Here is a 119,821-nt window from a genome sequence, read left to right as displayed (position 1 = left end):
AATAGGAGAGAATGACGGTACAAGACGGGGAGAAGTTCCCAAGAGTAGGCAGCTTTAGCCCAGAAGTGTTACAAAATCTAAGGAGGAGGATATGTCTCATTAAATCAACAGAGACGAATCAAACATTATGATTATTTGCAGTTATGGCAACAGGAGGGTGAAATACAGAGAGGATTGGCTCAGGCGGCGGGATCTAATCCTATCAGGAAACTGATAGCCACGGCCCCCGCCGCCACCATACATATCAGGAGAGAAATTGGTTGCGGAGAATGACGCATTAGGGTGTAACAAACAAACACTTAGCAACTGTGTAAATGTTAATAAGTCAACCAATGCAAGTATTAACCCGTGCAAGTTGTACCCTGTTTTGAACGTTCCCCAGGAGTGTGATCAAGAGGACGAATCGGCAACAATATCGGCGCTCTCTCTAGCAGCCACCATATCAGAAACAACAGTAGGCACGGCCCAACCCTTAAGATTAGTAACAAAGGCCCCTAGCGGAGGGACAGGTGAGGTCGTATCTACGGGTAAGTACGGCACCATACACTATGCTGAAACCATTTCACCACAGGCTGTAGAATCTACACAGAACGATGTTATTAAACTTGCTCCCGTTAGGGTAATCGCAGTTCCCAATGGGAAAACGGACACCACAGGAGTCACTCCTATCAGAAACATTGCCATGTACAGCCCATTTTCCCGAATGGAATTAAGAACCATAGTGTCTGAATTCCCTGACCCTAGGAAAGACTTAGTTGCTAGCCAGAAATACATCAGAGACCTAGGGAACACTTTAGAGCCCAATAACAAAGACTGGCAGGTATTGCTGAGGGCTTGTTTACCCTCCAATGTCAACTCGGCTCAATTTTTAGCTGACTGTGGATTGGATCAGGATGTACCTCTTACAGATGTGTACAACAAAGACAATGTAAAAAGGATAAGTTTACAGTTAAAGGAGTATTTTCCAGCTGTAGTTAAATGGAACAAGATTTTCTCCATTAAACAAAAAGAGTCAGAAACAGCTGCAGAGTATTTTCACAGGGCATTACTAGATATGGCAAAATACACAGGCATAGAGGACATTAAAACAAACATAAACCATCGAGAAGTAGCAGTATCTGTACTAATGGATGGTTTAAAAGAGGCATTAAAGACAAGGGTACAGACCACGCAACCATGTTGGCGAGGTCTGTCGGTGGCTACTTTGAGAGAGGCAGCTGTGGATCACGATCGGAATATCACCAGACACAGGGAGTCACAAAGTGATAAGTTAATGGCCGTAAGTATACAGGCCCTGACCACAAGGCAGCCTTTGTATAGATCACCAAACCCTGTGGGTAAGTCAAATATGGTAACCTGTTATTCCTGTCATAGAGAGGGACACTTTGCACGAGACTGTAAATCGAGAAACATACAAAAGTCTTATCAACCCCCTAGACAACGACACGACACACGACACTGGGAGCAGGGTCCGCAGAAACTGAGTTATGAGCCACATGCAGGGGAAACAAAAAGATACCCCCTGAACAGAGACTGGCAAGCCTCTGGTAGTTCCCATTTAACCCCTTCACAAGTAGTTGCTGCCAGCGGGATTCAGGGAGGTCACCATACCCAATAGGGGTGTGGCCATACCTGTAATCTGCAGCCAGTAAAATTGATTGCAAGTCTTGGAAGTGAACCCGAAATTGCAATTAATGTAGCTGGTAAATCATTAAACTTTCTTGTAGATACGGGGGCGGCCAAATCAGTGATAAATTCGACAGTGGGCATGAGAACCACTGGTAAGACAATTCCAGCCATGGGAGTAACGGGAGTAGTCCAGCATTACCCTGTTAGCAAACCAGCCGAGATTACAATAGGGCCTTTACATACCAAGCATTCCTTTTTGCTGGCTGCATCGGCACCGACAAATCTCCTGGGAAGAGATTTATTGTGTAAAATGGGGTGCGTCATTTATTGTACTCCTGAAGGTGTATTCTTGGACATACCTGAGAATCACGCTCAGGAAGTGCGAGACATGTTAGACTCCCCATCAAAATTAATGTCACATACCATTATGACAAATAGGACTCCATCCCAAGTAGAAGAAATGACATCCCAGATACCAGAGTCACTGTGGACTAAAGACGGACAAGACACTGGATTGATGGCAAACGTAGCTCCAGTAGTTGTGCAAGTAAAAGATGGTAGGATAGCTCCAAAAATCCCACAATACCCTCTGAAGCCAGAGGTGGAGTTAGGAGTATATCCCGTAATAGAGCGCTTGCTACAACAGGGCATTCTGGTAAGAACGTCCAGCACTGCCAATAGTCCCATCTTCCATGTGAAAAAGAGTGGGGGGAGGGGTTACCGGCTAGTGCAGGATCTAAGGGGGATTAACAAAATAGTTGAGAGTCAGTTCCCCGTAGTGCCAAATCCAGCTGTCATCCTTATGCAAATCCCTCCCACTGCGAAATTTTTCACTGTTATTGACCTCTGCTCCGCTTTCTTTTCGGTACCCCTGCATCCTGACAGCCAATATTTGTTTGCATTTACATATAGAGGAGTCCAATACACATGGACTCGATTACCACAAGGTTTCATAGACAGTCCAAGTATATTTTCCCAGGCTTTGCATGATTGTTTACAGTCTTTCCAACCAGAGAGTGGATCAGTATTGATACAGTATGTGGATGATTTACTACTGTGTTCTGATTCAGTGGAAGCATCCCTGAAGGATACGAAACAGCTCCTGTTTCATCTTTCAGACACAGGACACAAGGTTTCCAAAGACAAGTTACAATTATGCCAAACTAAAGTAAAATATTTGGGACACTGTCTAACACAAGGACTGAGACACCTGACCGCTGATAGAATTCAAGCAATTAGAGACATGACTCTGCCACAAACCCAGCAACAGATCAGAACGTTTTTAGGAATGTGTGGGTATTGCCGTAACTGGATCCCAGGGTTTTCCATTCTAGCGTTACCTTTGCAGGAGATGGTCTCCTCAAACAAACCGGATCGGATTTCGCATACAGACGAGTCCGAGATGGCATTTGAGAAACTTAAACAGTGCCTAACACAGGCGCCAGCATTAGGTATGCCAGACTATGGGAAACCCTTTGAGCTGTACGGAACAGAAAGTGCTGGTTGCGCGGCAGGCGTCCTAACCCAAAAGCACGGTGATGCCAGCAGGCCAGTAGCATACTACAGCGCTCAGCTAGATACGGTAGCGCGATCCCTCCCCACATGCTTGCGAAGCGTTGCTGCGATAGCATTGCTAGTAACGAAAAGCGAAGATGTAGTGCTAGGTCACAACCTCACAATTCATACACCACATGCAGTGTCAGCCTTGCTAAATTCTGCCCAAACCAGGCACGTCTCATCAGCGCAGTTTACAAGATGGGAATTGGCACTAATGGCCCCCGTAAACATCACCATAAGGAGATGCAGTGCATTAAATCCTGCAACATATCTCCCAGGTGTGCCTGGACAGGCACAAAGGGTGGAGGATGAGAGTGGTGGGGAAGGAGAATTTAATACAAAGGAGGACACACATGATTGTATGGAATATTTGACCCAAAATTTTACCGCAAGGCCTGACATCAGTGACAACCCACTGGAAGATGTAGATATTACCTTCTACACGGATGGTAGTTGTCACAGACAGTCGGACTCGGGAAACTTGTGTACTGGATACGCAGTCGTAGATGACCAAGGCACCATAGAAGCAGAACCGCTAGGCCCACCTCACTCAGCCCAGGTTGCTGAACTGGTCGCCCTAACCAGAGCATGTGAATTGGCTAAGGGCAAATCAGCCAATATCTACACCGACTCTAGATACGCTTTCGGGGTAGTCCATGATTTCGGAGCCCTATGGCGCCTCAGAAATTTCATGACGGCAGCTGGTACACCGGTAGCGCATGCAGCTCACATAAAAAGGCTTCTAACAGCGATACAGGAACCCGACAGAGTGGCTGTTATCAAGTGTAAAGCACACACATATAGCTAGGACCCAGTATCACTTGGTAACAGCCGAGCAGACGAAGCTGCTAAGTTAGCAGCTGGTACCCCCAGACAGACAGACACCACACAACTGATGGTATTTAATACCATCAACACACAGAAGTTGTGTGAGATGCAAAATTTGTGTTCCACACAGGAAAAGGCAGTCTGGAAGGCAAAAGGATATGGCCAGGAGTCCTCAGGACTCTGGACGGATGGACAAGGTAAACCAGTGGCCCCCAGAGCATATCTTCCATGTTTAGCTGAGGCAGCACATGGGCTGACTCATCTGGGCAAGGAGGGAATGTGTAAGTTGGTAAGAGCATATTGGTGCGCCCCAGGATTTTCATCCCATGCAGGTAAAAGAGCAATGTCATGCCTTACCTGTTTGAGAAAGAATATCGGAAAGGCAATACCAACAGAACCATCTCATATCCCACCTACAGGCGGACCTTTTCAGGTAATACAGATTGACTTTATTCAATTACCCCCTTGTCGAAATTTGAAATATGTACTTGTTTGTGTTCTCAAATTGGGTCGAAGCATTTCCTGCGGCCACAAATACCGCTATGTTTACTGCTAAGAAAATTGTGCAGGAATTTGTATGTAGATATGGTATCCCTAGAATAATTGAAAGTGATAGGGGTACCCATTTTACAGGTGATGTCTTTCAAGGAATGTGTAAGTTGATGGGAATTGATAGCAAGCTGCACACTCCATACCGTCCACAGGCAAGTGCAAAGGTGGAAAGAGTGAACAGCACTATTAAAAATAAACTGAGCAAAGTTATGGCAGAAACGGGATTGACATGGCCAGAAGCTTTACCCATTGTACTATACAGCATCAGAACCACTCCCAGGTCCCCTCTTAATCTGTCTCCCTTTGAAATCTTGTTTGGTCGACAACCGCATGTTATGATTAACCCTCAGGATGATTTGAAGTGTAACAATGAAGTGACTGTAAAATACTTGATTAACATGAGTAAACAGCTAAGGAATCAAAATGATAGTTTGAAGTTGGTGATTCCTGATTTACCAGATAGTAATTGTCATGACATTGAACCTGGGGATTATGTAATGATACGGAATTTTCTACGCTCAGGTTGCCTTATTGACAGATGGGAAGGACCATACCAAGTCTTATTGACTAGCACTACAGCATTGAAGGTTGCCGAGAGAGAGACTTGGGTTCATTCGTCCCATTGTAAGAAGGTTGCTGATCCAGAGAGGTCCCGTGATAAGGAACAGACGGTAGAGGAAGTTGTATCACTGGAGTGTCTGTTCCAGGAGGACTGAGGCGGCACCCGAGCATTGAAAATCATAAGATCGGAAGCAGTTGTCGATCCCCTGTTCCCTTTTATTGTTTTTTTCCACTTCCCATCCCATCTCCCTCAATTATTTCTTTCCCCCTTCTCATTTTTCTCCATTTCCTCCACTAAGATGGACTTGCCCCAAGAGACTGTGATCCGGATTTTCCTGTTGACCATGATGTTGACCAGAGCAGTCTGTTCCGGCGAGAGTACCATGGAGGTCGAGAGAGGTTCTGGAATGGGTTCTGATGACAGAGATGGAGGCGTAGTTTTCCCAAGAACAACATAATCAACAAGCAAAGGCGAGTATCAGAAAACGATCCGATAACATAGACCATAGAAGGAATTGTGAAGGATTGTTAGCTGAAGAAAACTGTATCTGTAGGCTCTGTGACAATGTAGTTGAGGACGGGTGTATCAAGAAATGTCAGTCCAGTTTTAATATCCACATGGACCGGCATCCATTGAGTGACTATCACTCCTTAGTGGGTAATGTGTTAAATCAGACAGATTGTTGGGTATGCTCTCAAGTACCTCAAGGCCATAGTAAATCAGGACTAGTACAGTTTCCTTTAACGATAGGGGAGGTACTTGAGCTAAGTGGTGGGAGGCCGGTGGACAGGAGGTTTAATATCTCCAGTCCTCCTAGTTTGAAGCTCCACCAATATCATGTGGATAGATCCCTAATATGTTTTAACATTTCCAACCCCCGAAAGCCGGGAAATTGGGAAGTGTCATGGAGTAACCAAACCATGACCTTTTCATATAGAGCAGATAGAATGCCAACAGATACAGAACTTATACGCCACATAGCTGGTAGTGGAAAATATTTCCGATATAGGTATACCCTAGGAAGTAGGATTATGAGAGTTGGAGAGGTATCACCAGGATACTGTGCACATATCGTACAAACTGATACGTGTACTAGACAGATGGGAGAATTAGGGTTAGGAGATTTCACATGGAAGATGTGTAATATGGTTATGTCCTATTCCGTCCCATATGTTCTCCCCGATGATGCATATTTCATATGCGGGAGGAAGGCGTATAAGTGGCTTGCCCCAAACTCTGAAGGATTGTGTTATATTGGAAAAGTACTGCCTGAAGTAATGACTGTATCACATGCCAAAATGAAAGATATACACCGTGTTGCCCAAGCTCCTTATACTCACACTCATTACGAGCACGTAGTTAAACGGCACCTGATAGAAAGAACAGAGCATCCGGCCTCTGACATGATCCATGAATCCACCGGGATTCAGGTTCTACTCGCGTTAGACATCACTCGCACTGCCAGAGGAGTGTTGAATTATAAATACATATCTGCGCTCGCAAATTTGTTAGACAATATCACTGAAATGTATGACGACACTTTTAGGTATACTGGAAGAGAGCTTCAAGCTTATAAAACAGAACTGGTTCAGCATAGGATGGTTCTTAATTATCTCACAGCAGTAACAGGCGGATATTGTGTCACACTGGCAACGCAGTACGGCGTGAAATGCTGCACTTATATTACGAATAGTACCGAGGATCCGGTCGAGGTCATAGACCAAAAGATGGATGACATTCTCCAATTAAAGAGGGAATTTCGCAGGAGACACAATCTCACCCTTGCTGCTGTGGGTAATGAGCTGACTGGTTGGGTGTCATGGTTGAACCCGCGAAATTGGTTCTCTGGTTTAGGAGAATGGGCTCAAGGAGTCATAATGGATGTAGGGAAGTTTCTCCTATGTATCTTAGGTGTTGTCATAACGATTGGCTTGATATTTAGATGCGGTCAGGCTTTAATGAAGTGCAAACGTAGTACCAGGGTAATGAGTCTAAGGAGTGAGGAAATTGTAATTCCAATGAATTTGATTTATGACCCAACGGTAGAGACAATGATGTGATGAAAATGCGATTATACGGTCCGTTTCTTTCACCTGTTTTTCCGTTTTCTCCAAGGTAAAAAGACCCACTTGGACGAGGAATTTGACGAGCCTGTATACAGACAACTGATGGATTAAAGAAGAAGTTTTGACAACCTTATACACAGATATTTGATGAACTATGCCATAGACCCCCAGTTTCCCTAGAAATTTTAAAATTACGCTAGCCCAACACTTTTTGTAAGTCTATGGACATTGACAAAGCTTTTGCTCACACCTATTGGCAAAAGCCCAAAGAAGACTGCATTCAACAGACACCGAACAAGACTTCAACCGACAAATGTTCATTAACCTGACATAGAATACCACTGCATTTACCATAATTGTGTCTTATCTTCATCTCTACAACCTTCAGGTAATAACACACATAGTCGATAGGGAATACCAGCACAGATATCAGCAATCACATATTCCCCCATTCATGTATCATCAACTAAAATGTGCTTCCCCATTTTGTTACAACCACAGCCGAAAAGAGCTCGGTAAAGTTTGACAGCCCATCCACAGACCCGTACCACGGGATAAGAAGGAATTCAAATGTATACTTCGCAATACCTCGAAGCTTGATTTAAAAACATGTACGGCACGGTGATACATGACCCCCCCCAAACATGGATTCATACACACATGCTTCTGCTATCTCACTAGGTCATACCCTTTTCCTACCTTCTCCTCTCCTCCCCTACCCAACCATAGAAATATTTACACTTGACATATATTTTTCTCGTTTTGAAATGTTTTAGGAAGTTGCAGTTATTGTTGACTGCCAAAGGGTGGACTGTCAAAGTCAGAAAAATATCACTATGCACACTGCCATATTTGCACCTCATGCGAGCTCCCGCTGCGCGTGCAAGAGCTCTCCCGTGCGTGCGCATACTCGCCTTCGCGTGCACCCGCAGGCGCACGATATGCGGATTTACGGTAGAGTTTGTATGCGTCTAGCGGGCGACTCAATCGATATATATTTTAACCATATAATGTATTTTGTAGATCATGGTCCCTTTGATAGATTCTGAAAGTTTAGTTAATGTAGCATGTTCATGGACAGAGAGATCCCTCTTTGTCTGATACAAAGGGTCAGACAAGGATTATACAGTGGTGTTTAGTATCCATCGGAAGAGTATTTAATTAGCAATATTCCGGTGTTGGTTTGAAGCGGATTAATCGCTCGTGCGAATAGTTATGGACATAAGAAGTTTATGTCCATTTACTATTATTTGCACTTACTTATCCATGCGGCGGGAAACCTAGTTTCCCACCCACCTGAGCAGTTGGAAGTAGACACAGCCCACCTGTATGAATCAACCTATGACCTTCTGTTATAATGTGAAGACGAATTCCTGTGTCCAATGAACAATGAGATTGTAGGGACCATTGAATTGTATTGTGTGTGGGGCATAAATAGACAAGCCGATCATATCCAGCTCTCACTCTTCAACGGTTCTCATTGCTGATAATCGGGAGCTGGATATCCAGAGGCGCATGCGATCGTTCCCCTTGTGCGTAAGTTTTCTCCGCAATCATATTGTCTTTCTTGTTATTCTGAGCCGTATCTCTCTCTCTCTCTTCTCTTTCTCTCTCGTTTCTCTTATATAGTTATTTTACTGATATTGTATTTCATGTGTAGTTATCTGGTTAGGTAGTCTATGTTATATTGGTAGTGTATGACTTGTATTGTATTATTCTTTTGCAAGTATAACATTCATATAAGGCGTTAGACCCTAAGCCCGGTATTTGTGTATTTCTTATAGTGTTAAGTATTCCCAGAGCGTCGGAGACGCTCGAACAGCTTTAAGTTAATAGGTTACATTGTGTTGCATCTACACCCCACCATTACACTAAGGTTTTTCTGTATAATACATTGTTCATGGTTTACATGTAAAGGTTTAACATTGTGAGCGTCTGCGCCGCTGGTGATCTCCTCATGGTCCCGAGCGTCCGCTACGCTATAGCGAACCATAACGTTAGTCGGCAGCCAATAGCGGGCCTGCCTGTGTTCCCTTGGCCGTGAGCGAACGTAACGCGCGAGCGTCTCGACTACGGCTAAGCGATTGTTAACGTATTTCATACGTTAATAGCGTACAGTGTTCTTAGACCTCTTAAAGGGTTTTAAGTAAGATAAATATTTAGCTTTATCAGCGGAAAATATGGCTTTGGTGCATGAGTTGATGCGCCATCATCGCCAGCTGTTTGGGCGTGATGCGGGCAAGGTGCCTTCGCGCAGGAAAACTGTTCTGTGGGGGAAGGTAGTAGCGGCAGTAAACAGTGAGGGTGTGGTGAAGAGGACCGAGGACACATGTCGGAAGAGATTCTACGACATCAAGCGCCGTGTCAAGGCCAAGATGGCAAAGGAGGCTAAGTCAGCCAGGCAAACAGGGGCTGACCATCCCTTTATAGCGTCTTATCGGGAGTGGGAGGAACCTGTGCGGACCCTTATTCCACATGAAGTTGTTGGTGCGACTAATGTGCGGGATTCGGATCGTCCTAGGCCTGATGGTGAGTGTATTTTTACTAATCTGTTATATCTGCATATGTGTTTATGTCTAATTAGTATTTTTAAAATTATATTGTATTGTTATTATATTTTTATGTTCTAAATTGATTATCTTTTTCTGTGTGTTTTTAATATATTTTGTGTTTGTATAGTGAGGTGTTCGGTAGTATTGTTTTTTTTTGTGAATTTTGTTTAATGTCTGCTGTTTTTTACTTGTCTTTGTGGCCAATATGTTAGTGTAGATGGCTAAGTATTGTATGTTTTTTTTAAATGTTAAAATCTTTTTTTTTTTTTTTTTTTTTTTAGTTTAAAAATACTCATAAATGTAATAATGTAAAATATATGTTAATACATGTGTGTATATTCAACTGTTGGCCCTGGAAAATTAGACTACTTGGCTATGTTTATGTCTTTGGAAATGGAACCACATTAGTCTGTTTACAAAAAATGAACCAAACCATTGGTGGTCATTCCGAGTTGTTCGCTCGCAAGCTGCTTTTAGCAGCTTTGCACACGCTAAGCCGCCGCCTATTGGGAGTGAATCTTAGCTTATCAAAATTGCGAACGAAAGATTAGCAAAATTGCGAAAAGACACTTCTTAGCAGTTTCTGAGTAGCTTCAAACTTACTCGGCATCTGCGATCAGTTCAGTGCTTGTCGTTCCTGGTTTGACGTCATAAACACACCCAGCGTTCGCCCAGACACTCCTCCGTTTCTCCAGCCACTCCCGCGTTTTTCCCAGAAACGGTAGCGTTTTTTCACACACTCCCATAAAACGGCCTGTTTCCGCGCAGAAACACCCACTTCCTGTCAATCACATTACGATCACCAGAACGAAGAAAAAACCTTGTAATGCCGTGAGTAAAATACCTAACTGCATAGCAAATTTACTTGGCGCAGTCGCAGTGCGAACATTGCGCATGCGCAGTTAGCGGAAAAATCGCTACGATGCGAAGAAAAATACAGAGCGAACAACTCGGAATGACCCCCATTGTTTCAACATTTATTGTTAGAAACTGTACCCATAATGTTAAACATATGTCCACATCACTAAATGTTGCTGCTTACAAAAGTACACACTGTAATGAAAGGTCATAAACACCAATGTATCATTTTTACAGTACGAAAGCAAGCCTCCACTTCCAGAACACAAGCAACACTGTCAAGAGCTGTGGATGCTGGCGATACAGGTAACGCAAAAACGACACCTGTTAATGTGTCCACCACAAAAAAAAAATAAGTCTAATGTTTAATGTTTGCAATAATCCATAGGAACTTCAACATCGCATCACAGTCCACAAAGACGTCCTTCACAGGGGTCTGGCAGCCACACGAGCAGGCCTAGCAAGAGACGTCATCCTGACGACGCACCAACACCAGCATTAAGCACACCCCCACGTCGTATTTCTACTGTGTTGCCTCAGCCACCAGAACACATTTTGGAGAGTACTCAATCACAGGGTCCACATTCCCCTCAGCTGTCTGGTGAGTAAACACAAAACACAAATTACACATCATCCAAAAAATGTAATAATCATAGTACTTATCCACAGCAGCAAGCACATGGCTTGCAAATTGTTTAAATTCAAAAACCAATTTTTTTTTAAATAAAAAATAAAGTGTTCTCTTGCGCCTTACAGTAGTATTTTTATTTTTATTTTTTAAATAGTAAAATATTGAGCTTCAGGTAGTTTCACACCCTTTCACAATGGTGATAGAATTCATATTGTCATTTACTGTTTTTTATTTTAATGGTTGTACGATATGGCGGGTGACAAATCACTTTTTTTCATGGTGTAAACTTTATACCTCTGTCTGTTTGTTTCGTAAGTGTGTTATTTGTCAAACATGTGTCCACTTTTGTTTTGAAGTCATTTTTGACAACATAAAAACCATCACAATTTGACTTTTTGATTGTGTATACGAGTCTAGGTGAACATCCTAATTTGCTAAAGAAAAATGTTTGACAAACAAGTCTAGAAAGTTAAACTAAATATCAAAACCAACATAATTAAAAAAACACTCAAATGTTGTCCCCTTAAACCCCATACAGAACCAAACATCATGCCCCCGGAAGCCCAGCAGGAATCTGAACAGGAAACATACACCCTCCAACTGCAAGCAATAGATGTTCACCAACCAAGCACGCCTCAGGAAAGTACCCCGCCACCTCAAATGTCACCACACCCACAATTGAGCCAAACAACCCCACCCCACCAACCTGAGCCATCCTTTTGGTCAACATGGAACCAACAACAGGCACAGAATATTGATTGCCTACGCACACACACCCAATACCTAGCCTGTCTGCCCCATCATCTACCGAGAGTGTCTAGAAACACAAGCAGGCTCAATGTCCAGCTATGCAGAGTCGCAAACAGTATGGAGCAGATGAGAGCAGATAACAGCCAACTTATTGTTACCTTTCAGCGCATAATGGATGAGCAACATCGACATCAACAGGCCCTCATTCAGTTAATTCAAAGTAATCAAATTATATCAGAAACCATGTCTCGCATCATAGACAACAACACAACAGCCATAACACAACTTACCGCAACCCTGGCAAACCTCAGCCAAAATATTAATTTGTTGGCACAACACCAACAAGGTTCCAGCTCAGGAACCAGCACACCTACACAGACCCCAATTTCATCACCAGTTCGAAGATCCAGCCGAACCCGCTCCACTGCCCAAACCAAACCCACGTCAGCCACCAAAGAACAGCCTAAGAAATAGTACACCCTGCAGCTGGATACACATTGTTGACAAAACCAGGTCTACACAATAGCAGTTATTTGTAATGTTGTACAGTAATAAATGTGAAAAGTGATTGATGTGCAATGTGTCATGTGTAAAAAACTGTCAGTGTAAGAGCAAATTTCTTAGAGTTAACACTCACATGTGTTGGGAATATTCTAGCATCATTACTAACATGAACGTTTACCACATCACAGCCATAATTATGTGTCAAAAATTTTTGTAAGGTTGGTGTTAGTCAATGTATGTATGGCTAATTGGCACACAATACTAAATGTCCATTATGTTGTGCTAATGAGGTAACATTTGAAACACAGCTTTAGAAGAAAGTCGACACACAACAAATACAAACAATAGGCTAAACAATAATGGTTGTTAGTGCATACTAAATTATTATGTAGTATTGTGGCAAACATTACCTTTGAATGTGTTTAAAAAACTTTGAACATTATAAAGACATAATTACTTCCCAAAATCGCTATACAATTAGCTAAGTAACTGATACCCAACAGTTAGACATAAACACATATCAAGCAAATAAACAACACTCAGCTGACTAGCTCAAGAGGGAGGAAGAGCCACATTACTACTGAAAAAACATTGGTGTGCCTTAATTGTTCATACAAAGCACACAGGCAAATTTACTTACCACTAAAATGTGCCAAAATCAGGTCTTGCCTTACCTGCCTCCCTATATCTGTACTCACAGTGTCGCCAGATGTTTCTAACTCCTCTGCTTGCTGACTGTTTTCTTCATCAACATCATCATGTGGCAGATGTTGCTGCAAACACATGTTATGAAGAAAACAGCAGAACACAATCCTAGTCACCTTTAAGGGACTATACAACAAAAGCCCGGCAGACTTATCCAGACACCGAAACCTTGATTTCAGTACATCAAAACATCGTTCTATCACATTCCGCGTAGACTTATGTGCATGATTGTAATTGTGTTCAGCAGGGGAATCAGGGGCGGACAATGGAGTCAGAAGCCAAGAGTAGCAGCCATAACCCCCATCACCTGAAAAACAGAGATAAGCAGCATTGTAAAACATTGATGCACAAACACAGTGCTAACATAATATGCAGGTTGAGGTAAGCACAAAATAAAACACAAATACTTGGTACATACCCAGCAGCCAGCCATCAGGCATTTCTCCAGCCTCAAATTTATCAAAGAGGGATGACTGACTGAGGATGAAGGAGTCATGGCAGCCGCCAGGGTAACCCGCAACAACACTCATAATTTTGAGTTTTGCATCACAAACCACCTGGACATTAGTTGATTGGCGAAAATGTCTATTTATATAAATATATTGCCTGCCCCTAGGTGGTCTCAGCTCAACGTGTGTGCAATCTATGGCACCCAGCACATTTGGCATGCCAGCAAGGTCATAGAAAGCTACCCTGACTGCATGCCACTGAGACTCCTGGGTAGGGAAGCAGATAGAGGCATCTATGTGTGGTTCAAATGCATCCAAAACCTGAGTGTACAGTCAAACATATAAGGTGACTGTCTTAAGCACTTTGTTCAAATATACTGTTATAAATTCACATTACACAATACAGAAATGGGGCATACAGGAGTATGTATGGTTTGCCTCACCTGATTTAAATATTTTGAAAAGGTGGGCTGTGAGATTCCTATTACATCGCCTGTCACAGCCTGAAAGCTGCCAGTAGCCATAAAGTGCAACACAGCCAGGAGTTTGTGCAGGCCTGAGACAGAGCGAGAGCGTGCTGTTTCAGGGTCTAGGTCCAGTTTGACTAGGTCATACAGACGGAAAATGTTGGTCCTATTTAGCCTGAACATCTGTATGACCTGGCCATCGGCCAATGCGTTCAAGTTCAAACGCCCCCTAAAAAAGCGAGGCCCGCGCAGCCTCCGCGGCACCTGTACATCCTGCTGACCATGTTCACTTTCCTGGCCCTGGTTTCTTGTAGCCTCATGGAGCAGTCTCAGGAATCCCACAGCAAAACCAAATTCACTGCTACACACGGCAGCAGCCATTTCAGAGTTATTGATTTGGCAAATGTGCTGGACCACCTTTTAAAGGGCCAAAAATGCTGGTGTGATTAATGATGAAGTCGGAACACATGTAAACACGCTTCTCAAAAGCAGGTCTACTTTTTTCCCGTGTTTTTTTACGAATTATATTTTTTTACGAGCGCAAATGCTCTTTCTCGGTAGAGATTTCAAATACGAATGCATAGTAAATGACCGAGTTCTATACCTAAACAGCCGCGTTTGACCGATGGTGTATTCATTCGTATTTTTACAACACAGCCGTAATAAAAATACGAATGCCCTCATCACTGCCGTGATTTGAGTTTAGTAAATTCCCGAGATGACACTTTGATGAAAAAACACCATCTCGGTCAAAATCGGGAGCTTAGTAAATATACCCCACAGAGTAATGATAGTATACTCCTAGGTATAAAAAGCACCTTGTCAAACCATATTAAACCTTAATAGAAACACATATATTGGTTCAAATCTCAATAGTATATATCCATTAAACTAAGCTCAAATCAGCACATTGGTGGAATCCATGGGCATGGCTGCATTATTCATGATACTGCAACCCAGTGAATTTCATAAGAATTCTATATGCTGTAAGGCCCCTGTGTGCAGTGTATCCCATTACCATGGTTACTTGCAGCTCTGAATGATCAACTGAATGTGTGCATCATGTGACTGCTCTGGGCTGTTAATATGTCTGTTGGGCTGGAAGTTTTGCTAATAGACTTCTATCCTGCTCAAGTATGGAACTAAGGGGCAGATGTATTAAGCATGGAGAAGTGATAAAGCAGTGATAAGTGGAAGGCAATAATGCACCAGCCAGTCATTACAGGTTTGAAAAATTACAGGAGCTGATCGGCTGGTGCATTATCACCTTGCACTTATCACTTCTTTATCACTGCTTTATTACTTCTCCACAGAGCCGGCCTTAGCTATAGGCAGGCTAGGCATTTGCCTAGGGCATTCAAGCATGTCTAGGGGCATCCAAGCATGTCCCTGCAGCATCTCATGCTGAGAGGGACAGTCCGCAAACTAACTGTTACTTTCCAAATGTATTCAATCAGTACTTGTATACACTGCTGTTTACATTTGTCAAAAAAATGCACACTGTGCCTTAAACTTCCTCTGACATGCTTGAATGCCCCTGACTTGTGAGACCTCAGACAGACAGCAGAAGCCCAGTAAATGCAATTCCTGGACCTGTGACATTTTTACTGACTATATAAGGTTATTACTGGATGGCTTCTTATGATAACACATGTGTATTTTGGAAGACTGCTTCACAGAAACCTGACATCACCTATACTGCTTGTGCACATGGGGGAGGGGGACCCTGCCATCCTGTGTGTGTCCCTTATCCCTGTGCAAACCCCAGGTGTCTGCAGGGACATAACATGGGCAGTGTTCTCCCCACACTTTATTTCCTAGTCAGTCCATACCGTAAAATTCCCCTGCCATCTAGCACTGTAACGTGGTCAGTAAGTTGCGTTGTGCTATTTCTATATGAAACATCAGTGCAGCGTGACTTTTGGACACATCAGACTGGAGGGCAGAGCATTTAGCTCCCACAGTATAAAGTAAAGTGCATGCAGTTAACGGGAGTAACAGACACCAGCAAACACACTGAATAGTGAAGAGAATGGACAGTTTCTACATGTTTGATACTGATCTTTTTGTATAACCAGCAAGTGTGGCAGTATCTGTGGCAGTATATGTGTATTATGGGCATTACTAATGTGGGGCATATGTGTAAGGTGCATTACTGTGTGGCATTATGTGTATTATGGGCATTACTAATGTGGGGCATATGTGTAAGGTTCCTTTACTGTGTGGAATTATATGTATTATGGTCATTACTGTGTGGCATTGTGCAGAGTTGAACTGGCCCACAGGGTAACCCCCCCGGTGGGCCCCACTACCTGAGCGTTGCAGGTACAGATGCAGAACTAGCGGCGGAGCTAGGGGGCACCAGACAAAATTTTGCCTAGGGCATCAAATTGGCTAGGGACGGCTCTGCTTCTCCAGGCTTAATACATCTTCCCCAATGTATCTTGTTTGCCACAGATCTCTGAAACTGATTATCATTTGATCATTGCCTCACCTGCCCAAAATAAACAACACTTTCTGCATCATCACAAACCTGTACAAGTTTTCTGGAAATCTTCTCAACTACATCACATCACATCACATCACATCACATCACAGCTAATACTGCAATCTACCTCATGTTCTAGTAATTGCCTGATATCAACTGTGTCATTCTTGCTGAAGTTCTCCCTGCTCTGCATTTGATCATGTACTGTCCAGTCATGCTGGTTGTGTCCTGTCAATATAACAATAAACAGAACCGTTTCTGACAGGATTGTGTGCTGGTTTGCTCACTAAGACTGTCTGAATATAGTGGGTTTATGTTTCATGTATTTTGTGATCTGAATCAGACCTAGTTCATAACACACAAACAATTCTGAACATAAACACCTAGGGCGGTATTCAATTGTTTGAAAAGTCAGTTGGGTGTCTGTTTTTTCCTATCTAATAGACAGGAAAAAACAGACACCCAACCAACTTTTCAAACATTTGAATCTCCCCCATAGAGTACATGTATATTGTGATGATCTGGGGCAGCTTGGTAGAGGAATATATTGTTGCAGTGTCTAAGTGCTAAGTCAGGGTCCACATATAGCTTTTCTGGTGAATAAATGAAAATAGGAATTTGGTACTTACCAGATAAATCCTTTTCTTTGGATCCATAGCATACGCACACACAGGGGGGGTTTCCGAGTACTTAGAAACCCCCCCTGGGCGCTGATCAATCAGCGACGCTGAGCAATTTTTTTTTTTTTTTTTTTTTTTGTGGTGGTAATCGGAGGAGCTCACACTGCTGTGTCCCAGGTGCATCCATACATTTACAGTGGGAGCCAGTCCGCTGGCTGCATGCAGGGGGAGCTGCAGCGGTAGCGCACAGCTCCTCTCAGCAGTTCTCCTGTCCTGGGGCTTTGGACAGACAGACTCTGACTGAGCAGGATGAGGCGCAGGCGCCGCAGGGTAGTGGAGCCGGGGTAAAAGACATAGATGGTGAGCATTGTCGGGGGGGGGGGGGTTCTGCGCGACGGGGTCTGTGCTTTTTATTATTTGAATGGGTGGGGATCTTTGCCATATGTGTCTGTATGTGTGTATATATATGTATAAGTACAGATGTACAGTGCTATATATATATATATGTATATATATATACACAGAAGTATTTGTAACTTTGGAACATTTTCTTATGATACCTATCCATTACCTCCATTATACTTTTGTGGCATATAGACGCCACATTTAGAGAACCCCGCAATATATATATTTGCTATGTATTGGGTATGGGTGACTGTCACTTGGGATCCCACCGGTCACCATACGACGCCGGGGGAGAGCAACTAAGCCCCTTGCGTGCTCACCACAGGTTATATGCCCACTCTATGGGTGTCATGGACACCTACGAGTGGGCATAGTCCCTGCTAGCCGGCATGCAGACTGTCAGGATTTTGAGGTGGAGGTATTGTGACCGGGGGTTCCTTTTTAAAAAAAATATGCATTATTCTTTCCACATTTAATTTATCCCTTATGTTTTACCAAGCACTGTGTCACATATTTTGACTGTTAATGCATATGCACTTTTTCTCTCCTCCCCTCTTCCTTCCAGGGTGCTGCCAGCATTAGCGTCATATCCCAGTTGGATTTTCCACTGTTCCACAAATACCAACCTTGTACTGAAGCTATCCTTACTCTACATTGCTGTTGCCTAGCATCCGCCTCTTCGCCCTACCCAGCTCCCAGGACACCCTGCACCAATAGACGAGTGCCGATGACTTCACAATGCCGGCGCCACCCCGGCGCGCAGCGGAAGGAGAAACCACATGCTGAGACTTCGGTCTCCTTATTTAAGGTAAGCCTTGCACCTATCACTTTTATATACACACACATACATCATACATACAGTACATGTACAGAAACCCCCCCCCCCCCCCCCCCATTAAATTTCTGCGTTTGCCACTGTATAGGGGGCACTGGAGTACTCTTGGGATATGGATGGGGCGTTAGCAGGGATAGGCACATTTCAATATTTAAATTAGTAACCCTCCTCCCTTCCATACTCCCAAGATGCCTCAGTGTTTTTTGCTGAGCCGAACAGGAGCCAAAGAGAGGATGAACAGTGGAGAATTAAATATAACATTATAACATAAGGAACAACTAGAAAGTTGAAACGACAACAAATACTAATCACCGTATCCTTCAAACAAGTAGATGATAATGTGTTACCATAAGATATTCTGAACTTACCACAAGACACAACTGCTCTGGGCGAGCATCCAGTGCCCCCTATGGATTCAAAGAAAATAATTTATCTGGTAAGTACCAAAACGTATTTTCTTTTTCATCCACTAGCAGTCACTGGAGTACTCTTGGGATGTACCAAAGTTTCCCCCTTGGGTGGGAGAGCTGGCTGGCACCTGTAACACTAGACGGCCAAAAAGCTAGATGCTAATGCTGCAAAAGTATCAAACTTGTAAAAGCGCACAAATGTGTGCACTAACGACCATGTAGCTGCATGGCAAAGTTGTGTCGTGGAAGCCCCACGACCCGCTGCCCATTATATTTCCCACAGTACGCATGAAATGTGCTGAAATAGATGCAGGCGGTTGTAGACTAGCATGAAAATAAGCCTGACAAATGGTCTATTTAATCCATTTAGCCAAGGTCTGCTTGGAGGCTGGCCAACCTATCTTGACTGCATCATAGAGAACAAACAATATATCTGTTTTAGGTACTGTTGATGATCGAGCTACATAAATGCGGAGCGCAAAAACCACATCCAAAGAAGCTGGAGTTCCTGAACCTTCTGAAAAAACAGAAACTACGATTGGGTGATTTATGTGACAAAAGGATACTACCGTTGGCAAAAAGGCGGGATTCGTCCAAAGTTCTGTTCTGTCATCATGAAACACCAGATACGGTTGTTTGCATGACAACGCACCTAATTCAGAAAAATGCCTTGCCGAACCTAAGGCTAAGAGAGAAACTGTTTTCCAAGTTAGAAACTTAACATCCACTTGTTGTAAGGGTTCAAAAATTGAGGACTGCAAAAAGTCTAAAACTAGATTCAAGTCCCATGGAGCTGTAGGTGGTATAAACGGAGGTTGAACTCTAAGGACACCTTGCAGAAAGTTTGTACTGTTGGCAAAAGAGCCAAACGCCGCTGACAGAAAATTGACAAAGCAGATATCTGCACCTTTAGTGTCGCTAAACGTAGTCCTCCATCTAACCCCAACTGTAAAAATAGCAAAAGACGGGATAACTTGAAAGAAGATGTTGGAAACTTTCGAGATTCACACCAACCAATATAAGCTCACCAAATCCTGTGATAATGAGCTGCTGTAACTGGCTTCCTAGCACGTAACATGGTTGGTATAACTGACTCTGGAATGCCGTCTCATCTTAAGAGAGCGGTTTCAACAACCACCCCATCAAACGCAGACACACTAAATTGGGGTAAAGGAACGGACCCTGTTGCAGAAGGTCTGGATGTAGCAGAAGCAGCCACGGATCATCTGCGAGCAGATGGCAGAGATCCAATAACCAAGCTCTCCAAGGCCAATGAGGCGCCACTAGTATGATGGTCGTGGACTCTCTTTTGATCCGCTTTAGCAAGCGAGGAAGCAGTAGAAATGGTGGCAATAGATACACTAAGCTGTACGGCCACGCTATTGTGAGAGCATCCACTGCCACTGCCACTGGATCTCTTGTTCTGGACACATCCTGGATGCCTGATGATTTTGGCAAGATGCCATTAGATCTACTTGTGGGTAACCCCACCGCTGGACTAATATCTGGAACACTTCTGGATGTAAAGCTCATTCTCCTGGATGAAAATCCTGAGTACTGAGATAATCTGCTTCCCAGTTGTGCACTCCTGGAACGAACACTGCTGATAATATAACTTGATGAATGTCGGCCCAATTCAGAATTCAAGCAACTTCTCGAATGGCCATGCAACTTCTCATCCCTCCTTGTTTGTTGATGTATGCGACTGCCGTCGCGTTGTCTGACTGAACCTGAACAGTCTGAGACTGGAATATGTGAACTGCCTGTTGAAGAGGGTTGTAAATTGCCCTGAGTTCTAGGACATTTATTGATAGTAATCTTTCTCGGTCTGACCATAGACCCTGAAGCTGACAATGCTCCCCAACCTCAGAGACTTGCATCCGTCATCAGAATTTTCCAATTCCAGTCTCCGAACCTTTTTCCCATGGTGACATTTTTTATTTGGAGCCACCAGAGCAGCAATACTCTGGCCCTTGGAGACAACCGCACCATTTGATGAATTTGTAGATGAGAGCCTGACCACTGTGCGAGAAGATCTAGCTGAAAAGGACGTGAGTGAAATCTTCTGAACTGGAGTGTTTGAAAGACGCCACCATCTTTCCTAACAGTCAGATGCCACCATCTTTCCTAACAGTCGAATGCACAAGTGCACCGAGACTGTCCGTATTTTGAGCACTAACTGTACCAGATGACGAATACTTTGCACTTTCTCCTCTGGCAGGTAAATTTGTTGATCTACCGCATTCAGAATCATTCCCAGAAATTTAATTTGCTGAGACGGGACAAGGCTTGATTTTTTGAAGTTGACAATCCAACCATGCTAAACTAGGACAATGGGCCTAATTCAGACCTGACTGTAGATGTGCTACATTTAGCACATCTACGATCAGCTTCTCTGACATGCAGGGGGATGCCCAGCACAGGGCTAGTCCGCCCCGTATGTCAGGCCCTGTCCCACCATACAAGTACAAAAGCATCGCACAGCGGAGATGCTTTTGTACTTGAGGAATTTCTCCTCACCAGCGCAGCTCCTACGCACTGGCAGGGAGCTACTCATCGCTGTGAGGGTCGCAGCGCCTGCGTGTGACATCACGCAGCCATCGCAGCCCGCCCCCCTAACGGCCCTGGCATGCCTGCGTTGCCCTGACCACGCCCCCTAGATGGAGGCAAAATGCAGCCGGCCTGCCCCCTCCCACCCAGCAACCACCTCTGCCTGTCAATCAGGCAGAGGCAATCGCAGGGCTGAGACAGCCGTCGGCTGTCTGGCATGCGCCGGCACACTTTGGCACCGGCACATGCGCAGTTCAGACCTGACTGGCTGCTATGCAAAAACGAACAACCCCGGTCAGGTCTGAATTAGGCCCATTGTACATTAGAAAGGCATTTTGAAGGAATATTTGTTGAGACGAAGCCTTGATGAGTAGGTCGTCTAAGTACAGAACTATTATCACTTCCAGAGACCTGAGATGAGCAATCATCACAGACATCACTTTTGTGAATACCTGAGGCGCTGAGAGTACAAAACGGTAGTGCCAAGAATTGATAATAGGTTTGTTGTACTGCAAACCTTAAGTACGCCTGTTGTTGTGGCCAAATTGGAATGTGTAAGTACACATCCTTGAGATCCAGTGAAATCATGAATTCCTTTGGTTCTAAACCTGCAATCACTATCCGCAGGGATTCCATCTTGAATCTGTAATAAGTGACATACTGATTGAGACCTTTTAGGTTCAAAATCGGTCTGACCAAGCCATCCGGCTTTGGTACTACAAAGAGATTGGAATAAAACCCTTGACTTTGTTGATGTACTGATACCTGAATCAAAACTGCTGAATCTACGAGAGACTGAATAGTGGTCTGCAGAACTGCTTTCTTGTCTGCTGACACAGGTAGACCTGTCTTGAAAAACTGCATCTGTTGTAGACAATCGAACTCTATTTTGTAACCTTTGCACACTAGATTGTGGATCCACCCATCTGTGGATGTCTGAATCAACGCCAAGCGAATCATTTGAAGGCGTGCTCCCACAACTGAAGATCTGAGATGGGCTGGAAACCCGTTATGCCACTGGTTTGCCAGCTGGCTTTGTTTCTTGTTGACGTTAGTGGTGTGTTGAAAACCATGTCTACTCTGTATGGTTGTTTCATGAGGTCTAAAAGATTTGAATGCTGGCCCAGCGTATTTCCTTTAGGAACTGGTGTGGGCAACAGTAGGAATGCAGATTTCCCCCCGTAGCCTGAGAAATCCATTTGTTCAATTGAGGACCAAATAACATATTGCCAGTATAAGGCAATGCCTCTATACCTTGTTTTGACTCAGCCTCAGCCTGCCAAGACCACAGTCAAAGCACCCGACAGGCTGCAATAATGGAGGCTGAAAGCTGAGATCTGACTTGTCCAACATCCATAGATGCCATAGCTAAATACTCAGCTGATTCGCAAATGTGATCAGTCAGAAGTATAAGCTGGTCTGAGGAAAGACCTTGTTGTAGGCCTAATCTGAGCTGTTTTGTCGATGCTACTACAGCAGGGGTGGGCAATTATTTCAGCTGAGGGGCCACTTGACACTTTCTTGTCAGTATCCGAGGGCCACACATAAAATAGCAGCCCCCCCCACATGCCAAAAATATAGGGACGTGGCTTCATGTGGAAGGGGCATAGCCAAAATATAATACAGATTCATATTAGGCTGCTCAATAGTCTCCATTATTCAAATTGCGCCACACAGTAGCACCACTTATACACATTACACCAGGTAGAGCCCCTTTTACACACATTATGGCAGGTAGAGCTCCCTTATACACAGTATGGACGGTAGAGCCCCCTTTTTACACAGTACGGAAGGTAGAGCCCCCTTTTACACATTAACATTTTATTTGGGACAATCATTGCGCAGCAAGCAAATTATCCAGTGTCTTATGGCCCCTGGGGAAAGGTGTGACACAGTGATAGAACACGGGGGGTGACACAGTGACAGAACACGGGGGGGGTGACACGGTGACAGAACACTGGGGTGACAGTGACAGAACATATTGGGGGTGACTGTGACAGAACACAGGGGGGTGACACAGTAACAGAACATGGGGGTGACACGGTGACAGAACATGGGGTGACACAGTGACAGAACATGGGGGGTGACAGTGACAGAACATGGGGGTGTGACACAGTGACAGAACACGGGGGTGTGACACAGTGACAGAACACGGGGGGGGTGACACGGTGACAGAACACTGGTGTGTGACACGGTGACAGAACATGGGGGGGTGACACGGTGGCAGAACACTGGGAGGTGACACGGTGACAGAACACGGTGTGACACAGTGACAGAACATGGGGGGGTGACAGAACATGGTGGAGTGACACGGTGACAGAATGTGGGGGTGTGACATGGTGACAGAACACAGTGGGGGTGACACAGTGACAGAACATGGTGGGGGTGACACAGTGACAGAACACGGGAGGGGTTGGTACAGCGAGAGCTAAAGATCTCTACCCCCCAACCTAAAAACAGTCTGACGCCACTGCCCGCACAAATATACACACACTAACACACACACACTCTCACACACACACACACACACACACACACACACACACACACACACAAATACACTTTCACTCGCTTTTTCCATTAACTCACTGATCTGGCTGGCTGGCAGTACAGGAAGGATTGATCTGTAGCAGTCAGGCTCTTGTCCCATGTAGCTCCGCCCCCACGAGGTCCCGTGTAGCCCCGCCCCCTCATCGGCACGTAGCTCCGACGCTTTTTCGGCTGGACACAGCCATTGTCAACTTGTCACTGGAGGCTGGAGGAGGAGACTACTACAACACAGGCGCCATGCAGCAGCAGGGGAGACTGGCACCGGCAGCTTGGAGGTGCTGCAGAGCAATGACAAGCAGCTTAGCCGGTCGGGCCGCTTGTCATTGCTCGCTGGTGGGAGGCAGTGGGCTGGGCAGGATCGGTTTGCGGGCCGTATTTTGCACACCCCTATACTACAGCCTTGTTAACCCAAACTCCAACTAAAGCAGATCTAAGCAACACCCCTGCTGCTGTATAAATGGACTTTAGAATAGCCTCTAGCTTACGCTCCAACAGGTCTTTAAGTGTTGTTGCAGCTGGGACTGGAATGGTTAACTTCCTTGAAAGTTTTGAAACTGAAGAATCCACTGGTGGTGAATTTTCCCATTTAGTTGTCATAGACTGTGGGAAAGGATAGTTAGACAGAAATTGCTTTGGAATAGAAAATCATTCATCTGGATTTTGCCATATTTCTATCAACTGCTTATTAAGAGATTCTGGAAAAAAAAACCACAGAGTTGCCCTTTGTCTCTTAGAAAATAAAACCTCATCTTCTGACAAAGGCTCCGCTGAATCAGTGAAAACTAACACCTGGGGTACCATCCTGATGAGATCATCAATGGCCGTGCTATCAGTGACCTCACTATCTTACTCCTGGCCCAATTCACCTTCCTCTTCTTCTTCCTGAGATAGAAGGTCTGGCATTGAATCACCAGAGTGTAAAATCATAGAAACTGGTAAATTAGGAGACAAACGATGACTACTCTTAGGATTTGAACTGTTCATGGACTTTTGTAAACCTTGAAAAGTTTTTGAAATATCCTGAGCCCACTCTGGCTGCTCAGACGGCATTGACCTTGAATTAATGTAGCCCCTACTTAATTAATTACTAATAGTATGTGTATTTACTGTATATTAATTAATAATATAGCTGCATGTATTAGAATATGCATAATGTGTGTGTATTTATGGTGTTTAACGAAATAGCAGTTTGTATATTATATTTATTGAGGACTAAAGTGGTTGTCACTGGGAGATAATAAGGAGAAACTTCTGGATCACCGTGCGGGGAGAGAAGAACCGCGGGCCAAGCCGAGGTGACCAGTAAGCAGGGGAGCGAGCCGGAGCGCGAGCGGCAGAGGGGATAAAAGGGAACCGGCGGCGGGTAAGGAGAACGGTTGACCCCCTGCTGGTGAAGAGGACGGAGAGGCCCCGGCTGACGGAAAAAAGGACGAGCAGCATCGGGACACGGAGCTCGTCAGCGGCGGATAGAAATATAGCCGCTAGGTCTGGAGGAGAGAGGGACGGACTGGCCACAGGTCTGTGTGTGGCTAGTGTGCAGCCAATGTCGGAGGAGAGGGACAAGCAGCGCGGTGACGGGGAGATCAGAAACCTAACCCTGAGGTCGTCACCTTTGAAGTAAAGCTGAGAGCCCTCACCTTGTAGACAGCGTGGAAAAATAAGATTTTACTTACCGATAAATCTATTTCTCATAGTCCGTAGTGGATGCTGGGGACTCCGTCAGGACCATGGGGGATAGCGGCTCCGCAGGAGACAGGGCACAAAAATAAAGCTTTAGGATCAGGTGGTGTGCACTGGCTCCTCCCCCTATGACCCTCCTCCAAGCCTCAGTTAGGATACTGTGCCCGGACGAGCGTACACAATAAGGAAGGATAATGAATCCCGGGTAAGACTCATACCAGCCACACCAATCACACCGTACAACTTGTGATCTGAACCCAGTTAACAGTATGACAAACGTAGGAGCCTCTGAACAGACGGCTCACAACAATAACAACCCGATTTTTTTGTAACAATAACTATGTACAAGTATTGCAGACAATCCGCACTTGGGATGGGCGCCCAGCATCCACTACGGACTACGAGAAATAGATTTATCGGTAAGTAAAATCTTATTTTCTCTGACGTCCTAAGTGGATGCTGGGGACTCCGTCAGGACCATGGGGATTATACCAAAGCTCCCAAACGGGCGGGAGAGTGCGGATGACTCTGCAGCACCGAATGAGAGAACTCCAGGTCCTCTTTAGCCAGGGTATCAAATTTGTAGAATTTTACAAACGTGTTCTCCCCCGACCACGTAGCTGCTCGGCAGAGTTGTAATGCCGAGACCCCCCGGGCAGCCGCCCAGGATGAGCCCACTTTCCTTGTGGAATGGGCCTTGACAGATTTTGGTTGTGGCAAGCCTGCCACAGAATGTGCAAGTTGAATTGTGCTACAAATCCAACGAGCAATCGTCTGCTTAGAAGCAGGAGCACCCAGCTTGTTGGGTGCATACAATATAAACAGCGAGTCAGACTTTCTGACTCCAGCCGTTCTTGAAATATATATTTTCAATGCCCGGACCACGTCCAACAACTTGGAATCCTCCAAATCGTTAGTAGCCGCAGGCACCACAATAGGCTGGTTCAGGTGAAACGCTGACACCACCTTAGGCAGAAAATGAGGACGCGTCCGCAGTTCTGCCCTGCCTGAATGGAAAATCAGATATGGGCTCTTATATGATAAAGCCGCTAATTCTGATACTCTCCTGGCTGAAGCCAGGGCCAGTAGCATGGTTACTTTCCATGTAAGATATTTCAACTCCACCGATTTGGTGGCTCAAACCAATGGGATTTGAGAAAATCCAAAACTACATTAAGATCCCACGGTGCCACTGGGGGCACCAACGGGGGCTGTATATGTAGTACTCCTTTTACAAAAGTCTGGACTTCAGGAACTGAAGCCAATTCTTTCTGGAAGAAAATCGACAGGGCCGAAATTTGAACCTTAATGGACCCCAATTTGAGGCCCATAGACAATCCTGTTTGCAGGAAATGTAGGAATCGACCCAGTTGAAATTCCTCTGTGGGGGCCTTCCTGGCCTCACACCACGCAACATATTTTCTCCAAATGCGGTGATAATGTTGTGCAGTCACCTCCTTCCTGGCTTTTACCAGTGTAGGAATGACCTCTTCCGGAATGCCTTTTTCCCTTAGAATTCGGCGTTCAACCGCCATGCCGTCAAACGCAGCCGCGGTAAGTCTTGGAATAGACACGGTCCCTGCTGAAGCAGGTCCCGTCTTAGAGGTAGAGGCCACGGATCCTCCGTGAGCATCTCTTGAAGTTCCGAGTACCAAGTTCTTCTTGGCCAATCCGGAGCCACGAGTATCGTTCTTACTCCCCTTTGCCGTATAATTCTCAGTACTTTTGGTATGAGAGGCAGAGGAGGGAACACATACACTGACTGGAACACCCACGGTGTTACCAGAGCGTCCACAGCTATTGCCTGAGGGTCTCTTGACCTGGCGCAATACCTGTCCAGTTTTTTGTTGAGGCGGGACGCCATCATATCCACCTTTGGTTTTTCCCAACGGTTCACAATCATGTGGAAGACTTCTGGATGAAGTCCCCACTCTCCCGGGTGTAGATCGTGTCTGCTGAGGAAGTCTGCTTCCCAGTTGTCCACTCCCGGAATGAACACTGCTGACAGTGCTATCACATGATCTTCCGCCCAGCGAAGAATCCTTGCAGCTTCTGCCATTGCTGTCCTGCTTCTTGTGCCGCCCTGTCTGTTTACGTGGGCGACTGCCGTGATGTTGTCCGACTGGATCAACACCGGCTGACCCTGAAGCAGGGGTTTTGCCAGACTTAGAGCATTGTAAATCGCTCTTAGCTCCAGTATATTTATGTGAAAAGACATCTCCAGGCTTGACCATACTCCCTGGAAGTTTCTTCCCTGTGTGACCGCTCCCCAGCCTCTCAGACTGGCATCCGTGGTCACCAGGACCCAGTCCTGTATGCCGAATCTGCGGCCCTCTAACAGATGAGCACTCTGCAACCACCACAGAAGAGACACCCTTGTCCGTGGTGATAAGGTTATCCGCTGGTGCATCTGCAGATGCGATCCGGACCATTTGTCCAACAGATCCCACTGAAAAGTTCGTGCGTGGAATCTGCCGAATGGAATCGCTTCATAAGAAGCCACCATCTTTCCCAGGACTCTTGTGCATTGATGCACAGACACTTTTCCTGGTTTTAGGAGGTTCCTGACAAGTTTGGATAACTCCTTGGCTTTCTCCTCCGGAAGAAACACCTTTTTCTGAAACCGTGTCCAGAATCATTCCCAGGAACAGCAGACGTGTTGTCGGTGTCAACTGAGATTTTGGAAAATTCAGAATCCACCCGTGTTGTTGCAGCACTAATTGGGTTAGTGCTACTCCGTCCTCCAGCTGTTCTCTGGACCTTGCCCTTATCAGGAGATCGTCCAAGTAAGGGATAATTAATACGCCTCTTCTTCGAAGAAGAATCATCATTTCGGCCATTACCTTGGTAAAGACCCGAGGTGCCGTGGACAATCCAAACGGCAGCGTCTGAAACTGATAATGACAGTTTTGCACCACGAACCTGAGGTACCCTTGATGTGAAGGGCAAATTGGGACATGCAGGTAAGCATCCTTTATGTCCAGGGACACCATAAAGTCCCCTTCTTCCAGATTCGCTATCACTGCTCTGAGTGACTCCATCTTGAATTTGAATTTCTGTATGTACAGGTTCAAAGATTTCAGATTTAGAATAGGTCTTACCGAGCCGTCCGGCTTCGGTACCACAAATAGCGTGGAGTAATACCCTTTTCCTTGTTGTAGGAGGGGTACCTTGACTATCACCTGCTGAGAAAACAGCTTGTGAATGGCTTCCAATACCGTCGCCCTGTCTGAGGGAGACGTTGGCAAAGCAGACTTTAGGAACCGGCGAGGGGGAGACTTCTCGAATTCCAACCTGTAACCCTGAGATACTACCTGCAGGATCCAGGGGTCCACCTGTGAGCAAGCCCACTGTGCGCTGAAATTCTTGAGACGACCCCCCACCGCTCCTGAGTCCGCTTGTAAAGCCCCAGCGTCATGCTGAGGGCTTTGCAGAACCCTGGGAGGGCTTCTGTTCCTGGGCAGGGGCTGCTTGCTGTCCTCTCTTACCCCTTCCTCTGCCCCGGGGCAGATATGACTGTCCTTTTGCCCGCTTGTTCTTATAGGACCGAAAGGACTGCGGCTGAAAAGACGGTGTCTTTTTCTGTTGGGAGGGGGTCTGAGGTAAAAAGGTGGATTTTCCGGCAGTTGCCGTGGCCACCAGATCCGATAGACCGACGCCAAATAATTCCTCCCCTTTATACGGCAATACTTCCATATGTCGTTTAGAATCCGCATCACCTGACCACTGTCGCGTCCATAAACTTCTTCTGGCAGATATGGACATCGCATTTACTCTCGATGCCAGAGTGCAAATATCCCTCTGAGCATCTCGCATATAAAGAAAAGCATCCTTTAATTGCTCTATAGTCAATAAAATACTGTCCCTATCCAGGGTATCAATATTTTCAGTCAGGGAATCCGACCAGACCACCCCAGCACTGCACATCCAGGCTGAGGCGATGGCTGGTCGCAGTATAACACCAGTATGTGTGTATATACTTTTTAGGGTAGTTTCCAGCCTCCTATCAGCTGGATCCTTGAGGGCGGCCGTATCAGGAGACGGTAACGCCACTTGTTTTGATAAGCGTGTGAGCGCCTTATCCACCTAGGGGGTGTTTCCCAGCGCGCCCTAACCTCTGGCGGGAAAGGGTATAATGCCAATAACTTTTTTGAAATTAGCACTTTTCTATCTGGGTTAACCCACGCTTCATCACATACATCATTCAATTCCTCTGATTCAGGAAAAACTACAGGTAGTTTTTTCACCCCCCACATAATACCCCTTTTTGTGGTACTTGCAGTATCAGAGATATGCAAAGCCTCCTTCATTGCCGTGATCATATAACGTGTGGCCCTACTTGAAAATACGTTTGTTTCTTCACCGTCGACACTAGATTCAGTGTCCATGTCTGGGTCTGTGTCGACCGACTGAGGTAAAGGGCGTTTTACAGCCCCTGACGGTGTCTGAGACGCCTGGGCAGGTACCAACTGGTTTTCCGGCCGTCTCATGTCGTCAACTGATTTTTGTAATGTGCTGACATTATCACGTAATTCCATAAACAAAGCCATCCATTCCGGTGTCGACTCCCTGGGGGTGACATCACCATTATCGGCAATTGCTCTGCCTCCACACCAACATCGTCCTCATACATGTCGACACACACGTACCGACACACAGCAGACACACAGGGAATGCTCTTATCGAAGACAGGACCCCACTAGCCCTTTGGGGAGACAGAGGGAGAGTTTGCCAGCACACACCCAAACGCTATAATATATATGGGAACAACCTTATATAAGTGTTGTATCCTTATAGCAGCTTAAATATATAAAATATCGCCAAGAAAAGTGCCCCCCCTCTCTGTTTTACCCTGTTTCTGTAGTGCAGTGCAGGGGAGAGTCCTGGGAGCCTTCCTCACAGCGGAGCTGAGCAGGAAAATGGCGCTGTGTGCTGAGGAGAATAAGCCCCGCCCCCTATTTCGGCGGGCTTTTCTTCCGGAGTTTGAGATATCTGGCATGGGTTTAATACATCCATATAGCCTCAAGGGCTATATGTGATGTATTTTTTAGCCATAAAAGGTATTATACATTGCTGCCCAGGGCGCCCCCAGCAGCGCCCTGCACCCTCCGTGACCTATGGTGTGAAGTGTGTGACAACAATGGCGCACAGCTGCAGTGCTGTGCGCTACCTTCATGAAGACTGAAAAGCCTTCTGCCGCCGGTTTCTGGACCTTCAATCTTCAGCATCTGCAAGGGGGGTCGGCGGCGCGGCTCCGGGACGAACCCCAGGGTGAGACCTGTGTTCCGACTCCCTCTGGAGCTAATGGTGTCCAGTAGCCTAAGAAGCCAATCCATCCTGCACGCAGGTGAGTTGAACTTCTCTCCCCTAAGTCCCTCGATGCAGTGAGCCTGTTGCCAGCAGGACTCACTGAACATAAAAAACCTAAAAAACTTTTTCTAAGCAGCTCCTTAAGAGAGCCACCTAGATTGCACCCTGCTCGGACGGGCACAAAAACCTAACTGAGGCTTGGAGGAGGGTCATAGGGGGAGGAGCCAGTGCACACCACCTGATCCTAAAGCTTTATTTTTGTGCCCTGTCTCCTGCGGAGCCGCTATCCCCCATGGTCCTGACGGAGTCCCCAGCATCCACTTAGGACGTCAGAGAAAACAGGTCAGCCGAAGTATCCCCCTCCCGTAGTGTGGAGCCCTGCTGAGTGACAAGTGCAGACACATTGAGGGGTCGGAGAGGCAGCATATAAAAGACTAATGATCCACACTTGAACTGCTGCAAGTAATAGACTAGAGAGCTGGGGGAGTATATTGGGGGCAGCGCTTCCCGATAATATTAATAAGCAGAAGAAGTGAAGAGAGAGTGCGAGGTTTACCTGTGTTACATATTACCCAGCACTTCGAGACCCTGCAGAGCAGATTGCAATTGACTGAGTAATGTCGCCGGTTAGTGACCCCCAATAGTAACATATTGATAACAGAGTCGAATAAGACTGTATGGAGCGTGGAGCCTTTTATTGTAGCGCTGACCATTAAGCTCCAAAGATCAGACTTTCGGGCATATAAATATGTAGCCCTGCCAGGAGTAGTTACCCAAGGTCAATAATATATATTGAGGAGTTGAGCTATAAAGCACTGGCAATTAAGGAAAGGAAGATTTATCGTGGGGAGTTTAAGTCTACTGTGGTTCGTCAACTCTGTTGCATTATAACCATACATGTATATCGTATATTGTGCTGCTGCAAGGAGAAACATTTGCACTTATCTTATACATCTAAGTCTAGAAGAGTGAGCGGAGAGACCCGGATTGTTTACAGTGAGAGAAGAAATAACCTCAGAGGAGCGGAAAAGGCGTAACTGTTACTGTATGTAAAGTATATTCGTCTGTCTGCTGCAGTTTCACATTACCTTCAACTTATTCAACTTACTGTGTGAAATAGTCAAGTAACTATCATTTCATTGCTAGTATTGCATTGCTACTTGTGTATGTTCAAGAGGTACTCGAACACCACCACCACCCTTTTCTCAACTAACTGTCCAAATGGAATAGAGGGAACAATACAAATTGCCGGCAATATTTCAGATCAAAGAGAAGAAAAAAGAAAGACTCTGTGTTGGGGCACGCTTAGAAATTTGAAATAAGTTTATTAAAACTTAACATTTAATTAATAACGAATAAAAGTAATGAGGAGTTTGATACAAAAAAATTGTTCAAGAACACAAAGTAAACATATATATTGACAGAAATCAGGATAAGCCTGATACAAAATTATGGGCACCTGTGGTGAAAAATATACTGAAAAACATAAAAAATTACAAAAAATTAATATTATTAAGGTGCCTGAGTTAATCAAAATTCAAAATTGGAGTAGAGGTAAATGATATGTACATATAATCACCGCAGTGATAATTGTAGGTAAGCACCTAGTCTAAAACCTCATGAGAATAGATGAGAGGCACAAAGGTTCATAATTGAAATGTTAAATGACTGAGGGTAATCACCTGGTAGAGATTCTGTTTGCTAAAAGGCTAGATCCTTATAGATAACAAAGCATTTAAGATAAAAGTATGATTATTAAAGATACAAAAGAGCATTGATAAATAAGCCTAAAGGCAAAGCCAATTGTAGATAAATAGAAGGTTTGCGGGAAAGTTGGATAAGGAATAGGTAAGTTTCAGAAGTTGCTCTAACACTTCTGCTGTTTGTGATCAGAGGTCACAATCTTACTGCACCTGATATTCCCAAGAGGTCACCCTACTAGGTACTGATCAGGCTTATCAGCGCTTAGCTTCCAAGGTCGGATGAGATTGGGCGTTGCTGCTGAAATATGGCAGTAATAAACACTAGGACACAAATGAGAGAGTGTAATGAGTAGTGAGCAACAAGGTACTTCTGCTGTCCAGTTTCTAGCGCAGATTCTCTGTTGCTGTGAGCATTGCAGAGAGTGGTCTCGCATCTGGATGAGAGGGTACTAAAAATAGAAGTGAGATAGGCTCAGAATAGGAAGGAAACCCTGCCTTCTGCTGTCCACTGTCTTATATAGATATATAGCGGACAGTGGATGAGAGAGGTGGGTTAGGCTTACCTATTGAAAAAAAGGGTGGTGGGAAAATTAGAAGAAGGAGAAGAAATGGTAATGTGGTGAGATCACAAATTAACAAAAAATTAAGTCAATTATGACTTGTTATGACAATGTTTTGAGAGATCAGTTGAGGCATTCCTCACAGATCCAACATGTTCTAAAATACGTTGTTTTAGGGCCCTTGTAGTGATGCCCACGTATTTCATGTTGCAACTGCAGTAAATGCAGTACACGACTCCAATGGCATTACAGAACATCTCAATGAACTATTCATACGGCAGCCACCTCCTCATGACTTTATATTTACACTTTCAGGTGTAAGAACATTCGCCAGCCTTCTGCTGTTTTTGATGTCTTTGATGTTTCCCTTTTTTTCATCAGCACAATTCCCTATTTAAAATGAGGGTGATGTCACTATGGACTTCCACCAATCGGAATCCCTAGTGATGTTAAGCCCTCCCAGTTCCCTCCCTCCTCTGCCTTAAATACAGCAGCTTTTTCCTTATGCCCTGACACAGTGAATAAGCCACCCTGGTGAAACGGTCCGTCTGTGCTCAGTGATGCTGAACTCTTTCTAGCTCAGATCACTTTTGGGACTCCCTGGTATTGTATGTGCCCATTTGGACTCCAGTTATTTAACTGATACTGATATATAATCAATATTGTTTTTTTCCATGTTTGCTATTTTTGATCCTTAATTATTGTTCTAAACCATTTTCTGGTATTTCCTTTTAAATGTAATACTTTTTTGCAGAATCCTTTCTGCATAAACAGGGTCTTATACCCATTTTGGTAAGCCTTTACCATGCAGCCTGTGTTTACTTTCCTTTTTCCAATTAATCGTTGATTTCATGATTGTTTTATTTCATAATTGACTTAATTTTTTGTTAATTTGTGATCTCACCACATTACCATTTCTTCTCCTTCTTCTAATTTTCCCACCACCCTTTTTTTCAATAGGTAAGCCTAACCCACCTCTCTCATCCACTGTCCGCTATATATCTATATAAGACAGTGGACAGCAGAAGGCAGGGTTTCCTCCCTATTCTGAGCCTATCTCACTTCTATTTTTAGTACCCTCTCATCCAGATGCGAGACCACTCTCTGCAATGCTCACAGCAACAGAGAATCTGCGCTAGAAACTGGACAGCAGAAGTACCTTGTTGCTCACTACTCATTACACTCTCTCATTTGTGTCCTAGTGTTTATTACTGCCATATTTCAGCAGCAACGCCCAATCTCATCCGACCTTGGAAGCTAAGCGCTGATAAGCCTGATCAGTACCTAGTAGGGTGACCTCTTGGGAATATCAGGTGCAGTAAGATTGTGACCTCGGATCACAAACAGCAGAAGTGTTAGAGCAACTTCTGAAACTTACCTATTCCTTATCCAACTTTCCCGCAAATATGAGGGGCCGTTCAAGTCAAAATTACAGCTTTCTGGATATAACGTATAGCTAATTTTTGCTTTATGGATATGATGTATGACGAGATAGATATGATGTATGCTGAGATGGATATGACGTGTACTGAGATGGATATGACATATGCCTAGATGGATATGATGTGTGTTGAGATGGATATGATGTATGCTGAGATGGATATGACGTGTACTGAGATGGATATGACATATGCCGAGATGGATATGACATGTGCTGAAATGGATATGATGTATGCTGAGATGGATATGACATATGCCGAGATGGATATGACGTATGCCAAGATGGATATGACGTATGCTGAGATGGATATGACGTATGCTGAGATGGATATGGGATATGACATATGCTGAGATGGGTATGACATATGACAAGATGGATATGGACTATGCTGAGATGGATATGACATATGCCGAGATGGATATGACGTTAGCCGAGATGGATATGACGTTAGCCGAGATGGATATGACATATGCTGAGACGGATATGGACTATGCTGAGATGTATATGGACTATGCTGAAATGGTTATGAATTATGGTGAGATGGATATGGACTATGCTGAGATGGCTATGAATTATAGTGAGATGGATATGGACTATGCTGAGATGGATATGACGTATGCCGAGATGGATATGACATATGGTGAGATGGATATGACATATAGTGAGATGGATATGACATATGCTGAGATGGATATGACATATGGTGAGATGGATATGACATATGGTGAGATGGATATGACATATGTTGAGATGGTTATGACATATGGTGAGATGGATATGACATATGATGAGATGGATATAACATATGGTGAGATGGATATGACATATGGTGAGATGGATATGACATATGGTGAGATGGATATAACATATGGTGAGATGGATATGATGTATGGTGAGATGGATATGACATATGCTGAGATGGATATGACATATGGTGAGATGGATATGACATATGGTGAGATGGATATGACATATGGTGAGATGGATATGACATATGGTGAGATGGCTATGGATTATGCTGAGATGGATATGACATATGCTGAGATGGATATGACATATGCTGAGATGAATATGACATATAGTGAGATGGATATGACATATGCTGAGATGGATATGACATATGGTGAGATGGATATGACATATGGTGAGATGGATATGACATATGGTGAGATGGATATGACATATGGTGAGATGGCTATGGATTATGGTGAGATGGATATGACATATGGTGAGATGGATATGACATATGGTGAGATGGATATGACATATGCTGAGATGGATATGACATATGCTGAGATGGATATGACATATGGTGAGATGGATATGACATATGGTGAGATGGATATGACATATGGTGAGATGGCTATGGATTATGCTGAAATGGATATGACATATGGTGAGATGGCTATGGATTATGCTGAGATGGATATGACATATGGTGAGATGGATATGATGTATGGTGAGATGGATATGATGTATGGTGAGATGGATATGACATATGGTGAGATGGATATGACATATGGTGAGATGGCTATGGATTATGGTGAGATGGATATGACATATGGTGAGATGGATATGACATATGGTGAGATGGATATGACATATGGTGAGATGGATATGACATATGGTGAGATGGCTGACATATGGTGAGATGGATATGACATATGGTGAGATGGATATGACATATGCTGAGATGGATATGACATATGCTGAGATGGATATGACATATGATGGGATGGATATGACATATGGTGGGATGGATATGACATATGGTGAGATGGCTATGGATTATGCTGAAATGGATATGACATATGGTGAGATGGCTATGGATTATGCTGAGATGGATATGACATATGGTGAGATGGATATGACATATGGTGAGATGGATATGACATATGCTGAGATGGATATGACATATGCTGAGATGGATATGACATATGGTGAGATGGATATGACATATGGTGAGATGGATATGACATATGCTGAGATGGCTATGGATTATGCTGAGATGGATATAACATATGGTGAGATGGATATGACATATGGTGAGATGGATATGACATATGCTGAGATGGATATGACATATGGTGAGATGGATATGACATATGGTGAGATGGATATGACATATGGTGAGATGGATATGACATATAGTGAGATGGATATGACATATGCTGAGATGGATATGACATATGGTGAGATGGATATGACATATGGTGAGATGAATATGACATATGCTGAGATGGATATGACATATGGTGAGATGGATATGACATATGCTGAGATGGATATGACATATGGTGAGATGGATATGACATATGGTGAGATGGATATGACATATGCTGAGATGGCTATGGATTATGCTGAGATGGATATGACATATGCTGAGATGGATATGACATATGGTGAGATGGCTATGGATTATGCTGAGATGGATATGACATATGCTGAGATGGATATGACATATGGTGAGATGGCTATGGATTATGCTGAGATGGATATAACATATGGTGAGATGGATATGACATATGGTGGATGGATATGACATATGGTGAGATGGATATGACATATGGTGAGATGGATATGGATTATGCTGAGATGGATATGACATATGGTGAGATGGGGATATGACATATGCTGAGATGGCTATGGACTATGGTGAGATGTGGGGATATGACATACACTGAGAAAAGCACATGATGCAGCCAGCCAATCACAGCTCTCCTATATAAGCAGTGGTTTTGGCTGGGAGGAGGATCAGTATAATGTGGAAGAGCTGAGAAGTGGAGCTCTCCCCAGGTGCCATTGTCAGCAGCAGAGCAGTGATACTGAGGCACATTGCAGAGCAGCTCATCTCCTGCCTCAGGCTGCCTGTCCCCTTTCTAGGTACTGTACTACTGGGATGGGTGCAGGGGGGAATATCTGGTCACAAACACTGCCTGGGGGAGAAGGTTGTGAGTCAGTGCTCAGCTCACACAGGCAGGGAGTGTGTTACTTTCACTTTCTGTGACAGTAAAAAGATGAAGATTCAGACCCCATTGAGCTACAAGACCCTGACCCAGTGCAGCAGCCTCACAGGATAAAGCAAGGTTAGATAGGGGAAGGTGGCTAATGACACTGCTATAGGGGGAGACCTATGGAAAGTGGGGGCACAGGGGGATATGACACTGTTATTGGGCTGTGGGAGCTGATTACACTGCTATTATGGGGGAGGGCAGAGACACATGGAAAGTGATATTGGGAAAGGGGGAGATACATGGGGAGTGGGGGCCCTGGGGGCTAATAGCACTGGTATGGGGAGGAGGGGGCATACACATGTGCACGGGGGGTGCCTTGTGCGCACAGGCACATCCTAATGTCAGGCACCCCCCTCATGCCTGGTCAGATACTGCGCAGAAAGTTGAACCACCCCGCGCCAGCACTATCTGACCAATTCCGCATAATACACAGTCAGACTGGGGGTCATTCCGAGTTGATCGCAGCCAGCAACTTTTAGGCCACGCCTATGGGGGAGTGTATTTTAGCTTAGCAGGAATGCGATCACTTTTGTAGCCCTGCTAAGCTAACATTTTATAAAGCAGAACATGACTAGCCCTGGACATACTTACCCTGTGCGACGATATCAGCGATGCTGGAGCCGGCTATGACGTCAGACATCCGCTCTCCGTTCTCCTGGACATGCCTGCGTTTTCTTCTCCACTCCCCGAAAACGGCAGGCAACGGTCTGGTGATGCCCAGGAACGCCTTCTCTCTGTCAATCTTCTTGCGGTCGTCTCTGCGACCGCTTTCTTCGTACTCCGCTACGTAACCCGGCGACCCCTGTCACCAGCAACGCTGCGCGTGCGGCTGCCGCACATGCACATCCTGGACCCGTTCGCACCGCAGCAACAAACCGCTGCGTGCGAACGAGTCGGAATGACCCTCATTGTGCAGGTGCCGTCTCAGCCCGGCTCCCATTCTGACACCCACACTGTGAGTGATTCCTAACCTACCACCAGAGGTGGCTATAGACCTCATGGGGCCCTAAGCAGGATACCAATTTGGGCCCCCCTCCCTCAAACAATCCATAGCATATTTTCGTTCCTGATACAGTATATGCCTCTTAAAATATTTGTTGTTTTTCCTCCTTGTATTCTATGGGTGGTATTCATGTGACCGGCGATCAGGAGACCGATGGTTACATGACCACCCTTCACTATCCCGATGGTCGGCATGCCGACCAACAGGGACTATTTCCACTTGTGGGTGTCCACGACACCCATAGAGTGGGAATAAGACTCATGGCGACCGCAGATCACCACTGAGCCTGCAGCGTGGCGAGCACAGCGCGTGGCGAGCCCACAAGGGGCTTGCTCTACTCACACCCCCCCCCCCCCCCCGCCGGGATCCCTGCGTCGGTATGATGACCGCCGGTCAGCCATACCACACCTGTATTCTATGACAGTATATTACTTTCCCCCTTCACTGATTGCACCACATCCACTCACTGACTGCATTTCATAATAGCAATTATTACCCTCTTCAGTCAGTGTAACTGTATTGATTATATATCAGTGACCCCACTGATTGTAGCAGGCAGGTCCCAATCACCTATACACATAGGGGGTTATTCAGGTTGGATTGCAGAATCTGCTAAAAAGCAGAATCTGCAATCCTTTCTATCACATGCTGGGGGCCGACCAGCGCAGGGCAAGACCTCCCAGCATGCTAACTGGCAGACAGCGATCGCAAAGGTTGTGCATCATCAGATCGACAATGTTTAGGTCGACCACTATAGGTCGACAGTCACTAGGTCGACAGGGTTTGAAGGTTGACAGGGTTTCTAGGTCGAAATGTACTAGGTCAAAAGGTCGACATGAGTTTTTCATGTTTTTTTGGTGTCGTTTTCTCAGTACAGTGACTGGGAACCCCAATTAGTGTACTGTGTCCCCTCGCATCTTCGGGCAAGGTGCCTCGCTCTGCTACCGCTGCGCTCATCACAGGTTACTATTCCCAATCATAGTCCACGTGGATTCTTAAGTTTGAAAAAGTAAAAAAAAAAATATTTGAAAAACCCAAGTCGACCTTTTGACCTGTCGACCTATAGTGGTTGACCTAAACATTGTCGACCTTCAGACCAGATCCCATTGCAAAATAATTGTGATCACATCGCTGAAGCAATAATGAATGAGGACACCTGGCATCCGCAGGTAGGCTGCGTATGCAGGAGGTCAGCCGCCATTTTCTTAATCAGACTGGCTGCATGTGACATCACGCAGCTCCCCCGAAAAGGGTCCAGCCACATCTGCGTTGGACAGACCGCTCTCCCACAACAGCGAAACGCCAGCCCCTTCCCACCCACCGCTATCACTCAAACTGTGATCGCACTGTGACTGCTTGCGATTTTCTCCAAACTACGATCCTACCTGAATATCCACCATAGTATTTATAATAGAGTATAATAGCATATTGATATATAATCAGACAGTGTACCCCCCCCCCCCACCCTGACTGTAGCAGGCGGATGTTATACACTGTACAGCCTAACCCCCTCCCCCACCCCATCCCGCCTGGTTGGAATTTGAAGTAGGCAGATGTTATACACTGGAAGAGCTCATGTTTTTCTCTGCGCCTTCTCTCTCCTCGTCTGACGTCATAAACACGTGTGTTGTGATGGGTCACACGCACAATACTGCAGTACTGGAGACACAGGCATGCACTGGATCTGGCACCCAACAACTGTCTCATCACTGGCAGCCTGGAGTATTCAGCCAGCCCAATGCTCTGACAATTTCTGCAGTGGTTGCAGTCCACCGGAAATGCCTTCCATACAGCCTTATCAGCATGCCCCCCTGGGAACCACAGGGCCCTAAGCAGCTGCCTTGGTTGCCTTGTGTAAAATCCTTCTCTGCCTGCCGCTGCCCACCAGAACCAATGGAGCTTACCCCCATATACCAGGAAAGGAGGTATTCATGTGACCGGCGGTCACATAACCTCCCCCCTACATCCTGTCCCCTCACAATCCCGACAGTCGGCATGCCTACCAACAGGGACTTATCCCACTCGTGGGTGTCCACGACACCCATAGAGTGGGAATAAAACCCTTAGCAACCGCAGTGAGCACACAAGGGGCTTGCTGCACTCACCCCACTCTGTCAGGATTCTGCTGCCGGTATCCCGGCGTCGGTATGCTGACCGCCGGTCAAGCATACTACACCCACCAGGAGAAGGTTCTGTGTGTGTGCGCTGCACTGGCTGATAGGGGGAGATCTGTCTGAGGGGAATGGAGAATTTTCTGTATCAGGTGGGAGAGATGATGATCTGTCTGTGGGGAGGGGGCACTTTTATGCTAAGGGGAGATAATGATGTGTCTGAGGGGAAGGGGGGGACCCACTGTACTAGGGGGAAGTGATCTGTCTGAGGGAGCGAGGTACAGGTGTGAGAGATGGAAAGTGGGAGCAAGGTGCATGAGAGATGGAAGGTGGGAGTGAGGTGCAGGTGTGAGAGATGGAAGGTGGGAGTGAGGTGCAGGTGTGAGAGATGGAAGGTGGGAGTGAGGTGCAGGTGTGAGAGATGGAAGGTGGGAGTGAGGTGCAGGTGTGAGAGATGGAAGGTGGGAGTGAGGTGCAGGTGTGAGAGATGGAAGGTGGGAGTGAGGTGCAGGTGTGAGAGATGGAAGGTGGGAGTGAGGTGCAGGTGTGAGAGATGGAAGGTGGGAGTGAGGTGCAGGTGTGAGAGATGGAAGGTGGGAGTGAGGTGCAGGTGTGAGAGATGGATGGTGGGAGTGAGGTGCAGGTGTGAGAGATGGAAGGTGGGAGTGAGGTGCAGGTGTGAGAGATGGAAGGTGGGAGTGAGGTGCAGGTGTGAGAGATGGAAGGTGGGAGTGAGGTGCAGGTGCGAGAGATGGAAGGTGGGAGTGAGGTGCAGATGCGAGAGATGGGAGGTGGGAGTGAGGTGCAGGTGCGAGAGATGGAAGGTGGGAGTGAGGTGCAGGTGTGAGAGATGGAAGGTGGGAGTGAGGTGCAGGTGCGGGAGATGGAAGGTGGGAGTGAGCTGCAGGTGTGAGAGATGGAAGGTGGGAGTGAGGTGCAGGTGTGAGAGATGGAAGGTGGGAGTGAGGTGCAGGTGTGAGAGATGGAAGGTGGGAGTGAGGTGCAGGTGCGAGAGATGGAAGGTGGGAGTGAGGTGCAGATGCGAGAGATGGGAGGTGGGAGTGAGGTGCAGGTGCGAGAGATGGAAGGTGGGAGTGAGGTGCAGGTGTGAGAGATGGAAGGTGGGAGTGAGGTGCAGGTGCGGGAGATGGAAGGTGGGAGTGAGGTGCAGGTGCGGGAGATGGAAGGTGGGAGTGAGGTGCAGGTGTGAGAGATGGAAGGTGGGAGCGAGGTGCAGGTGGGAGAGATGGAAGGTGGGAGCGAGGTGCAGGTGGGAGAGATGGAAGGTGGGAGCGAGGTGCAGGTGTGAGAGATGGAAGGTGGGAGTGAGGTGCAGGTGTGAGAGATGGAAGGTGGGAGCGAGGTGCATGAGAGATGGAAGGTGGGAGCGAGGTGCAGGTGGGAGAGATGGAAGGTGGGAGTGAGGTGCAGGTGTGAGAGATGGAAGGTGGGAGTGAGGTGCAGGTGTGAGAGATGGAAGGTGGGAGTGAGGTGCAGGTGTGAGAGATGGAAGGTGGGAGTGAGGTGCAGGTGTGAGAGATGGAAGGTGGGAGTGAGGTGCAGGTGTGAGAGATGGAAGGTGGGAGTGAGGTGCAGGTGTGAGAGATGGAAAGTGGGAGTGAGGTGCAGGTGCGGGAGATGGAAGGTGGGAGTGAGGTGCAGGTGCGGGAGATGGAAGGTGGGAGTGAGGTGCAGGTGCGAGAGATGGAAGGTGGGAGTGAGGTGCAGGTGCGAGAGATGGAAGGTGGGAGTGAGGTGCAGGTGTGAGAGATGGAAGGTGGGAGTGAGGTGCAGGTGTGAGAGATGGAAGGTGGGAGTGAGGTGCAGGTGTGAGAGATGGAAGGTGGGAGGGAAGGTGTTTGTGTTGACATACAATGCCAGGTGGGAGGGTAAGTGTAAGGTGACATACACTGACCATGGGGAAGGGGTGTATGCTGAAATATAATTCCAGAGGGGGGGGGGGTTGCGCAGTGACATACACTGATTGCAGGAAGGAGGGATGTGTTTGTGATGACCTACATGGTTCTTATCTGCCATCAAATTATATGTTTCTTCAGAAACGTGAAGACAGATTTACGCACAAGGGGGGTCATTCCGAGTTGTTAGCTCGTTATTTTTTTCCGCAACGGAGCGATTAGTCGCTAATGCGCATGCGCAATGTCCGCAGTGCGACTGCGCCAAGTAAATTTGCTATGCAGTTAGGAATTTTACTCACGGCATTACGAGGATTTTTCTTCGTTCCGGTGATCGTAATGTGATTGACAGGAAGTGGGTGTTTCTGGGCGGAAACTGGCCATTTTATGGGTGTGTGTAAAAACGCTACCGTTTCTGGGAAAAATGCGGGAGTGGCTGGAGAAACGGGGGAGTGTCTTGGTGAACGCTGGGTGTGTTTGTGTGTTTGTGACGTCAAACCAGGAACGAAACTGACTGAACTGATCGCAGTGACAGAGTAAATCTCGAGCTACTCAGAAACTGCTAAGAAATTTCTACTCGCAATTTTGCGAATCTTTCGTTCGCAATTTTGCTATGCTAAGATACACTCCCAGAGGGCGGCGGCTTAGCGTGTGCAATGCTGCTAAAAGCAGCTTGCGTGCGAACAACTCGGAAGGAGGGCCAATGTGTGAGCCAAAGCGTTCGTGCGTGCATTATACACAGGTGCAGTATACTGGAATTTTGCTGAGTTTTGATCAGAGATGTGTGGAAAAGGTAGGCTTTGCCATTAGGCTTACCACCTCATCCCTTTAATTCTGGACACATATTAATTACACAGGTTCTGTGGCTGATTAAAACCAGGTGAAATAGTCTTGAAGTCAGCCAGCTACAGAACCTGTGTAATTAATACAGTATGATCCAGAATTAAAGGGATGAGGTGGTAACCCTATCTGCCATAGACTTTTTACTCCAGAGTTGTGACTATCAAAATGATTAAAATAATACAAAGAAGATATCTCCTATATATTTGCCTTAGTCTGTGACTCTGTGCCCGTAACGCTGGGCGTAGTCACAGAGCTGGGCGGAGTCAACTGCATCTGCTGCAGGGAGCTACCCCATACCCAGTGCCAGCAGCAGTCAGGTGCAAGACCCTACCTTACAGTATAGGAGGTGAGGCTGCCGGCTGCTGTTCCTGTCCCCCCCCCCCCCCCCAAATCACCTGTGACAGCGGAGCTACGGTGCCACGAGGGGGAGGAGCTACACGGAATAGAGGGGCGGAGCTACACGGGACCAGACAGCTGAACAGTGGTGGAATCAGCATTGCAGTGACGGCCAGCCAGACTTGGTAAGTGGAGGGTGAGAGAGAAATGTGTGTGTGTGTGTGTGTGTATATAGTGGGGGTGGGGGTGTATGTGTATATATAGTGGTGTGTGTGTGTGTGTGTATATATAGTGTGTGTGTATATAGTGGGGGTGTGTGTGTGTGTGTGTGTATATATGGTGGTGTGTGTGTGTATATATGTGTGAATTGTGTGTGTGTGAGATATGTCTGTATGTGCGCACTTTATTGGACGCCACTGCTGGGGGGGCCATTACATACAAGGACGCTACTAATATAGGGGGGGGCATTACGTATAAGGACGCTACTACTATAGGGGTGGCATTAGGTATAAGGACGCTACTAATATAGGGGGGGCATTACGTATAAGGACGCTACTACTATAGGGGGGGCATTACGTATAAGGACGCTACTACTATAGGGGTGGCATTAGGTATAAGGACGCTACTAATATAGGGGGGGCATTACGTATAAGGACGCTACTACTATAGGGGGGACATTACGTATAAAGACGCTACTACTATAGGGGGGCATTACGTATAAGGATGCTACTACTATAGGGGGGGCATTACGTATAAGGAAGCTACTACTATAGGGGGGGCATTACGTATAAGGACGCTACTACTATAGGGGGGGCATTACGTATAAGGACGCTACTACTATAGGGGGGCATTACGTATAAGGACGCTACTAATATAGGGGGGGCATTACGTATAAGGACGCTACTACTATAGGGGGGGCATTACGTATAAGGACGCTACTACTATAGGGGGCGCATTACGTATAAGGACGCTACTACTATAGGGGGGGCATTACGTCTAAGGACGCTACTACTATAGGGGGGGCATTACGTCTAAGGATGCTACTACTATAGGGGGGGCATTACGTCTAAGGACGCTACTACTATAGGGGGACATTACGTATAAGGACGCTACTACTATGGGGGGGCATTACGTATAAGGACGCTACTACTATAGGGGGGCATTACGTATAAGCAGGCTACTAATACTGGGGGGCATTACATATAAGGACGCTACTACTGGGGGGGCATTATGTATAAGGACTCTATTACATCTGGGGGGCATTATGTATAAGGACTCTATTACTTCTGGGGGGCATTATGTATAAGGACGGTGCTACTACTACTGGGAGGGCATTACATGTAAGGATGCTACTACTACTGGGGGGGCATTATGTATAAGGACGGTACTACTACTGGGGGCACATCTATATATTTGCCTTAGTCTGTGACTCTGTGCCTGTAACGCTGGGCGGAGTCACAGTGGCTGCATGCAGGGCAGGAACAGTCCCCTCCCTCGGTCCGCCCATCTCCGCCCAGTGCCCTGTCTCTCTCCTCCCCGTACACTCCCTGTACGTACCCTGGTGATCCTGCAGCCGGGGAGCGGGGACTGTAAGCCAGACTCGCCGTCACTGCACAGTCCGGAGGCCCCCCCTCCCACAGCATTCACCCCACCCGCGGCGCACGGCTCTCCTTTCACCCGCGGCACACACCGCATCCCACCAGCGCCGCAAGGACCTCCTTCCACCCGCGGCACACACCCCTCACCCAACCACTGCACTCCCGTCCCCTCCCCCACCTGCTGCACCCCCCACTCCTCCCCCACCCGCGGCACCACCCCCATACCACTTCTCCCCCCGCACCCTCCACCCCACACTCCCCTCCAACACCCGCAGCACTCCCGTCCCCTCCTGTAGCACTCCCCCGCCCCTCCCCCACCCGCAGAACCCCCCCTCCCCCACCTGTGGCACCCATAGCATCCACCACATCCGCGACACCCGCGGCGCACGCCCCTCCTTCCACCCACAGCATCCAACACATCAGCCCCCCACCCGCGGAACACGGCCCCCTCCCACCCGCACCACATGGCCCGCGGCACCCCGCACCCTCCCACCCGCAGCACCCCGCACCCTCCCACCCGCGGTAACTACAGCATCCACCCCACCCGCGTCACACACCCCTCACCCAACCACTGCACTCCCGTCCCCACCCCCACCTGATGCACCCCCCACCCCTCCCCCACCCGCGGCACCCACAGCATCCACCACATCCGCGGCACACGCCCCTCCACCACCCGCAGCACTCCCGCCCCCTCCTGTAGCACCCCCCCTCATCCGCAGAACTCCCCCTACCCCTCCCCCACCCGTGGCACCCACCACATCCATCCCCCACCCGTAGCACCCACAACCCAAAAAACCCACCCTCTCTCCCCCACCCGCGGCACCCCCCCTACACCCACGCACCCTCCACCCCACCTGCCAAACCCACACCATCCACATCCGCCCCCCACCCGCGGTACTCCCCCCTCCTTCCCTCTGCACTCCCTCCCCCAACCGTAGCACCCCCCCTCCCCCACCCACAGCACCTCCCCCCATACCCACCTCCTCCTCGCTACACCCACACCCTACCAGCCCCTCCCCCACCCGCAGCATCCACGACATCCGTCCCCCACCCGCGGCACACACCCCTCCCCCACCCGTAGCACCCACACCCCTCCCCCACCTGCAGCACCCCTGCACCTTCCCCCACCATACCCACCTCCCCCCCCCCATGCTCCACCCCACCCGGCCGGCTCCCACCCGTGACACCCACAGCATCCACCACATACGCCCCCCCTCCCACCCACAGCATCCACCACATCCACCCCCCACACACGTCCCTCCAACACCCACGGCATTCCCACCCCCTCCCCCATCCGTATCACCCACACCCGCATCACACCCCTCCCCTGCCGCAGCGCATCCGGACCCCCGCAGCCGCCACTCCTCCAACCACAGCACCTCCGGCCCCCACCCACACCTTCCCTAGAGCCTGATTAAGGGGGGGGTCCAAAAGGGCCCCCTGCCACACCACAGATCGGATCTCTCTTCCGATCCGATCTGTAGTGCTGTAGAGATGTGACCTGTGTTCCAGGGCACATCAGAGCTCCGGTGCAGGGACCAGGTGTTTCCTTGCACGAGACTGGAAGTGGCGACGAGCAGCGGCGCTTCAAACTTGGCGCCGTTTTGCCAGCCAATCTGAAGCGCTGGCGGCGGGAGTTCTTTTCCGGCGCCATCCGCCAGTAAATCATGGCTCGCGGGGCGCCGGCCAATCAGATTGTCTCGCCGGGTCATTGGCCCCGCCCACGCCATCTGACTTCAGATGCCGGGCGGGAGCCGATGAAGACGACCGCGCGGAAGAGTGCAGAAGACACCGAGCGAGAGCCGAAGAGGGAGGCCGCGCTGAAGAGCGGTGAACAGCCGGATGGAGGGAGAAGAGCTCCGGTGCCCGCTGAAAAGGCCGGAAGACGCCGTGCTCCTGATGGAAGATGACCCGGACCAGGTGAGGCCTCAGTGAGCTGGTTTCTCACTCACCCCCCCTTTCCTCCCTAGACCGTCAGGGATCGGGCACTAGGCCCGTAGGTACAGTCAGCCCCTCCTGGCCTGTGGGTATGTAGTCGGGCCCTCTCGCCCCGTGGACATTTATAGTCGGGCCCTCCCGGCCCGAGGGCGCATGGTGGGCATTAGGCCCCGTTAATAGGTGCACCCCCCACCCCTCTCTTCAATAGGAACCCCACTGTCTAAAGCACCCCGAGCCCCCCATGGTCTTAATCCGGCTCTGCCTTCCCCCATTCGCGGACCTACCACACCCTCCCCTTCCCCACCCGCAGCACCTCTTGACCACCTATCTACTGGCTTGTGTATGTTCAAAGGCTTGCAGGGGTTAACGGGGCGTAGCCCCAACCGACGGTGTGAAGATCGCCCGTAGGGCGCGATGAATCACCTAGTTTATAATATATTCTTTGTATTTTTTATATACTTTATACAGTCAAAACTCTGGCATATACGTTAGTATGACAGGAAAGGCTCTTTACCCGACTGCATGTCCATAGTTTCTTTGTAATACCTACGGGGGTTAAATGATAACTTTTATCAAATAAAATTTCCAGCGTGTAGATGGTGAATTAGACACTTTGTGCGCTATTCAATTATTATTCTCTCTTTCCCTGATAATGAGCCCCATTTATCAAGGGTCACATATTCAATGTTATCTGGGCGCATTATAAGTGGTGAGGATCACATTGCAATATATGATCCTATCAGGTGAATGTATCACCCGGCACCCACAGGAACAGGGGCTCAGAAAGGAGCCCATCCCTGCAAAGTGCTGAAAGCGGAGTCCGGGCCTCTGCGCATGTGTGGTCACTGTGATCGCCATGCACCGGGTCCATTTCCAGCGGAGGGTTTCCAGGGAACCCTGTTAGAACTACATGCCCCAAAGTGTAGTCCAGCCAGGCCCAATGTCAATACATAGTGCATCAGGCCCAATATTGATTTATAAGGCAGCATCGAATCCCCTATAGGTTTCTATAGAAACCTAAGGGAGATGTGGCTGCCAGCGGTAATGTAGGGATCACAGCTGGTATTGGAGATATGTACTATGATCCCTCCTTCTCACATTCAGTGGATACTATTGTGTGCTAGCCAAAGAAAATGGGTGTTTTCGGGTACATAGCCGTAAATATTGACTGATAAAGGGGCCTCAATGTCTCTCTGTCCATGACACTCTCGCCCAATCTCTCTCTTTCCCTTACACTGTTTCCCTTTCCTTGATACTCTGGTGGTCATTCCGAGTTGTTCGCTCGCTAGCTGCTTTTAGCAGCTGTGCACACGCTAGGCCGCCGCCCTCTGGGAGTGTATCTTATCTTAGCAGAAGTGCGACCGAAAGGTTCGCAAAACTGCTCCAAAATCTTTTCAAGCAGTTTCTGAGTAGCTGCAGACCTACTCCTACCTTGCGATCACTTCAGACTATTTAGTTCCTGTTTTGACGTCACAAACACGCCCTGCGTTCGGCCAGCCACTCCCCCATTTCCCCAGGCACGCCTGTGTTTGTATCTCACACGCCTGCGTTTTGTAGCACACTCCCTGAAAACGGTCAGTTACCTCCCAGAAACGCCCCATTCCTGTCAATCACTCAGTGGTCAACAGAGCGACTGAAAAGCATCGCTAGACCTTGTGTGAAACTGCATCGGCTTTTGTGAACGTACGTTGCACCATACGCAGAAGTGCCGCTTTTTTGCCTGATCACTGCGCTGCGAGCGGCAGCTAGCGATCAACTCGGAATGACCACCTCTGTCTCTCCCTCTCTTTCCTTGACCCCAACTTTTTCTCGATCCCCTCTATCTCTCTTAACCTAACACTAATACCCCTTTTCCACTAGCTGTTTTTACCCGTGTTTTTGCACGGGGGCGCTCATCGACACGGGTTTTTAGTAGGTGGAAACGGGTCAACACGGGTTGAGTGACCCGGGAATCCTACCCGGCTATTTACCTGGGTAGAACACGGTAATGACACGGATAACGGTGCAGTGTAAACGGTCATTACACGTGTTTTCAGACCCGAGTAACGCTCTGAGACGCTGACTGGTGCTTCTGGGGCACTGGAAGATGATGTCATCCCTGGGAGACACGCTGGGCACATGCAGGCACCGCAGCAGCAAACAAACCCGGATGCACATCTATTGCAGCAGCTACAACACTACGCTGGGCACATGCAGGCATTGAGGCAGCTTGCAAACAAAACACCCCACCCCTCCCTTTTGGTCCTTTTGATGACATCCTCTTGATGAGACAGTAAAAAGTCCATTTGTAATGACAGCAATAGGCTTTTACAGAGCTTACCCGGGTTAGGTGGAAACAGATCAGACACGGGAATAACCCGTGTCGAAGTGTAGTGGAAACGGGGTGGCCGACACGGGTTGTAGCCGTGTTAAACATCCCGGATCGGACACGGTACTTAGGTGGAAAAGGGGTATTAGCCTTCCCCTAGTGTCAAAACCTAACCCCCTTCCCCCTCCCCCTAACCATTGACCACCCTGGCATACTTACAATAGAGATGATGTAATTTGGGACTCCTGCATTGGCATTGAAAGCAATATTGTAATTCCTATGCCAGTCTTCTGAGCAGCGTTGGGATTCTGGCGCTGAAATCCAGGATGCTGGCACTGACCGCATTCCTATATATTTTATATTTATTTGTCTTTAAATTTCTTTTTCAGTATAAAATAAGAATTTACTTACCGATAATTCTATTTCTCGTAGTCCGTAGTGGATGCTGGGGACTCCGTAAGGACCATGGGGAATAGCGGCTCCGCAGGAGACTGGGCACATCTAAAGAAAGCTTTAGGACTAACTGGTGTGCACTGGCTCCTCCCCCTATGACCCTCCTCCAAGCCTCAGTTAGGATACTGTGCCCGGACGAGCGTACACAATAAGGAAGGATTTTGAATCCCGGGTAAGACTCATACCAGCCACACCAATCACACCGTATAACTTGTGATCTGAACCCAGTTAACAGTATGACAACAGAGGAGCCTCTGAAAAGATGGCTCCCAACAATAATAACCCGATTTTTGTAACAATAACTATGTACAAGTATTGCAGACAATCCGCACTTGGGATGGGCGCCCAGCATCCACTACGGACTACGAGAAATAGAATTATCGGTAAGTAAATTCTTATTTTCTCTAACGTCCTAAGTGGATGCTGGGGACTCCGTAAGGACCATGGGGATTATACCAAAGCTCCCAAACGGGCGGGAGAGTGCGGATGACTCTGCAGCACCGAATGAGAGAACTCCAGGTCCTCCTCAGCCAGGGTATCAAATTTGTAGAATTTAGCAAACGTGTTTGCCCCTGACCAAGTAGCTGCTCGGCAAAGTTGTAAAGCCGAGATCCCTCGGGCAGCCGCCCAAGATGAGCCCACTTTCCTTGTGAAAGGGGCTTTTACAGATTTTAGCTGTGGCAGGCCTGCCACAGAATGTGCAAGCTGAATTGTACTACAAATCCAACGAGCAATAGTCTGCTTAGAAGCAGGAGCACCCAGCATGTTGGGTGCATACAGGATAAACAGCGAGTCAGATTTCCTGACTCCAGCCGTCCTGGAACATATTTTCAGGGCCCTGACAACATCCAGCAACTTGGATTCCTCCAAGTCCCTAGTAGCCGCAGGCACCACAATAGGTTGGTTCAGGTGAAAACGCTGGAACCACCTTAGGGAGAAACTGAGGACGAGTCCTCAATTCCGCCCTGTCCGAATGGAAAAACAGATAAGGGCTTTTACAGGATAAAGCCGCCAATCCTGACACGCGCCTGGCCTAGGCCAGGGCCAACAGCATGACCACTTTCTATGTGAGATATTTTAACTCCACAGATTTAAGTGGTTCAAACCAATGTGACTTTTGGAACCCAAACTACATTGAGATCCCAAATTGCCACTGGAGGCACAAAAGGAGGCTGTATATGCAGTACCCCTTTTACAAACGTCTAAACTTCAGGGACTGAAGCTAGTTCTTTTTTGGAAGAAAATTGACAAGGCCGAAATCTGAACCTTAATGGACCCCAATTTCAGGCCCATAGACACTCCTGTTTGCAGGAAATGTAGGAATCGACCCAGTTGAATTTCCTCCGTCGGGCCTTACTGGCCTCGCACTACGCAACATATTTTCGCCAATTGCGGTGATAATGTTTTTGCGGTTACATCCTTCCTGGCTTTTGATCAGGATAGGGATGACTTCATCCGGAATGCCTTTTTTCCTTCAGGATCCGGTGTTCAAACGCCATGCCGTCAAACGCAGCCGCGGTAAGTCTTGGAACAGACAGGGTCCTTGCTGGAGCAGGTCCCTTCTTAGAGGTAGAGGCCACGGATCCTCCGTGAGCCTCTCTTGAAGTTCCGGTTACCAAGTCCTTTTTGGCCCATCCGGAGCCCCGAATATAGTGCTTACTCCTCTCCATCTTATCAATCTCAGTACCTTGGGTATGAGAGGCAGATGAGGGAACACATATACTGACTGGTACACCCACGGTGTTACCAGAGCGTCTACAACTATTGCCTGAGGGTCTCTTGACCTGGCGCAATACCTGTCGAGTTTTTTAATCATGTGGACGACTTCTGGGTGAAGTCCCCACTCTCCCGGGTGGAGGTCGTGCTGAGGAAGTCTGCTTCCCAGTTGTCCACTCCCGGAATGAATACTGTTGACAGTGCTATTACATGATTTTCCGCCCAGCTGAGAATCCTTGCAGCTTCTGCCATTGCCCTCCTGCTTCTTGTGGCACCCTGCCTGTTTACGTGGGTGACTGCCGTAATGTTGTCCGACTGGATCAACACCGGCTGACCTTGAAGCAGAGGTCTTGTTAAGCTTAGAGCATTGTAAATGGCCCTTAGCTTCAGGATATTTATGTGAAGTGACGTCTCCAGGCTTGACCATAAGCCCTGGATATTCCTTCCCTGTGTGACTGCTCCCCAGCCTCGCAGGCTGGCATCCGTGGTCACCAGGACCCAGTCCTGAATGCCGAATCTGCGGCCCTCTAGAAGATGAGCACTCTGCAACCACCACAGGAGGGATACCCTTGTCCCTGGTGACAGGGTTATCCGCTGATGCATCTGAAGATGCGACCCGGACCATTTGTCCAGTAGGTTCCACTGGAAAGTCTTGCGTGGAATCTGCCGAATGGGATTGCTTCGTAGGAAGCCACCATTTTTACCCAGAACCCTTGTGCATTGATGCACTGAGACTTGGTTCGGTTTTAGGAGGTTCCTGACTAGCTCGGATAACTCCCTGGCTTTCTCCTCCGGGAGAAACACCTTCTTTCTGGACTGTGTCCAGGATCATCCCTAGGAACAGAAGACAAGTCGTCGGAACCAGCTGCGATTTTGGAATATTGAGAATCCAATCGTGCTGCCGCAACACTACCTGAGATAGTGCTACACCGATCTCCAGCTGTTCCCTGGATCTTACCCTTATCAGGGAATCGTCCAAGTAAAGGATAACTAAAATTCCCTTCCTTCGAAGGAATATCATCATTTCGGTCATTACTTCAGTAAAGACCCGGGGTGCCGTGGCCCATCCCTACGGCAGCGTCTGAACTGATAGTGACAGTTCTGTACCATAACCTGAGATACCCTTGGTGAGAAGGGTAAATTTTTGACATGAAGGTAAGCATCCTTGATGTCCCGAGACCTCATGTAGTCCCCTTCTTCCAGGTTTGCAATCACTGCTCTGAGTGACTCAATTTTGAATTTGAACCTCTGTATGTAAGAGTTCAAAGATTTTAGATTTTAGATTTTAAAATCGGTCTCACCGAGCCGTCTGGCTTCGGTACCACAATAGTGTGGAATAATACCCCGTTCCCTGTTGCAGGAGGGGTACCTTAATTATCACCTGCTGGGAATACAGCTTGTGAATGGCTTCCAAAACTGCCTCCCTGTCAGCGGGAGACGTCGGTAAAACAGACTTTTGGAAACGGCGAGGGGAATACGTCTCGAATTCCAATTTGTACCCCTGAAAATATTACCTGAAGGATCCAGGGGTCTACTTGCGAGTGAGCCCACTGCGCACTGAAATTCATTGAGAACGGGCCCCCACCGTGCCTGAACTTGTAAAGCCCTAGCGTCATACTGAGGGCTTGGCAGAGGCAGAAAAGGGTTTCTGTTCCTGGGAACTGGCTAATCTCTGCAGCCATTTTCCTCTCCCTCTGTCACGTGCAGAAAAGAGGAACCCTTTTGTCCGCTTGCCGACCAGGACTGCGCCTGATAATACGGCGTCTTATTTTGAGAGGCGACCAGGGGTACATCCCCTTTTTTTGTAAGGCAATACTTCCAAATGCCGTTTGGAATCCGCATCACCTGACCATTTTACTGGTAGAATTGGACAACGCACCTATACTTGATGCCAGTCGGCAAATATTCCGCTGTGCATCATGCATATATAGAAATGCATCTTTTAATTGCTCTATAGGCAATAATATACTGTCCTTATCTAGGATATCAATATTTCCAGTCAGGGAATCCGACCACGCCAACCCAGCACTGCACATCCAGGCTGAGGCGATTGCTGGTCGCAGTATAACACCAGTATGTGTGTAAATACATTTTAGGATACCCTCCTGCTTTCTATCAGCAGGATCCTTAAGGGCGGCCATCTCAGGAGAGGATAGAGCCCTTGTTCTTACAAGCGTGTGAGCGCCTTATCCCCCCTAGGGGGTGTTTCCCAATGCACCCTAACCTCTGGCGGAAAAAGGTATACTGCCAATAACTTTTTAGAAATTATCAATTGTTATCGGGGGGAAACCCACGCATCATCACACACCTCATTTTATTTCTCAGATTCAGGAAAACTACAGGAAGTTTTTCCTCACCAAACATAATACCCCTTTTTTTTGGTGGTATTTATATTATCAGAAAAGTGTAAACATTTTCCATTGCCTCAATCATGCAATGTGTGGCCCTATTGGAAATCACGGTAGTCTCTTCACCGTCGACACAGGAGTCAGTATCCGTGTCGGCGTCTGTATCTGAGGTAACGGGCGCTTTAGAGCCCCTGTATGAGACGTCTGGACATGCACAAGCTGAGTAGCCGGCTGTCTCATGTCAACCACTGTCTTTAATACAAAGTTGACACTGTCACGCAATTTCAACAGTACATCCACTCAGGTGTCGACCCCCTAGGGGGTGACAACACTATTACAGACACTCTACTCCGTCTCCACATCATTTTTCTCCTCATACATGTCGACACAAACGTACCGACACACAGCACACACACAGGGAATGCTCTGATAGAGGACAGGACCCCACTAGCCCTTTGGGGAGACAGAGGGAGAGTTTGCCAGCACACACCAGAGCGCTATATATATACAGGGATAACCTTATAAAAGTGTTTTTCCCTTTATAGCTGCTGTATTGTTTATACTGCGCCTAATTTGTGCCCCCCTCTCTTTTTTAACCCCTTTCTGTAGTGTAGTGACTGCAGGGGAGAGCCAGGGAGCTTCCCTCCAACTGAGCTGTGAGGGAAAATGGCGCCAGTGTGCTGAGGAGATAGGCTCCGCCCCTTTCTCGGCGTCCTTATCATCCGTTTTTCTGTATGTTTTGGCAGGGGTTAAATGCATCCATATAGCCCAGGAGTTATATGTGATGCATTTATTTTAGCCATATAAGGTTTTTATCGATTTATTGCGTCTCAGGGCGCTGCCCCCCCCAGCGCCCTGCTCCCTCAGTGACCGGAGTGTGAAGTGTGCTGAGAGCAATGGCGCACAGCTGCGGTGCTGTGCGCTACCTTATCTGAAGACAGGATCGTCTTCTGCCGCCGATTTTCCGGACCTCTTCGCTCTTCTGGCTCTGTAAGGGGGCCGGCGGCGCGGCTCCGGGACCCATCCAGGCTGAACCTGTGATCGTCCCTCTGGAGCTAATGTCCAGTAGCCAAGAAGCCCAATCCACTCTGCACGCAGGTGAGTTCGCTTCTTCTCCCCTTAGTCCCTCGATGCAGTGAGCCTGTTGCCAGCAGGTCTCACTGAAAATAATAAACCTAAACTAAAACTTTCACAAAGAGCTCAGGAGAGCCCCTAGTGTGCACCCTTCTCGTCGGGCACAGAAATCTAACTGAGGCTTGGAGGAGGGTCATAGGGGGAGGAGCCAGTGCACACCAGTTAGTCCTAAAGCTTTCTTTAGATGTGCCCAGTCTCCTGCGGAGCCGCTATTCCCCATGGTCCTTACGGAGTCCCCAGCATCCACTTAGGACGTTAGAGAAAGATAGATTATATATACAGAAATGACATCATTAAAAATCTAATTGACAGTACTTTTTAATGTTTTAATGTTTGGTTTATCAGTTTCAGAAAAAGAATGCAGCACCCAACACCAAGATATTCTGTAATTTGTAGCAGGTGCAAATCAGATTCCTCCAATTGGGTTTGACCCACAGCCATCCATTGAATGTCTTGCTGAACTATAAAAATATCCAGAGGCTAACACTAATTCTAGACATGCCACTCATAACTGACATCTGGGTAGAAGTATGAAGCAGGGAAAAGAGTGGAGAAGTGAGCCAGTGGAGAAGGTGCCCAAATGATAAATGTTACGTCAGTGCTGATTGGTTGCCATGGTCAACTTCTCTACTGGCTCACTTCTCCCTTCTTTTCACTGCATCATACCTCTACCCCATTGTTTAGAAACAGCCTGTTATATGACAGATGCAAGTGGATTTGCCAGTACTAGATATCACTCTCAACTTTACCACTTATCACCAAGCAAGACTGCTAATTATTTGAGCCTCGGACCGCACTATACAGAACACCCTTTAAACTGCAGTTTTCTTTCCGCACTTTTCCACAACAGCTGCCCATCACTTTCATAAGTATCAGTGCAGCTATTTGTCATGGTCTGGCACATTTTCCTAACCAACAGAGTCAAGACTTGGCCGTTCATGTATGATTAGTCTGGGGAAATTGTGTGCCAATCCTGTTGTGAGTAACTTCCCAGCATTGATGATCCTCTCACAGATCATTGGCTGCAGCAGCTCATCGGCGAAACCAACAATTTCAATTTTGAGTGCATAGCAGAGCTGATAATAATACCAAGTGCTAGATTTATCAAGCCTTGGAGATTGATAAATTGCACAGTGATAAAGTACCAACCACCTCCTAACTGGTGGTGTTACAGGCTGTGTTTGAAAAATGACAGAAGCTGATTGGTTGGTTCTTATTTCACTGCAATTTAGCACTCTCCAAGGCTTGATAAATTTTGGCCTGTATATGATCTCATGTTTTTTAGTATGTTGTAATCCAAAACAATTTCTTGGAGAAAATAAGACAAACCACTGGAATGTCAGTGTTTTAATAACGTGTTTCGCACTCTTGTTGTGATTTGGAATTAAAAAGTGTAAAAATTGTATTTGTGGCCGTAAAGCATTGTTTGAAACATTATCAATGTATATTACACAAAGAATCTATGTGGATTTTCAACTTGCATCCTTTAAAATGACTCTTCTCTTTACATGGGCCCTCATTCCGAGTTGTTCGCTCACTAGCTGCTTTTAGCAGCATTGCACACGCTAGGCCACCGCCCCCTGGGAGTGAATCTTAGCTTAGCAGAATTGCGAACGAAAGATTTGCAAAATTGCGAGTAGAAATTTCTTAGCAGTTTCTGAGTAGCTCAGACTTACTCTGCCACTGCGATCAGTTCAGTCAGTTTCATTCCTGGTTTGACGTCTCAAACACACCCAGCGTTCGCACAGACACCCTCCCGTTTCTCCAGCCACTCCCGCGTTTTTTCCCAGAAACTGCAGCGTTTTTTCACACACACACACCCATAAAACGTCCAGTTTCCGCCCAGAAACACCCACTTCCTGTCAGTCACATTACGATCACCAGAACGATGAAAAATCCTAGTAATGCCGTGAGTAAAATACCTAACTTATTAGAACATTTACTTGGTGCAGACGCACTGCGGACATTGCGCATGCGCATTAGCAACTAATCGCTCTGTTGCGTAAAAAAAATAACGAGCGATCAACTCGGAAAGACCCCCATTATTCATATACAATTTTAATATAGTATTTTGATCATTACAATTTCTCTCACAGCATGTCATACATCTCAATTCTGCTGTTTGTGATGTTAATGATTGTGTTGCAATAAAAAAAAAAAATTAGTATACATATTTTTTAAAAGCAGTAATGCATGTGTACAGGGTGCTTCAATTTGTTTCTAACAAGATAATATATAACCATGTGAGAAATTAATTTCCATAATGCTATAACTAAATCATGTCTTGGCATCCCTTAGCACAAGAAGATGTCTCAGTGGCAGCCTTGACCATTATCAGGGAATAGATCGCAGGTTCTTTGACTTGGAGCTCTCACAGTTATAGTTGTTCAAATCACCTATGGATTTTAAAATTGTGACAGTTGTGAATACACAGTGCACCTGAGTGTGAGAATGTCTGGAATAGATGTACTGTAATATGCCCTGGGTGGGTTCCATGCACACATTGAGATCATATTGAGTTAATAATAAACAAATACATGGTGGCTAAGGGTATATTTACTAAAGTATGAGTTTTTTAGAAGTGCAGATGTTGCCCATATCAACCAATCAGATTCTACTTAACATTTATCTAGCTGCTTCTAGAAGATAAAAACTGGAATATGAGTGGTTGCTATGGGCAACATCTCAATTTCTAAAATACACACTTTAGTAAATATACCCATATCTTGAAGTAAACAGTCCAGCATTGGTTGCTGAGAACCAGGGAGCTAATTCAGACCTTATTGTAGCCATGCAAAATTTTGCACGGCTACGATCAGCCACCCTGACATGCGGGGGGACTCCTAGCACAGGGCTAGTCCACCCCGCATGTCTAGCCCTACCCCCACCACATTGCTGCGCTGGTAGTTGAATTTTCACCATGTCCCAGGTCACAGCGGCTGCATGTGACGTCACGCAGCCGCCACGGCCCGCCTCCCACATGTTCTGGGCATGCATGCGTTGCCTGGACTGCGCCCCCAAAACGGCAGGCTAACGCCGCCGCCCAGCGAACGCCGCTGCCTGTCAATCAGGCAGAGGTGATCGCTGGGCTGAGATGCCGATTGCATCTCTGGCATGCACACTGAGGCACATGCGCAGTTCAGTCCTGATCGCCTGCTGTGCAAAAATGCACAGCAGCGATCAGGTCTACATTAGCCCTAAGGTGCGTCATGAAAAACTGAATCAAAATATTTTATAACTAAGGAGTGCTGATTCTGTTGTTGTCCAGATAAGGAAATATGCTCACCCCCTAGAGGCTGGAGATGTGTCATATTCACAGTCATTACCATGTTAAGGGTACGGTCATTAGGTCAACACCACTGAGGTCGACCACTATTGGTCAACATGCATTAGGTCGACAGGGTCACTAGATTGACATGGTCATTAGGTTGTCATGTACTAGGTCGACAGGTCAAAAGGTCGACATAAGTTTTTAACTTTTTTAAAATTTCTGGACTTTTTCATACCTTACGATCCACGTGGACTACGAATGGGAATAGTAACCTGCGCCGAGCACAGCAGTAGCGGAGCGAGGAACCTTGCCCGAAGCTTGCTCGCCATGCGAGGGGACACGGTGCACTAATTGGGGTTCCCCATCACTTTACAAAGAAAATGACACCAAAAAAAGAAAAAAAAAACTGATGTCTACCTAATGACTGTCGACCTAAGTTGTGTTGACCCAATGACCCATACTGGTTGTGCTGAAAACAGGCTGCAGGACAAAACCCGAATCTGCTATTGATAATTCACCTCTAAAAATGTCCATATGTCTCACATTCCAAATAACTGGGCTCCCCACCAAGCACGCACACCTAAATTATTATAGTTAAACAATCTCTGGTTTAATACATACATTTTAATAAAAATATAAAGTTCAATGAATAAAAAAGAATGCAGTTTAATTATCTGTTTATTTAATTCTTAAGTTTATTATATAACACAGTAAAATACGATGCCCTTTACAAATGGAAACAGAATTGAAACAAAATGGCTAAGGGTGGGGCCACACATAGCAGCCAAGGGGAACCTGCTTGGCCGCAAGGAGACTGCACATGGGCGCCTACATGTGCGGCAGTCCTGCCGCCACCGGATCTGACTGCAGCATGCTGCGGTCGGGTCAGATGACAGGGCAGCAGGATTTCAATGTGAACACAAATTTCAGCCGCACTGTGTCTCCATTAAAATCCTGTGTGTGTCACTGGCCGGATCATGTTCTGCGGAATCCCGCAGAACAGGATCCGTGTGAACACAGAGCCACACTCCCGGCCAAGCGGGTCATGTTCAGCGGGACCCGCTTGGCTGCTATGTGTGGTCCAAACCTAAGAACATGCAGTCAGAGATAGGATGGCCCTGCTTGCAAACTTAATGTGCATACACACGGTGCGATGTAACCTTACGATTTGGATTATATAGTCAAAATTGTAAGGAAAGTTAGCGCAAATCACACCGTGTGCACACAGCTTGCAATACCGATGCGCGGCCCCATGGGTTCGGTATTGCAAGAAATGAAAGACTATTTTTAAGATTGACTAGCCTGCACATTGTGTACAATCTAGTACATAGTATAGTCAAAAATAAGATTTTACTTACCGGTAAATCTATTTCTCGTAGTCCGTAGTGGATGCTGGGGACTCCGTAAGGACCATGGGGAATAGACAGGCTCCACAGGAGACAGGGCACTCTAAGAAAGAATTTAGGTACTGGTGTGCACTGGCTCCTCCCTCTATGTCCCTCCTCCAGACCTCAGTTAAGCAAACTGCCCGGAAGAGCTGACAGTACAAGGAAAGGATTTTGGAATCCAGGGTAAGACTCATACCAGTCACACCAATCACACCGTATAACGTGATAAACTTACCCAGTTAACAGTATGAACAACAATAGAGCATCAGCTCAACCCTGATGCAACTATAACATAACCCTTATGTAAGGTTATGTTATATAACATAACCCTTATGAGCCATGACCTGCACCTTGATTATCTTTTTCTCTGGCAAGAGAACTCTCTGTAGGTCTGAATCCAATATGGCTCCCAAATGAACCACCCGCTGTGACGGATTCAGGGACAACTTCTCCCAATTTATGAGCCACCCGTGTCTCTGTAAACAAACTATCGTCTGTTGGAGATGGCTCAACAGTAAATCTTGCGGCTGTGCTAAGATTAACAGGTCGTCCAGGTATGGGAATATTCTTATCCCTTGTTTGCGCAGACAAGCTGCCATAACCACCATGATCTTGGTAAACACCCTGGGTGCTGTAGCTAGCCCGAAGGGCAGAGCTTGGAACTGAAAATGTTCCTTGAGGATGGCAAACCTGAGGTAACACTGATGTGATAGTGCTATAGGTACATGTAGGTAAGCATCCTGTACATCCAGAGATACCATGTAATCTCCCGGTTCCATAGCCAACATTATGGAGCGTAACGTCTCCATGTGGAACTTCGGGATCCATATGTAGTTGTTCAACATTTTTAGATTTAGAATTGGTCGATGTGACCCATTTGGTTTCTGGATTAGAAATAGATTGGAGTAATACCCCTGTCCCTTTTGTGATGGAGGTAGTGGGACAATCACACCTGACTGCAGTAATTTTTGGACTGCTTCTTGCAGGGCATTGGCCTTCGACTCTATACGAGACGGGCTGGTGCAAAAAAATCTTTCAGGAGGCTGCCTCCTGAATGGGAACCCATACCCCTGAGATACTACCTTCTGCACCCAGGCATCTGTTGTTGATGTGCAAATTGCAGGAGTCGGCCCCCAACCCTGGAATCCTCCAGGCGGAGGCCCGTCTCTTCGGGCTGAGGGTTTCTGTTCAGGTTTGGAAGCTGGCTTCTTGCTAGCCCACTGCTTCCTACCCCTAGATTGAAACTGGGGTTGCTTAGGCTCCTCTCTAGCTTTCGCTTTACTTTGCCAACGAAAAGAGCGAAATTTTAAACCCTTGGACTTAGGGTTATAAGCAGCTGGAAATCTGACCTTTTTTGATTCAGCCTCTGATTCTAGGATATCCGATAAAGGTTTTCCACATAATATATTACCCTCAAAAGGCAATGCTTCCAATTCCTTCTTGGATTCCGCATCTGCCTTCTAGGTCCGTAGCCAGACTGCTCTGCGAGCGACTACTGCCAAGGCTGAAGCTTTAGAAGCAACAGTGCCTACATCGATTGCTGCTTCTTCGAAATACTGGGCAGATTGTCTTAAATGGCAAAAACGATCCTCTTGCTCCCTAGTAGGAGAGGGTATGTCGTTCTTTAGTTCCTCTATCCATTCGCCCATTGCCTTTGCTACCCAGGCCGAAGCCATAGCAGGTCTTACCACTGCTCCTACAAGAGAAAAAATATTTTTCAATAGGCTCTCTACCCTTCTGTCTGTGACATCATTCAAAGAGGTAGATGACAGTGGTAAAGCAGATTTATGCACAAGTCGCAGAACATGCGCATCTACTTTCGGAGGAACTTCTCTCTTCGAACAATCCCCAGCAGGAAATGGATAATAAGAATCCCATCTCTTAGGAATCTTATACTTTTTACTGGGCGCTACCCAAGACTCATCCATCTTTTCCGTCAACTCATCTGATGCTGGAAATTCAGCTTTCACTGATTTTGTTCGTTTGAATACAGGTGCTTTTGCTTTTAACGCGGTTTTGGCTGGTTCTTCCAGAGAAAGCACAGCCTTCACTGCATTAATAAGTTCAGCTACATCATATGAACTAAAGCTCTGCGACTGATCATCATACGGAGTTGAATCTATTGTATCCGCATCATCATCCGATGTATCATCTTGTGTAGTATGCCATACAGACGTATCTGTCTTAGTCTTACCTACACCTTGGTTGCTTGTAGAGGCTACAGGAACCAAACCATAGGAAGAGAGCTGCATGTATGGGTTCATAGTGTAACCTAACCCTTGAGGGGGTGCTACTGTATTTAACTTGTCCGCTATTGAAGACAGAGTCTTTGCGAACATATTCCATGGTGGCTCCACTGGAGGCTGAACTAACACCTGTTTTTTACTTCGCTGAAAAGCGAAACAGTTTGCACACAAACCCTCATAAGTGACCAATTGATTCATATCAATTACCCCTGACTTAGAAGATAAGCATGATAGGAGTACTAGGTAAATTCTCTTCATCACTTTTGCCGCTCATAGACATGGTATTAACCTGTTATCGACTACACACTTTGTGACTGAAAAAACACCCTATATGTCAATATATAGAGGTGAGATCAATCTGACCACAGTGCACCTGATTTGAGGGTCAGTACAGGACTGACATTACACAGAAAAGTCAGCACACATACTAGCAGTCAGTCACATGTTAAAGCATTAGACATTGTCATATGAGAATACAATCTCCATAATAACTTATGCATAAGTAGGAACATTGTACTTCTGGTTAAACTGGTTCTTTTTTCAACATAATATGCAGAAAACACAGTAATATACAGGTCTCATATGCAATAGGTACTAAAAATTAACAATGCAAACTTTAAGAAGTAGAAGGAATTTTTAGTACTGTATACCATGCCTTCAGAGAGCGGGATACAGGGAGACTCACCACACTTCCATATCCAAGCAAAGACGCTCGTAAGACGCTGAGTGGATTCAGACGCTAGTGGTGTACACTGCCGCTCTTGGTAACTGATAACGGACACGGACGCTCACCAACGGACACGGACGCTGAGTGACTCCACGTGCATGCAGATGCTAAAGGCCTGCGACTCTGTCTGGGCGGGTTTATATCCAGTGTACACAACCACAGCGTCTAAGCTGCTACAGAGTACCCTCGTGGTAGCGTCTGAGCCAGAAGTGAGGTCATTTAGTTCATGAAACGAGAGACCCACGGGAACTGGCCATGAACTGGGAGGAGGGATGGCCAGGTGAGCGTCTGAATCCCCCTGTTGACTTAAACTCCCAGGATCGCGGCCTCTACCTAGTCCTGGCACCTATGATCCCCCGGACCGTAGCGCTGTCACACTCGAGATGTTCGGCGCATCAACACGCTGTTTGTAGTCTCCACCAAATCAGCGTAGCGGTGTCCTGACCCCTCTAATAAGAGGAAGTCCATATACTCACTGTCTCCCCATGCTCCGGCCACAGCCTGGTTACGTCTGCTGGACCTGCTAGAACATCCGACACAAACGCCCGTCGAGACAGCACTGTACCGCGAAGGTAAGCGCTGTTGCGACCCGGTGGGGAGTTGTTGGATCGACTCTTTCTAATATGCGTTTAAGACGCTGTTAAGATAAGTCGCTCTAAAAATATAGTGAGTCTAAAAATAAAATAATAAAAGCTTTAGACTGCTTTCACAGCAGCCCTGTGACCATGCGGCTTCCTGCCGCACCAAGCAAAAAACTGATCTGACTCAGTCAGTGGCGGGACTATATAGTGGAGGCCCCAATGCATCCTGGGAGGCTGGAAAGCTCATGACCGTGTTGGTGCCATTTTCGCTGTCGCTCGACAATATCCCAATGTTATCCTGTGGACCTAGCCAGAGAAAGCATCCTTTATGTCGACTGACGCCATAAAATCCCCCCCCCCCCCCCCCCTTCGAGGCTGAAGATCACCACTCGAAGCGACTCCATCTTGAACTTGAAAGTTTTCAAGTATGGATTGAGGGATTTTAGGTTCAGAATCGGTCTGACCGATCCATCTGGCTTCGGCACTACAAAGTGGCTTGAATAGAACCCTTTCCCCCGTTCTGACGGGGAAACCGGCACCACGACCCTATGTTGACACAACTTTTGTATCGCCACCCTTACCCCCTCTCTTTCGGGAAGAGAAGCTGGCAAGGCCGACACAAAAAACCAGTTGGGGGGTATCTCCTGAAACTCCAGTCTGAACCCTTGGGACACTATGCTTAAGACCCAAGGATCCAGAGCGGAACGAACCCAGACCTGACTGAAGAATCGGAGACGGCCCCCCCCACCGGTAGGAACTCCCCTAGGGGCGTCCCAGCGTCATACGGTGGACTTGGTAGAGGCGGGGGAGGACTTTTGGTCCTGGGTGCCTGACACTGCAGGCGACTTCCTTCCCCTACCTCTACGCTTTGAAGCGAGGAAGGAGGAGCCCTTTCCTCTTTTGTATTTATTAGGCTGCTGATGGGGTACCTTTTTCTGTTGTGTGGGAACATAGGGAAGAAAAGATGACTTACCCGCAGTAGCGGTCGACACCAGGTCAGCCAGGCCGTCTCCGAACAAGACACTACCTTTAAAAGGGAGAGCTTCCATATTCTTCTTGGAGTCTGCATCAGCATTCCATTGATGAACCCACAGCGCCCTCCTGGCTGAAATCGCCATGGCATTGGCATCATTTAGGTAATCTGCAGCGTCCTTGATATAACCAAGAGTCAAAAGAATATTATCTTTATCAAGAGCATCCACATCAGAAGCCAAATTTTCAGCCCACTTAGCAATAGCAGTACTCACCCATACCGACGCCACAGCAGGTCTGAGCAATGCACCAGTATTGACAAAAATGGATTTCAATGTCGTCTCCAGCTTGCGATCCGCCAGATCCTTGAGAGCAGCCGTGTCAGGAGACAGCAGCGCCACCTTCTTGGACAATCGCGAGAGAGCCTTGTCCACATAGAAACAGAATTTGACGGCAGATAAGAACCACTTGGCCCATCTAGTCTGCCCAATTTTTTTATCCTTTAGGTAATTGCAACCCTCTTTGATGACTCCCAATTTTCCCTATCGTCAGAGGGGAAAGGATATGCCATCAAAATTCTCTTAGGAATCTGCCACCATTTTTCAGGGGTCTCCCAAGCCTTTTCACAAAGCGCCTTCATTTCATGAGAGGGGGGAAATTTTCCCTCAGGTCTTTTCCCCTCAAATAAACCAACTCTTGTGTCAGGAACGGCAGGTTCCTCAGAAATATGTAAAACATCTTTATTGGCTATAATCATGTACTGAATACTCTTGACCACCCTTGGATGCAAAGAAGCCTCAGTAATATCGACATCGGAGTCAGAGTCCGTGTCGGTACCTGTATCTGCCATCTGGGTAAAAGCAAGCTTTTGAGACCCTGAGACTCTCTGTACCTGAGACAAAGCGTCCTTCACGGACTGTCTCCATGTTTGTGTCTGAGAATCAGATTTATACAGTCTCTTAGATAGTAGGCTGTGCCGACAGAGACATACCTAAATCCTTTTCTGCACCCCCCATAACACCCAGGCTCAGACATGTCGACACTTACACAGGCCACAAGCATGGGGACAGATCCACAGAGAAGCCCTTAGGGAGAAACACAGAGGGAATATGCCAGCTCACATCCCAGCGCCCATACACTAAAGTAATTGTATATTTGATCAGCGCTGATTAAACATAGATGAAAGCACCAAATTTCATGTGCCTCCCCCCCCCCCCCCCCCTGGTTTTCCTCCCTTTTCCTTGCGGGAGCTTGGAGGTCAGGGCCGGCGTCTCTGCAGCACTGTAGATATAGGAGAAAATGGCGCTGGTGAGCAATGTGCGGCCAAGCCCAGCCCCTTCCCGGCATGCTGTAGCCCGCTAAAATTCTCATTTATGTACACTGGCGGGGGTAGGGGTACTCTATACTGTGCCCGGGCACCGTATATCACGTTTTTTGCCAACCACCAACCCCAGTAACTGCTGCCCAGGGCACTCCCCCCTAGCGCCCTGAACCCTGCAAGTGCCGTTGGTGACATGTGTGGGAGCATGGAGCGCAGTGCTACCGCTGCGCTGTACCTCGTTACTGAAGTTTTCTGCCGTCACTGAAGTCTTCTGTTCTTCTAATACTCACCCGGCTTCTGTCTTCTGTGAGGGGGGTGACGGCGCAGCTCTGGGAACAAGCAGCTAGGCGCACCAAGTGATCGAACCCTCTGGAGCTAATGGTGTCCAGTATCCAAAGAAGCAGAGCCCTTAACTAAGAAGAAGTGGGTCTGACTTCTCTCCCCTCAGTCCCACGATGCAGGGAGCCTGTAGCCAGCAGGTCTCCCTGAAAATAACAAACCTAACATAAAGTCTTTTCCAGAGAAACTCAGGAGAGCTCCCCTGTGAGTGTCCAGTCAGTCCTGGGCACAAAGTCTAACTGAGGTCTGGAGGAGGGGCATTGAGGGAGGAGCCAGTTCACACTCAGTCTTAAGTTTTTTCAGTGTCCCCAAGCTCCTGCGGATCCCGTCTATACCCCATGGTCCTTTTGGAGTCCCCAGCATCGTCTAGGACGTAAGAGAAAACAAGAAAAAACTCATGTCGACCTTTTGACCTGTCGACCTAGTACATGTTGACCTAGAAACCCTGTCAACCTTCAAACCCTGTCGACCTAGTGACTGTCGACCTATAGTGGTCGACCTAAACATTGTCGACCTAGACACTGTCGATCTGATGATGCACAACCTTTGCGATCGCTGTCTGCCAGTTAGCATGCTGGGAGGTCTTGCCCTGCGCTGGTCGGCCCCCAGCATGTGATAGAAAGGATTGCAGATTCTGCTTTTTAGCAGATTCTGCAATCCAACCTGAATAACCCCCTATGTGTATAGGTGATTGGGACCTGCCTGCTACAATCAGTGGGGTCACTGATATATAATCAATACAGTTACACTGACTGAAGAGGGTAATAATTGCTATTATGAAATGCAGTCAGTGAGTGGATGTGGTGCAATCAGTGAAGGGGGAAAGTAATATACTGTCATAGAATACAGGTGTGGTATGGCTGACCGGCGGTCATCATACCGACGCAGGGATCCCGGCGGGGGGTGAGTACACCCACAAGTGGAAATAGTCCCTGTTGGTCGGCATGCCGACCATCGGAATAGTGAGGGGTGGTCATGTAACCATCGGTCTCCTGATCGCCGGTCACATGAATACCACCCATAGAATACAAGGAGGAAAAACAACAAATATTTTAAGAGGCATATACTGTATCAGGAACGAAAATATGCTATGGATTGTTTGAGGGAGGGGGGCCCAAATTGGTATCCTGCTTAGGGCCCCATGAGGTCTATATCCACCTCTGGTGGTAGGTTAGGAATCACTCACAGTGTGGGTGTCAGAATGGGAGCCGGGCTGAGACGGCACCTGCACAATGAGGGTCATTCCGACTCGTTCGCACGCAGCGGTTTGTTGCTGCGGTGCGAACGGGTCCAGGATGTGCATGTGCGGCAGCCGCACGCGCAGCGTTGCTGGTGACAGGGGTCGCCGGGTTACGTAGCGGAGTACGAAGAAAGCGGTCGCAGAGACGACCGCAAGAAGATTGACAGAGAGAAGGCGTTCCTGGGCATCACCAGACCGTTGCCTGCCGTTTTCGGGGAGTGGAGAAGAAAACGCAGGCATGTCCAGGAGAACGGAGAGCGGATGTCTGACGTCATAGCCGGCTCCAGCATCGCTGATATCGTCGCACAGGGTAAGTATGTCCAGGGCTAGTCATGTTCTGCTTTATAAAATGTTAGCTTAGCAGGGCTACAAAAGTGATCGCATTCCTGCTAAGCTAAAATACACTCCCCCATAGGCGTGGACTAAAAGTTGCTGGCTGCGATCAACTCGGAATGACCCCCAGTCTGACTGTGTATTATGCGGAATTGGTCAGATAGTGCTGGCGCGGGGTGGTTCAACTTTCTGCGCAGTATCTGACCAGGCATGAGGGGGGTGCCTGACATTAGGATGTGCCTGTGCGCACAAGGCACCCCCCGTGCACATGTGTATGCCCCCTCCTCCCCATACCAGTGCTATTAGCCCCCCAGGGCCCCCACTCCCCATGTATCTCCCCCTTTCCCAATATCACTTTCCATGTGTCTCTGCCCTCCCCCATAATAGCAGTGTAATCAGCTCCCACAGCCCAATAACAGTGTCATATCCCCCTGTGCCCCCACTTTCCATAGGTCTCCCCCTATAGCAGTGTCATTAGCCACCTTCCCCTATCTAACCTTGCTTTATCCTGTGAGGCTGCTGCACTGGGTCAGGGTCTTGTAGCTCAATGGGGTCTGAATCTTCATCTTTTTACTGTCACAGAAAGTGAAAGTAACACACTCCCTGCCTGTGTGAGCTGAGCACTGACTCACAACCTTCTCCCCCAGGCAGTGTTTGTGACCAGATATTCCCCCCTGCACCCATCCCAGTAGTACAGTACCTAGAAAGGGGACAGGCAGCCTGAGGCAGGAGATGAGCTGCTCTGCAATGTGCCTCAGTATCACTGCTCTGCTGCTGACAATGGCACCTGGGGAGAGCTCCACTTCTCAGCTCTTCCACATTATACTGATCCTCCTCCCAGCCAAAACCACTGCTTATATAGGAGAGCTGTGATTGGCTGGCTGCATCATGTGCTTTTCTCAGTGTATGTCATATCCCCACATCTCACCATAGTCCATAGCCATCTCAGCATATGTCATATCCCCATCTCACCATATGTCATATCCATCTCAGCATAATCCATATCCATCTCAGCATAATCCATAGCCATCTCACCATATGTCATATCCATCTCACCATATGTCATATCCATCTCACCATATGTTATATCCATCTCACCATATGTTATATCCATCTCAGCATAATCCATAGCCATCTCACCATATGTCATATCCATCTCAGCATATGTCATATCCATCTCAGCATAATCCATAGCCATCTCACCATATGTCATATCCATCTCAGCATAATCCATATCCATCTCAGCATATGTCATATCCATCTCAGCATAATCCATAGCCATCTCACCATATGTCATATCCATCTCAGCATAATCCATAGCCATCTCACCATATGTCATAGCCATCTCACCATATGTCATATCCATCTCAGCATAATCCATAGCCATCTCACCATATGTCATATCCATCTCACCATATGTCATATCCATCTCACCATATGTCATATCCATCTCAGCATATGTCATATCCATCTCACCATATGTCATATCCATCTCACCATATGTCATATCCCCATCTCACCATATGTCATATCCATCTCAGCATAATCCATAGCCATCTCACCATATGTCATATCCATCTCAGCATAATCCATAGCCATCTCACCATATGTCATATCCATCTCACCATATGTCATATCCATCTCACCATATGTCATATCCATCTCAGCATAATCCATAGCCATCTCAGCATATGTCATATCCATCTCACCATATGTCATATCCATCTCACCATATGTCATATCCATCTCACCATAATCCATAGCCATCTCGGCATATGTCATATCCATCTCACCATACATCATATCCATCTCAGCATAATCCATAGCCATCTCACCATATGTCATATCCATCTCACCATATGTCATATCCATCTCACCATATGTCATATCCATCTCAGCATATGTCATATCCATCTCACCATACAGCATATCCATCTCACCATATGTCATATCCATCTCAGCATATGTCATATCCATCTCACCATATGTCATATCCATCTCAGCATAATCCATAGCCATCTCAGCATATGTCATATCCATCTCACCATATGTCATATCCATCTCACCATATGTCATATCCATCTCACCATAATTCATAGCCATCTCGGCATATGTCATATCCATCTCACCATACATCATATCCATCTCAGCATAATCCATAGCCATCTCACCATATGTCATATCCATCTCACCATATGTCATATCCATCTCACCATATGTCATATCCATCTCAGCATATGTCATATCCATCTCACCATATGTCATATCCATTTCAGCATAATCCATAGCCATTTCAGCACAGGTCATATCCATCTCACCATACAGCATATCCATCTCACCATATGTCATATCCATCTCACCATATGTCATATCCATCTCAGCATATGTCATATCCATCTCAGCATACGTCATATCCATCTTGGCATACGTCATATCCATCTTGGCATACGTCATATCCATCTCAGCATACATCATATCCATTTCAGCACATGTCATATCCATCTCGGCATATGTCATATCCATCTCAGCATATGTCATATCCATCTTGGCATATGTCATATCCATCTCGGCATACGTCATATCCATCTCAGCACACATCATATCCATCTAGGCATATGTCATATCCATCTCAGTACACGTCATATCCATCTCAGCATACATCATATCCATCTCAACACACATCATATCCATCTAGGCATATGTCATATCCATCTCAGCATACATCATATCCATCTCAGCATACGGCATATCCATCTCGTCATACATCATATCCATAAAGCAAAAATTAGCTATACGTTATATCCAGAAAGCTGTAATTTTGACTTGAACGGCCCCTCATACGCAAACCTTCTATTTATCTACAATTGGCTTTGCCTTTAGGCTTATTTATCAATGCTCTTTTGTATCTTTAATAATCATACTTTTATCTTAAATGCTTTGTTATCTATAAGGATCTAGCCTTTTAGCAAACAGAATCTCTACCAGGTGATTACCCTCAGTCATTTGACATTTCAATTATGAACCTTTGTGCCTCTCATCTATTCTCATGAGGTTTTAGACTAGGTGCTTACCTACAATTATCACTGCGGTGATTATATGTACATATCATTTACCTCTACTCCAATTTTGAATTTTGATTAACTCAGGCACCTTAATAATATTAATTTTTTGTAATTTTTTATGTTTTTCAGTATATTTTTCACCACAGGTGCCCATAATTTTGTATCAGGCTTATCCTGATTTCTGTCAATATATATGTTTACTTTGTGTTCTTGAACAATTTTTTTGTATCAAACTCCTCATTACTTTTATTCGTTATTAATTAAATGTTAAGTTTTAATAAACTTATTTCAAATTTCTAAGCGTGCCCCAACACAGAGTCTTTCTTTTTTCTTCTCTTTGCTTAACCATTACTGACTCTGGGAGCACCACCAACTCAAATAATTATTTAGATGTCTTCATTAAGAATCTTTAAATTTAAACTTAGTATCGTTGGTCATTCCCTGAACAGTTTTCTACAATCTGTGTATTAATCTATGTTCATCATTACCACATTTTTCCTGTGCGGAACCAAACCAAATTTCTGTTAACAATATTTCATATCAATTAGTTAGGAAGAGACATAACTAATTAGCATTCTCATTGTTCATTGTTCTTGAAGTAAGGGAATATTAGTTAATACTAGCAGTGCAAGTGGAAGTTCCATCACGTAACACACTATCACAGTTAACGTAGATAGCTGCTTCTTTGATTTTACATTAGCTTTTCCAGTCATCATGCACACAGACAGTAATACAGTGAAATAAACATCCTCATGACTCAGCAAAGAATAACTGAAGTGTGTATAAATAGGATTTTGGTTACCTACCGGTAAATCCTTTTCTCGTAGTCCGTAGAGGATGCTGGGGTCCATATTAGTACCATGGGGTATAGACGGGTCCACCAGGAGCCATTGGCACTTTAAGAGTTTAATAGTGTGGGCTGGCTCCTCCCTCTATGCCCCTCCTACCAGACTCAGTCTAGAAACTGTGCCCGACGAGACAACATACTTCGAGAGAAAGAATTACAGGCCGATCCTGTAGAAGGTGTGCTGCTTGCAGAAGTTCGTTGTACACGTCCCTGAGCTCCAGGATGTTTATTGGGAGAAGGGATTCTTGATTCGACCACCTTCCCTGAAAGGTTTTCCCCAGAGCGACTGCTCCCCAACCACTTAGACTTGCATCTATGGTTAAAAGGATCCAGTCCTGAATTCCAAACCTTAGGCCTTCCAGAAGGTGCGGAAGTTATAGCCACCAGTGGAGTGAAATCCTGGCTTTCTCAGACAGGCGTATCCTCTTGTGCATGTGTAGGTGAGAGCCTGACCACTGGTCTAAGAGGTCCAGCTGAAAAGGTCGAGCATGAAACCTGCCGTACTGCAGAGCCTCGTAGGCGGCAACCATCTTCCCCAGAAGGCGAATGCATTGATGAACCGATACCCGGGTAGGCTTTAAGACATCCCGGATCATTGTTTGAATCACCAATGCTTTCTCCACTGGGAGAAATACCCTCTGCACTTCCGTGTCGAGGATCATTCCCACGAAAGACAGCCCCCTTGTCGGCTCCAGATGAGACTTAGGAAGGTTCAGGATCCAGCCGTGCTTCCTGAGCAGCTGTGTCGTGAGCGCGATGGATCGCAACAACCTCTCCCTGGAAGACGCCTTGATCAGGAGATCGTCCAGATATGGAATTATGTTCACCCCCTGTTTGCGGAGGAGAACCATCATCTCCGCCATCACCTTGGTGAAGTTCCTTGGTGCTGTGGAGAGGCCAAACGGCAGCGCCTGGAACTAATAGTGATCGTCCAACAGTGCAAACCTGAGATATGCCTGATGCGGCAACCAAATGGGAATGTGGAGGTAAGCAACCTTGATATCTAGAGACATCAGGAACTCCCCCTCCGTCAGTCCTGAGATGACAGCTCTAAGAGATTCCATCTTGAATTTGAACTCCCTGAGATAAGGGTTCAAAGACTTTAAGTTTAGAATAGGCCGTACCGAACCATCCGGTTTTGGTACCACAAAAAGTTTTGAATAATAACCCTTGTTCCACTGCTGAGGTGGAACTGGAACAATGACCTCTGACACCACCAATTTTCTTATGGCCTCCAGAAGAATTGTTCTGTCTGCCAGCAGAGCTGGCAAGCCTGTCTTGAAGAAATGGTGAGGTGAGGGAATTTGGAACTCCAGTCTGTACCCCCTGGACACTATATCCAGGCCAGACGACACCCAGACGTGGCTGAACTTCTGGAGTCTTGCACCCACCTGATCCTCCTCCAGGCCTAGCTGTCCACCGTCATGCGGAGGACTTAGGGGTATCAGAAGCGGGCTTCTGGGTTTGGGAACCTGCGGGAGCAGGTTTCTTTCCTTTGGCATGACCACCTCTGAAGAAGGTGTTCAAAGGCTTGTTCTTTCTAGGCCTCGCGGGCCGAAAGGACTGTGACGTGGCTGGTGTAAAAGGCTTCTGCGTAGCCGGTGCAGCTGAGGGGAGAAAAGGAGACTTAGCCGCGGTAGCCGTGGCAATCCACGCATCCAGCGCCTCCCCAAAGAGAGCCTGACCTGTATAGGGTAGGCCCTCCACGCTCTTCCTGGATTCCGCGTCCGCAGACCATTGGCGCAGCCAGAGACCCCTGCGAGCCGACACGGACATGGAGGAGATCGCCGCAACCATGGAACCCAGGTCCTTCATGGAATCTACCAGGAACCCTGCAGAATCCTGAATATGGCGTAAAAATACATCGTCACCTTTATCCAGCGAAGTCGACTCCTTCTGCAGAGTGATTGACCACCTGGCAATTGCTTTTGCAATCCAAGCACAGGCTATAGTAGGCCATAATATAGCTCCGGAAGCCATATAAATGGATTTTAGCGAAGCATCCACCTTGCGATCTGCCGGGTCCTTCAACGCGGTAGATCCCGGGACAGGCAACACCACCTGTTTGGACAGCCTGGAGACAGAGGCGTCGACTATAGGAGGGGACTCCCATTTCTTTCTATCTTCCTCTGGGAAGGGAAAAGCAACCAAGACCCTCTTAGGGATCTGAAATTTATCTTCCGGAGTTTCCCAGGCTTTTTCAAAGATAGCGTTTAATTCTTTGGATGCCGGGAAGGTGAGGGGGGGGGGCTTCTTATTATCTGTAAAAAAGGCCTCCTCCACCTGTTCAGGAGCTGTGTCAGAAATATGTAAAATATCCCTCACAGCTTCAATCATCAACTGCACCCGCCTAGCAAGTGATGCTGTCCCCCTCGACACATCCCAGTCACCGTCTGCAGTGTCAGAGTCGGTGTCCGTGTCATCCTGCATAAGCATTGCAAGTGCATGTTTTTGAGAATGTACCGCAGGGGACCACGAGGAAGCAGTATCAGACCATACAACCATAGACGATTTTAGGATCTGAGTGGCATGCTCAGTCCTAGCAACCCTGTCAGAAATCTGAGAAATAGTCCCCCTCAGAGAGACTAACCATTCTGGCTCTCTATCTGGGATCTGCACTACAACAGTGCAATCCTGATGACATGGTATGGAGTCTTCCTGGGAAGACAAATCCTCTGCAGCATATGAAACAGTGTCCTTAGACATGTTGTCACACACACCAAACACCCTACAAACACACAGGGTATTCACAAGACAGAGTTTCCCCCCAAGAATGGCAGAGAGACACAGAGATTGGAGCCAACCCACATGCAGCAATATTAGAGATAGAGGGAGACCCTAACCAGCGCTGACTGTGTCCCGTAATAGGTGACACAGCCCTCCCCCCCCTTCTACAACCCCCTGGTACCATACAGATAGCTGGAGTTGCTCTGGAGGGACCTGAACATCCACTAGTAGTGATTGTAGGCAGGAAAATTGGCGCTGAACGCTGCTGTGTCCGCTCTGAGGAGAAGCTCCGCCCCTTCAATGGCGCTGTCTTCCCGCTCTTGAAGATTATACTGGCCTGAGGAAACTTGTGCTGGCTGAGATCCGCAGACCCCGACAGGCTGGAAATGGTCAGTGTAGGGTACCTTGCTGGCTCAGGGCGCCCCTCACAGCGCCGCACCGCAGTACCGCTGAGCTGTCCGGGAGAGCGGTTAATACCGCGCTCCCACCCTTAAGCCGCCCTCTTCACATTGACCCTCCACTTGTAAGGGGGGACAGTGACTAACTCGCCACACTTCAGCTCTGTGAGGGGTGGCGGCTGGCAGCCGGGGTGAGCGTTCACCTGTGGCGGGGCACGATCTGTCCCCTCTGGAGCTCAATGTCCAGTCAGCGGAGGCAGTGGCTCAAGACCCCGCAGGGCGCACACTGCTTCCCCCCTCAGTCCCTCGATGCAGGGAGGCTGTTGCCAGCAGCCTCCCTGTAAAATAACAAACTCTAAAAAAACTTTTACTAGAGAAGCTCTGTAGAGCTCCCCTAGCTGTGACCAGCTCCTCCGCGCACATTTTCTAAACTGAGTCTGGTAGGAGGGGCATAGAGGGAAGAGCCAGTCCACACTATTAAACTCTTAAAGTGCCAATGGCTCCTGGTGGACCCGTCTATACCCCATGGTACTAATATGGACCCCAGCATCCTCTAGGATGTAAGAGAAATACAGAGTGCACCACATCGTGGTACAACTAAGTTCTGTTAAGTTTGTGCTTCACTGTAAAAACCTACTAAAACCCCTGCCCCCTCCAGTGGCCGTATGGTGTAGGACCGACAACAAATTTCTGCAGGAAGAATCAGGAAGTCATTTTAAAATGGCATCCACCCATGGGCTTTTTTCTTTTTTTTTAATAATAATTTTTATAAAATTTTCTCAATATTGCCTCGGTAGTATACAGCAAACAAAATACAGTCAAACATGAATTTAAGGAGGTTTAGAGAAACAAAAGAAAAAAGGAGGGGGGGGGGGGGGAGACATAAAAACAAAGGGGGGGGGGGGGATATTGCCAGACTTGGACAGTAACATTAAAAAAAAAAGACTGGTAAAGTCTCCTCACAGTCACGGAGTCAGAAAATACAGAAATAAATTGACATATAAACCTAAGTAGTAACATTAACATTACCGCAGGGGCTTCCTGCTGGAGTATCCAGAACAGTAAAGTCCAAGGGCGCACTGTAAATAACGGGATGACCCGTACGCTCACGGAACTCGCCCCACTTAAACCACTTCATGTGACTAGAAGAGGCAGTTGAGGAATTTTCCGACGTTTCAAATAAATAGTGCCTGTGGACTTTTTCTAAAATAGTATTAGATGTAGGACGTAAAGGGGATTTCCACAGTTGGGCTATGGAGGCCTTGGTGGCAATTAAAATATGCCCAATAAGGTATCTATCCCCCTGGGAAAGTGGGCCCGGATAAAAGTGGAACAAAGCTGTAAAAGGGTCTGCAGGGATATCGGATCCCAATACTTCACTGATCATACAAAATATTTCCTTCCAGAGCGGCTGTATAACAGGGCAAGCCCAAAAAATATGATAGATATCTCCAATCAAGGCGCAGTTCCTACAACAAAACTGGGAAATGGAAGGCCAGATTTTATGCAGCCGCTCCGGGGTGAAGTAGGTCCTATTGAGTAGTTTAAAAAACATCTCCAAGTGGTGAACACATTTGGAAACCTTAAAGCAAGTACGGAAAACAGCATCCCAGTCTTCAGCGGTCAAAGCTTGAGGGAGATCCCTCTCCCATTTAACCAAAGAGGACAGCTTCCCAGAGGCCCGTCCTGACAATAGAAACTGATACCACCAGGAGATATTGCCTCTCTGAGCTGATGATTTAAATTTAGATAGTAATAGGGGAGGGAAGGCTAAATTGGCTAGAGGAAATTAAATATAACTCTGAATCCAATGTCGTAGCTGGAGGTACTTATAAAAATCCCTAGGTGAAATATTGGTCGTGTTCTGGAGGTGAGAAAAAGGGACCAGACCCTCTAATCGGAGTACATCGTTCAGTCAGGACACCCCCAGTTCAGCCTACGTGTCTAGGTTTAGGGAAGGAATCAAGGCAGCTATGGCGGACAGGGATAATTCTAAGGAAGGTAGGGTAATCTCTGCTTGAGAGGATACAAATTTACGCCAAAGCTGAAGAGTTGTGGCAATCGCTTTACAGGTGTGGGTCTGGCGAGGAGTTACCGTAGCAGATAACCACAGGAGATCGGGGAGGCTAAAAGGAGACACCATGGAGCTCTCAATAACAGACCACTGTTTAGGGGATCCGGAGAGGAACCAGTCTTTAACGACTCAGTATACAAGCCGATTGATAAGCCTCAAGATCCGGGAAGGCGGCACCTCCCCTAAGTTTCGGAAGGGAAAGGGTATGTCTAGCAATTTTAGGCTTAGAGCCCTTCCAAATATAATTAATTAGAATTTGATTAAACTTGTGTAGTAATGGCCTTGGGAGAAGTCTCGGGATAGCTCTATAAAGATACATTAACTTTGGCAGTAACACCATTTTAGCGGCTGCTATACGGCCCAACCAGGATACTTCGTGTAGCATCCAATCTTTGGTCAGGGACTCGAAGGCCTGCAATAACGGCTTATAGTTGCAGTCTATCAAATCACGTTCTCTGGCCAGGTTAATTCCTAAATATTTGAGAGATTTAGACTGCCAAGCATATTTAAAGTTACCTTGTAATTCCTGTAATAAGTCCGCGGAAATATGGATAGGAAGGGCCTCAGTTTTAGAGGTATTCAATTTATAGTATGAAACCTCTGAGAACTGCCCCAAGACTTGGTGCAGTGGGAAGAGAGATCTCAGGTCGCGTCAAACATAAGAGAATGTCATCCGCAAAGAGATTTATTTTATGTGAGACATCACCAATGATGGGACCATGAATGCCCGCTGCCAACCTGATTTTTTTCTGCCAAGGGCTCAATTGCTAAAGCAAATATAAGAGGAGACAATGGACATCCCTGTCTTGTACCATTGGTGATATTGAATCTGGTAGAAAGGCAGCCGTTAACAAAAACCGTAGCCGAAGGGGAGGAATACAAGGCGAGAATAGAGTCCAATATACCACCCCCCAAATCCAAAGCGACGCAACACAGTCTGCACAAAACCCCAATGAAGTCTGTCAAATGCTTTTTCGGCATCTAAAGAAAGAATTAGGAGAGGGGTCCGTAGGGAATCACAGTAGTCCATTACGTCTAGAACCCAACGAGTATTGTCTGGAGCCTGCCTGTTTGGAATGAACCCCACCTGATCCGCCCGAACAAGAAGGGGCAAAAAGGGGCAAACACAATTAGCGATAATTTTCGCATAAATCTTGACATCAGTGTTTAACAATGCTTTAAGCCTGTAGTTTTGCACCGAAGAAGGGGACTTCCCAGGTTTGGGGATGGTCACGATTCGTGCATTGAGCATTTCCTTCGGAAAATGCCCTACCGACGTGGCTTCGCCAAACACGGACACAAGGACTGGGGCCAGATCAACTTTAAAAGATTTGTAAAAGTTAGCAGGAAATCCATCCTGCCAGGGGCTTTATCAGATGGAAGCGAGTCAATGGTCACCACTATTTCATCTATAGTCCAAGGGGAGTTCAGGGACAGGCAGGCTGCAGGGTCCAAAGAAGGAAAGGACAAAGATTGCAAGAAAGCATCAATATCCACTTGAGAAGGTTGTGGGGTGGCCAGATCGTCTCAAAGGTTATAGAGGTTGGAATAATATTCCGCAAACGCGTTAGCAATTTGATACTGGTCAGATAACTTAGCACCTTGAGAATTAAAAACATGGTGCACACGATCCCTCGCTTTCCGTCCCCTCAATTTACTTGCTAATAAACGACCGACATTATTGCCAAAGACATAGAACTTCTGGTTAAGTCGTGCTATGTTACGGTGTACTTCACGTAATGAAAAATAATTCACTTTTTCACGAGCTAAGAGGAGTCGTCTATAAAGAGTTTTGTCAGTCGGATTCGCTTTGTGAGCCCTCTCCAGATTCAGAGCCTCCAGTTCATAAGTCCGTTTATTGTCCCTTTTCAGTTTGGCAGCAATTTGGATAGCCGACCCTCTAACGACTGCTTTAAGAGAACACCAATGATTAAATATCGTGGTTTCGTTGGGGTCGTTGTCGCTAGTGGGACACGGACTGCTGAATAGCCTGCTGGGCCTCCGGATTGGAAAGGGCACCAAATCCTAATCTCCACGGTCCAGGGATGACCCTCCTGCCACCAATATCCCACACTAACAACAAGGGGGAGTGGTCTGACCATGTCATAGGTAAGATGTCACTTTTGCTGATCGAGGGTAGTGTCCATCTGTCGGAAAAGGCCAGATCTATCTGAGAATATGATCGATGGACATGGGAGTAGAACTAATAATCTCTCACCGTAGGGTGTTGAGATCTCCAGATGTCATAAAGGTCATATTCCGCAATCAGTCTACTGAATACTTTATTAAAATCCTGGGGTTTGGGACTACGTAACACGGTCGTCCTGGACCTGTCCATAATCGGATCAAGAACCATAATAAAGTCTCCCAGGACTAAGAGTGCACCAGTAACATGAGCCTGTAATATTGAAAAAAACCTTTTACAAAAGGATATTTGTCTAGTATTAGGAGCATAGCAGGACACCAAGGCGACCTCTACATTATCCAACTTCCCTACCAAAATCAGGTATCTCCCCTCGGGATCAGAGTAATGGGCTGAGACACTAAACGAACAATGCTGGGAAATCAAGATAGCGACTCCCGCTTTCTTTTCCGGGCCATTAGCCATATAACAATGAGGGAATTTAGAGTTCCGAAACAGAGGAGGTGCCGCCCCCTTGAAGTGGGTTTCCTGGACCGCGACTACATGTGCTTTAATTCTGTGGAAGTAGGTCAGGGCAAGCTTCCTCTTCTGAGGCGAGTTCAAGCCCTTAACGTTAAGGGAAACTACATTCAACATTATAAGGAGGAGTGGGGTTGCGATACATGACCAACATACTAAGCAATGTGAATGGAGACAAAGGCTGGCAACAGGACAAGAGAACAAAAAAGGTAAAATACAGACAAACATATAAGGAAAGAAAATACAACTGAACTGACACCACCAGGGGCCAAAACAGGCACCATACCATGGCAGCCTGGAGAATAAACATGGGGGTTAGTGGCAAAAACCCAATCGCCCTGAAATAAAGAACTGAAGGCATCCATTGGTGTCCCTCCGCACTGCCCGAAGCAGAGACAAAAAGCCGTCAGCCACATCAGAAAGGCAGCTGTAAGCCAATAGGCGTCATACGAAAGCACGGAGGGTCATCAAGTCAGAACACCCAAACAAAGCAAGTAACTGTTTTAACAATATATAGAGTCATAACAGGAGAAGGAACATCACTCAAAAAGAAAATCTTCATTGCCGCTCTCGTTAAAATGAGCCAAAGAAACATTAAATGAAGAACTGCAGCAGAGGAGCTAAGAGAGACTAAGAGAAACCGTAGTGCAGTAATCAGCCCGATCCTGCCTTGAACCAGTCGTGTTGGAGACCGCGAGCTGGAGAGTCACGGTCTGGAGGGGTGACTAAGTTCCATCTCTCCAACATTTTCATGCCATCTGGCACGTTAGTGAGAACAATCGTTGAGCTGTCCTTTGATATCAGCAATTTAGTGGGGAATCCCCACCGGTAGGGGATGGTGGCTCTCCTGAGAACGCTAGTGATAGGCTGAAAAGAACGTTGCTTCAGTAACGTATCCCTGGAAAAGTCGCCAAACAGTTGAAGGGAACCCAACACCTCTGCTGTATCCGAAGACGGCCAAGCTGCCTTCAATAACGCCTCCTTCACATGAAAGAAATGAATCCGCATCAAAACATCCGGGGGGGACATCATCCGCTGGTGCATTCCTAGCCTTGGGGAGGCGGTGTATACGATCGATCAAAAGATCACTTGAAGTAAATGACGGGGCTAGTTTCCGGAACAACGCAGTAGTGTAATCATGTAGAGAACTATTTGATACAGTCTCCGGGACACCTCTCAATTTCAAGTTATTCCTTCTGGATCTATCCTCCATTTCCGTCACCTTATCCCACAGAAGAGAGACCTCCATTTCCAGTTGGTCGTGAGAGGTAATAAGAGCATTATGGGATCCAACCACTTCCTCCATCTTCGTCTCAAGGTGGTCGGTCCGACCCCCCAAGTCGTCTATGGACTGTTGACACAAATGAAGGGAGGCTCTAAATTCTGCAGTTACTTCATCTTTAAAGGATGCCAGCAGAGCCTTCATAGATCCTACTGTGAGTGCATCATTGTCATCCAACTCACTGGGCTTGAGAGGGGCCTGGCCGGGGGAGGAGGGACCACCCCCAGAAGCCGACGCAGGAGACGGACCCCTGGAGGAGGGACCATTTCCCTCCTGTGGTTTAGAGGGTTTAGGTGACGGTTTGAAGAAGGCAACCTGAGAAGCGGATATAGCGACTTTCACTTTTTTAGGAGGCATAATGCAAAAAGTACATGAGGTGTGATAAGCATCTCCGGTAGTGTGGATATAAACGAAAGGACAGCTCCACTATAGGGATACTAGCTATAACCTCATACAGAATAATAGGACTACAAGGGGTCGGAATTGCTTCATTCACTCAGGTGAGAGGACCCATCGAATGGGAGCATCCTCATCGCGGGTGAGAGGCCCCAGGAAACAGGTAACAGAGGGGAGCAGGCCTCGTACAATAAAAGCCGTAACGTGTACGGTAAATAGCCTCAGAATCTCCTGACTACCAGCCGGCAAAGTGACAAAAGTTAAGGGGGGCTGCAGCCCTCTCCAGCAAATGTGTAGCCTCCGCCAATCACTAATGCGAACCTGGGTTTAATTCCAGAAACAGTGAGGGGTGGGGGGAGATGGCTCCCAACAATCACAGCAGCCTAAGGCAAAAGTGGGGGTAGGGCAGCACCATTCAGGGTGAATACTCCAGATATAAGCGCCTTTCCAGTACAGATAGGCGCCGTCAGCCCCCAGCATGGGACTTAAGCTGCGCTATTACCTTGGGCCCCAGCGGGCGAGATCAGCGACGTTGGCGGCAGTAGTGGTGAGCAGCATGCGTCCCAGTGGCTGCAGGATCCCCTCCATCAGGCACAGAGAGGGTGCCGAGGGCTTCCGGTCCCAGGCGCGTCGCTACTGGGTCCACGCTGCACACGGAGCCCCCTCTGGAAGCTGCGGCTGGTAGGGTACCCTGCCGCTCGGTGCTGTGAGGCAGGCGGCAGACGCAGGAACGGGAGCAGGGAGGAGCGAAAGCCGCTTCAGCCCACCGCTGCAAGGACACTCCACTTCCGGGTCGGGTCAGCGGTGTAAGCGAGTCTCCGGTGTCTCCCAGGCAGATGGGCCGAAACCCGCACAGGTGCAGGAGGCACCCGCCGGCTCCGCGGACCAGTCCCCTCGGTGCAGTGAAGCCCTAGCAGGCTCGGAGGGGTCTCTGTTTAATAAATAAGTTGGGCTAGAAGGTAAATACAGAAATATCAGGCAGGAGCTCCAGCTCAGCACAGCTGCCTGGGTCCGCTGCCAAGCCACGCCCCCATGTGCTTTCTAAAAAAAAACATATATATTGTTAGCATAGGCTTAATAGTCTGGTTTGCTTAGAATATGCATATAAACCATATATATACATGTAACATAGAAAGCACACTGCCATGGCCACTTCCCCTGCTGAGAGGAATCGCTGACTGGGGCTGCGTACTGTGTGTCATTAGGCTCCTTTTAACATAGGCCCAGATTTATCAAACCTTGGAGAGTGATAAATTACATGATGATGAAGTACCAGCACCAGCTCCTAACTATCATTTTTCAAACACAGCCTGTGACATGGAAGTTAGGAGCTAATTGGTTGGTACTTTATCACTGTGCTATTTATCACTCTCCAAGGCTTGATAAATAGGGGCCATAATGCCATAATTTGCAGGTGTATGGGAGGAATAATGCAGGTGTATGGGAGGAATATTGCTCACTCCCCATACAGGGGTGTATCTAGCGGTCCGGGCGCCCCTGGCAAAGAAAGGGACTGGCACCCCCCATATTTGAAATAGGGAAGGCACATGTGCAAAAAAGGGACATGATCTTGTGGGAAAGGGGCATGACCATACAATAGTTCAAATTATGCTATACAGTAGCAACCCTTATACACATTATGCCCACACAGTAATTCTTATAACACTGAGGAGTGCCTGGCTGAGGAGACAATGCCACCAAAAGCCAGGTAGTATAATCAAATAGTAGTGCAAAGAAGTGCAGTGCAGCGCACTACCCAGTGGTGTAAGTAGAAAACAAATCTTAGTGGTACTGTGTGCGCATGCCTATGGCATGTGAACGCAAAAAAAATGGTTGTGGCTACATGCCATATGGGGCATGGCCAATGAAAATGGGGGCATGACCCCAATAGTGCAGTGCCAGATACACATATGCCCCCAATAGTGCCAGATACACATATGCCCCCACAGTGCCAGATACACACATGCCCCCACAGTGCCAGATACACACATGCCCCCACAGTGCCAGATACATATATATTACCCCACAGTGCTAGATATGCCCCCACAGTGCTAGATATGCCCCCACAGTTCCAGATACACATATGCCCCCACAGTGCCAGATATGCCCCCATGTTGCCAGGTATGCCCCGACATTGCCAGATACACATGCCCCCACGGTGCCAGATATGCCCCATGGTGCCAGATAAGCTCCCACAGTCATATAGTCATAGTCCCCCTCACCCTCCCAGCACATAGCCATAGTCCCCTCCCAGTAAATAGCCATAGCCCCCACCTCCCCAAGCAATAGCCGTAGTCCCCCCAGCACATAGCCGTAGTCTCCACCTCTTCCAACACAGTCATACAGTAGTCCCCACCCCCTCCCATCACATGACAATAGTTTCATGCCAGCATAGATAGCCATAGTCCCCCTCCTTACACATAGCCCCTCACCTCCCCAAGCACATAGCCATAGTCCCCATCCCCCTCCCAGCATATAGTTGTAGACCGCCCTTAGCACATAGTAGTAGTCTCTCACACTCCCAGCACATACATAGCCTCCCCACACAGCACATAGCCCTAGTCCCCACCCCACAACATCCCAGCAGATAGCCATAGTGTCTGGCAATACCTGCTGTGCCGACCTGCCTGAGATGGAGGGCGGAGGAACGATCAGCAGGCAGGAGCTGGCACCGGTGTCAGGCACCGCACCAAACTACGTGAAGAAACTGAAAATAAACTACAGCTCCCAGCAGCCCTTGCTGCCAGGAGCTCCCGACAGCAAGGGTTGCTGGGAGTTGTAGTTTATTTTCAGTTACTTCACTGTAGTGCATTGCGGTGCCAGACACCGGCGCCAGCTCCTGCCTGCTGAGCGATCCTCTGCCCTCCCTTACAGGCGATGCACAGGCAGCTCGGCACAGCAGGTATTGCCAGACACTACGGCTTAAGGGATTCCACCCATTGGCCGAGGGTGGCACCGTCAGGCAGCGCCCCCTTCTCGGCTGGCGCCCCTGGTGAGTGCCATCCTTGCCAGTGGGTAGATACGCCCCTGTCCCTATACACCAACATATGAATCATATGATTACACTGGGTGGAGGCAGGGGGTTCCTTGGTACCCAATCCTACACAGAGAAGGAGTCCCAAGTCCAAGAGAAGGCTGAATGGCAGGAGGTGTAATTTCTTCCTCAACCTCAGATCTACATATAATAGAAGTAGAGCTGGATGAGGAGCCTTCACAGTCTTACCAGCAAGATTTATTATCATACACAACACCAATGCTTAATCAGTTATGCCAGTGCCGTAACTAGAAATTTTAGCGCTGTGTGCAAGAAACTGCCTCGGCCCCCCCCCCCTCTATGCAAAACAGGGGCAGTGCGTGCCACAGGCGCGCAAAAAATATATAGGGGCGTGGCAGACAGAGTCCTCTTTTTTACACATTATGGCAGACAGTCCCCCTTTTTACACATTACGGCAGCCAGTCCCCATTTTTACACATTACGGTAGACAGCTCCCCTTTTTACACATTATGGCAGACAGCGTCTCCCTTTTTACACATTACGGCAGCAAGTCCCCCTTTTTACACATTACGGCAGCAAGTCCCCCTTTTTACACATTACGGCAGCCAGTCCCCCTTTTTACACATTACGGCAGAGTCCCCCTTTTACACATTACGGTAGACAGCGTCCCCTTTTTACACATTATGGCAGACAGCGTCTCCCTTTTTACACATTACGGCAGCAAGTCCCCCTTTTTACACATTACGGCAGTAAGTCCCCCTTTTTACACATTACGGCAGCCAGTCCCCCTTTTTACACATTACGGCAGACAGCGTCACCCTTTTTACACATTACGGCAGCCAGTCCCCCTTTTTACACATTACAGCAGCGAGTCCCCCTTTTTACACATTACGGCAGCCAGTCCCCCTTTTTACACATTACGGCAGCCAGTCCCCCTTTTTACACATTACGCATCCCCTTTTTACACATTACGGTAGAAAGCGTCCCCTTATTACACATTACGGCAGACAGTGTCCCCCTTTTTACACATTACGACAGCCATTCCCCCCTTTTACACATTACGGCAGACAGCGTTCCCTTTTTACACATTATGGTAGACAGCGTCCCCTTATTACACATTACGGCAGACAGCGTCCTCCTTTTTACGCATTACGGCAGACAGCGTCCCCTTTTTACACATTACGGTAGACAGCGTCTCCCGTTTTACACATTACAGCAGATTGCGTCCCCATATTACACATTACGGCAGATTGCGTCCCCTTATTACACATTACGGCAGACAGCATCCCCTTATTGACACATTACGGCAGACAGCGTCCACTTTTTACACATTACGGCAGACAGCGTGCCCTTATTACACATTACGGTAGACGGCATTCCCTGTTTTACACATTACGGCAGACAGCGTCCCCTTATTACACATTACGGCAGACAGCATGCCCTTATTACGCATTACGGTAGACAGCGCCCCCCTTTTTACACATTATGGCAGACAGCGTGCCCTTATTACACATTACGGTAGGCAGCGTCCCCTGTTTTACACATTATGTCAGACAGTATCCCCATATTACACATTATGGCAGACAGCGTCCCCATATTACACATTACGGCAGACAGCGTCCCTTTATTACACATTATGGCAGACAGTCCCTACACACACACACACACACACACACACACACACACACAGCCTGTCACCTCGTCACACCACACACACACCTCCAGTCACACCACACACACACACACACACCCTGTCACCTCCAGTCACAACACACACACACACACACCCTGTCACCTCCAGTCACACCACACACACACACACATATACCTGCCTTTTGAGAAAGACGCCCTGTTGGCGTTGAAACGCGTTAAGGAATACAGGACATTCTACGAGGACCGGTACCGCTGTGTACGTCTATCCCCCACCAGAGCCGTGCACGAGAACCCAGATTGACGGCTGCGGCTCGGGCATCCCAGTCCGCAGCTTCCAACTTACACGGCTCCAGCTACAGCCGCCTCCACACTGCCCGGCAGCACGAGCGTCAGACGGGCCACTGGTCAGTGCACTTGGCCTGACCTTTGCCACCACTCCGGCTTCACTGGTGGTCGGTCTCCGTGCAGGGGGATACGGAGCTCTTGGATGCGGCAGCGTCTCGGTGAGGACGGCTGAGTCGGGTTCCCCGTGCACCGTAGCACCGCTCTCCATCCATCGCTGAGGCTCTGGTGTTTAACATCTCCCTGGCTAACGGGACAGCACCAGGGAGCAGGAATCGAAAGCTCCTGCCCAGCGATGACAGGTACTATTATTTCCATTGATTTCAACATTTGCTCATATTGCTCACACTGGCTGAATAAACACATCTCAACCCGGGTCACGGGTAACAACCTGTGGGCACGCCATTGTGAGCTATTCGTTTGGCTAATACCCTGCAGTTGCACATTCCAGTGTGTATATATGGTTCTCTGCCCAAACCTGAGACCTCCCGTGATAATATTGGCAATTGAATCCTCATTATATGTCTCCAAGTGCTCCAATCAAATACACACACACACACATCCTCCCCCCCCCCTCCCCTCCCGCCAACTTTACCTCCAGGAGAGACGGACACAGAGTGAGAGACCAAACAGCAAAGTCAGGGGCGTGGCCTAATCGCGTACCCATGACCACGCCCCCTTTCAGCACCGATAGGCGGCCTGGGAGACTAGGAGGCGCAGGACGGACCGGACATATGGCAATCACTTCCAGCGTCCTGATCCGCCGCTGCAGGTACAGTGCTTCTGCAGACAAGCACTGAGCAGTGCGGACCTGCAGGTGTTGCCGGGTGTCCTGCGCCCTCAGTGCACATGCGCTGTGTGCTAGGCACCGCCGGCACACACCTAGTTACGGTACTGAGTTATGCAGGAAAATGTGTGCATGTATAGAAAAGTAAGCGTGTATATGTGTGACACCGGAGACAATCTAAAATTTTAATTATTCAACATTATGATCGGAGGTGCTGCATGTAAATAATTAATGTTCCCCCATACATAAATATTTCTAAACAAGAAAACAACCTACATTTTCTCTGATTCATAATATTTGAAACTCCCCATCCTCCTTTTCTTGGGTTGTCAAAATCGCTTATTAGATACAGGGGCCTAATGATGGGTATTAAGGGCTTGTGTCAGCCATAGGTCCCAGAGGCATCAGGGCCAGCCAGTGTCGGACTGGAGCATGAAGGGACGGGGGGATGCTGCTGTAGGGGCCCATGCTTAAAGGTGTAGCCAGGTTCCAGTGGGGGTGTGGCCAGCTATCACGGAAGTTTGGCTAACCATTACATGTTCTGTGCCCCCTGGTAAATAATAATAAATCAAATAGTTGTGAAGTATAATGTAACAATGTATAATGCATAAATCAGTAGGGCCCATCGGTGGTTTCCCCTGTGGGCCAGTCAGACCCTGGGGCCAGCCATATTGGGTCACTTCCCCCTCCAAAGCCCCCACTACAGGCCTTCCACTCTACTGTAGTGAGCAAAGTAGGGTTCAGAGAAGGTGAAAACACTGTCACTGCGCCACAAACTAAATACTAGCATATGGCCCAGAAAAGCAGTGTTCTATCTCTGGTCAAACAAATGAGTCATACTGTACTTTGATAGTCAGTTTTCTAAACTATATCTTTATTTTAGTTTGTTTGTTTGTTTATTTAAATGTTTAGATAATGATTTAATCACAAAAATATGTAATCATTTTCACATTGCTATGTTTTGTTTAACCAGACAAAATCAATAACTAACCAAACATACTGTACAAAGAACATATATAGTTGGGGCAAAATCAACATCTAACAAAAACAGTTGGAGTCAATTATCTAAATATTTCTGCATGCAATAGATATACTGTAGGCTTAATTTTCATTGACTTGTCTGCTTATCAGTTATTAATTTTGTTAATCCTATTAATCATAAAATTAAATCTTATCCCAGGTGATGAATAGACAAAACCCCAAAACAAATTTGATATATAGCTACCATTTTTGTTCCAAAGGGTGTCTTGATATTATCCAAGATTATATTTAGACTGATACATATCTCTTGATATATATCATGACAATATTCCTTTTCTCATAAAGAGGATACTTATTGCTCCCCAGGCCTTTTAATACCAGTTACGTTCCATTTACAAACCCTGGAGTAGCAGAAGCTAAGATTTTTTTTATAGAACTGCCCATGATTTTTTTGTTTGGTTTTGTTATTGCTGCTGTCATGACCCAATCGCTTTAATCTCCCTGACTAGTACTACATAGTGTGCAGTCATGCAGATCCCCAAGCCCTGGCATAATGAGTACATAACTTAATATTAAACCTATAATTAATACTTTATCACACTGCTGATTATAAAATAGACCTATATATATATATATATATATATATATATATATATATATATATATATATATATATAGTGTTTTGGGACATCTACCATGTCATTAAGTTCAATGCAACATTATATACAGTGTGACATATGCTGGCCTGTTCAGTTATCGGGGCAGGGGGTGCTGTAGTATGCACTTGCTTTGGGCGCCATGGCTCCACACTAGAGGGTACATTTATTAAGATTCGTGTTTGAGCTTTATGAACACGTAAATAGAGCCCATTTAGGGAAAATGGATGACAATAATGCATATGCAAAGTGATGCAAAAATACGGGTGGTCTTCTGTTTGCCGGCGGTCGGGCTCCCGGCGCTCAGTATACCGGCGCCGGGAGCCCGACAGCCGGAATACCGACAATTATTTTCCCTCGTGGGGGTCCACGACCCCCATAGAGGGAGAATAAAATAGTGTGGCGCGCGTAGCGCGCCACCGTGCCCGTAGCGTGGCGAGCGCAGCGAGCCCGCAAGGGGCTCATTTGCGCTCGCCAAGCTGTCGGTAAGCCGGCGGTCGGGCTCCCGGCGCCGGGATGCTGGTCGCCGGGAGCCCGACCGCCGGCCAGCCGTAGTGAACCCCAAAAATACATATGTGTGATTGATACTAGATTGATAGAGGTAATATAACCCAGATACTAGTGATGAGCGGGTTCGGTTACTCTGAAACCGAACCCCCCCGAACTTCACCCATTTTACACGGGTCCGAGGCATACTCTGATTCTCCCGTATGGCTCGGTTAACCCGAGCGCACCTGAACGTCATTATCCCGCTGTCGGATTCTCGCGAGATTTGGATTCTATATAAGTAGCCGCGCGTCGCCGCCATTTTCACTCGTGCATTGGAAATGTTAGGGAGAGGACGTGGCTGGCGTCCTCTCCGTTTATTAATAATATTTGTGCTTATTGCTTAATTGTGGGGACTGGGGAGCAGCTGTATTATATAGGAGGAGTACAGTGCAGAGTTTTGCTGACCAGTGACCACCAGTATACATTGTCTGCCTGAAAAACGCTCCATATCTGTGCTCAGTGTGCTGCATATATCTGTGCTCACACTGCTTTATTGTGGGGACTGGTGACCAGCAGTATTATATAGGAGGAGTACAGTGCAGAGTTTTGCTGACCAGTGACCACCGGTATACGTTGTCTGCCTGAAAAACGCTCCATATCTGTGCTCAGTGTGCTGCATATATCTGTGCTCACACTGCTTTATTGTGGGGACTGGGGACCAGCAGTATTATATAGGAGGAGTACAGTGCAGAGTTTTGCTGACCAGTGACCACCAGTAAACGTTGTCTGCCTGAAAAACGCTCCATATCTGTGCTGCATTGTAGTATATAGTAGGAGTACAGGGCATAATTTTGCTGACCACCAGTATATAATATATAGGAGTACGGTACAGAAGGCCACTGCTCTACCTACCTCTGTGTCGTCAAGTATACTATCCATCCATACCTGTGGTGCATTTCAATTTTGCAGTTTGCTGACCACCAGTATATAATATATAGCAGTACGGTACAGTAGGCCACTGCTCTACCTACCTCTGTGTCGTCAAGTATACTATCCATCCATACCTGTGGTGCATTTAAGTTTTGCTCAGTTTGCTGACCACCAGTATATAATATATAGCAGTACGGTACAGTAGGCCACTGCTCTACCTACCTCTGTGTCGTCAAGTATACTATCCATACATACCTGTGGTGCATTTAAGTTTTGCACAGTTTGCTGACCACCAGTATATAATATATAGCAGTACGGTACAGTAGACCACTGCTCTACCTACCTCTGTGTCGTCAAGTATACTATCCATCTAGATTCTATACCTGTGGTGCATTTTAGTTTTGCAGTTTTCTGACAGTGACCACCAGTATATATAGCAGTACGGTACGGAAGGCCACTGCTCTACCTACCTCTGTGTCGTCAAGTATACTATCCATCCATACCTATGGTGCATTTCAGTTGTGTGCAGTATTTATAGTAGTAGGCCATTGCTATTGATACTGGCATATAATTCCACACATTAAAAAATGGAGAACAAAAATGTGGAGGTTAAAATAGGGAAAGATCAAGATCCACTTCCACCTCGTGCTGAAGATGCTGCCGCTAGTCATGGCCGAGACGATGAAATGCCATCAACGTCGTCTGCCAAGGCCGATGCCCAATGTCATAGTAGAGAGCATGTAAAATCCAAAAAACAAAAGTTCAGTAAAATGACCCAAAAATCAAAATTGAAAGCGTCTGATGAGAAGCGTAAACTTGCCAATATGCCATTTACGACACGGAGTGGCAAGGAACGGCTGAGGCCCTGGCCTATGTTCATGGCTAGTGGTTCAGATTCACATGAGGATGGAAGCACTCATCCTCTCGCTAGAAAAATGAAAAGACTTAAGCTGGCAAAAGCACAGCAAAGAACTGTGCGTTCTTCTAAATCACAAATCCCCAAGGAGAGTCCAATTGTGTCGGTTGCGATGCCTGACCTTCCCAACACTGGACGGGAAGAGCTTGCGCCTTCCACCATTGCAAGTGCTGGAAGGAGCACCTGCAGTCCAGTTCCTGATAGTCAAATTGAAGATGTCACTGTTGAAGTACACCAAGATGAGGATATGGGTGTTGCTGGCGCTGGGGAGGAAATTGACAAGGAGGATTCTGATGGTGAGGTGGTTTGTTTAAGTCAGGCACCCGGGGAGACACCTGTACGAATATGGCCATTGACATGCCTGGTCAAAATAAAATAAAAATCACCTCTTTGGTGTGGAATTATTTCAACACAAATGCGGACAACAGGTGTCAAGCCGTGTGTTGCCTTTGTCAAGCTGTAATAAGTAGGGGTAAGGACGTTAACCACCTCGGAACATCCTCCCTTATACGTCACCTGCAGCGCATTCATCATAAGTCAGTGACAAGTTCAAAAACTTTGGATGACAGCGGAAGCAGTCCACTGACCACTAAATCCCTTCCAAGCTCCTGCAAACCACACCACCAACTCCCTCGGTGTCAATTTCCACCTTACACAGGAAAGCCAATAGTCCTGCAGGCCATGTCACTGGCAAGTCTGACGAGTCCTCTCCTGCCTGGGATTCCTCCGATGCATCCTTGAGTGTAACGCCTACTGCTGCTGGCGCTGCTGTTGTTGCTGCTGGGAGTCGATCGTCATCCCAGAGGGGAAGTCGGAAGACCACTTGTACTACTTCCAGTAAGCAATTGACTGTCCAACAGTCCTTTGCGAGGAAGATGAAATATCACAGCAGTCATCCTGCTGCAAAGCGGATAACTCAGGTCTTGTCAGCCTGGGTGGTGAGAAACGCGTGTCCCGTATCCACCGTTAATTCACAGGCAACTAGAGACTTGATTGAGGTACTGTGTTCCCGGTACCAAATACCATCTAGGTTCCATTTCTCTAGGCAGGCGATACCGAAAATGTACACAGACGTCAGAAAAAGAGTCACCAGTGTCCTAAAAAATGCAGTTGAACCCAATGTCCACTTAACCACGGACATGTAGACAAGTGGAGCAGGGCAGACTCAGGACTATATGACTGTGACAGCCCACTGGGTAGATGTATTGCCTCCCGTAGCAAGAACAGCAGCGGCGGCACCAGTAGCAGCATATCGCAAACACCAACTCGTTCCTAGGCAGGCTACGCTTTGTATCACCGCTTTCCAGAAGAGGCACACAGCTGACAACCTCTTACGGAAACTGAGGGACACCATCGCAGAATGGCTTACCCCAATTGGACTCTCCTGGGGATTTGTGACATCAGACAACGCCAGCAATATTGTGCGTGCATTACATCTGGGCAAATTCCAGCACGTCCCATGTTTTGCACATACATTGAATTTGGTGGTGCAGAATTATTTAAAAAACGACAGGGGCGTGCAAGAGATGCTGTCGGTGGCCCGAAGAATTGCAGGCCACTTTCGGCATTCAGCCACCGCGTGCCAAAGACTGGAGCACCAGCAAACAGTCCTGAACCTGCCCTGCCATCATCTCAAGCAAGAGGTGGTAACGAGGTGGAATTCAACCCTGTATATGCTTCAGAGGATGGAGGAGCAGCAAAAGGCCATTCAAGCCTATACATCTGCCCACGATATAGGCAAAGGAGGGGGAATGCACCTGACTCAAGCGCAGTGGAGAATGATTTCAACGTTGTGCAAGGTTCTGCAACCCTTTGAACTTGCCACACGTGAAGTCAGTTCAGACACTGCCAGCCTGAGTCAGGTCATTCCCCTCATCAGGCTTTTGCAGAAGAAGCTGGAGACATTGAAGGAGGAGCTAAAACAGAGTGATTCCGCTAGGCATGTGGGACTTGTGGATGGAGCCCTTAATTCGCTTAACCAGGATTCACGGGTGGTCAATCTGTTGAAATCAGAGCACTACATTTTGGCCACCGTGCTCGATCCTAGATTTAAAACCTACAATGTATCTCTCTTTCCAGCAGACACAAGTCTGCAGAGGTTCAAAGACCTGCTGGTGAGAAAATTGTCAAGTCAAGCGGAACGTGACCCGTCAACAGCTCCTCCTTCACATTCTCCCGCAACTGGGGGTGCGAGGAAAAGGCTAAGAATTCCGAGCCCACCCGCTGGCGGTGATGCAGAGCAGTCTGGAGCGAGTGCTGACATCTGGTCCGGACTGAAGGACCTGCCAACGATTACTAACATGTCGTCTACTCTCACTGCATATGATTCTGTCACCATTGAAAGAATGGTGGAGGATTATATGAGTGACCGCATCCAAGTAGGCACGTCAGACAGTCCGTACGTATACTGGCAGGAAAAAGAGGCAATTTGGAGGCCCTTGCACAAACTGGCTTTATTCTACCTATGTTGCCCTCCCTCCAGTGTGTACTCCGAAAGAGTGTTTAGTGCAGCCGCTCACCTTGTCAGCAATCGGCGTACGAGGTTACTTCCAGAAAATGTGGAGGAGATGATGTTCATCAAAATGAATTATAATCAATTCCTCCGTGGAGACATTCACCAGCAGCAATTGCCTCCAGAAAGTACACAGGGATCTGAGATGGTGGATTCCAGTGGGGACAAATTAATAATCTGTGAGGAGGGGGATGTACACAGTGAAAGGGGTGAGGAATCGGAGGATGATGATGAGGTGGACATCTTGCCTCTGTAGAGCCAGTTTGTGCAAGGAGAGATTGATTGCTTCTTTTTTGGTGGGGGCCCAAACCAACCAGTTATTTCAGCCACAGTCGTGTGGCAGACCCTTCGCTGAAATGATGGGTTCGTTAAAGTGTGCATGTCCTGTTTATACACCATAAGGGTGGGTGGGAGGGCCCAAGGACAATTCCATCTTGCACCTCTTTTTTCTTTCATTTTTCTTTGCATCATGTGCTGTTTGGGGACAATTTTTTTGAAGTGCCATCCTGTCTGACACTGCAGTGCCACTCCTAGATGGGCCAGGTGTTTGTGTCGGCCACTTGTGTCGCTTAGCTTGGTCACACAGCGACCTTGGTGCGCCTCTTTTTTTCTTTGCATCATGTGCTGTTTGGGGACTATTTTTTTGAAGTGCCATCCTGCCTGACGCTGCAGTGCCACTCCTAGATGGGCCAGGTGTTTGTGTCGGCCACTTGTGTCGCTTAGCTTAGCCATCCAGCGACCTCGTGCACATTTTAGGACTAAAAATAATATTGTGAGGTGTGAGGTGTTCAGAATAGACTGAAAATGAGTGGAAATTATGGTTATTGAGGTTAATAATACTATGGGATCAAAATGACCCCCAAGTTCTATGATTTAAGCTGCTTTTGAGGGTTTTTTGTAAAAAAAGACGGAATCCAAAACACACCCGAATCCGACAAAATATTTTCAGGGAGGTTTTGCCAAAACGCGTCCGAATCCAAAACACGGCCGCGGAACCAAATCCAAAACCAAAACACAAAACCCGAAAAATTTCTGGTGCACATCTCTAACATATACTAATAGATAGCACAACAGCACATATAAATAAAAGATGGCAACCACAGATATTTTTATAGATTTTAATACATATCTTCTTTCATTTCACTCTATATACAATTTTTAATATTTCACCACTTTTGAAGAGACATTCATGATAAAAGAAACAATTTTAAAGTATACCAATAAACAGCTGTAACCAGACATTTTGTTGCCCAGTGCCAGAAATACAATTGGTGCCCCCCTCCCATAATTAAAATAGGGTCATTGCGCGCTGAAGGCATGCAATAATAGGATTTTAATACCTACTGGTAAATCCTTTTCTCTTAGTCTGTAGAGGATGCTGGGGACTCCAAAAGGACCATGGGGTATAGACGGGATCCGCAGGAGACATGGGCACTTTAAGACTTTAAATGGGCGTGAACTGGCTCCTCCCTCTATGCCCCTCCTCCAGAACTCAGCTATAGGAACTGTGCCCAGGGAGACGGACATTTCGAGGAAAGGATTTTTGTTAACTAAGGGTGAGACACATACCAGCTCACACCACAACACACCGTACAACATGGCATTCAACCAACCAGTTAACAGCATGAACCAAAAAATCAGCAACAGGCTGATTGAACCAAAACACAACCTTTGTGTAACAAAAGCAATAACTAATAACAAGTACTGCAGGTAGAGTCCGCACTGGGACGGGCGCCCAGCATCCTCTACGGACTAAGAGAAAAGGATTTACCGGTAGGTATTAAAATCCTATTTTCTCCTTCGTCCTAGAGGATGCTGGGGACTCCAAAAGGACCATGGGGTCTATACCAAAGCTCCAGACCGGGCGGTAGAGTGCGGATGACTCTGCAGCACCGATTGAGCAAACATGAGGTCCTCATCAGCCAGGGTATCAAACTTGTAGAATTTTGCAAAAGTGTTTGAACCCGACCAAGTAGCTGCTCTGCAAAGTTGTAACGCCAAGACACCCCGGGCAGCCGCCCAAGACGAGCCCACTTTCCTAGTGGAATGGGCTTTCACCGATTTCGGTAACGGCAAACCAGTCGTAGAATGAGCATGCTGAATCGTATTACAAATCCAGCGTGCAATAGTCTGCTTAGAAGCAGGAGCCCCAATCTTGTTGGAAGCATACAGGACAAACAGCGCCTCAGTTTTCCTGATACGAGCCGTTCAGGCTACATAAATTTTCAAAGCTCTGACCACATCGAGAGACTTTGAATCCCCCAAGGCTTCAGAGGCCACCGGAACTACAATAGGTTGGTTCATGTGAAATGAAGAAACCACCTTCGGGAGGAAGTGTTGACGAGTCCTCAACTCCGCTCTATCCTCATGGAAAACCAAATAGGGGCTTTTGTGAGACAAAGCCGCCAATTCCGACACCCGCCTCGCGGACGCCAAGGCCAAAAGCATGACCACTTTCCAAGTGAGAAATTTCAACTCAACCTTTTGTAAAGGTTCAAACCAATGTGACATAAGCAACTGTAACACCACGTTAAGGTCCCATGGTGCCACTGGGGGCACAAATGGAGGCTGGATGTGCAGCACGCCCTTCACGAAAGTCTGTACTTCTGTAAGCGAGTCCAATTCCCTTTGAAAGAAAATTGATAAGGCCGAAATCTGCACTTTAATAGATCCTAGCTTTAGGCCTCCACACCAGCTTGCAAAAAATGGAGAAACCGACCCAGCTGAAATTCTTCCGTAGGAGCCTTCTTGGATTCGCACCAAGACACATACTTTCTCCAAATACGGTGGTAATGCTTCGCCGTTACCTCCTTTCTAGATTTCAGTAGAGTGGGGATGACCTCTCCGTGAATACCCTTTCGAGCTAAGATTTGGCGTTCAACCGCCATGCCGTCAAACGCAACCGCGGTAAGTCCTGGAACACGCACGGCCCCTGCTGTAACAGATCCTCTCTTAGAGGAAGAGGCCAGGGATCTCCTATGAGTAATTCCTGAGGATCCAGATACCAGGCCCTTCGTGGCCAATCTGGAACAACGAGTATCGCCTGAACTCCTGTTCTTCTTATGATCCTTATCACCTTTGGGATGAGTGGAAGTGGAGGGAACACATAGACCGACTGAAACACCCACGGTGTCACTAGTGCGTCCACTGCTATCGCTTGAGGGTCCCTCGACCTGGAACAATACGTCTGAAGCTTCTTGTTGAGGCGAGACGCCATCATGTCTATTTGAGGAAGTCCCCAACGACTCGTCACTTCTGCAAAGACCTCTTGATGAAGACCCCACTCTCCTGGATGGAGATCATGTCTGCTGAGGAAGTCTGCTTCCCAGTTGTCCATGCCTGGAATGAAGACCACTGACAGAGCGCTTGCATGTTTTTCCACCCAGCGAAGAATCCTTGTGGCCTCCGCTATCGCCGCTCTGCTCCTTGTTCGGCCTTGGCAGTTTATGTGCGCCACCGCTGTTATGTTGTCCGACTGAATCAGGACGGGTAGGCCGCGAAGCAGATGTTCCGCTTGTACAAGGCCGTTGTAAATGGCCCTTAATTCCAGAATGTTTATGTGTAGACAAGTTTCTTGGCTCGACCATTTTCCCAGGAAATTTTCCCCCTGTGTGACCGCTCCCCAACCTCGGAGACTCGCATCCGTGGTCACCAGGATCCAATCTTGGATCCCGAACCTGCGACCCTCTAGGAGGTGAGAACTTTGGAGCCACCACAGGAGAGAAATCCTGGCCCTGGGAGATAGAGATATCTTCCAGTGCAAGTGTAGATGGGACCCGGACCACTTGTCCAACAGGTCCCACTGAAAAACTCTGGCATGAAACCTGCCAAACGGGATGGCCTCGTAAGCTGCCACCATCTTCCCCAGCACTCGAGTGCATTGATGAATCGACACTCTTGCCGGTTTCAGAAGTCCCTTGACCATGTTCTGGATTTCCAGAGCTTTTTCCAACGGAAGAAAAATTCTCTGTAGTTCCGTGTCCAGAATCTTGCCCAAGAACGACAGCCGTGTTGTCGAAATCAACTGTGACTTTGGCAAATTTAGGAGCCAGCCATGTTGTTGCAGAACTGTCAGGGAGAGCGCAACGTTTTTTAGCAACTGCTCCTTTGATCTCGCCTTTATCAGGAGATCATCCAAGTACGGGATAATTGTGACCCCTTGCTTGCGCAGGAGCACCATTATTTCCGCCATTACTTTGGTGAAAATCCTCGGGGCCGTGGGAAGACCAAACGGCAACGTCTGAAACTGGTAATGACAATCCTGAACAGCGAACCTCAGGTACGCCTGATGAGGAGGATATATGGGGACATGCAGGTAAGCATCCTTTATGTCGACTGACACAATAAAATCCCCCCCTTCCAGACTGGAGATCACTGCCCTGAGAGATTCCATCTTGAATTTGAACCTTTTTAAAAACAGATTGAGGGATTTTAAGTTCAGAATCGGTCTGACCGAGCAATCCGGCTTCGGGACCACGAACAGGCTTGAATAAAACCCTTCCTTGTGACGGGGGTACCGCGGCAATGACTTGCTGCTGACACAGCTTTTGTATTGCAGCACACACTACCTCCCTTTCCGGAAGAGAAGCTGGCAAGGCCGATTTGAAAAATTGGTGTGGGGGCACGTCTTGAAACTCCAGTTTGTATCCTTGGGCCACAATTTCCAGCACCCAAGGATCTAGGCCCGAGTGAACCCAGACCTGACTGAAGAGCTGAAGACGCGCCCCCACCGGTGCGGACTCCTGCATGGGAGCCCCAGCGTCATACGGTGAACTTAGCAGAAGACGGGGAGGACTTCTGCTCCTGGGAGCTTGCCACAGCCGGAGACCTTTTTCCCCTCCACTTGCCTCTAACAACAAGGAAGGAGGACCCTCGTCCTTTCTTGAATTTATTAGTCCGAAAGGACTGCATCTGATAGTGAGGCGTTTTATTTTGCTGTGTAGGGACATAAGGCAGAAATGAAGACTTACCCGCGGTAGCTGTAGAAACCAGGTCCGCGAGGCCTTCACCAAACAAAACTCCACCTTTATAGGGCAGAGCCTCCATAGCCTTTTTAGAATCAGCATCCCCATTCCATTGATGAGTCCACAACACCCTCCTAGCCGAGATTGCCATGGCATTTGCCCTTGATCCCAAGAGGCCAATATCTCTCGCAGCCTACCTTAGATAGACTGCAGCGTCCTTGATATGACCCAGCGTCAAAAGCACGCTATCCCTATCCAGGGTGTCTATGTCAGATGACAAGTTATCTGCCCATTTTTCAATCGCGCTACTCACCCATGCCGATGCTACGGCCGGCCTGAGCAGCGTACCCGTAGTGACATAAATAGATTTCAAAGTAGTTTCCTGTTTACAATCTGCAGGATCTTTAAGGGCTGCCATGTCAGGGGACGGTAGCGCCACCTTCTTGGACAAACACGCTAGAGCTTTGTCCACCGTGGGAGATGACTCCCACCCTAACCTATCCCCAGAGGGAAACGGGTATGCCATAGAAATTCTCCTGTGAATCAGCCACTTTTTGTCAGGAGCTTCCCAAGCCCTTTTCAAAAAGAGCGTTAAGTTCATGAGAGGGAGGAAACGTTACCTCAGGTTTCTCTCCTTTAAACATATAGACCCTTGTCTCAGGGACAGCGGGGTCATCAGTGATATGTAACACATCCTTTATTGCCACAATCATGTACTGAATGCTCTTAGCCAGTTTGGGATTCAACTTGGCATCATTATAGTCGACACTGGAGTCCAAATCCGTGTCGGTATCTGTATCTGCTATCTGGGTAAACGTATGTTTCTGTGACCCTGAAGTCTGAGTTTGTGACAAAACATCTCCCATGGATTGTCTCCATGCTTGGTTCTGAGACTCCGATTTGTCTAACCTCTTATGCAACAAAGTCACACTTGCATTTAAAACATTCCACATATCTACCCAATCAGCAGCCGGCGGTGCCGACGGAGTCACTCCCACATTCTATTCTACCCCCGCACCAGCCTCCTCTTGGGGATGGCATCCAGCCTCAGACATGTCGACACACGAGTACCGACACCCACAATCACACTGGGCTATAGGGGACAGACCCACAGTAAGGCCTTTCAGAGAGACAGAAAGGGAGTTTGCCAGCTCACACCCAGCGCCTCACCCGGTCTGCAGGAATTTACAAAACCCCAGACCTAGCAGCTCTTTTATATTTAAATAAATACAACACCAAATATGCTGTGCCCCCCCCCCCCCCCCCACTTTTGCACCCTGTTACTTGAGACAGAAGTGAAGGGCCAGGACCAGCGTCTCTGCAGCTTGCTGTGAAGAGAAAATGGCGCTGATTAGAGCTAGAGGACGAAGCCCCGCCCCCTACATGGCGCGCTTGTGTCCCGCTATTATTTATACTGGTGGGGGTCTGTATACAGTGCCTATGCACTTTATGCTGTCTTGCCAGTCCCCAAAATGAGGTTTAATTGCTGCCCAGGGCGCCCCCCCTGCGCCCTGCACCCATATAGTGCCGTTAGTGTGTGGGAGCAATGGCGCGTTAGTGTGTGGGAGCAATGGCGCGGTACCTCCGAAGATCAGAAGTCTTCTGCCGCCTCTGAAGTCTTCTTGCTTCTGCTACTCACTCGGCTTCTCTCTTCAGGCTCTGTGAGGGGGATGGCGGCCCGGCTCCAGGAGCGAGCAGCTAGGCGCACCAAGTGATCGGACCCTCTGGAGCTAATGGTGTCCAGTAGCCTAAGAAGCAGAGCCTTTAAACTCACAGAAGTAGGTCTGCTTCTCTCCCCTCAGTCCCACAAAGCAGGGAGCCTGTTGCCAGCAGTGCTCCCTGAAAATAATAAACCTAACAAAAGTATTTTCTAGAGAAACTCTGTAGAGCTCACCTAGTGTGTGTCTAGTCTCTCTGGGCACAGAATCTAACTGAGGTCTGGAGGAGGGGCATAGAGGGAGGAGCCAGTTCACGCCCATTTAAAGTCTTGAAGTGCCCATGTCTCCTGCGGATCCGGTCTATACCCCATGGTCTTTTTGGAGTCCCCAGCATCCTCTAGACGAAGGAGATATATATATATATATATATATATATATATATATAAAATCCTCGTCAGCGGCACACAGGACACAATCACAAAAGCATTGAGTGATAATCAACGTTTCAAACCTTTACTGGTTTTTCGTCAGGATACAGATAACATACAGAGACAAGTGACTTACCTATATACCCGCCACCATACACGTGTGGGACCCATTCTCCGGCGCAGAATGCAGCTTCCGGGGTCGAGCGCCCGCCTATGACGTCATCGCACGTCCGTGCGCTTGTTGTCATGGCAACATAAAACACCACTGTGACAATACACTGAAATACAGTATAAGATAACACATATACCGATTGAAACAGCAATCATTAGATCGGAAAGCACATTAAGATTTATAATGAAAACTGTACTGATTGTAGTAAAGGAGTCACATAAAGTACATGCAATAGATAATCCGATAGATAACCACTATGACTATTAAAAATCTAGAATTAATAAACGTCTTATTTATCACATCATTGATGTTAAGAGAAATGAATTTAGATTAAAGGGAGCATCACATCCATTGATATACCGAATACATTCAGCTAAAACAAGCTAGGGGTAGCATCTCATTCAGCCCCCTGGGTGCTATTACATCTAATTTATTGATCCAAAAGGATTCTTTCCTCAAAAGTAATTTACCACGATCACCTCCTCTACGTAGAGGAGGGACATGGTCTATCATACGATATTTCAAGCTCGTTAGGCTATGTTTAGCCTCAACGAAATGCCTCGCCACTGGTTGATCTTTAGTACCACCTGCTAGAGCCGCCCTAATTGCCGACCTGTGAAGGGTCATGCGTTCCTTAAATTTCCTGATTGTTTTGCCTATGTATGATAACCCACAAGGGCAAATTAATTGATAAATTACATAGGTACTCTCACATGTTAAGCGGTGTCTAATATAATATTTTTTGCCGGAATGTGGATGACAGAACGAATCACCTGACAGCAGAAATCCACATGTGGTACAGGTACACTTGAAACAACCATTTTTAGCCTGGGGTAAGAAGGTTTTAACTGTGGTTGGTACTAAGCCAGGTAAATCTGTTTTCACAAGGATATCTCTAAGGTTATTCCCACGTGAATAGCAATGCATGAGGGAATGGTCTAAGATTCCCAAATCACGGTCACTTTTAACTATTGACCATAATTTTCGGGAGGTTTGTTTGGTGATAGATGATCCTTCATTAAATTTATTAACCCATGTTATTTTATTAGATCTAGTTTGGGTCTCTTTCTTTTTAAGCAAGTCTTCTCTATTTAGCGAAAGAATCTTATTTTTTGTATCTATCAAAAATTTTCGTTTATACCCTCGTGCAGCAAATTTGTCAATAAGTGAATCGATCTGAGTTATGGCAGACTCACGATTAGAATTAATTCTATAGATGCGGATCATCTGAGAATAGGGGAGTCCCATTTTTAATGATCTGGGGTGACAGCTACTAAAATGTAGCATCGAATTCCGGTCAGTATCCTTTACAAACACTGTGGTGGAGATTTTTCCATCCTGCTTACTAATAGATACATCAAGGAAATTAATGTTAGATTGACTCATAGTATAAGTGAATTTTACTGGGGAGCCACTGATATAGTGATCCTCCATAACCCTAACAAACTCCTCTCTAGTACCACTCCAAAGAATCAACAAGTCGTCTATAAAACGAGTATAAAAGAATATTTTAGACTTGATAGCAGCATCCTGAAAGAAAATCTCATCTTCTATGGAAAACATGTAAGTATTTGCATACGCCGGTGCCATGGAAGAACCCATGGCACAGCCGGTTGTCTGCAAATAATACAGTCCCTCTACCATAAAGAAGTTCTTTGTCAGCAGAATTTCAAGCAGATTGATTATGATGTCAATATGAGCAACATCCAGTACACCATCCTTGCCTAACAAACCCCTGGTTGCAGATAAGCCATCATGATGCGGTATAACTGTGTAAAGGCTTGATACATCAGCCGTAATCAGCCACAGTTCATCTGGAAGAGGTGGCAATAGCAGAAGCTTGTTCAGCAAGGATGTTGTGTCTAAAAGGAAATGTTCATGTTTTTGTACAATTGGCTGTAGTATGGAATCAATGAATACAGCAGAGGGTTGAAACAAGGAACCACGCGCTGAGATGATGGGGCGACCTGGCGGGGGATTAATACCCTTGTGTATTTTAGGTAACGTATACATAATAGGTGTAATAGGGAATTCAGGAATCAAAACCTCCATCATCTCAGGCGTGATCAGCTTGGAATCACATGCCAAAAGTAAAACCTGCATCAATTCTTTTTTAAATGCCACAGTCGGGTCACCCCTAAGTTTGACATAGACATGTTGATCACTTAAATGCCTATACAGCTCCTTTCTGTAATCATCAAGGTCTTGTAGCACAATGCCACCGCCTTTGTCCGCTGAGCGGATAATCAACTCTTTGTTATTTGATAAAGAGCGAAGTGCAATCTGCTGTTCTTTAGTGAGGTTGTTGTGATAAGATAATTTAGCGAGATTTTCCGATGATTCAGTGTCCAATAATCTCATAAATGTTCGGGTAGATGCATTCGATGAATTTGGTTCAAAAGATGATTTCTTACGGAATTGTTTCAATTTTTCTGGAATCACAGGGTTGATGTCATCATATTTAGTAGCAGTACTTTTATTTTTATTGAAAAATTCTTTAAGTTTCAAGCTTCGTTGTAGCTGGTGTTTCTCAGCCTTCCACCTTAAATCATCAAACGGGACTGATGGAATAAAGGATAAACCTTTTATCAATACCTGTTTCTCTACATCACTCAGATCATATGATGATAGATTAAAAATCATTTCTTCTTGTTTTTGACGATTGGTGGTTTATTTCCACTCACTACTTCTTCGCCCTTGTCCACCCCGTCGGTTGAATCTCCTATTCCTGCCTTGGTTCGGGTTGTCACCCCTAAAGGGATTTTTTGTCCACGTCTTCTTGAAGCAGAGGGTCTTGGTGTGTCTGAATCACTTCTAGAAGAACCCGGATCCTGTGAGGAATCCGTGTCCAGTTTTGCAGGAAATCTATTCCTCCTAAAGAATGGTTTCTTCCGCTCAGTTCTATTAACATTGGGACCTCTACCACCAGAAAGCCATTGATAGACTTGGTGATTTTCATAGTCCTGTTTAACTTTATTGAGCTTTTCTCTTTTAAATTTAATTAAATCTTTTTTGTGTAATGCTACTTGTTGATTCAATTTATTGATCCAGTCCTGGTCTTTCTCTGACTGTAATGTTTCTAAATAGAGATCCTCAAACGTAGAGATTTTTTCTTTTAGACGTGATTCCTCCTTTTTGGACTGTTCAATAACTAGAAGTAATAAGTCAAACGAGCATTTATTCATAATTCCCGTCCACTTTTGGCAGAATATGGGATCATATGGGATCAAAGGAGGAATCACGTCTTAAAGAAAAAATCTCTACGTTTGAGGATCTCTATTTAGAAACATTACAGTCAGAGAAAGACCAGGACTGGATCAATAAATTGAATCAACAAGTAGCATTACACAAAAAAGATTTAATTAAATTTAAAAGAGAAAAGCTCAATAAAGTTAAACAGGACTATGAAAATCACCAAGTCTATCAATGGCTTTCTGGTGGTAGAGGTCCCAATGTTAATAGAACTGAGCGGAAGAAACCATTCTTTAGGAGGAATAGATTTCCTGCAAAACTGGACACGGATTCCTCACAGGATCCGGGTTCTTCTAGAAGTGATTCAGACACACCAAGACCCTCTGCTTCAAGAAGACGTGGACAAAAAATCCCTTTAGGGGTGACAACCCGAACCAAGGCAGGAATAGGAGATTCAACCGACGGGGTGGACAAGGGCGAAGAAGTAGTGAGTGGAAATAAACCACCAATCGTCAAAAACAAGAAGAAATTATTTTTAATCTATCATCATATGATCTGAGTGATGTAGAGAAACAGGTATTGATAAAAGGTTTATCCTTTATTCCATCAGTCCCGTTTGATGATTTAAGGTGGAAGGCTGAGAAACACCAGCTACAACGAAGCTTGAAACTTAAAGAATTTTTCAATAAAAATAAAAGTACTGCTACTAAATATGATGACATCAACCCTGTGATTCCAGAAAAATTGAAACAATTCCGTAAGAAATCATCTTTTGAACCAAATTCATCGAATGCATCTACCCGAACATTTATGAGATTATTGGACACTGAATCATCGGAAAATCTCGCTAAATTATCTTATCACAACAACCTCACTAAAGAACAGCAGATTGCACTTCGCTCTTTATCAAATAACAAAGAGTTGATTATCCGCTCAGCGGACAAAGGCGGTGGCATTGTGCTACAAGACCTTGATGATTACAGAAAGGAGCTGTATAGGCATTTAAGTGATCAACATGTCTATGTCAAACTTAGGGGTGACCCGACTGTGGCATTTAAAAAAGAATTGATGCAGGTTTTACTTTTGGCATGTGATTCCAAGCTGATCACGCCTGAGATGATGGAGGTTTTGATTCCTGAATTCCCTATTACACCTATTATGTATACGTTACCTAAAATACACAAGGGTATTAATCCCCCGCCAGGTCGCCCCATCATCTCAGCGCGTGGTTCCTTGTTTCAACCCTCTGCTGTATTCATTGATTCCATACTACAGCCAATTGTACAAAAACATGAACACTTCCTTTTAGACACAACATCCTTGCTGAACAAGCTTCTGCTATTGCCACCTCTTCCAGATGAACTGTGGCTGATTACGGCTGATGTATCAAGCCTTTACACAGTTATACCGCATCATGATGGCTTATCTGCAACCAGGGGTTTGTTAGGCAAGGATGGTGTACTGGATGTTGCTCATATTGACATCATAATCAATCTGCTTGAAATTCTGCTGACAAAGAACTTCTTTATGGTAGAGGGACTGTATTATTTGCAGACAACCGGCTGTGCCATGGGTTCTTCCATGGCACCGGCGTATGCAAATACTTACATGTTTTCCATAGAAGATGAGATTTTCTTTCAGGATGCTGCTATCAAGTCTAAAATATTCTTTTATACTCGTTTTATAGACGACTTGTTGATTCTTTGGAGTGGTACTAGAGAGGAGTTTGTTAGGGTTATGGAGGATCACAATATCAGTGGCTCCCCAGTAAAATTCACTTATACTATGAGTCAATCTAACATTAATTTCCTTGATGTATCTATTAGTAAGCAGGATGGAAAAATCTCCACCACAGTGTTTGTAAAGGATACTGACCGGAATTCGATGCTACATTTTAGTAGCTGTCACCCCAGATCATTAAAAATGGGACTCCCCTATTCTCAGATGATCCGCATCTATAGAATTAATTCTAATCGTGAGTCTGCCATAACTCAGATCGATTCACTTATTGACAAATTTGCTGCACGAGGGTATAAACGAAAATTTTTGATAGATACAAAAAATAAGATTCTTTCGCTAAATAGAGAAGACTTGCTTAAAAAGAAAGAGACCCAAACTAGATCTAATAAAATAACATGGGTTAATAAATTTAATGAAGGATCATCTATCACCAAACAAACCTCCCGAAAATTATGGTCAATAGTTAAAAGTGACCGTGATTTGGGAATCTTAGACCATTCCCTCATGCATTGCTATTCACGTGGGAATAACCTTAGAGATATCCTTGTGAAAACAGATTTACCTGGCTTAGTACCAACCACAGTTAAAACCTTCTTACCCCAGGCTAAAAATGGTTGTTTCAAGTGTACATGTACCACATGTGGATTTCTGCTGTCAGGTGATTCGTTCTGTCATCCACATTCCGGCAAAAAATATTATATTAGACACCGCTTAACATGTGAGAGTACCTATGTAATTTATCAATTAATTTGCCCTTGTGGGTTATCATACATAGGCAAAACAATCAGGAAATTTAAGGAACGCATGACCCTTCACAGGTCGGCAATTAGGGCGGCTCTAGCAGGTGGTACTAAAGATCAACCAGTGGCGAGGCATTTCGTTGAGGCTAAACATAGCCTAACGAGCTTGAAATATCGTATGATAGACCATGTCCCTCCTCTACGTAGAGGAGGTGATCGTGGTAAATTACTTTTGAGGAAAGAATCCTTTTGGATCAATAAATTAGATGTAATAGCACCCAGGGGGCTGAATGAGATGCTACCCCTAGCTTGTTTTAGCTGAATGTATTCGGTATATCAATGGATGTGATGCTCCCTTTAATCTAAATTCATTTCTCTTAACATCAATGATGTGATAAATAAGACGTTTATTAATTCTAGATTTTTAATAGTCATAGTGGTTATCTATCGGATTATCTATTGCATGTACTTTATGTCACTCCGTTACTACAATCAGTACAGTTTTCATTATAAATCTTAATGTGCTTTCCGATCTAATGATTGCTGTTTCAATCGGTATATGTGTTATCTTATACTGTATTTCAGTGTATTGTCACAGTGGTGTTTTATGTTGCCATGACAACAAGCGCACGGACGTGCAATGACGTCATAGGCGGGCGCCCGACCCCGGAAGCTGCATTCTGCGCCGGAGAATGGGTCCCACACGTGTATGGTGGCGGGTATATAGGTAAGTCACTTGTCTCTGTATGTTATCTGTATCCTGACGAAAAACCAGTAAAGGTTTGAAACGTTGATTATCACTCAATGCTTTTGTGATTGTGTCCTGTGTGCCGCTGACGAGGATTTTATATTTACTGCTGCAATGCAGTTATGAGGGCACCGGACCAAGGTCTGTTTGTTTATGGGAGTGCCGAGTCTGTGCTGGACTATATATATATATATATATATATAGGCGTGGCTTCATGGGGAAGCAGCATGGTCCCAAAATAATACCAATTCATATTACGCTGCACAGTAGTCTCCATTATTCAAATTACGCCACACAGTAGTGGCACTTATACACATTACACCCGGTAGAGCCCCTTATATACATAACACCAGGTAGAGCCCCTTTTTCACATTATGCCAGGCAGAGACCCTTTTACACATTATGCCAGGTAGAGCCCATTTTCACACATTACACCACAGTAGAGCAGAGCCCCTTATACACATTACGCCAGGTAGAGCACCCTTATACAATGCCAGGTAGAGCCCCTTTTACACATTACACCAGGTACAGCCCCCTTTTACACACTGCACCAGTTAGAGCTCCCCTTTACACACTGTGCCAGGTAGAGCACCATTTTACACCTTGCGCCAGGTATAGCCTCCTTTCCTTTTACACACTGCACCAGGCAGAGTCTGCAGCTATGCACAAAAAAAACCCACACACATACACACAAGCCCTCTTCTAACTTTATTGTGCTGCCGCAGCAAGACGTTGCCAGAGGACAGGAGGACTTGGGCCCTCCATCACTTTCCTGCAGGGGCAGGCGGGTGAGCAGACTGTCAGGTAGGCGGGCGGCCAGGCAAAAGACTGTCCGGGTGCTTGGTCTTGCAATAGCGGCAGCAGGAATGCGGTCGTGCGGATGCTGCTGGCTGTATTACGCCCACAGTGCACTTAAGGCAAGGCACTACTAGCACACTGTTAGTTATGGTCTTGCCAATAAGGATTTAAAGTGAATACACCTTACCATTAACTAAAGTGTCATATGTGAAGTTATACATATACCATTTTTCCAAAGTCATCATACATAAAGTCCAGTACAAGGCACAAATATATATGGTGCACCCATACAAAAACAGAAATGCAAATATGAAGGCTTACAAGAACAAAATGGTCTGTAGCAAACTAGCCATCTGTGTAGGATGTTCACTATGAGGGGGTCCTTCAGAACTCCTCCGCACATATCCACATCTTACTTGTGACCTCACACAGTCACAGCGCCTCAGACCGCGCCCCCCCCCCAATCGCTGCGTCGCTGCCTTCAAAACGTTGCGATGCTGGCCCGTCACTGCCCCCCACCAGCTCTTAAACTGCAATCACAGTTTAAGTCCTCATGCATGCGCCCAGCGGTGTGCATGCATGTGCAGAAGTGCAGAAATCACTGAATAGCGATTTCCGCACTTCAGCGATCCATGCTGAATTAAGCCCTAATTGCTATATTTGAGATCCCATCTACCTATACAACAGCATGCAGAAATTGTGCAGCAGGTGTGGCCATGGGTGCTTAGGTATGAGAGGTTGGTGGTATTGGGCTTGGTGCAGCTGGTGGTGAGATATCTAAAAAGTGTAGACTAAGCAGGGTCTTCAGCTGAATCACATCATGTGCTGGATCCATTTGGAAAGAAGAGGTAAGAATGTTTTTCCTTACAATTGTTTGTTTCGGTATTGGATCATGGTGTCTTTTAAACACATTTGGACAACGCTCAGGGAGTTTATAATTTATACTAGACACTGCAGAAATAAATGATTAGATACTGCATTCACTGGTAACACATAAAATATATAGCAAAACCGTACTTTAGTAATGCTTGTGCACCTAGAAAACTAGTTTTAAAACTGCTATAAAAAGAAGACTGGAATTACACAGACAAATCCTGGCTATGTGAAGGAAAAGGTACTTTTGCACAGTATAGTGTTTACATGGCGTGGCAACCATTGTTGTGTTTGGATTATGGGGGTTGTTCCGAGTTGATCGCTAGCTGCCGTTGTTCGCAGTGCAGCGATCAGGTAAAAAAATGGCAAAACTGTGCTTGCGTATGCGCCGCAATGCGCATGCGCGTCGTACGGGTACAACGAGCATCGTTGCTGTGCAATGGTTCTAGCGAAGAATCCATTCGCACAGGCGGTCGTAAGGAGATTGACAGGAAGAGGGCGTTTATGGGTGTCAACTGACCGTTTTCTGGGAGTGGTAGGGAAAACGCAGGCGTGTCCAGGTGTTTGCAGGGCGGCTAGTTGACATCAATTCCGGGACCTCAGTCGCTAGAATCATTGCACACGATAAGTAACTACAGGGCTGGTCTTGTTTTGCACAAAATGTGTTTGTGTCGCTTGGCTGCACATGCGTTCACACACTTGCAAAGCGAAAATACACTCCCCCGTGGGTGGCGACAATGCGTTTGTACGGCTGCTAAAAGTAGCTAGCGAGCGATCAACTCGGACTGACCCCCTATAAACAGGAACTCACCTAGTGGCTGTGCACAAGGTGGAGTGGATGTGTCCCTTGAAGGTTCAGAAACTGGAGGACTTGGTGCAATTTGAAATAGAGGATGAGACAGTGGTGGAGGTGGGGCCACAGCCCTTTATGGACCTACACAATACAGAATTTTTTTTTATAAAAAAGCAAACCTGTATCATGTGGGCACTTGTGTATTAAATTGTTACGTATGACTTACCTGCTGCTTCAACATCCTCAGTGATGGTAGGTTTGGTTTAGCATACCTTCTTTTTTGGTGCTATGAATAAACAGTAAACAAGCATTCAATAAAATACACATGTAATGCTGAAACCATGTTTCAAGTGTCTTACTGCAAAATATAGTTCTGGTTACATTACACCATCTGCATGGCTACTGGTAATGGATATTGTGCAGTGGTAGTTTGTGGCATAATGTATTGGTGTTTAACTGTAACATATGGTAATCATTTTATATGGTAGATCTTGTTGTATATACAGTAGTATGCAGTGCCAGATTAAGGTCCACATGGGCCTAGAGCTGAAATGTATGAAATGCCAATTATGTGCCTCGGCAGTTTGTGTGACAAGCGCTGCGTAGGTGTGACTAGTGATGTGGGGGTATTAATAGTCTGGTGTGGCCTGTGCAATAAGTGTGGCTATCTCTATGGAGGTCACAGCTTGTGCCTACCTTCGGCTTCAACCATTTAATAACGGCACTATAACAAAAAAAAAGTTTGTGACCATCATATAATACAAGCATCAATGACCACCATATGATACAGAGAGCATTGAAGTGACTGACATATGATACAAATAGCTGTATCAAAATGCAAAAAGGTAGAAAGGAGAGCAACGATGGGACAAAACAGAGTAGTTGTGGAAAGATTAGAAAAGATGGTGGCAATACAGAGTAGATGGGAAAAGGGAAGCAGAGATGGGGGTAAAACAGCAGACAAGGAAGTTAGGGCTCTTGGGGGACACTTACTGACACATATGTTTAATGACACAGACACCTGTTATTGACATAGACACACTTACTGACAGACACCACTTACAGACACAGACATCCCTTACTGACACAGATTCCTCTTACTGACAAAAAATCACTGATACAGACCAACTTACTGACACAGACACAGTTACTGAAACAGCTTACTGACAGACACACACCACCTACTGACACAGACTTACTGACTCTTACTCAACCCTTACCTACAGGCACCACTTAATGACAAAAATACCACTTACAGACACACCCACATGCCACAGATACTACTTAGACAGATACCCCTAGCTGACACACACACACTGACTCAGACACCACTTACTAAAGGACACTCCTTTTTGACACACAACACAGATAAACTTACTGACAGTCACTACTTACTGACAGACACTCCTAACTGACACACGCAACACAGACAAACTTACTAACACAGATACCACTTACTGACAGACACTACTTACTGACACACACCTGCACACACACACACACACACACACACACACATACACACACACACACACAACACTCACTGACACAGGCACCACTTAATTGTGAGGAGAGGAGACCCCAGGGCCTGGTGTGCACTATGACTCACTGGGTATTGCATGCCCACTCAGCTCTGACATTCACAAGCCCGGCTCTCCTAAAAGCCTCCTCTATCAGACCCTTCCCCTCTTTCATGATTGGATTGTCACAGGAAGCGGTGGGAATGGTAAACATGAGTAATTACTTTGGACAGGCAAGGGGTGGAGCCTCAGATGGGTCCAAGGTAGGGATGGACATCGGAAGCCAACCATAAAATGATGGCTGGGCTTCCACCATCGAAACTTTCGATGTGATGGTAACTAACCATCAAATCAAAAGTAATCGATGGAATAAACTATTCATATGATATGCACATGTGCAAAAAAGCCATTTGCGCATGCACAATACTAATTCTGCGAGGCTGGCAGGGGGCGGGATTGGGGGCATTGCCCAGAATAGTAACTAATGCTATTATATGGAATTGCACAGTTCTCCTGCAGCGCGGCCAGAGAGGGGGCAGATTTGGACAGAGCTTCTGTCAGCAGTGGGAGGAGTCGGAGGTGGAGTAGCTCGCTGCAGGATGTCACAAGAGTGAGTGTCAATTCACTCACTCACCGTTGCCAGAGTCGGACTGGACCACAACAGCACACACAGGCATGTATGACATGCTGGGAGTAGTTGGAGTCAGGAGGACAGTGTCTTCAGAACCTTACTCCCAGCACAGGGTGCTTACTAGTTGGTTAACTTTTCACAACAACGATAGCCTCATGATCTGTGTAGCTAGCTGGCTGCTGCTGCAGCGGCGAGGGATGCACTCTGATTGGTTCTCACAACCTCAGAGAGCCAATCATAGCTTGATTTGTGCCCTGTTGCCTAGCAGCAGCCTAGAGAGGGGAGAGATCAGAACAGGTATGTCTGAGGCAGACAGAGGGTAACACAGACAGCCTCCAACGAGCTCAAGACACACAGCAGCCAGGAAGGACCCAGGGACAGAGCAGCTCTCAGAAATTAAAGAAACAGTAAACCATCGGAACACCATCAAATCATTACCATTTGATGGTGACAAACATCGGAATGCCACCATCGAATGATAAAAACACTAACATCGAAAGAGAAGCATTGATGGTTAGCAAGCATCGACCATCGATGTCCATCCCTAGTCCAGGGATGGAGCTTCAGGTAGTATGGGGGTGGGTCTTCAGATGGGTCTGGGGCAGAGCCTCCAGCGGATTAAGGAACAGAAGCTTCAAACAGTCCGTGGGGTGAACAGGAGTTAAGACTTCGGTCGGCTGGTTTGGGAAGGGGGTAAATGGGCAGCCGAGTGAGTAAGCTAGGCCTGTCAACACTGGCAGCACTGCAGGGGATCTTATGGGCCTATTTTCAATGGGGGGGCCTGGATCTGTAGCTCCATCTATCCCATTATTAATCCAGCCCTCATAGTATGGAATTGTGAAATCAATAAACATTGGCTGCCGCCATGTGGTTTTCCCTTTCTCTCTTCTAACAATAATAAAACCTGGGATGAATAGGATTCTGAATAATGGCTGCATTATGATAATACTGAGATGATGTCTAAAGAAGTTTATATAATGGAGTAAAACATTAGGCATTACATGTTTGTGGTCTATGGAGACTATAGTAACATGGAAGTTGAATTAATAACAGCTTGGAATAGGGCATAAGATAAGGGTGTTTCCCCTACATTCCAAATTGGAGTTTAGATTGCAGACAATGGGGTATATTTACTAAGCTCCCGATTTTGACCGAGATGCCGTTTTTTCTTCAAAGTGTCATCTCGGTTAATCTCGGTCATTTACTAAACACTAATCACGGCAGTGATGAGGGCATTCGTAATTTTTTGCTAGTTCAGGTAAAAAATTACGAATGAATACACCATCGGTCAAATTACGCCTGTTTAGATATGAATCTCGGTCATTTACTAAGAAGTGCAAAGCAAAAAAACACAAAACACTGCCGTGAAAAATTACAACTCGTAAAAAAGTCCTAAAAAAAAACAGACCTGCTTTTTTTTTCCGTGATTTGAGATGCATGCAGGGATCCATGAGATCCGTGCATGTATATCAGTGGGAAGGGGTGGGAAAGTGCTTATTTTTGCCAAAAAATTGCGTGGGGTCCCCCCTCCTAAGCATAACCAGCCTCGGGCTCTTTGAGCCGATCCTGGTTGCAGAAATATGGGGGGAAAAATGACAGGGGTTCCCCCATATTTAAGCAACCAGCATCGGGCTCTGCGCCTGGTCCTGGTCCCAAAAATACGGGGGACAAAAAGAGTAGGGGTCCCCCGTATTTTTAAAACCAGCACCGGGCTCCACTAGCTGGACAGATAATGCCACAGCCGGGGGTCACTTTTATACAGCGCCCTGCGGCCGTGGCATCAAAAATCCAACTAGTCACCCCTGGCCGGGGTACCCTGGGGGAGTGGGAACCCCTTCAATCAAGGGGTCCCCCCCCCCCCAGCCACCCAAGGGCCAGGGGTGAAGCCCGAGGCTGTCCCCCCCCCATCCAATGGGCTGCGGATGGGAGGGCTGATAGCCTTTGTTGTAAAATAAAAGATATTGTTTTTAGTAGCAGTACTACAAGTCCCAGCAAGCCTCCCCCGCATGCTGGTACTTGGAGAACCACAAGTACCAGCATGCGGCGGAAAAACGGGCCCGCTGGTACCTGTAGTACTACCACTAAAAAAATACCCAAAAAAACACAAGACACACACACCGTGAAAGTATAATTTTATTACATACATACACACATACATACATACTTACCTTATGTTCTCACGCAGGTCGGTCCTCTTCTCCAGTAGAATCCAAGGGCTACCTGTTGAAGAAATTCTACTCACCAGATCCATGGGTCCAGGCTCCTCGGCAAATCCAGGGTTAATCCACGTACTTGAATAAATAAAAAAAAACGGTGTCCCGACCACGAACTGAAAGGGGACCCATGTTTGCACATGGGTCACCTTCCCACGAATGCCAGAAACCCACTTTGACTTCTGTCTAAGTGGGTTTCTTCAGCCAATCAGGGAGTGCCACGTTGTAGCACTCTCCTGATCAGCTGTGTGCTCCTGTCTTCACTGACAGGCAGCACACGGCAGTGTTACAATGTAGCGCCTATGCGCTCCATTGTAACCAATGCTGGGAACTTTCTGCTCAGCGGTGACGTCACTTTAGGTCAACCGCAGGGCAGAAAGTTCCCATCATTGGTTACAATGTAGCGCATAGGCGCTACATTGTAACACTGCCGCGTGCTGCCTGTCAGTGAGGACAGCAGCACACAGCTGATCAGGAGAGTGCTACAACGTGGCACTCCCTGATTGGCTGAAGAAACCCACTTAGACAGAAGTCAAAGTGGGTTTCTGGCATTCGTGGGAAGGTGACCCATGTGCAAACATGGGTCCCCTTTCAGTTCGTGGTCGGGACACCGTTTTTTTTTATTTATTCAAGTACGTGGATTAACCCTGGATTTGCCGAGGAGCCTGGACCCATGGATCTGGTGAGTAGAATTTCTTCAACAGGTAGCCCTTGGATTCTACTGGAGAAGAGGACCGACCTGCGTGAGAACATAAGGTAAGTATGTATGTATGTGTGTATGTATGTAATAAAATTATACTTTCACGGTGTGTGTGTCTTGTGTTTTTTTGGGTATTTTTTTAGTGGTAGTACTACAGGTACCAGCGGGCCCGTTTTTCCGCCGCATGCTGGTACTTGTGGTTCTCCAAGTACCAGCATGCGGGGGAGGCTTGCTGGGACTTGTAGTACTGCTACTAAAAACAATATCTTTTCATTATCACAAATGGCTATCAGCCTCCCCATCCGCAGCCCATTGGATGGGGGGGGACAGCCTCGGGCTTCACCCCTGGCCCTTGGGTGGCTGGGGGGGGGGGACCCCTTGATTGAAGGGGTCCCCACTCCCCCAGGGTACCCCGGCCAGGGGTGACTAGTTGGATTTTTGATGCCACGGCCGCAGGGCACTGTATAAAAGTGACCCCCGGCTGTGGCATTATCTGTCCAGCTAGTGGAGGCCGGTGCTGGTTTTAAAAATACGGGGGACCCCTACTCTTTTTGTCCCCCGTATTTTTGGAACCAGGACCAGGCGCAGAGCCCGATGCTGGTTGCTTAAATATGGGGGAACCCCTGTCAATTTTTTCCCCATATTTCTGCAACCAGGATCGGCTCAAAGAGCCCGAGGCTGGTTATGCTTAGGAGGGGGGACCCCACGCATTTTTTTGGGGGATTTTACATTGTTTAATTAAAAAAAAAAAAAATAAGAACCCCAGCACGGATCACACAGATCCGGCCGAGATTGATTGTAAAAAAAAACGGCAGTGTTTTGCTAATCACTGCCGTAAAAATAGGTAAAAAAAAACGAATGACATCGACATCGGAAGCAAAGAAAAATACGAATACGACAGCTTAGTAAATCCATCGTAATCAATTCAAAAAGTTGCAGTTTTACACTGTCGATGTCATTCGTGATTGAACTTTGACCTTTTTTCGGAAATTACGATTCTTAGTAAATTTACCCCAATGTGGTCTAAACAAAGGATGCCATATGGTCTCCCCTCCCCCACACAACCCCAAGCTCACTCTCTTTCTTTGTATTTCTCTTTATCTCTCTATGAGGGAGATGTACTAAGCATTGGAGAGTGATCAAGTAGAGAGAGAAATAAAGTACCAGCCAATCATCTCCTAAATACCATGTTACAGTCTGTGTCATGGCTGAGTTTCTTTGTGAACCCCCACAGCGGAGGTATCCACTTCCAGGAAGAATGGTCCAGAGACATCTGGCTGTTGAAGTACTGGAGCATAGGTAAACGCTTCTTTTAGTAATAGAAAAGCCTGTTTGGCTTCAGGAGACCAGGAGTTAGGGTTAGCACCCTTGCAGGTAAGAGTTGAGATGGGAGCAACCAGGGTGGAGAAGCCACAAATGAATTTCCGGTACGAGTTTGCAAATCCCAGAAAACGTTGAGTTGATCTAAGAGACGTGGGTTCATTCCAAGTTAAAATTGCTTTAACTTTTTCAGGGCTAATAGAGATCCTAGCCACTTCCTGGGTTCGACATGCCGACGCTCAGGTTGCCAGCATTCAAAATACCAATCGTGGCACCCCAATGGTGAGATTCCTGACATTGGCAAGGTAAGTATACTTACCTCTCCCCAATGCCCCCTAACTCTCCCACCCGCAGCCTAAACCTAGCCCTCCCCGATAGGTGCCTAAACCCCACTTTGCCGGAGAGTAGCCCTAAGATCTCCTCCTCACAGCCTAACCCTCCCCCCCGTAGTCTAAACCTAACCTCCCCCCAGCGGCAGGGCCGGTGCAAGGGTGTTCGGCGCCCTCCTGCAAACTATAAATTTGCGCCCTCTCTCCCATACTTAATAAAGAGACAATGCAGTATGAAGTCTCAAGCCGCAAAAAAACAGGTGGGGCGTGGTCACACAATAGTACCAATTCAAATTACTCCATACAGTAGTACAATCTTGTTCACATTTACACCGCGCAAAGCGCACAGAGGGAACTCGATTCACCGCTGTCGGTACTCTGACTGTCATTTTACACTTTACGGCAGGTAAGAGTCCCCATTTTACACATTACGGCATGCAAGAGTCCCCACTTTACACATTACGGCAGGCGAGAGTCCCCATTTTACACATTACGGCAGGCAAGAGTCCCCACTTTACATATTACGGCATGCAGGAGTCCCCACTTTACACATTACGGCAGGCAAGAGTCCCCACTTTACACATTACGGCAGGCAAGTGTCCCCATTTTACACATTACGGCAGGCACGAGTCCCCATTTTACACATTACGGCAGGCACGTGTCCCCATTTTATACATTACGGCAGGCAAGAGTCCCCATTTTACACATTATAGCAGGCAGGTGTCCCCATTTTATACATTACGGCAGGCAGGTGTCCCCATTTTACGCATTACGGCAGTCAGAGTCCCCATTTTACACATTACGGCAGGCAGGTGTCCCCATATTACGCATTACGGCAGGCAGGTGTCCCCATTTTACACATTACGGCAGACAGGTGTCCCCATTTTACACATTACGGCAGACAGGTGTCCCCATTTTACACATAACGACAAGCAGGTGTCCCCATTTTACACATAACGACAGGCAGGTGTCCCCATATTACGCATTACGGCAGGCAGGTGTCCCCATATTACGCATTACGGCAGGCAGGTGTCCCCATATTACGCATTACGGCAGGCAGGTGTCCCCATATTACGCATTACGACAGGCAGGTGTCCCCATTTTACACATTACGGTAGGCAAGAGTCCCCATTTTACACATTATAGCAGGCAGAGACCCCTTCAACAAAGAGAGACAGAGTGAAAAAATCCAGACAGATAGATAGATAGATAGATAGATAGATAGATAGATAGATAGATAGATAGATAGATAGATAGATAGATAGATCAAACATACAAAATACTCACTTAGTTCCTCTGATAGACACAACCTCCCGGGCAGTCTCTCTATTGTTCCTCAGTCCTGGTAGGTGATGAGATGGCTCCATGGATATGGGGGCATCTAGTGGCTCCTGGCAGTACTGCAGTCAAGTACAGTAGTCACTGCAGCTCTCTGCTCCCCAAGCCGTCCTTTGTCATCAGTCCCGCCCACACACCTCCCACTGCTAGCGCCAAAGCAGGAGGAGATTACATCAGCGCCGTGGGAGGAGATTACATCAGCGCCGTGGGAGGAGATTACATCAGGACGGGAGGAGATTATATCAGTGCCGTGGGAGGAGATTATATCAGCGCCGTGGGAGGAGATTACATCAGCGGCGTGGGAGTGGGAACTTGAAGAGCCGGCAGCAACTGCACACATCAAAGGAATGCAGAGCAGTGAGAGCGCCTCTCCAGGCATGCGCCTCCCTGCACTGCATCCCTTTGCTGAGCGGGTTCCGCCGGCTCTGCCCAGCGGTTTACCTGTCCAGAGGCCTGGCAAACCCTCGTTTGGGATCCTGGCAGTTGTGATTCCGGAGCTGGGATTGTGTCCCTAGTCGGGATGCCAGTGCCGGCATTCCGAGCAGCGCCAGGATTTTGTCATCGGTATTTCGACTGCCAGAATCCTGACCACCGGGATTCTGACCAAATCCTTTCCCGACGTCCTGCCATCCAAATGCAGGTGCTAATGAGGCAGAGATGGTGCCACCCCTTGGTGGCACTGTTGCCCTGCAGCTAAGTATACCATATCTTTTCAAATAATAGATCAGGATGTACTGCAAGTTAGCCTTTTTTTCCCCCACACAAATTATTCATACGATGGCATTACCATTTAATTTTGCCATTGTGCTGTTATTTATAAAGGTCGAAAATAATTGGCCAAAGAAGTGTTTTGTTTTTGTTTTTTACTTAATGGAATAGCTGTATGTAACCCGGTCATACGCACATTTTCCTCTGTCATTTATCCCAACATTAAATGTTATTTTTTACTATGGCAACAGTTTATAATGTGTCTGTGTACTAGCATATCTGACACAATGTAACTAAATCACTCACTAAGCTTTACAGTGTTACTTTTGCAGTCTAATGTTAAAAGCAGAGCTAAGAGAATGTGGTCCTTCAGTAACTGAGTAACACTTTGCCATGAAAGGATTTTGATTAAATGATAATTTAATCTTAGGACTGCTGTTTATGGTGAACATTATGAAATACAACTAAAAGTTTACTTTCAATAATAAAAAAATATATATCAACAATATATGACCTTTCAGGTCATTACTTTAGCTTTCTATTAAAAATGTTAGAAATTCTGAGTTTGCATTGCTACAGTATGTGTACAGTGGCTATAACAAGTGTTCACGACTTTTAATATTTTTCACATTTTCTTTTCTTTTATTATCAAATAAAAAAATAATTTAAGAATTGTTGACAGGCACCAATTACTTTGCAATGTTGTCCTAACCATCCCACTTTTGGCAGAACAATCCCCATTTCAGAGTGCAGAAATGCCTAGGGCCGGCCCTGCATTATGTGTAAGCAGCACTAAAGCTGTGGGCATTAAGGGCCTAATTCAGACCTGATCATAGCAGCAACTTTGTTAGCAGATGGGCAAAACCATGTGCAGTGCAGGGGGGGGGGGGGGGGGGGGAGATATAACATGTGCAGATAGAGTTAGATTTGGGTGGGTTATATTGTTTCTGTGCAGGGTAAACACTGGCTGTTTTATTTTTACACTGCAATTTAGATTTCAGTTTTAACACACCCCACCCAAATCTAACTCTCTCTGCACATGTTACATCTGCCCCCCCTGCAGTGCACATGGTTTTCCCCATCTGCTAACAGAGTTGCTGCTAGGATCAGGTCTGAATTAGGCCCTATGTGTGTAAGCGGAGCTACTACTGTGGGCATTATGTGCATAAGCGGTACAACTACTGTGGCATTATGTGCATAAGGCACTACTACTGTGGGCATTATGGGGGTCATTCCGAGTTGATCACAGCCAGCAACTTTTTGCTGCTGCTGCGATCAACTAGCACATGCCTATGGGGGCTATCGCTTGTGCAGCCCTGCTAAGCTTAAAAAATTTCAAGCACAAGTAGACCAGCCCTGGAAAACTTACCCTGTGCGACGATCTCAGCGATGCAGGAGCCGGCTTTGATGTCAGACATCCGCCCTCCAATCTTCTGGACACACCTGCGTTTT

The 119,821-nt window shown here is 46.7% G+C and overlaps 1 long non-coding RNA gene and 2 pseudogenes across 1 annotated transcript; 1 reads left to right on the top strand and 2 right to left on the bottom strand.

The window, feature by feature from the left end:
- Nucleotides 1–10,709: 10,709 nt before the first annotated feature.
- On the bottom strand, nucleotides 10,710–117,847 carry LOC134956952 (uncharacterized). The gene is made up of 4 exons (XR_010186329.1): nucleotides 117,611–117,847; nucleotides 109,837–109,896; nucleotides 109,629–109,751; nucleotides 10,710–11,202 (listed from the first exon to the last, which is right to left on the bottom strand). It is a non-coding gene; the product is annotated as an uncharacterized LOC134956952 (long non-coding RNA).
- LOC134960355 (5S ribosomal RNA) lies at nucleotides 32,860–32,978 on the bottom strand (annotated as a pseudogene).
- Nucleotides 34,428–34,546, top strand: LOC134960354 (5S ribosomal RNA; annotated as a pseudogene).
- Nucleotides 117,848–119,821: the final 1,974 nt, after the last annotated feature.

This window comes from Pseudophryne corroboree, chromosome 9 (assembly GCF_028390025.1).
Source record: "Pseudophryne corroboree isolate aPseCor3 chromosome 9, aPseCor3.hap2, whole genome shotgun sequence".
Classification (NCBI taxonomy): domain Eukaryota; kingdom Metazoa; phylum Chordata; class Amphibia; order Anura; family Myobatrachidae; genus Pseudophryne; species Pseudophryne corroboree.
This window is presented reverse-complemented; position numbering and strand designations above follow the sequence as displayed.